Source organism: Agelaius phoeniceus, chromosome 25, assembly GCF_051311805.1.
Source record: "Agelaius phoeniceus isolate bAgePho1 chromosome 25, bAgePho1.hap1, whole genome shotgun sequence".
Lineage (NCBI taxonomy): Eukaryota > Metazoa > Chordata > Aves > Passeriformes > Icteridae > Agelaius > Agelaius phoeniceus.
Genome location: NC_135289.1, coordinates 3897648 through 4021878, shown reverse-complemented (window position 1 = coordinate 4021878; position 124231 = coordinate 3897648). Strand labels below are relative to the sequence as shown.

Below are 124231 nucleotides of genomic sequence, written 5' to 3'. Positions count from 1 at the left end.
ATGTTGCACTGAATTGATCACTAATTCCCTTGGAGTCAGCAGGCCACAGGTCCCCCCAGGTTTCCATGCTCTGCTCCCAGTGCAGCTGACTCCTGCAAATAATTGTGGCCATCACCTCCCTCAGGTCCCAGACCAAGATTTTGGTCCTCAATCCAAGATTTTATATCCTGGCTGTCCTTGGGTTGTTTTTCCCAAAGGTGATGGAACCACAGAATGATTCTTGAAGCCTTCCAGCCATGATGTGTGAATCCATCTCATCTTCCCCAGCACAAAATTGAATTCCTTCCTGCTGCTTGTGCCATCCTTACCTGCTCCCAGGGGGCACAGAGCCCCCAGAATTCCAGCACCTCTCCTCTTCCCTCTCTGCTGCTCTCTATCCAATGTATTTACAGCTCCCTGTGAGCAGATCTGCCCCGAAATTCGGGTTTCAAACCTAAAAGCACCAAAACATGGCCCCGTGTGAGTAAGTCTGTTCTCACCCCCACCCACACTGCCCCAGCTATTCCTTTTAGCACCAGCAGCTTCACAGAAAACAGCCCTGGGTTTCATCCACCCAGGCACTGAAAGCAGTGACAGAAAGAGAGAGCCTGGGGCCAAAACCCCTCCGGGGCAGAGGGACAATTCTGCTGGGGAGGGAGGGACAGGGGAGGGTGGAGGAGGTGGCACTGTGGGCAGCCTTCTTCTCCAGGGTTGGCATCTTCAGGAAAGCCTGGGAAGGTTCAGAGCCATCATGGGAAGATCCAGGACCACCCTGGGAAGCTCCAGGACCATCCTGGAAGCTCCAGAGCCACCATGGGAAGCTTCAGAGCCACCATGGGAAGCTTCAGGACCATCCTGGAAGCTCCAGAGCCACCATAGCAAGCTTCAGGACCATTCTGGGAAGCTTCAGGACCACCCTGGAAAGCTCCAGGACCATCCTGGAAGCTCCAGGACCATTCTGGAAACTCCAGAGCCATCATGGGAAGCTCCAGAATCATCCTGGGAAGCTTCAGAGCAAACATGGGAAGATCCAGGACCATCCTGCAAGTTTCAGGACCATCCTGGGAAGCTCCAGGACCATCCTGGAAAGCTTCAGAGCTGCCATGGGAAGCTTCAGGACCACCATGGGAAGCTCCAAGACCATCCTGGAAGCTTCATGACCACCCTGGGAAGTTTCAGGACCATCCTGGAAAGCTTCAGAGCCACCCTGGAAGCTCCAGCACCACCATGGGAAGCTTCAGGACCATCCTGGAAAGCTCCAGGACCATCCTGGAAGATCCAGGACCAACATGGGAAGCTCCAGAACCACCAGTGTCCACAGCTGGTTTCAATCCAGTGCCCAGCTGGGGGGAATGGAGAGGGAAATGAGCCATGGGTGCCTGCTCAGCTCTTCCCTCCCCAAGCACACACAGAAAACATTTCAAGCCACACATCTTCCCACCGGGGTTGAGATTTGTGTCAGTGAGCACCGTAATTTCCAAAACAGGATCTCTGTAACGAAAGAAACCCAAACCTCATCCCCCCCTGAGGCAAACTGAGGGTTCACTGCCAGGATTTGCGTTTGTTTAGAGAATCTTTTTTTGGGTTTTTTATTTTTTCCAAAACGTGGGACCTACGCAAGCCCGTGAGAGCTCGGGGGATGGAAACTGCTGCCGGTGCTTCACACCCTCCACAGCTCAGTGTGCCCTGCCTGACACCTCCGGGGGCTGCAGCAGCCACGGGCGGCAGCGGGACCGAGCACAGCCCGGGGCAGTGCCAGGCATCAGCCGGCACTGAGGAATTGGAATGTTCACCAATGGGAAAAATGGGATATTGGAATGTTCACCAATGGGAAAAATGTGATATTGGAATATTTACCAGTGTGAAAAATGCACTATTGGAATATTCACCAATGTGAAAAATGTGATATTGGAATGTTCACCAGTATTGGAATATTCACCAATGTGAAAAATGCACTATTGGAATATTTACCAATGTGAAAAATTCAATATTGGAATATTTACCACTATTGGAATATTTACCAATGTGAAAAATGCACTATTGGAATATTCACCAATATGAAAAATGTGATATTGGAATATTCACCAGTATTGGAATATTTACCAGTGTGAAAAATGTGATATTGGAATATTTACCAATATGAAAAATTCAATATTGGAATATTTACCACTATTGGAATATTTACCAATGTGAAAAATTCACTATTGGAATATTTACCAATGTGAAAAATGTGATATTGGAATATATTTACCAATGTGAAAAATGCACTATTGGAATGTTCACCAGTACTGGAATATTCACCAATGAGAAAAATGCACTATTGGAATATTTACCAGTGTGAAAAATGTGATATTGGAATATTTACCAATGTGAAAAATTCAGTATTGGAATATTTACCAGTACTGGAGTATTTACCAATGTGAAAAATGGGTATTGGAATATTCGCCAGTATTGGAATATTTACCAATGTGAAAAATGCAATATTGGCATATTTACCGGTATTGGAATATTTACCACTATTGGCATATTTACCAATGTGAAAAATGGGTATTGGAATATTTAACAGTATTGGAATATTTACCAATGTGAAAAATTCAATATTGGAATATTCACCAGTATTGGAATATTTACCAATGTGAAAAATGTGATATTGGAATATTTACCAATGTGAAAAATTCAATATTGGAATATTCACCAGTATTGGAATATTTACCAATGTGAAAAATGTGATATTGGAATATTTACCAATATGGAAAATGGGTATTGGAATATTCACCAATATGAAAAATGTGATATTGGAATATTCACCAGTACTGGAATATTTACCAATGTGAAAAATGGGTATTGGAATATTTATGGGTATTGGAATATTTACCAGTATTGGAATATTTACCAATGTGAAAAATGCACTATTGGAATATTTACCAGTGTGAAAAATGTGATATTGGAATATTCACCAGTATTGGAATATTTACCAATGTGAAAAATGGGTATTGGAATATTTACCAGTATTGGAATATTTAGCAGTATTGGAATATTTACCAATGTGAAAAATGTGATATTGGCATATTTACCGGTATTGGAATATTTACCAATGTGAAAAATGGGTATTGGAATATTTACCAGTATTGGAATATTTACCAATGTAAAAAATGCAGTATTGGAATATTTACCAATGTGAAAAATGCACTATTGGAATATTTACCAATGTAAAGAATGCCTATTTTATGACTGGTTTTTTGCAAATAATCAAATGAATATTATATGTGTTGTGTTAGAAAGTGATGCTGTGTTAATTCTCTTAAGTAGTGTGTTAAATATAGTTTTAGGTTATAACATAATGTTAAAATAGAAACTGTGCTGTGTAGGATGCTTTTTTTCCCTAAAGAAAGGACTCACACCGAGATAGCAGCCACAGGACACCTGAATCTTTCAGAGAAAGAGAATTTATTGCTCCATTATCAGGGGAAACGAACTTCTTCCTGCCTTGCTAGGACAGGATGACACCGTCAGGATTCAGAGGAAGAAGCTGACCCTGCCCAGCCAGAATCCTGTGTTTGAATGGAATTTATGCATCATGGATGAGCTGTGTGAATATGCAACAGGCCGTTGCTTTTAAGGGTTAATCCTCTGTTAACGTGGGGCCTTTCTCGGGCTTATTTTGCCCAGAGTGCTGGTGCAGTTTCAGTGTAGATGTAGTGTAACATAGTATAGAATAATATAATAAACCGGGCAGACACAATGTCTGTCTGTCTGTCTGTCTGTCTGTCCCCTGCCAGCACCCGGGCACGGCATCCGCAGCCCCGTGTGCCACAGCATCACCCACAGCATCACCCTCAGCATCCACATCATCATCCTCAGCATCCACAGCATCATCCTCAGCATCCACAGCATCCACAGCATCACCCACAGCATCATCCTCAGCATCCACAGCATCATCCTCAGCATCCACATCATCATCCTCAGCATCCACAGCATCATCCTCAGCATCCACATCATCATCCTCAGCATCCACAGCATCCTCAGCATCCACATCATCATCCTCAGCATCCACAGCATCACCCACAGCATCCACAGCATCATCCCACAGCATCCACATCATCATCCTCAACATCCACAGCATCACCCACAGCATCCACAGCATCACCCACAGCATCATCCTCAGCATCCACATCATCATCCTCAGCATCCACAGCATCATCCTCAGCATCCACAGCATCATCCACAGCATCACCCACAGCATCATCCTCAGCATCCACAGCATCACCCACATCATCATCCTCAACATCCACAGCATCCACAGCATCATCCACAGCATCCACATCATCATCCTCAGCATCCACAGCATCCACAGCATCATCCTCAGCATCCACAGCATCACCCACATCATCATCCTCAGCATCCACATCATCATCCTCAACATCCACAGCATCCACAGCATCACCCACAGCATCATCCTCAACATCCACAGCATCACCCACAGCATCCACATCATCATCCTCAATATCCACAGCATCCACAGCATCATCCTCAACATCCACAGCATCCCACAGCATCCACATCACCCCATAGCACCCCACACCATCATCCATGGCACCCCACAGCATCCACAGCATCATCCACATCATCCTATATCACCCTACAGCATCCCCAGCATCCACAGCATCATCCACATCATCCACATCACCCCCCATCATCCTACATCACCCCATAGCACCCCACAGCACCCCATACCCTCCCAAAGCATCCCACAGCACCCCACATCATCCACATCACCCCCCATCATCCTACATCACCCCACAGCACCCCATACTCTCCCAAAGCATCCCACATCACCCCACAGCACCCCACATCACCCTATCCCCTCCTAAAGCACCCCACAGCACCCCAAGGTCCCAAAGCCCCAGCCCAGGGGTGACACATGCTGGGGAGGGAAGGCCCTGTGCAGCTGTCCCCAAGCAAAGGGACGTTGTGTCCCCAGAGAACATCCAGGGGAGCTCAGCCTTTCTGGTGGAAAGAAGAGCAATTTTAGGACACAGGGAGAGCAGCTGGAGCACTGGGGGGGTTCTTCACAGCCACACAAGCAACAGGAGAGACTGGGTGACTCTTGAAGTGTCTTTAATCCAAAGGACTGAAGAGCAGACTGGGAAGATTAGTATAAGCCAACAGACAAAAATAATTATTAAAAAATAAAAAAAACGGGGGTGGGATAAAAACCAGTTTTCAAAACAAATTAAAATTCCATACAGTGTCTAAAAAGATCACCTAAAAACTAAACCTTAAAAAATTGTTTTTCCCCATTCAAACACATTTAACGAAGTGAAACATCGTGACAAAGTAATAATAATAATAATCATCATCATCATCATCATCATCATCCATGGACTAAAGACTTCAGAGCAGCTGCAGGAGCCACACTGGGGGGGCTGCAGCACCCCCAGCCCCAGCCAGGGAGGGGTCAGTGCTGCCAGCCTGGCCCCAGCTGTGCCACCTCCAGCCCTGCCCTGGCACCCCCTGTCCCCAGGGACCCCCCCAGGGCAGCAGCTGGGGATGGGGTGAGGGGGGGGCACATCCCTGCAGAGCTGGGGGGACAGCACAGCCCCCCCTGAGGTCAGAGCTGCATTCCAGAGCACGCAGGGGCAGCCAGAGCAGCTGCGGGCCCATGGACAGACACACACCCCACACGGACAGACAGACAGCACTGCCAGGCAGAGCCACAGGCAGGGCTGGGGTGATGCTTTTTGGCTCCTGTGCTTAATTTGGGACCTCCCCCAGGGCAGCAGGACAGGGGGGAGGGCAGCTCTGCTTCCCTGGAGCCCATCTCTAGCCAGCATCCACACAGGGAACACACTGTCTGGGTTTCAGCTCTACAGTAGTTTTTAAAAAATATTTATATGTCATATACCCTAAAAAGGTCACCACAGGAGTTTCCATGTCTTTGGAAGGAAGGAGGAGGAAAAGAAAAAAAAAATAATATATATATATAAATCAAAACTGTTTCACAAAAGAAAAATAAAAATCCAATTATTGGCGGTGTTCACCTACAGGACAAAAAAATCCCTGGCTGCAGGTGTGGATCTGAGGGGGAGGATCTCACCACCTGCTCCAGAAAGGTCAGAAACACAGGTGAGTAGCTAAAAATAACTAGTCTGGTATAAATGTCTGAATTCCATGCGCTCGATAGAACAGTCTGTTTCTTTTTGTCTTTTTTTTTCCTTAAAAAATATATATATATATATATATTTATAATTATTGCTTTCTGGAGGGCTGGTGGGCAGGGCCCTCAGTGGGGCAGCGTGGTGGGCTCGGGGGGGTTGGCTTTCTTCCTCCTCTTCATCAGCAGAGGGTTCGAGGAATCCTCGATTTTCTTGATCTTGATTTGTTCGTAGTCCACCCTCATGGTGGCCAGGGCACTGGTCATCTCCTCCTGTGGGCAGGGGACACAGAGACATCAGCAAAGCCATCCCTGGGTGAAATATGGTCACCTCAAGCCAGGTCTCATAAGCTCTTGGGGATCTATTTCACACCCAAGATAGCTCAGCTAGCTTAGAAGGCATCAAATCAGCAGGATGGCTTCTGTGGTAGTGTTGGAAACAGAAAAGTTTTAATAAAAGGCAAAATAACAAAACTCTTTATAGAGAAAACCTGAGCCAGGTGCAAGAGGTTCTTGCTCCTGGTAAAACACCTTGTCGCAGACATCATTTATGGAAAATCCTTTCCTTAGGATTTTTTCTTCCTGAGAAGCTGAGAGGCCTCAGGAACAAAATGTAACCAATGGTTGTCTGCTGCTGTGGGATGCAACAGGTGCATCTGGGATTGGGCTCATGGGGTTGTTTCTAATTAATGGCCAATCACAGCCCAGCTGGCTCAGACTGTCTGAGCCACAAGCCTTTGTTATTCATTCTTTCTTATTTAATTCTTAGCCAGCTTTCTGATTAAATCCTTTCCTCTATTCTTTTAGTATAGTTTTAATATAATATATATAATAAAATAACAAATCAAGCCTTCTGAAACATCGAGTCAGATCCTCATCTCTGCCCTCATCCAGGGACCCCTGTGAACACGGTCACAACACCTCACAAAATTAATTTCTTTGTTCTCTTCTTTTTCTAGTAAATTGCTCAGGCAAAACTTTTTGGCTCCTGTCCAATTGGCTCTCCTTAAGTTTGAGGTGAAGTCCCCCAGGTCCTATGAGGTGTCTTTTCACCTAACTGAGGAGAGAAACTTCTGGGCTCTTTTCCTTTTTGAGGAGACAAAGGAGAGTTTTGTCACTCTGTCAACAAGGGGCACATTCCTATACCAGGGTCCCCAGAGCAACTGGGAATAAACAGCTGGGAATAAAATAAAAAGTAAAGCAAGGCCTGAGTGTCCCACTGCCAAATCTTCCAGCTCCCTCCCAAGCAGAGATCAGCCCCAGAGCCAGCACGCCCACACCAAACTGGAATTGTGGAATTGGTCAGGCTGGAAAAGCTCTCCAGGGTGATTGAGGCCAAGCCTGCTCTGCCCTGTGAGGGTGGGGAGGGCTCGGGATGGAATTCCCAGAGCAGCTGTGGCTGCCCCTGGATCCCTGGCAGTGCCAAGGCCAGGCTGGCTTGGAGCAGGCCTGGGACACTTAAAGGTGTCCCTGCCCTGGCATTTGAGGTCCCTTTCAACTCAAACCATTCTAGGATTCCATGGTTAACCCAGCTCCACCACTACATCATGTCCCCAAGTGCCACATCTATGCAGTTTTGGAACATTTCCAGGGACAATGAACGAGCCTGGTCTGCAATACCCAGGAGGGGACATTCCCCAGATGGCAGAGGGGTGCAGAGCTTTGCAGACAGGGACAGAGAGAGGTTTTACCTTCACATCCTCCCACAGGTCCTTCTCCTCCTTCAGCACACGGCTGGTGTGCAGCGGGGTCTGGGGCACCTGCATGGATTGCTGCCAGGAGAGGGGAGGAGCATGAGCTGGGAGCCACAGGCGTGCACGCCATTCATGCCATCCAACCCATCCCATTAACCCATCCCATGGATCCCATCCCTTCCCATGGATCCCATGGATTCCATCCCATCCCTTCCCATGGGTCCCATTGATCCCATCCCATGGATCCCATCCCATCCCATTAACCCATCCCATGGATCCCATCCCATCCCATCCCATTAACCCATCCCATGGATCCCATCCCATCCCATCACATGGATCCCATCCCATCCCATCCCATCCCATCCCATCCCATGGATCCCATCCCGTCCCATCCCATGGATCCCATCCCATCCCTTCCCATGGATCCCATTGATCCCATCCCATGGATCCCATCCCATCCTATTATCCCATCCCATCCCATGGATCCCATCCCATTATCCCATCAATCCTACCCCATGGATCCCATCCCATCCCATCCCATTATCCCATTCCATTATCCCATCCCATCCCATTCCATCAATCCCATCCCATTGCATCTCATCCCATCCCATGGATCCCATCCCATCCCATCCCATCCCATCCCATTCCATTATCCCATCCCATCCCATCCCATTCCATCAATCCCATCCCATTGCATCCCATCCCATCCCATCCCATGGATCCCATGATCCCATCCCATCTCACCATGATCCAGGGGTGGTTCATGAACTCCGTTATCGTCATGCGCTGGGTCGGGTCTGTTTTCAGCAGGTTTCGGATCAGCTGCTTCACTGCAGGGGTTGGGGCAGGGTCAGGGGCCAGGAGCTCCTGGGGGGCTCTCCTCAGCTCCAGTCCCAGCCCCAAAGCCCCTGTGTGCCCTCCCATGTGCCACACACCTGACCCTGCCCAAACCGTTCAGCAAAAGCCTCTGCAGCAGAGGTGCAGATGCTGAGAGGTGACCCCTGCCACAACCAGGGGTTTGAGCTCCTCCCAGCCCTCAAAAGGAGCCCTCAGCCTGGGGACAGGCCCCACAGGGACCACGTTTACCTTCCTCTGACACCTCGGACCACTCAGGATTGGGGAACTCGTACTGGCCCATTCGGATCCTCTTCTTCATGCCAGGAGAGATGGCCAGCCCGTGGTTGGAGTAGAAGGGGGGGTACCCGCACAGCCTGCACCAGGAGGGGGAACAGAGTCAATGTGCCACCCCAAAAACCTCCCCAGGAGCACCTACAGGGCACAAGGCAGTGCCAGGAGCAGGAGCTGAGCCCTGCAGAGGGAGAGGAACCCTCAGACTTACAGAATATACATGATGACACCCAGGGACCACATGTCACAGGACTTGTCGTACTTCTCTGGGCCCAGCACTTCTGGAGCTGGTAAAAACAGAAATAAAATCCTAAATCCAAGTGTAAGAACTGAGTGAGAGGGCTCTGACACACCATGGAAACACCAAGAGCCACTGTGGGAAGCACTGCCTGTAGCAGCCCCCAGCTCCCTGCTGCAGCTCCAGGCTGGATGCAGAGGTGAGGGGCTGCACATGGCATCCTCCAAACCCCCCTAAGTCCTACAAATGTGTTATAGAAACTTCTTTGAGCCAGGTCTTATATGCTCTCAGAGGCCTATAACACACTCAAGATAGCTCAGCTACCCTTGGAGGCATAAAAATCCTCAGGATGGCTTCTGTGGCAGTGTTGGAAACAAAAAGGTTTAATAAAAGGCAAAATAACCAACAGAGAAAAACTGTGCTAAGTGCTAGACATTCTTGCTCCTGATAAAACACTTTACAAAAGCAATTAGTTTCTTTGTTCTCTTTTTTTTTCTACTAAATTGCCCAGGCAGGACTTTTTGCCTTCTGTCCAATTAGCTATCCTTAAGTTTGAGGTGAAGTCCTTTGGGTCCTATGAGTCTTTTCACTTAATCGAAGAGAGAAACTTCTGGGCTTCTTTCCTTTTAAGGGGACAAAAGATAGTTTTCTCACTCTGTTAAGAGGGGGTACACTCCTACACCAACCCCCAAGGCCAGCCCCCAGGCACTCACCTGTTGGGGAAGATGAAACAGGAAAGCCTTATAAATATGATTGTCTGGCAAAAGATTTTGAGAATATAGAAACTATAAGTGAGATTGAAATGAAAGCAAGCTTTGAGATCCCTCAGTTACTGAACAATTGGAAAACAATGGTGTGGCCAGCTGAAGGTGATCCCCTTTTGATGGAACAACACCCTCTGCTTGCAGACAGGCCCAAGGGGCAGAGCAGACCCTACAGCTTGGCAGAAGGGGCCCAAAGAGGAGTTTGTAGGGTTTAAAATGTAACACAGTGTGGTAATGTAATGATTCTTATAGGCTGTATGTAAATGCTACAGGATTTGTATCTTGTATTAGATTGGTCAGTGAAAATTAGAATATTCAACACAGAAGATGATTTATTGTATTGTAATGGGAACCTCACTCTCTTACTCTCTTATCCTCTTTTACTCTCTCATCTTCTTTACCATGCTCTTGCCTTCTCTCTCTTTACCATTCTCGTTACCTCTCTCAGCCCTGCTCTGAGCTGTGGCTGGCAGCTCCCAGCAGGGCCCTGCACCCAGGCCCTTTGCCATAAACCACAAATTCCAAGACCAGAAGAAGATTTATTGTATAGTAACGGGAACCTTGCTCTCTCATCCTCTTTACCACACTCTTGCCTTCTTTCTCTTTACCTTTCTCTTTACTTCTCTCTTTACCTCTCTCTCCCTCTCTCAGGCCTGCTCCAAGCTGTGGGTGGCAGCTCCCCCCAGGGCCCTGCACCCAGGCCCTTTGCAATAAACCACAAATTCCAAGACCAGAAGAAGATTTATTGTATTGTAATGGGAACTCCACTCTCTTTACCTCTCTCTCCCCCTCAGTCCTGCTCCAAGCTGTGGTTGGCAGCTCCCAGCAGGGCCCTGCACTTGGCCCTTTGCAATAACCCACAAATTCCAAGCCCTGCCTTCAGAGATCTCTCATCTGCATCCATCCCCACCATCCTACCCCTGATGCTCCTACACTCACCCACGTAGTAGGGCGTGTAGCAGGGTGTGGCCAGCGAGTTGTGCGTGGTGGTTTCCTTGGCGAAGCCGAAGTCAGTGAGTTTCAGCACGGCGTTGGGCCTCTTGGAGGTGTACAGGAGGTTCTCTGGCTGGGGACACACAGGGGACAAGGAGTGAGCTACCAATGAGGGTGACCCCAACACCCAACACAGCTTTCCTGGGGAATATTCCTCCTGAGGTATCCAGGATGCTGCTCCACAGGGTTAGGCCTGTGCCTTAGCTTAGGAATGTGCTGAGCTCTGCTGTTGAACCCAGTCCTCTCGGACCCACCTTGGGTGACAAGCAGGAAATCAGGGATATGGGATTGAGAGGAATAGCAGATTTGTCTTTACAAACAAGCTGTGAGGCTGCTGGTGATAAAACCTCTGGAGCAGCTCTGCCCCTTGGAGCAGAGTGAGCAGGGGGATGTGGAAACACACCCCCACCCTGCAGGAAACAGCAGGTTTGGCCATTTTACCATGATTTAGACAGAAAAGGTAAAAGAAAGAGGTACCCAGACTGTCCATAACTCTTTGTTCTTATTGTCTCATATTGAACTAAATCCTAATTTGTCCAAATTTTTATTACTGTAATTGTATTACTATTTTTATAACCATTTTATTACTATTAAACTTTTTTTCTCTAAAATTCTAAAAACAAGTGATTGGCGTTTTTCACATTATACTAAAAAGATACTACACTAAAAAGATAGTACACTAAAGAAATACTACAGAAAAACCTGTGACTGTCTCCAGACAGTCACAACACAGCTTTTTTCTAATAGTGAATGAGTCTAAACAGGTATTTTTTCTAATCAGTCAATCAGTCTAAACACCCTTCTTCTTCAGTCAACAATCCCCATAACACATTCCACACATGCTAAACAACAGCAGGAGCAAGCAGAGATAAGAATTGTTTTCCTCTGAGCTTCTCACTGCCTTTCCCAGGAAAAATCCTGGGAGAGAGAATTATTATCTCTGTTCAGAGAATGTGAATGCCTCATGGAGCAGCAGGGCTGGGCCCTGGCACTGCCAGGGGGGCTCAGGGTGGTACCTTCACGTCCCGGTGGGCGATGTTGATCGAGTGCAGGTACTGGATGGCTTCCCCAATGCTCTTCATGATCTCCGAAGCCTCTGAAGCAGCAAAGAAACCATCAGAAGCCTCCAGAAGCAAGTTAAAAAGGGCACTGCTCCCTGGGGAGCTCTACAAACCAGGAGCCAAAGAACCTGGCTGAGGTCAAAGGGGTTTGCTGTGCTTGAAGTCCCCCTTTCCGTAGAGCCTGTGTCACTCCCCATCCCTGGGGAAGGAGCCTGCAGCTCCCAGAAACTCCAGGGGAAGGGCCCAGCCCCTGACCCTAATACCAAGGAGGGGCTTGCACTGTTTACGACACCCAAGCAGCAAGGAATGCAGCTGGGAAAGGTTTCCCCTTAGGATGGGAAATAAGGGGGCAACGGGCTCAGAGTTTGGGTTGTGTGGTTGCTTCTCGTGGCCAGAGGAGTAGAGGAAGTGAGACCTATGAGACCTTTGAGAACCACAGCACATGGACTTAGCTTTTTGAGGGAGGTGGGTGTTTCTGACAGGACTGGGATGGACAGAAGTGTGGGAGTAGCTGAGAAAATACCCCCTAACCCTATTCTCAAGGAAACATGAAAAGCAGGGCCCCTTGCACCCACATCCCTCATTCCCTGAGTGCAGAACTCTGCTGGGGATCCAGAAGAGTCCCTGAGGGGATGGAGGGGGTGAAAGGCCAGGGTGTCACACTGAGGGGATGGAGGGGACTCAAAGGCCAGGGTGTTACACTGAGGGGATGGAGGGGACTCAAAGGCCAGGGTGTTACACTGAGGGGATGGAGAGGACTGAGAGGCCAGGGTGTTACACTGAGGGGATGGAGGGGATGAAAGGCCAGGGTGTTCACTGAGGGGATGGAGGGCACTCAAAGACCAGGGTGTTCACTGAGGGGATGGAGGAGATGAAAGGCCAGGGTGTTACACTGAGGGGATGAAGGGGACTGAAAGGCCAGGGTGTTACACTGAGGGGATGGAGGGGATGAAAGGCCAGGGTGTTACACTGAGGGGATGGAGGGCACTCAAAGACCAGGGTGTTACACTGAGGGGATTGAGGGGTCTCAAAGGCCAGGGTGTTACACTGAGGGGATGGAGGGGATGAAAGGCCAGGGTGTTACACTGAGGGGATGAAGGGGACTGAAAGGCCAGGGTGTTACACTGAGGGGATGGACTGGACTCAAAGGCCAGGGTGTTACACTGAGGGGATGGAGGGGATGAAAGGCCAGGGTGTTACACTGAGGGGATGGAGGGCACTGAGAGGCCAGGGTGTTACACTGAGGGGATGGAGGGGACTCAAAGGCCAGGGTGTTACACTGAGGGGATGGAGAGGACTGAGAGGCCAGGGTGTTACACTGAGGGGATGGAGGGCACTCAAAGACCAGGGTGTTCACTGAGGGGATGGAGGGGACTGAGAGGCCAGGGTGTTACACTGAGGGGATGGAGGGGATGAAAGGCCAGGGTGTTACACTGAGGGGATGGAGGGCACTGAGAGGCCGGGGTGTTACACTGAGGGGATGGAGGGGACTCAAAGGCCAGGGTGTTACACTGAGGGGATGGAGGGGACTGAGAGGCCAGGGTGTTACACTGAGGGGATGGAGGGGATGAAAGGCCAGGGTGTTACACTGAGGGGATGGAGGGGACTCAAAGGCCAGGGTGTTACACTGAGGGGATGGAGGGGATGAAAGGCCAGGGTGTTACACTGAGGGGATGGAGGGGATGAAAGGCCAGGGTGTTACACTGAGGGGATGGAGGGGACTCAAAGACCAGGGTGTTACACTGAGGGGATGGAGGGCACTGAGAGGCCAGGGTGTTACACTGAGGGGATGGAGGGGATGAAAGGCCAGCAGGGTGTGGGCTCATACCCCGTTCTGTGAAGGCCTGGTCTCCCCTGTCCTGGATGCGGCTGAAGAGCTCCCCACCATCCAAGCTGGAAGAGAGGAGATGCTGTTACACACCATGGCTTGTTGAATTTGTAGGCAACTTCCACATGGGAAGAGATGAGAATCTTGACTCCACGTTTCAGAAGGCTGATTTATTATTTTATTATATATATTATATTCAAAGGAAATGATATATTAAAACTATACTGAAAGAATAGAAGAAAGGATTTCATCAGAAGGCTTGCAAGGAAAAGAATGATAATAAAATCTTGTGACTGACCAGAGAGTCTGAGCCAGCTGACTGTGATTGGCCATTAATTAAAAACAACCCCATGAGACCAATCCCAGATGCACCTGTTGCATTCCACAGCAGCAGATAATTATTGTTTACATTTTGTTTCTGAGACCTCTCAGCTTCTCAGGAGAAAACATGCTAGCAAAAGGATTTTTCATAAAATATATCCATGACAGTGGCTCCATCTCCCGCCAAACCCTCTTCTGCTGAGCAGGAAACAATCCCCTTCTCCATGCAGGACCTTGGGTTGGTGTTCTGGGGCGTTTCAGAGCCTCCTCCTTCCCGAAAGGAGCAGGGCAGAGGCTCAGCGTTGGGCGGGTGTGGCCGCCCCAGCAGCCACAAAAACACATTTACAGTAAAGGCAGCAAATGTGGCTTGAAATTGGTGAGAGCACTCCCAGCACACGTGGCCTCCTTTTGCTCACGAGCCAACTGCCTCAGCAGCACATGACCCAGCACAGAAGTGCTGAGCAAAGCTCAGGGTGAGACACCAGCAGTGTCACAAAGGGCTCCCCAAGCTGGGGCACAGAGGCTGGACCCCACTGCAGCACAGCCAGGTCCCATGGGAGGTGTTGGAGAACCACTGGTGGGTTCCCTCCCCAGGTAGCCTCAGGGAAAATGCAGCTCCCACAGAGATCAGGACTGAGGTATGGGAGAATTCTCCATGAGAGCAGGGAAAATGGCACTTCCTGGCCCTGCCTTATCTGCCTGAAGCAGGAACAGTTTGGCTTTCTCAGCACTGCTGATAGCATCTCCCTGACATTCAGTGACATCTGCAGCAGCAATAGCCTGCAGCTCTTGGGATCCTCTGCTGCACAGAGCCTGGGAGGGGGGATCCAGAGCAGTCAGGAGGGATCCAGAGCCGGAGAGGATGGGTCCAGAACGTGGGAGAATGGATCCAGAGCCTTGGAGGATGGATCCAGAGCAGTCAGGATGGATCCAGAGTCAGTCAGGAGGGTTCCAGAGCAGTCAGGAGGGATCTAGAGCCTGAGAGGAAGGATCCAGAGTCAGTCAGGAGTGATCTAGAGCCTGGAAGGAGGGATCCAGAGCAGTCAGGAGAGATCCAGAGTCAGTCAGCAGGGTTCCAGAGCAGTCAGGAGGGATCCAGAGCCTGAGAGGGGGGATCTAGAGCCTGAGAGGAAGGATCCAGAGTCAGTCAGGAGGGATCCAGAGCAGTCAGGAGGGATCCAGAGCAGTCAGGAGGGATCTAGAGCCTGAGAGGAGGGGTCTAGAGCCTGGAAGGAGGGATCCAGAGCCTGGAAGGAGGGATCCAGAGCAGTCAGGAGGGATCCAGAGCCTGAGAGGATGGATGCAGAGCAGTCAGGAGGGATGCAGAGCAGTCAGGAGGGATCCAGAGCCTGCTCCTGCTGCTGGAAATCAAACCCTGCCTTGTGAGGGACATTACCCCAGAGCATCCCTCGCTCACACAGACAGTCCTGGGGACTCTCCTCCTACCCCTCAGCCATTCTTTCTCTCCCTGCTGCCTCCCCTTCCCCATCCCTGGCTGCCCAGAGTGCCAGGCAGGTTCTCAGGTGCCTGTTTCCCCCCAGGAGCTGCTCTGGGGGCTGCTGTGCCACGTGCCCTGGCACTGCTCCTGCACCCGCTGCCCCCCCGGGCGATCTACCAGCTTGCCAGAGGAGAGGTTTTGGCAAGGAAGCTGCATCAAATCACAGCTGCGGTTGGGATGTGGTTTCAATACTTTCCCCTTCATCCCTCCTCCTCGTCCCCAGGTTGATACCAAGCTCCTACCCAAAGCACAGCTGCTGCTGCTGCTGCTGCTGCAGGCGGTGCCAGGGCGGCACCAGCGCTGCCAGCTCGGTCACTGCCCCACCACAGCCTGCCAGGAACCTGCTGCCTCCCCCAGCTTTTGGTGGCCAAAGGCAGTTTGGTTATGACCCACCTGTGAGAACCACAGGCTCTGAGCTGAGCATTTTCAGGATGACTCAGAGCCAGCAGCCCTGGCTGTGCCCATCCCTCCCACACCACCCTGCCCGGGACGCCATCCCCACAGCTGCATCCCCAAGGCTGGAAGGTGCCCACCCTGCTTTTGGCAGCCCCCCAGCACCCTGCAGTGCCCGTGGCCCGGGTGCTCACCACTCCATGACGATGAGCAGACACTTCCTCCCTTGGTAGAGGTTCTCGTAGACGTCCATGATGCGCACGATGTGCGCGCACTGCGACGCTCGCCAGTGCAGCTCCACCTCCCTGCGGGCCTTGGGGCAGTCCTGCAGCATCTGCGGGAGAAGGGACACCCTGTGAGCCCCGGGACGCCCCCGGGCAGCAGGGTCATGGCCCCCGGGTGGCTCTGTGGCCACCAGAGAGGACGCGGGGGCGAGCAGCGGGTGCTCCCTGCGGGCGCACAGAGCACTCTGATCATGCCTCCATCCCCATCTAGTGGGAACTCTGAGATGCCGTTTGCCCTCAGCTTGCCCTTCCTGTCAAGGTTCATAAAAGCTTATTCAGGCTCCCTGCCACCTCCCAGTGCCCCACCAGCAAGACCTACTGCATTTATGAGCCATTCTGCACCCTGATACCTCCACTGCTGCACCCCTGGGTGCCACCGAGCATCCTCAGCCTCACCTTTGCTTTGCTGCCCTGCATCATTTCCCAACCATCAGCTGCTCCACAAAAGCTCCCTCACCACAAATTCAGAGCCCACCAGCACCCGTGCCTGGGGAGGGCACAAAGCAAACATCCAGATGTTCCTTAAATTACAGCTCTTTAATGAGCCCCGTGCCCTTCCCAAAGACAACTCACAGTTCCCAGGTGCAGGAAGGATTTGTTTATCTGCCATAGACTATTAGTTATGCTGTTTGTCAGGATAAACAGCCAGCCTTAATTATTGTGTTCCTAAATATAGAACAACAAACGTGTCTGTCTTGAGCACAGCTCATTTTCCTTCCTGTCTCCAGCAGCCTTTGGGGCCAGGCTCAGCCTCTGGAGCAGCTCTGCCCCTTGGAGCAGAGTGAGCAGGGGGATGTGGACACACAGGGGGATGTGGATACACCTGCAGGAAACAGCAGGTTTGGTCATTTTACCAAGATTCAGACAGAAAAGTCCTTCTGACCCCTCTGGGCTCTCCCCAGGAGCAGAGGAGCATCAGCCCTGGGATGCTCTGCAGGACCCAGGGGGGGTTCTCAGTGCAGTAGGGATCTCACAGGAACAAGGATTAACTCCCAAAATCCACACAGTGCCCATTTCCAGATGGAACACTCCCTGATGGTGCTGCCCTGGCAGAGCAGCACTCATCCTTTGCCCCAGGGAAAGGCACAGAGAGGATTTGCCCTTCAGCCACCCACCCAAAACACCATCCCAGGCCCTGGTCACACCTCTCCCACCTCCTCTCCTGCTTCCCCAGGCAGAGGAAACCTGTGGGAACCTGTGGGAGGCTGCTGGCACCAAAGCCCCAGAGGCTCTGCAAGGAGCAAAGTGGCCAAATCCAACCTTTGCACAACTTGACATCACTCACACCAACAACCTTGGGGCAAAGACAGGGCAGGAGTTTGGACTTGGACACCCTCTCCTTGCTCCTCTATTGCTTAATTACCCCAAAAACTGCATCCTGCAGAAGCCAAAACCATAAGTAAGAGTAACACCAGCCCCCTGAGGAGCCATGCAGAGGGGGCTGGAGAAAAGCCTGGCTATTTTTTGCAGCCCCACTCTGAAGAGCCTGGCGAGGGGAGCCAGGAAGCCGAAGAGAAAAGAGAAAAACAAAACAATTTGTAATTATGCTCCGGGAAAATGGACCAGCAGGAAGCAGCTAGTTAACATCATTGTGCACAAGACAAACAGCAGAGGTACAGCAAAATACATCCCGTTTTTAGAGGTCACTCTGAGTGCTTTCATAGGAGGTTAATTGGATTTCTAATGAAGTAGGAGGCAGCAGCAGCAGCCTCCATTACCTGCCCCAGCACGGCCCTGACGTTTGTTTTTGTAGCCAGACAAGCTCTGGAAGCAAAGAGAGCAAAGAGCTGCCCTGGTGCTCTCAGAACACCCAGCTGTGATCCAGCTGCTCCCTCCATCCCCTGCACCATGGACAGGTGATGGAGAGGCTTCCAGAGGAGCAGATTAGGCCTCATTAAAGCAATGGTTTGGTAAATTTAGGAAATGTTCCTGGTGGCAGCAGTGTGAGGGGGAGCTGAAGGCCACATGCACTCCCCACTGCTGCTGCAGGAAGGATTGAAAAATGTATTTGACTCTTTTGACCTAACACTGTCAGGTTGTAAGAATATTTCCTCTAGGATTTTAATGAACTCCCAGTATATTTTATGATATTAAGAAAGCTGATAGGCCAAGAAACACTTATAGTGCATTGTAATTAGGAAATAGTTGCCTTCTGATTGTGCTGGTGTGAATTGTATATGAAGGGTGCATGGTCTCACCCTTCACATGAGATTGAAAATGGAATAAAAGCTTTTAAAACATCTCTCAGTTGCCCCATCTCTGGGTCAGAAAAGAGCATAATCCAACAGGCAAGCATATTTCCTCTATGATTTTAATGAACTCTGACTATATTTTATGATATTAAGAATATTTCCTTTATGATTTTAATGAACTCTGACTATATTTTATGATATTAAGAATATTTCCTCTATGATTTTAATGAACTCTCAGTATATTTTATGATATTAACAAAGCTGGTAGACAAGAAACACTTATAGTGTATTGTAATTAGGAAATAGTTGCCTTCTGATTGTGATGGTGTGAATTGTAACACCTCTATTGTCTCACCCTTCACATGAGACTGAAAATGGAATAAAAGCTTTTAAAACATCTCTCAGTTGCCCCATCTCTGGGTCAGAAAAGAGCATAACCCAACAGGCAAGCCATGGCATGTCGGAACCCAGCACATCCCTCTGGCTGTCCAGAGCAGCCAGGACCCGGCCAGGGGGCTCAGAGACCCTGGCACAGAGCCCAAAACACCTCTGGGATTGATTATGGAGCAAATCACCAACCTTAGGTGAAGATCTGCAAGCCACAACAGTTTAGGTAGAATAATAGTGAAGTTATCACGGGGTGGAAAAGTAGATTTTGGGGTTTTGGTAAGGGGGTTCATGAGGCAAGATGGAGGGAACTGGGCGTGTCCAGCCTTTCTCCTTCTTCTTCTTGGCCTCCATCTTCTGCTGTGATGGTGGCACTTTTGGATTGGTTTAGAGTAGAAGCTCAGTGTCTAACACAGGTGATAGGTATTGGAAAGTAACTGTAAATATTGTACAGGTAGTTTTTAGTATAAAGACATAACACTGCCCTGGGGGCAGGCAGAGTGCCTGGAACTGTCCTGCTGGATGGACCTCAGCAGGGCAGGAGAAAAATTTTTATAGATAAGACACAATAAACAACCTGGAGACAGAGAAATGAAGAGGCACTGAAGAGCTCCAACTCCTTCTTCAAGCGCCGGGCTGGGAAAAGAGACTTTGAACATTTCTCGGGGTCATGGTGACCAGCAAAAGCTCCTGAGAATGGCAGAGGCAGCCCCCAGCCCCAGCTGCACCCCAAACCTCCTGCCCTCAGCACAGGCACTGGATCCCCGTGCCCTGGGTGCCAGGAATGTGCTGGGCATGGCACAGCGATGGGCCAAGAGCAGCCCTGCCACCAGTCTGTCCTTTCAGGTGGGAGCCAGCAGCTCCCATTCCCCAGCCAGCAGAGAAGGCTGGGGTGGGTGATGTCCTGTCCACATCCAAGGTATCTGGGCTGTGACAGCCCTGTCCCTGTCCCTGGTCCAGCTCTGGTGCCCAGGACAGGCTGTGGCTGCAGCAGGGTTTGTGTTTCTTGGCTCCCTACAGGGAGGATGGGATGGGAAAATCACCCCATGTTTCCCCTGAGGTTCAGCAAGGATGAGTGCCCCCATCCCACCCCAGCTGATTTTGCAACCCAGTAATCTGGAGCACAACCAGGGTTAACCCTTCCATGGCCAAGCTGCTCAACTCCCAACAGCTGCTCTCAGTTCAGCTTTTCCAGCTCTTACCTCCTGTTCCTTTTCTGTGAAAAATGCATGTATTTTATGACTGGCTTTTCACAAATATTCAAATGAATATTATATGTGTTGGGTTAGAAAGTGATGCTGTATTAATTCTCTTAAGTAGTGTGTTAAATATAGTTTTAGGTTATAACATAATGTTAAAATAGAAACTGTGCTGTGTAGGATACGTTTTTTCCTAAAGAAATGACTCACACTGAGACAGCAGCCATGGGACACCTGAATCTTTCAGAGAAAGAGAATTTATTGCTCCATTATCAGGAGAAATGAACTTCTTCCCACCTTGCTCGGCAGGATGATGCATCAGGATTCAGAGGAAGAAGCTGACCCTGCCCAGACAGAATCCTGTGTTTGAATGGAATTTATGCATCATGGATGAGGTGTAGGAATATGTAACAGGCTGTTGTTTTTAAGGGTTAATCCTCTGTTAACGTGGGGCCTTTTTCAGGCTTATTTTGCCCAGAAAGAGGTACCCAGACTGTCTGTAACTCTTTGTATTTATTGTCTCATATTGTCCTAATCCAAATGGTCCAAATTATTATTATTCTAATTGTATTACTATTTTAATATATATTAATATTATATTTATATTTTTACATATTACTATTATATTTATAATTCTATAGTACTATTATATATTTATATATTGCTATTATATATTTCTATATTACTATTTTTATTACTATTAAACTTTTAAATTTTTCAAAACAAGGAATTGGCGTTTTTCACACTTCCAAAGAAGGGCTCCTCGGAGATCCAACTCCTCATTATTTCAGACAGAAAAAGCTGCATTTCCTGCCTGCTCCTGCTGCAGAGGAGGGCTGGGCAGCCCCAGGGCAGTAACCGGATCCTTGTGTTACACAAGTGTCCCCGGGCAGGGCACAAGGGCAGCACTGGCTGCAGAGGAAGCTCTGCCACCACCTCCGAGCCAACCCGGGCAGGAGGAGCTGCATCCCTTTGGTGGATGCTCCAGGTGCTTCAGATCTGCAGCCACTGCTGTAAGAGCCGAAATGAGGGATGTGGGGCTCCAGGCAGCTCTGCAAAATGCAGATTATTGTATCCAGGACGTTACAGAGCTGTGCCCACAGCTGTCAGCTCCAGCTGCAGGCAGGCCTGGAGACCCTTTGGGTTTGGTTACATTGCATTATAGACTTTTCTTTTGGTTACATTGCATTATAGACTTTTCTTTTGGTCACAATGCATTATAGACTTTTCTTTTGGTTACATTGCATTATATACTTTGCTTTTGGTTACATTGCATTATTTACTTTTCTTCTGGTCACAATGCATTCTAGACTTTTCTTCTGGTCACAATGCATTCTAGACTTTTCTTTGCTGAGCATCTTAATACAGTAGAACCAATCTATACCTTAACTATTATCTATAGCCCATCATAACTACTATAATTACCATATTCATGTTACTGTTCCCCAGTCACTAAAAGTTAGTACATTACAGTTTAAGCTAGAAGTTGGTTTTCAGTTTTCTTGCAGTAGAAAATTCTGAGACTTTTTTTCTACTTGCAACATTGGCAGACTTGTTTGCCTGTGCTCTCTTTCTGCTTGGTAAAAACATCTTCTTGTTTGGGGTGGGTTTATCCTTTGCTCTAAGCCATAAAAACCCCTTCTAACTAAGACACCTTTTGCCTCTTTAGTTATCCAGTAAAACTGGCTCAGTAATTCCTTTCTTCTATATCAAAACTTGTTTCCATCTCCATTCCTTCATCAGACTCTACATTTAAAAATCTTTCTGCTAAGCACACATATCTGTGAGACTTCCTTGTCAAACTTTCATCCTTCCCAACACACTGCACATCTCCAGACATCAGCTCACCATCCTCAGCACCCCGGTGTCCCCTCAGCATGGCAGGGCACAGGGGACAGCCACAGAGCTGTGCCAGCCCAGAGCTCTGCTCCATCCCATCTCTGCTCCCCACCGGGGCACCTCCCTGCAGGAAAGGAGGGAGAGCAGGCAAAGAGCCGCTCCACCCTGCTGGCAATTAGGGAGGAAATTCAGCTTTCAGCCGCATTCCAGCTCCCTCCCAGCAGCCTGACACCTCTGAGATTTGGGCAGACAGCGTTTGCTGCCATCCTGTGCCTTGGCTCAGCTCAGCTCCCCCAGGAGCCTTTCCATGCTGCGAGAGGAATTAGTCCTGTGCTCCTCTAAACACCTCATTAGCTTCATTAGAGCTCCCACAGTGCTGCCAGCAGAGGATGGCACAGCCCAGCCTGATGTGCTCAGCACCCTGAGAGCAGCACAGGCTCCTCACAAGATCCAGCAGCACCTCTGGGCTCTTCCCCACCTTGGAAAGACAAACCCTGGAAGCAACTCCTGAAAACACAACAGCTCATCAGGGCTTCCTGCAGGAGAACAGCACTGCCTGAGCAAACCCAACCCCAAATCCAGGCTCCAGCCTGGTCCTGCAGGCATCAAAAATCAGCTTCAGCTCCAAGGAAGAGCTCAGCACTACACAGAACAGAATTTCCCCCCCAGCACCTGAGGACAAGCACAGGAAGGAAGGAAGGAAGTGGAGGGAAGGAGGGGAGGAAGGAAGGAAGGAAGGAAGGAAGGAAGGAAGGAAGGAAGGAAGGAAGGAAGGAAGGAAGGAAGGAAGGAAGGAAGGAAGGAAGGAAGGAAGGAAGGAAGGAAGGAAGGAAGGAAGGAAGGAAGGAAGGAAGGAAGGAAGGAAGGAAGGAAGGAAGGAAGGAAGGAAGGAAGGAAGGAAGGAAGGAAGGAAGGAAGGAAGGAAGGAAGGAAGGAAGGAAGGAAGGAAGGAAGGAAGGAAGGAAGGAAGGAAGGAAGGAAGGAAGGAAGGAAGGAAGGAAGGAAGGAAGGAAGGAAGGAAGGAAGGAAGGAAGGAAGGAAGGAAGGAAGGAAGGAAGGAAGGAAGGAAGGAAGGAAGGAAGGAAGGAAGGAAGGAAGGAAGGAAGGAAGGAAGGAGCTGCAGCTGCTCACGTTCCCTCTCCCCGCGTGTCCTCAGGCACCACTGATTCAGTCTCGCCGCCCCCTCCTGGGATGATGCTCCATGAGTCAGACACTTGGGAAAAGGAAGCTCCCTCCTCCCCTGGCACGGCAGGAGGTCGCTGAGGACACTGTCCCACTGTCCCTCCTGTCCCTCTGTCCCTCCTCACTGAGGGTGCCACCCCAGCCCCAAATGCTGCTGCCCCTTGGTGAGCCAAGCGCACTCAGATGGGCAAGAGGAAAAACTCACCTTCCATGGGCAATTTCCATGGAAAGCGAGGCTCAGGCTCACACTGGGGTGTTTGTTGAGCTGTCCATTTTCCAGGGCTGCCCCAGGCTCACCCCAGGCTCTGCAGCTGCTCTTGCAGGCAGGGTGGTTTTATTCCTGTGTGTATTTTGATCCCACCCGATTCTCCTCAGCCCCCAGCAGAACAGCACCCACCCCTCCAACAGGGGTGGCACCAAACCACCCCCAGGAGCCCCCCTCAGGACCTGTCTGCACCAGAGGGGTTAAAAGAAACTCTCCTTGAGTTGCAGTAAGAATAAACCTACAGCGAAGAGAGGCAGGCTGCCATCCCCCAAATTATCAGCAGGGAAGCAAAGCAGAGCTTCCCCCAGCCTGGATCACACACACACAGCCTTTGGACTCCCTGACCCTGCTAGCACAGGGCAAGGAGCATTTTTTCCTAATAAAGCAAAAGGATTTCTCTTCAAAGGATTTTCCTCTTCTAATCTTCCCCTGCAAACTCGCTGCCAACTGGCGTCAGCTGCTTTACACATTTGTAGGGCCAGGGCTGGAAGCTCTGCACAGGCTGTTCCCACCTCTCCCTGCATTGAGCTGAGCCTGGAATGCCAGAATATTTTGGGAAGCCCACAGGTAATGAGCCCAAAGCCACCCCAGTCCCTGCCAGACAGGGCTGGGAGGGAGAGGGCAGCAGAAGGACACGGAAGCAGCAAAGCTCAGTTCCGCTTTTGCTGTTTATGAGCTACAAAAGAGAAATAAAATCACGAGTCCCAGAGCCCCTGAGAGGAATTGTGTTACCAAACAGAGGGAAATTCATGGTTCAACCACAAGGCAGTAACAATTAAAGGTGCAGCTCAGGAAGCCTCCCCCACATCATCGTGGCTCTTACATAAATCTTTACATTAACCCCATCCCCGCTGCTTCCACCCACCACAGCCTGCCCTGCTGCCCTGGTGACGGGACTTTCCCAAGCTGGGCTTCATTTCTGCTCTGCCCACGCCCAAAGAGCCACAGAAAGAGTCTGAAGCCCCAACAGAAGAGATGAAAGCCTCATCCAAACGTTTGTTTTGCCCGGGGAAAGCCAGAGAGCAGAGGTGACGTGTCCGGAGGAGGAGCACGCGCGGGTCCGGCAGCATCCTGCCCACAGCGTGCCCCGTCCTGCCGGCCAGGATGGCTGCTCAGAGGGATTCCTCTGCTCCTGGCTTCATCCAAGGGGCTTTGCCAGGCAGCACCAGGCATCAGCTGCCCACCTTGCAGAGGTGTAGGAACGTTGGGGGTAGCACGGTTGGGACAGACAGAGACGAGAGATCTCTGCAGCCAGGGCTGGGAACTTGTGGGTTATTGCAAAGGGCCTGGGTGCAGGGCCCTGCTGGGAGCTGCCAGCCACAGCTGGAGCAGGACTGAGAGAAGAGAGGGGGAGAGAGGATGAGAGAGGGAGAGAGTAAAAGGGCAAGAGAGTAAAAGCATAAGAGAGTAAAAGGGGTAAGAGCACAAGAGTGTAAGAGGAGTAAAAAGGGTAAGAGCACAAAGTTCCCATTCCAATACAATAAATCTTCTTCTGTGTTGAATATTCTGATTCTCACTGACCAATCTAGTACAAGATACAAATCCTATAGCATTTCCATACAGCCTATAAGAATCATTACATTACCATACTGTGTTATATTTTAAACCCTAAAAACTCCTCTTTGGACCCTTCTGCCAAGCTGGCAGGGTCTGCTCTGACCCTGGGGCCTGTCTGCAAGCAGAGGGTGTTGTTCCATCAAAAGGGGATCACCTTCAGTGGCCACACCATTGTTTTCCAATTGTTCAGTAACTGAGGGATCTCAAAGCCTGCTTTCATTTCAATCTCGCTTATAGTTTCCATGTTCTCAAACTCTTTTGCCAGACAATCATATTTATAAGGCTTTCCTGTTTCATCTTCCCCAACACAGAGGGATGGGGCAGTGGCACCAGAGCTGGGTGGATACTGAGGCTGCAGCATCCTGCCCACAGTGTGCCCTGTCCTGCCAGCCAGGATGGCTGCTCAGAGGGATTCCTCTGCTCCTGGCTTCATCCAAGGGGCTTTGCCAGGCAGCACCAGGCATCAGCTGCCCACCTTGCAGAGGGATGGGGCAGTGCCACCACAGCTGGGTGGACACTGAGGAAATGACCCACGCGACAATTGGCTCCATCCTCCAGGTTCTCCCACCTTGGGGAGAATGGAAAGGTTGGAGAAAGGATCCCAGAGAGAAAGGATTGGAGAGAGCAAGACAGGAGAGGCAAGTGAGGCCGAGCAGAGGCGAGCTCACACACACACACAGACAGACACACAGACACACAGACACAGACACACACGCACACACACACAGAGACACACACATACACAGACAGACACAGACACACACACACAGACAGACAGACAGACAGACACACAGACACACACAGACACACACAGACAGACACAGACAGACACACAGACACACAGACACACACACACAGACAGACAGACACACACAGACAGACAGACAGACAGACACACACACACACACACACACAGAGGCACACACACACACACACACAGACAGACACAGACAGACAGACACACACACACACAGACACACACACACACACACACACACGCTGGAGCTGCTCAGCCACATTCTCCCAGGCTGAATGATCGCAGCGCTCCCAGGAACACCCCAAGCCACGGCACTGAGCGGGGAGAGCCTCCCTGCCGAGTGCACAGCCCGAGCCGAGCACCCAGGCAGGCGTGGAGGGGCTGTGACAGCGAGGGGACAGCTAAAAACCCTGCCAGGAGTGGCACGGAGGGGGCAGATGTGGCAGGGGCAGATATGGCAGAGGGAGGTGGATGTGGTAGTGGGGGCAGATGTGGAGGAGGGGCAGATGTGGAGGAGGGGCAGATGTGGAGGAAGGAGGCAGATGTGGAGGAGGGGCAGATGTGGAGGAGGGGCAGATGTGGAGGAGGGGCAGATGTGGAGGAGGGGGCAGATGTGGAGGAAGGGGCAGATGTCACAGCGTGCCCTGCCCGTGCTGCTCCTGCGGGCGATGTCGCAATGGGGCGGAGGATGGAGCTGAGCCGAGGAAGAGGCAGCTCTTACACACACAGGCAGCTCTTACACACACAGGCAGCTCTTACACACACACAGGCAGCTGTTACACACACACAGGCAGCTCTTACACACACACAGGCAGCTCTTATACACACACACAGGCAGCTGTTACACACACACAGGGAGCTCTTACACACACACACAGGCAGCTCTTACACACACACACACACACACACACAGAGGCAGCTCTCACACACACACAGGCAGCTCACACACACACACACAGAGGCAGCTCTCACACACACAGGCAGCTCTCACACACACACACACAGAGGCAGCTCTTACACACACACAGGCAGCTGTTACACACACACAGAGGCAGCTCTTACACACACACAGGCAGCTCTTACACACACACAGGCAGCTCTTACACACACACACAGGCAGCTCCTACACACACAGGCAGCTCTTACACACACACAGGCAGCTCTTACACACACACACACACACACACAGAGGCAGCTGTTACACACACACAGGCAGCCCTTACACACACACAGAGGCAGCTCTTACACACACACACAGGCAGCTCTTACACACACACACAGAGGCAGCTCTTACACACACACAGAGGCAGCTCTTACACACACACAAGCAGCTCTTACACACACACAGGCAGCCCTTACACACACACAGAGGCAGCCCTTACACACACACAGGCAGCTCTTACACACACACACACACACACACACACACACACACACCTTACACACACACAGGCAGCCCTTACACACACACACAGGCAGCCCTTACACACACACACACAGGCAGCTCTTACACACACACACACACACACACACACACACACACACACAGGCAGCTCTTACACACACACACATACAAGCAGCTCTTACACACACACAGGCAGCTCTTACACACACACACACACACACACACACAGAGGCAGTTCTTACACACACACAGAGGCAGTTCTTACACACACACAGAGGCAGCTCTTACACACACACACAGGCAGCTCTTACACACACAGAGGCAGCTCTTACACACACACAGACACACACACACACACAGGCAGCTCCTACACACACACACACACACACACACACACAGGCAGCTCCTACACACACATAGGCAGCTCTTACACACACACAGAGGCAGCTCTCACACACACACAGAGGCAGCTCTCACACACACACATAGGCAGCTCTTACACACACACAGGCAGCCCTTACACACACACACACAGAGGCAGCTCTTACACACACACAGGCAGCTCTTACACACACACACAGGCAGCTCTTACACACATACACAGGCAGCTCTTACACACACACACAGAGGCAGCTCTTACACACACAGGCAGCCCTTACACACACACAGGCAGCCCTTACACACACACAGGCAGCTCTTACACACACACACAGGCAGCTCCTACACACACACACAGGCAGCTCTTACACACACACACAGGCAGCTCTTACACACACACAGGCAGCTCCTACACACACATACAAGCAGCTCTTACACACACAGGCAGCTCTTACACACACAGAGGCAGCTCTTACACACACACAGGCAGCTCTTACACACACACACACACACACACACACACACACACAGGCAGCTCTTACACACACACACATACAAGCAGCTCTTACACACACACAGGCAGCCCTTACACACACACACACACACACACACACACACACAGGCAGCCCTTACACACACACACACACACACAGGCAGCCCTTACACACACACAGAGGCAGCCCTTACACACACACACACAGGCAGCCCTTACACACACACACAGAGGCAGCTCTTACACACACACACAGGCAGCCCTTACACACACACACACAGGCAGCCCTTACACACACAGATGCAGTTCTTACACACACAGAGGCAGCTCTTACACACACACAGGCAGCCCTTACACACACAGATGCAGTTCTTACACACACAGAGGCAGCTCTTACACACACACAGGCAGCCCTTACACACACACACACAGGCAGCTCTTACACACACACACAGGCAGCCCTTACACACACACACAGAGGCAGCTCTTACACACACACAGGCAGCCCTTACACACACGCTGCTTTCACAAGGGGCCTCGCTCCCCCCAGCACTGCACAAGCCCCGGGTCCCCTGTGCTCCCCTGCTCGTGGGGTCCCTGCCCGGTGGGCGATGCTCGGGACCCCCCAGCCCTGCAGCCCCCCCTGCCCGGGGCATCTGCTGAGCATTTCTGTCCCTCGGTGACAGATGCAGCAGCCATTCAGCCTTTTCAGGCAGCAACAAAAGCCTCTCGAGGCACACAAAGGAGGGCAGCAGAAGAGAGGCCTGGGTTTAAATAAGAGCCACCTGCCAGGGGCCCGTGCCCCCCGTGTGCTGCAGAGCCCATTTCCCAGCAGCAGAAATGTTCTTGGCACGTCCTGCAGATGAAATGTCCAAGTGGGGATCCAGGAGCAGCACCCTGGATGCTGAGGGAAGGGTCTCAGTGTGGCAGAGGCTGTGGGGCAGTGCACGAACTTCCAAAAGTACCAGAGAGGAAATTTCCCCCCTGTTGGTGTTACCAAGGCTGGGCTCAAGGCAGAGCAAGAAGTCACTGAATGGGGATGAGGGGATGAGGCTGGAGGGAGGAGATGGAGGTGGGTGGGAAGGGGCTGTAAAACTCACAGGAAAAAGTCAAAGCAGGTAAATGGCAGCAAGGCAGCAGCACGAAGCATCCCCGCTGACTCACAGCCAGCAACAGGCTGGGGCTGGTGTTTAAAGGAGACAAATAAAGAGTGTTGGCTTCATTTATCTGAGAAAAACAAAATTAGGGGCCTATTCAGTGCCGTGTTTTTGTTTTGGGAGCCTCCTCTTCCTTCCAGCCCTCAGCAGCAGCCAGCGCTGGGTTTGGCTGACTCACCCCAGGCTCATCTCTCCAGGAGGCTCTGGGTGAGGAGCAGGAGCAGCCCAGGCACGAGCCACGGTCACAAGGTCCCACGTCCTGCTGTGCCACATCTGGCTGGAGTGACAGAGCCACCACCCTGCCAGGACCTCCCCGTGAGCCCCACAGGGACAAACGGGGTCACAACGGCCTAAATGCTCCAAGCCAGCCCAGCCCATCCCTGTCTAAAGGTGTCACTGCTCCCCAGGAGCCAGCACTGGCCTTGAGCAGGGAAGGGACCCATTGCCTTGGGGCCAGAAGAAGCCACAGCCCAGCTCTGAATGGAGCCAATCTGGGCAGGGACGCTCAGCTCTGCAAACCAAACCCCTGATCCCAGCTCTGAATGGAGCCAGTCTGGGCAGGGATGCTCAGCTCTGCAAACCAAAGCCCTGATCCCAGCTCTGAATGGAGCCAGTCTGGGCAGGGATGCTCGGATGTGCAAACCAAACCCCTGATCCCAGCTCTGAATGGAGCCAATCTGGGCAGGGATGCTCAAATGTGCAAACCAAACCCCTGATCCCAGCTCTGAATGGAGCCAATCTGGGCAGGGATGCTCAGCTCTGCAAACCAAACCCCTGATCCCACACAGCTCTGCAGGGCCTTCCATCCACACAGCACAAAGTGAAAGGGAAATAAGGAGCCAAGGGAAGGGCAGAGATCTTCCCAGCCATACACACAACACCTTCACCTTCACCTTCACCTTCCCCCTCTGCAGGGCTGAGGGCTGGGGTCAGCTCCTCCTCCTCCTCACCCCTCTCCTTGCCAGATTTGCTATCAGAGCTGACAGCAGCACGAAGGCAAAAGCACACATGTGCTTTTATGATAGGAAGTGGTTGATATTTGCAGGTGTGATTAATACCGAAGTAAACACTGATGTAAACCATTAACTCAGGGCTGACCTATGGCCTTTGTGCTTCCCTCCCACGGGCAGAGCTTGAAAAAAAAACCCCCTTATCACCAGCACTGCACGGTGCTGCCTCCCTGTACCCACAGCCAGGGGCTTCCCCTCATGTCAGATGGACCCAGAGCATCTCTTGGGTCCTGGCTCCACCAGCCTTGGGGACAACCCTGCCTGACCTACCTGCTACCTCTGATCCCAGGGAGAGCCCTGGGTGCTCCACACCTACACCCCAGAGCTGCTTTTATTTTTGGATGTGTCCACCCATTCCCTGAAGGTTTGAGCTGGGAGTGATTTTGGGGAGAGGCCCAGACCCACCACGCCTGCAAGCACAGCAGCCATGAGGCCCTGCCAGAAGCAGCCCCACAGCACTCACTGCTTCCCAGCAGCTCCTGGGCTTGAACTCTGCCCAAAAATGAAATTTCTCAGGGTTCAGCCCATGGGCAGGACAGAATTGAGGCTGACACCCACGCCCCCAGCACGGGGCCTTTCAACACAGATCTTCATGCAGCATGAATGAATACATGTACATGTAAAGAAAGGCAAAAAAGCAAACTGCAGCACAAAGCTGCATCGAGGCCAGCCCCTCCTGAAGTGCCACTGGCCCCTGGCACTGGGAGCAGGATGGCCTTGGGATGTGTTTCCTGCAGCAGTGCCAAGCCTGAGGAGGGTTTCATTTACGCACCCGCCGAGCTCGGTGACGACAGCCCCGCTTTGCATCACCCAATCTGCCCCAGCTGTTTGTTTAACACAATTTCACCCCTGCCACGGCCTTTGTCAACAGCAGGGCACAGCAAACACCTTGCTGAGATAAGGGCAGTTTTCAGCAGGGATGCAGAGCAGAGCATCCCCCAGCTGCAGGAGCTGCACCCAGCAGCGCCAGGGGGGCTGGAGCCACGCAGAGCCCACAGCAGGCACCGTGCCCATGCCAGCCTGGAGGCTGCCAGGCTGCTAGGAGCAGCGAAAGGCTGGGCCAGGAGCAGCAAAAGGAGTTTCATAACAGGGCCTTGTCTGCGCAGGTGCTCAGAGAGGCAGGGGCCGCCAACAGCCGCCCTCCTCCTCCTCCTCCTCCTCCTCCTCCCCTCACATGGCACAGCAGTCACAAACCTCTGTCACCACCAGCCCTGATGCCCAGAGCAGGGAGAGGGGCAGTGTGTCAGGAGAGGGGATGGCAGCGAAGGGACAGAGGGACAAGAGGGGACAGTTCAGAGCTGCTCAGGGACACACGTCCCCCACCAGCTTCTTCTTTGCCATCTCCCCAAAGCTCTCAGTGCAGTCTCCAGGCTGTTTCTGCCCCACAGGCCTCCCTCCTCATCCTCCTCCCACCACAGTGAGTCTGTACAGCCCCAGCAGCCAGCAGGAGCTGCAGCAGAGCTGGTGGAAAGCCCCGTTTGTCACCAAGCCCCGTGGGTGCAGGGCCAAGCAACAGCCCAGACTCGAGACCCAGCACTACCTAAGGCTGTGCACTTGCACTTCACCTACAGCAGGCAGGATTTCAGGGGAAATCCTGAATGCAGGGAAAAGCTGAGAGCCTCCTGCCAACCCAGGGGCCAAGCAGGGCACTCCTCCTCCAGCAGCCGCCCCGAGACTCCTCCAGCCAGCAGGAAAACACACACAGTTGTGTTTCTATTTTTAAAAAAAAGCCTTTCTCTGCATCCTGCTGGCACCACATTAAAGCTCTCAGGACACAGTGGCTATTCTCAGCTCCCTGCTGAGGCTTGTGGCAGCCCCAGGAGCCTCCACAGCACCTGTTGGCAGCAACAGCAGCAGCCGTGTGGCCCCAGTGCTGGGGAGCTTTGGTGGAGCTGGGGCAGAGCCTGGACCAGCAGGGTCCCAGTCAGCACCATCACCTCAAAACACCTCGGCCAACAAGGGTGCAAAACTCACTGCAAAGTGCACAGACTTCCAAAAATACCAGAGGGGGAATTTCCCCCCTGTTGGTGCTACCAAGGGTGGGCTCGAGGCAGAGCAAGGAGTCACTGAACCATGGAGGGGTTTGGGTTAAAAGGAGCCCGAAAAGGAGTCACTGAACCATGGTTTGGGTTAAAGGAACCCTAAAAGAAGTCACTGAATCATGGTTTGGGTTTGGGTTAAAAGGAGCCCTAAAAGGAGTCACTGAACCATGGTTTGGGTTAAAGGAACCCTAAAAGAAATCACTGAATCATGGTTTGGGTTTGGGTTAAAAGGAGCCCTAAAAGGAGTCACTGAACCATGGTTTGGGTTAAAAGGAGCCCTAAAAGGAGTCACTGAATCAAGGAGTAGTTTGGGTTAAAAGGAACCCTAAAAGGAGTCACTGAATCATGGTTTGGGTTAAAGGAACCCTAAAAGGAGTCACTGAACCATGGTTTGGGTTAAAGGAACCCTAAAAGGAGTCACTGAACCATGGTTTGGATTTGGGTTAAAAGGAACCCTAAAAGAAGTCCATGAATCATGGTTTGGGTTAAAGGAACCCTAAAAGGAGTCACTGCATCATGGTTTGGGTCAAAAGGAACCCTAAAAGGAGTCACTGAATCATGGTTTGGGTTAAAGGAACCCTAAAAGGAGTCACTGAATCATGGTTTGGGTTTGGGTTAAAAGGAGCCCTAAAAGGAGTTACTGAACCATGGTTTGGGTTAAAAGGAACCCTAAAAGGAGTCACTGAATCAAGGAGTAGTTTGGGTTAAAAGGAACCCTAAAAGGAGTCACTGAACCATGGTTTGGGTTAAAGGAACCCTAAAAGGAGTCACTGAATCATGGTTTGGGTTAAAGGAACCCTAAAAGGAGTCACTGAACCATGGTTTGGGTTAAAGGAACCCTAAAAGAAGTCACTGAATCAAGGTTTGGGTTAAAGGAACCCTAAAAGGAGTCACTGAACCATGGTTTGGATTTGGGTTAAAAGGAACCCTAAAAGAAGTCCATGAATCATGGTTTGGGTTAAAAGGAATACTAAAAAAAGTCACTGAATCATGGTTTGGGTTTGGGTTAAAAGGAATCCTAAAAAAAGTCACTGAACCAAGGTTTGGGTTAAAGGAACCCTAAAAGGAGTCACTGCATCATGGTTTGGGTCAAAAGGAACCCTAAAAGGAGTCACTGAATCATGGTTACTGTTAAAAGGAACCCTAAAGATCATCTCATTCCAGCTCCTGCCATGGACAGAAACACCTTCCACCAAACCAGGCAGCTCAGAGCCCCATCAAACCTGAGCCAGTTTTGTACTCTTATTTTTTCAATACACAGCAAAAGCACGTGTGGAGAACTCACAGGACAGAGTCACTGATCCTCCCACGGATGCTCAGCCCCCCACTGCTTGACAGTGTTTACCAGCAGGCTCCTTGATTTGCTCCCAAATCCCACAGGCAGCAAAGTGGTTTGGACTCGTTTTGCCTGCTAGATTAAAAGGGAGATGGGATAAAAGGATAAAGGCACGGATATTTAAACAAACCAACAGAAAAATCTCCTCCTGCAGCTACTGCTGCTCCCTTGGCAAACAGCCTGGTCTCCTTGGGCATTCCCATACCCAGCTTTTTAAAGGAAACCTCTCCCCTCAGCCAGCCTCAATGCCAGGGCAGCGTTACCCTGGACCTCGGCTATGGGGTGAGCAGGGGGCAGCTGCTCCCTCGGGGTCAGCCCGGGGCTCCTGGGCCCTGCTTTGTGTGAATTTAAGCTTTTCCAATCCCACTTCTTCCCCAGAAGAGCTCAGGGCTGGGGGAAGCCCAAGAGCAGACAGGGCAGCCTTTGTGTGGCTCTGCCACCCACCCCAGGCTGGGCAGCCCCTGGGGCACTGGGGGAGCAGGGGCTGGCACTGGGCTGGCACTGGGCTGGCACAGCCCCACAGAGCCTGCAGCAGCACTCTGAGGCAGCAGAGCCTCAGCTCAGAGGGAAATGAAGCCTTGAGGAGCCCCTGTGAAGGGCACCCACACCTCTCACACAGGGCAAGGTGCCTGTGCTCAGCTGGGGCTGGGCTCTGTCTGCAGGCACTGACACAACCAGAGCACACAGCCTCGAGCTGCACCAAGGGAAATACAGGCTGGATAGCAGGGAAAAGATTTTTACAGAAAGGGTGAGAAAGTTCTGGAGTCCCCATCCCTGGTGTGTTTAACAAAGCCTGGATGTGGCACTGGGGGCCAGGGCTCAGTTGAGGGGTTGGGGCTGGGTTGGACTCGGTGATCTCTAAGGTCTCTTCCAACCCAGTGATTGTGTGAATCCTGTGAATCTTGGTGCACATTCAAGTTTTTACCAACATCCCTCAGCAGGATTTTGCCAGGCCCAGCTCTGGTGTTGGATTCCCCAGCCCTCACTGGCACCAAACATTATTTCCCCTCACAGCTCCGGGTGCAGCTCAGACAGCAGAACCTGGGAGACAATCCCTTATCAAGTTACACCAACAAGCATTACAGCAGGGCAGATAAGCTTATTTTTTTAATCTGAGGGGCTGTGCTTGAGAGTGGAATCCACCACAGGAGTAACAAACTCCAGGCTGCTGCTCCCCATCACGAGGGGCTGGGAACACAAACCCTGTGAGTGAGGAAGCCCTGAGGGAGCTGGGGGTGCTCAGCCTGGAGCAAAGGAGACTCAGGGCTGCCCCCATCACTCTGCAGCTCCTGAAAGGTGCCTGTGCTCAGCTGGGGCTGGGCTCTGTCTGCAGGCACTGACACAACCAGAGCACACAGCCCCAAGCTGCACCAAGGGAAATACAGGCTGGACAGCAGGGAAAAGTTTTTCACAGAAAGGGTGATAAAGTTCTGGAGTCCCCATCCCTGGGGGTGTTTAACAAAGCCTGGATGTGGCACTGGGTGCCAGGGCTCAGTTGAGCTGTTAGGGCTGGATTGGACTCAGATGATCCTGAAGGTCTCTTCCAGTCCTGTGATTCTGTGAATTCCTTTTCCAGGGCTGCACTCAATGTGGGTACAAGATCCAGCTGTCCAGTGGTGTTCAGCAGTTCAGTCACTAAAACCCTCCAAGCACCATGGCCCAGGCCAGCCCTGCTGCAGTGAGATTTGTGTGCTTGTTTCAGGGCAGTCTTTGAGGAGAAGGAAACATGAAAGGAATGTTTTGGTTAAAGCCAGAGGTGCCTGACCTGCTAAGAACACGCTGCCCTTGCTGCCAGAGCCTGGCAAAACTGAGCTCAAAGGATGCCCTGGGCTTCCTAAACCTCTCCTTGCTGTCATTAGCTGCAGCCACAGGGCCATGCCTGACCTGCAGCTCCTCCACAAGTGGGAATATCACCCCAGAGCTCTGCACTGAGACACTCAAACATCATCTCCCAGAGCCCCCCTGACTGTGGCAGGGGCAGAACCTCAGAGCTGCTCTCCAGCTCCCAGGAAAAAGCAGCTCTGGCTCCCACCCAGCCCGAGCTGCTGCTCAGCAGCACCCAATGCATTTTAACCCATTCAGAACCTCCTCATCATCTTCCTCACCCAGCTTTCACCAGCCCAGCATTGCAGGGCTGGCTGTCTCCTCCAGCACCAAGCAGCTGGGGAATGGGATTTCCAAAAACTCCCAGGAAAAAGCAGCTCTGGCTCCCACCCAGCCCAAGCTGCTGCTCAGCAGCACCCAACCCATTTTAACCCATTCAGAACCTCCTCATCATCTTCCTCACCCAGCTCTCATCAGCCCAGCATCACTGGCTGTCTCCTCCAGCATCAAGCAGTTGGAACCACCAGGACACTTCCAAAAACTCCCAGGGACCTGGAGCTGAATCCCAGCACCCAGGGAACATCTCATGTCCTGGCAGAGCTGTTCTTTACAGCAACTCCTCCTTACCACAAGGGATTGTGACCGTGCTCACAGGGGTCCCAGGATGAGGGAAGAGATGAGGATCTGACTCCATGTTTCAGAAGGCTTGATTTGTTATTTTATTATATATATTATATTAAAACTATACTCAAAGCATAGAAGAAAGGATTTCATCAGAAGGCTGGCTAAGAATAGAAAAAGAAAGAATGAATAACAAAAGCTTCTGTCTAGGACAGAGAGTCCGAGCCAGCTGGGCTGTGATTGGCCATTAATTAGAAACAACCCCATGAGCCCAATCCCAGATGCACCTGTTGCATTCCACAGCAGCAGATAACCATTGGTTACATTTTGTTCCTGAGGCCTCTCAGCTTCTCAGGAGGAAGAATCCTAAGGAAAGGATTTTCCATAAAAGATGTGTCTGTGCCAAGAGACCGGGAGCCTGAGCTCTGAGGTGGAACAAGCAGGGTGGGAGGGGATGGAGAGGAGATCTCAGGGGAAACACTGAGGACAAAAACAAAAGGCTTCCCAAGCCTGCTCCAAGCTCGTGGGCCAGCAAGGGGCAGGTGTTGTCTCCAGGAGCTTGGGCAGATGCCCAGCAAGGGCTGCAACACCTCCAGGCTGCCCAGAACAGCCCTGTGCCCGTGCCAGCACTGCCCTGCCCGAGGCACGGGAGGTGACCAGCCCAAAATGCCAAACTCACAGCTCTGATGCCTTCCAGGAGATAACCTGAGTTTAAACTTCCTGGCAAGCCCTCCCTTCCCAGAGCCTCTTGTGCAAGAGCTGCCTGCCCGGGGCTGCTCCAGCAAATCTGCCCAGCACAGAGAGGCTGGGAAATGGCCCAAGAGGAAGAGGGAGACACACCAGAGCCCCAGGGGACAAGAGGAGGCTGCCACAGGTGACAGTGGCTCCTTCAGCCCAGCTCTGGGAGCCACATTGAGTCCCAGAGCTGTGGTGACAGCTCATAGTGGTCTGTTCACTGAATAGAATAGAATAGAATAGAATAGAATAGAATAGAATAGAATAGAATAGAATAGAATAGAATAGAATTATTGGAATCCACCACAGGAGTAACAAACTCCAGGCTGCTGCTCCCCATCACGAGGGGCTGGGAACACAAACCCTGTGAGGAAGCCCTGAGGGAGCTGGGGGTGCTCAGCCTGGAGCAAAGGAGGCTCAGGGCTGCCCCCATCACTCTGCAGCTCCTGAAAGGTGCCTGTGCTCAGCTGGGGCTGGGCTCTGTCTGCAGGCACTGACACAACCAGAGCACACAGCCTCGAGCTGCACCAAGGGAAATGCAGGCTGGAGAGCAGGGAAAAGATTTTTACAGAAAGGGTGAGAAAGTTCTGGAATGGCTGCCCAGGAAGGTGGTGGAGTCACCATGAATAGAATAGAATAGAATAGAATAGAATAGAATAGAATAGAATAGAATAGAATAGAATAGAATAGAATAGAATAGAATAGAAATAGAATAGAAATAGAATAGAAATAGAATAGAAATAGAATAGAATAGGAATAGAATAGGAATAGAAATAGGAATAGAAATAGGAATAGAAATAGGAATAGAAATAGGAATAGGAATAGAATAGAATAGGAATAGAATAGAATAGGAATAGAATAGAATAGGAATAGAATAGAATAGAATAGAATAGGAATAGGAATAGAATAGAATAGGAATAGAATAGAATAGAATAGAATAGGAATAGGAATAGAATAGAATAGAATAGAATAGGAATAGAAATAGGAATAGGAATAGAATAGAATAGAATAGGAATAGGAATAGGAATAGAATAGAATAGAATAGAAGAGTTTGAGCTGTTCCTAACACTGAGCTGGGAGTGCCAGCAGGCTCATTGCTGCTGGAATTCAAAACCATCCCTGCTACCACACACCTCCCCTGCTCCTGATTTTATTTACTGCTCCTGTCAGACTAAGCTGAGCATAACACACATACTTTTGGGTTTGTTTGGACCTGATTGCATCTGCTTTTGCCCCAGCCTGGTGGAGATAGCCAGGACTCTGTCAGAGCCCAGGAAATTCCTCTGACTGCCCTGGGTGATTCCAGACCCTGGCAAGGGGCTCAGAGACCTTGGCACAGAGTCACAAACACCTGTGCCTTGGATTTTAACCCATGGAAACAATTACCAGCTTTGTGTGAAGAGTTACAAGCCACAAGAGTTTCAGTAGAATGATAGTGAGTTTATCACTGGGTGGAAAAGTAGAATTTTGGGGTTTTTAGAATGGGGGTTCAAGAGGCAAGATGGAGGAATCTGGGCATGTCCTGTCCTTCTTCTCCTTCTTCTTGTCCTCCATCTTCTGCTGGGATGGTGGCACTTTTGGATTGGTTTAGAGTAGAGACAAACTGTCTAACATAGGTGATAGGTGTTGGAAAATTATTGTAAATAAAGTACAATAGTTTGTAGTATAAAAAGCCAACACCATCCCAAGGGCAGTCACTGTGCCACAACCCAACCTGCCAGACAGATCTCAGCAGGTCAGACAAAGAATTTAATAGATAAGAAAAAATAAACAACCTTGAAAAGCAGAACTGACAAATCTTGACTTCTTCTTTGGCCACAGGGCTGGGAAAAAAATATTTTCTAATACCTTGGGGTCATCTCAACCACAGAAATCCCAAAGCATCACTGGGAAGGGGACACAGGATCTACTCTGGGATTCCCAGCCTGCTGTGACCCAGGTTTAGTGTGAGGCACACAACGACCCCAAACCTGCCTGACCCCCATCTCCTGGGGCCAACAGAGCTGAGCTCAGAAAGGCTGAGCTCAAAGCAGGCACCCACCTGCAGCCAAGGGCACAAAGCAGCAAACTTAATTATGGTGACAAAGGAAATTAATCCATGGCTCCCCTGATCCCCAGTGCAGGCCAAACCGGATAAGGACACCAAGAGCAGAGCAGCAAAGCCCCAGCCTGGCTGGGAGCCCCAGGAACATTCAGATCTGGGTTTGGATTTTGGACTTTATCTCTGGTTTAGGCTGCAGCTCGCAGGGCAGGAGCCACGTGCGGCCCTGACGCCAAGGGCCTGAATAATCTCATTACACATGACAGCAAAGGCTGTGCCAGCAAACCCTGGGCACAGAGCTCACCTGCCCTCCCCATGGCACAGGGCACTGGGGCACTGCACTGAGGGAAGGTCCTTATCCACAAGGAGATGCCACCATCCTGTCCTGTCCCTACAATAATTAACAGTAATTGGAATGCACCACAGGAGTAGCAAACTCCAGGCTGCTGCTCCCCATCAGGAGGGGCTGGGAACACAAACCCTGTGAGTGAGGGACCCCTGAGGGAGCTGGGGGTGCTCAGCCTGGAGCAAAGGAGACTCAGGGCTGCCCCCATCACTCTGCAGCTCCTGAAAGGTGCCTGTGCTCAGCTGGGGCTGGGCTCTGTCTGCAGGCACTGACACAACCAGAGCACACAGCCTCGAGCTGCACAAGGGAGAGCACAGGCTGGAGAGCAGGGAAAAGTTTTTCACAGAAAGGGTGAGAAAGTTCTGGAATGGCTGCCCAGGGAGGTGGTGGAGTCCCCATCCCTAGGGGTGGAAAAGAAAAGGAGAAAGAAAGGAGAAAGAAAGGAAAAGGAAAAGGGAAAGGAAAAGGGAAAGGAAAAGGGAAAGGAAAAGGGAAAGGAAAAGGGAAAGGAAAAGGGAAAGGAAAAGGGAAAGGAAAAGGGAAAGGAAAAGGGAAAGGAAAAGGGAAAGGAAAAGGGAAAGGAAAAGGGAAAGGAAAAGGGAAAGGAAAAGGGAAAGGAAAAGGGAAAGGAAAAGGGAAAGGAAAAGGGAAAGGAAAAGGGAAAGGAAAAGGGAAAGGAAAAGGGAAAGGAAAAGGGAAAGGAAAAGGGAAAGGAAAAGGGAAAGGAAAAGGGAAAGGAAAAGGGAAAGGAAAAGGGAAAGGAAAAGGGAAAGGAAAAGGGAAAGGAAAAGGGAAAGGAAAAGGGAAAGGAAAAGGGAAAGGAAAAGGGAAAGGAAAAGGGAAAGGAAAAGGGAAAGGAAAAGGGAAAAGGAAAAGGGAAAAGGAAAAGGGAAAAGGAAAAGGGAAAAGGAAAAGGGAAAAGGAAAAGGGAAAAGGAAAAGGGAAAAGGAAAAGGGAAAGGGAAAAGGGAAAGGGAAAAGGGAAAGGGAAAGGAAAGGGGAACTCACCATCCCTGGGTGAGTTTAACAAAGCCTGGATGTGGCACTGGGTGCCAGGGTTTAGCTGAGGTGTTGGGGCTGGGTTGGACTCTTGAAAGTCTCTTCCAGCCCAGTGATTCTGTGAATTCTGTGCATCCTCCTCAGCAGCACCAGAGTGAAGATGGAGCCACAGGGGAGCTCTCAGAGTAGATCCTGTCCCCCTCCCAGTGATGCTCTCCACGTGACATTTTTGTGCCTCACAGCACCTCCAGCAAAACTTTTCATTTCAGCTCATCTGAGGTCCAGCAGCACTCAGGGCTGGGTGCCTCAGTCCCCTCCCCAGGCCACAAAGGAGCAGTGAGTTAATGCAGCCATTAAACCTGCCAGCCACTGTAATCCCCACCTCAAATTGGTAGGATCTTAAAAGGCTGAAATCTTTGAAATGACTCAGCCACGGGGTACAAAGGCAGAACAGCTTAAAAGGCTGTTAAGGCTCTCTGCATTCAGACCTGCTCTTGCTCCAACCCCTGCATTCTGCTTCCCATCCATTTCCTTTGGGGAATGGGCACAGAGCTGAGAGCTCTCCCCAAAATGAACCCCAAGGCTCTGGGCACACTCACAGCCCTGTGCCAGCCAGAGCTGAAAGGAAAAGATATTTTATACATCATATTTTCAGAGAGTCATAGAATGGTTTGGTTGGAAGGGACCTTGAGGGTCATCTCCTTCCACCCCCCCACGGTGGGCAGGGACACCTCCCAGCAGACCTGGCTGGTTCTTTGCACCTTGCAGCAGTGAGGATGGGACCCACCTTCAGTGGGACACTGTCACAGACACCTTCTATGGAAAATCCTTTCCTTAGGATTTTTTCCTCCTGAGAAGCTGAGAAGCCTCAGGAACAAAATGTAACCAATGGTTATCTGCTGCTGTGGAATGCAACAGGTGCATCTGGGATTGGGCTCATGGGGTTGTTTCTAATTAATGGCCAATCACAGCCAAGCTGGCTCGGACTCTCTGTCCTAGACAGAAGCTTTTGTTATTCATTCTTTACTATTCTATTCTTAGCCAGCCTTCTGATGAAATCCTTTCTTCTATGCTTTGAGTATAGTTTAATGTAATATATATCATAAAATAATAACTCAAGCCTTCTGAAACATGGAGTCAGATCCTCATCTCTTCCCTCATCCTGGGACCCCTGTGAACACGGTCACAGGACACAGACCTGAGGGTTCTGTTAAACTCCACACTGCCAGCCCCAGAGATGACCACGATGCTGACTCAGTGACTGCCCAGGCTCCAAACTGGTTTTTGGGGAGTGGTCAGGCCAAGCTGCATTCCCATGCCAGCCTCTGGAGCTGGTGGAGGGATGGCCCTGGTCCTGCTTCAAACTCTGCCTCTTCCAAAACCGGCCTGCAAGGTCAGCCAGGTCCTGAAGAGCCTTCCCCAGCTGCTGCCTCACCTCTGCAGCCACAGAGGAGCTGGGCAGCCTGGGGTGGGCACGGGGATACCTGGCACAAACCAGAGCCATGGGGTGGGCATAGGGATACCTGGGACACCTGGCACAAACCAGAGCCATGGGGTGGGCACGGGGATACCTGGCACAAACCAGAGCCATGGGGTGGGCACAGGGATACCTGGGACAAACCAGAACCATGGGGTGGGCACAGGGCTACCTGGGACACCTGGCACAAACCAGAGCCATGGGGTGGGCACAGGAATACCTGGGGCACCTGGCACAAACCAGAGCCATGGGGTGGGCATGGGGATACCTGGGGCACCTGGCACAAACCAGAGCCATGGGGTGGGCACGGGGATACCTGGGACACCTGGCACAAGGCAGAGCCCTGGGGTGGGCACGGGGATACCTGGGACAAACCAGAGCCATGGGGTGGGCACGGGGATACCTGGCACAAACCAGAGCCATGGGGTGGGCATGGGGATACCTGGGACACCTGGCACAAGGCAGAGCCATGGGGTGGGCTCAGGGATACCTGGGGCACCTGGCACAAGGCAGAGCCATGGGGTGGGCATGGGGATACCTGGGGAACCTGGCACAAGGCAGAGCCATGGGGTGGGCTCAGGGATACCTGGGACACCTGGGACAAACCAGAACCATGGGGTGGGCACGGGGATACCTGGGACAAACCAGAGCCATGGGGTTGGCTCAGGGATACCTGGGACACCTGGCACAAGGCAGAGCCCTGGAGCTGGCCCATGCCAGGCTGTGGCAGCCACCCTGGCCCCGCAGGCAGCCCCAGCAGAGCCCAGGGGAGGCAGCAGGGGAGGCAGCAGGGGAGGCAGCACGTTATTCTTGGAAACCAGGAGGTGAGGTCATGCTGCCTGAATGCTGCAACTTGAGGCCAGACGAGCGGGGCCAGTTGTGCTTGGAGGGGAGCCTGGGTGCTGCAGCCAGGGCTGTCTGCAGGTCAGGGGCTGGAGCAGCAGCAAAGGCTCTCTGAAGGAACAGGGCTCTTCCCTCTCAGCTCCTCAGCAGACAGCAAAACCACAGGGAAAGGATGGGTTTGAAAAGAGCCAAGCAGCCTGGTGTGGGGCACAGGAGGCCAGCAGGGAGCCTGAGGAGATGGCTGATCATAAAGCTGCAGCGATGCTGCTCCTATGGCCACTTCCATTCACTCCTCCAGGTGCCTCCCACGTACCTGCACCACCCTGCAGCCCAGCAAGAGCTCCTCCATCTCATCAGACAGCACAGCACACCCCAGAGCTGTCTGTGAGGAGACAAGGCACCAACTCCATCCTTCAGGCTTCCTCAGCAGGAGCCTTCCAGGAGTTTTCATCACCTGTGCCCACCAAACGTGCCAGGAGATCTGGCTCTCAGGCTGCAAACTTCATTTATTATTTCAGGTATTATTTCAGGTATTATTTCTGGTATTATTTCAGGTATTATTTCAGGTATTATTTCATTTCTGGCATTATTTCATTTCTGGCATTATTTACACATGGTTTTGGTTCTTTCAGAGCATGGCCAAGCCCAGCCTCTGCTCTGCATCACTCACTGCTCAAGGCACAGCCATCACCTCCACAGCCCCACGAACCAGCACTGCCCTGTAACTGAGGTTTTCCTGCTCTGTGTGTGGAAGTGATGGCACAGACAGCACTAATCTTGCCAAAGGCCAGCAGGGCTCAGTGTGAATGGCAAAACCATGGTTTTACCTGGTGGTATTTGGCTATTAAATCACACATCCAGGGGCTGTGCTCTCATCCAGCTCAGCTCCTCAGCCTGGTGTAAATCACTGCACCTCAGTTCCCCGCCCCTGAAAACATGGGAAACGTCTTTTGCAAGACCCATGGCTGATGGCATTAGATCATTAATGAGAGGAAGAGCCCCACCACTTCCTGAGCACGTACCAAAGAGAAAACCCCTGCTCCTGGGCCTTATCAGCCCATCACAGTCTGACTGCTCAGAACATGTGAAGTGTTTAACAGAGATTATGGCAAATCCTAAATGGTTTAAACAAATTCAAACCCCAAGTCAGTAGACTCCTTTGGTCAATGAGATAATAAACCACAGCTTTGGAAAAGTCCCAGTGATGTCACTGCAGTTTCCACAGCTTTTCAACCACATCTCACACAGAAAGCCACAGTGAAGACATTTCTGATTACATAAAATACATGGCAGAGCTAATTAAAAAACATCACGGAGAGAGGGACAGAAGAACAGCAGACACAGCAAGCTGTTCCCCATGAGCACAAGCCCAGGATCTCCATCTACTCCCTCACTTCAGGGCTGTTTTCCCAGATGGATTTTTGGAGGGCCATGGGGTGCTCTGGCTACACCAACTCACTCATGCACTCACTCAGCCATCAGCTCCGAGCTGCCTGCCCTAATTCCACACCAGGCACCTTCCCAGAACAGCAAACCACAAGCACCATCCTCCTTCCTCCTTCTCCATCAGGGGAACCATCACTCATGGGTTATCAGATGAGGCCAAGAGCGAGGCAGAGTTTCGCAAACACGCCCCGAAGCACCAAGGATGCTGCAGAAAAACATCCACCAGCAGCCTCCACAGCCCTGAGCTCCTCCAGCCCTTCCAAAGCTCACCAGTCCAGGGGAGGATCTCCTGCTTGGAAGGTGAAGTCAGCAGCGAGGTTTGTTCATTTATTTTAAAGGAAACCTGCTCCACAAAGGGCTCCATCATGCAATGAACACAGCAGAGAAAAACTCCAAAAACTCATCACCTGGAACACCAGTCCCCATTCTCCAGCCTGGCTCAGCTGCCATTTCCTCCTGGAATTAAGGCAGCCAGCCCAAAGATTAGTCTTAAAAGTGGAATTTGCAGCAGGCAAAGAGCCCTTGCTCCCAGCCCCACCACTGCAGCCTGACCACAGCCAACCCTGCCAAGCCAGGCCAGCAGTGACCTACATACAGCAGCCTCCACAGAAATTACAAGCCTAATTTTGCCTACTAATAAATCACACCAAGGCACAAGGAAGAAAGGGGTAAGGAACCAGGCATTTCAGCTCCATTCATCACCTCTCCCCAGGCTTTCTGTTCCCAGCCTGCAGCAGATCATCCTGCTTCAAACAGGGTCAGGGCACGGGCGACTGGGACCATCCCTGGCTGCTTCACACCAGGTAATTCAGGGATGCCAGGCTTCAGGTACCAAAAAAACACAATAAAATTGGGGGTGGGAAACAGAAAGATGAACAAGAATCTATAGGAAAAGTAGAGGAATCTCTTGTTTTCACCCAGGTGCTACACAGCAAGCAGAACTACCATTTATTAACTCTCACAGAGCAGCGTTTTATTTAATGATGTGTCTCTGCCATGGACTATTGCTCTGGAAGGAGAAGAAAATTGGCCCTTATGTTTTCACTGCTGCTAGAATACTTTCCCCAAGCTCAAACTCTCTTGGAGCACTGAAAAGTTCTCTTCAGCAAATTGACTCTCAGCAAAACCTTTACCAAAACCACCTCTTGATTTGGGAGGAAGAGCTTTAACAACACAACAGTGGCTTGTGACCCAAGAGGAAGCACAACATGACCAGAAAACCCCATTCACATCAGGGAGGGACACAACTGTGTCTCATCCTCCAGTGAAGGATTGCATTGTTATACAAGATTTTGGAACAGCAAACCTAAAGAATGACACTCCAAATGGAAAGGTTCACTGCACAACCAAAGCAGGCAGCAGACAGATTTCAGCTGTGGCTCCTGGCCATGGGCCATCAGGATTCTTTTAAGCATCATCTGAAACATGACAACTCGATGCAATCACTTCTGTGGATCCTGCTTTAGGTCATCTTTCCACTCTGCTGCAGCCCATGAGTAATTTGGACCCAAATACCTCCCCACAGGTCTCGAGCAGAGACGTCAGCCCGGCTGCGTACCGAGGAGGGAACGGAGTCAGCACACATCATGTCTGGGGCAGTCACCCACACCAAGCTTGGGCTCTGCAGCTCAGCCCAAACATCCCAATGGAGCAAGCCAGGGTATCTCCCATCATGAGGGCAGGACGGGCACCCCTGGGTCCGTCCCAGAGCCCAAACTCCCAGCGCAGCAGTTTGGGAGGTGCTGGAGGGAATCACTTACAGTAGCAGCTGTGCTGCTCTTTGAGAAGCCAGGGACACGTCCAACCACTCAGCTGAACTCGTCCCTCCCCGTCAGGGACGCCAGGAGAGGCCAGGACAGGGGACAGGCAAGACAATCCCTCTTCCTACAAGAGACTGAGTGTCGAATATTCCTCGCCCCGCATGAGCCACGCTGTGTCACCCTCCTACACCCCAGCCCTGCACTCCAGGAGGTTTTCAACAAGCCAGGGGACCCGTGTGGCACCGTGCCACCAACCCTGACCCCTCGCTGTGGCACGGGCAGGGTGACAGCACCAGTCCCGTGCCCCAGGCAGGGCGGGCAGAGGAAGCTCCGGCCTCCTCCTCCTCCATCCTTCCTCTTTCAGGGCTGCGAGAGGGAAGTGCTGGGATCTGTGCTTTAAATATGTGACTCAACTTCAGAGGCGAGGAGGAGCCCGTCTGTCAAAACAGAAGAGGATTTCGCTAATTTTCAACCCAATGAGATGACAACACAATGTCACCCCGGAGTACAACGTAGGGCACCTCACAAGCGGCGTCTTTGGCATTTCTGAAGGAAAATCCAAACTTCTATCACCTCACTGACCCTAATTCCTTAACCACAGACATTCAGACCATACCTTGAGCACCCCACCACCTCTGCAGCACAACTTGTACCCCCAAAGCCCCACATTTGTTCCCTCACTCATGTTAGGAACCCCAGACACCAACAAAGGGACAACTCTAAACACAAAAGAAGTGAGGTTATGGGTTCAGGTGGGAGTTAGAGATTTAGGTGAGGGTTATGGGTTTAGGTGGGGTGTTTTTAGCCCTCCCAGTTCTCGGGGTAACGCCAAGGATTGGAACAGCTCATGTGTGGGCGCAAATTGCACGGATGCTGGAGAACACGGCGCTCCCACCGAGCAGCCAGCCTTGCTCCCGCCTCACCCGGCGTGCCAGGAGCCATCCCAAAGAGGGAAACACGCTCTCCCCTTTGCTCAAAAACCTCGTTTTAAAACAAGGAGAGGGGCCCCGTCACCTAGAGCGGGCTCAAACACACCTTGTAGCCACTGTTTATCCACGCCTGTCAAAGAGAAGCAAGTTAGGGACAAGGGGGTAACATCGTAACGCTGAAATATCCGCGGTGGGAAGCGGGGCACGACAGCCGCTCGGTGTTAGAGCCGGGAGGGGACACGGAACGGGGACAGCGAGCAGCCGGGGGTGCTGACACCACACAGCACGGAGGGAACCCCACGTTCCGCGGAGCGTCCCCCACCTCGGGGATGCATCCCAAGATGCGCATCCCACGGAGGGGATCCCAGCCAGGCCACGGTCTCCTCTCTATTCCTACCCCCACCAGCCCCTTCGGGCTACGAAGATGTCATTTCCAGCTACAAAGCAGGAAAGCCGCGTCTCGCTGCTCGTAAAGAAGGGGAAAAACCGAGATTAAAGCGCGGCCGGAGGGGCGGGCGGCAGCTCATTGTCCGGCCGGCCCCGCTGCCGCCCATGGCCCCGGCGGGACCCCCTTCCCCCGGCAGCAGCCACCTTCCATCACTGTCACAGCGCCGCTGCCGCCGCCCGGCCCCTCCCGGCCGAGCGCCCGCGCGGTCCCCGCGTCCCCCCCGCTGCCGCTGCCGCTCCCGGTGCCCGCTCCCCGCGCACCTTGAGCGCGAACTTCTCGCCGCTCTTCTTACTGAAGATCTCCAAAACTTTCCCGTTGATGCCGAGCCCCAGCACTTGCGTGGTGACCTTGTAGTCGTCCGTGATGGCATTCTTCCGGATCTGCAGGCCGCCCTTGCCCGGGAACGGCGGCGGCCCGTGCGGGGGAGCGGCGGGCGGCGGCGGCGGCGGCGGCTGCGGCGGCGGGGCCGGGCTGGGGAAGCCGGCGGGCGGCGGCGGCGCCCCGGAGAGCATGGCGGGCACCGGGCGGGCTCCGGGCGGGCTCGGGGAGGGCTCCGGGAAGGCTCCACCGAGCGGGAGGGAGGGCGGAGGAGCCCCGCGGGCCGTGCGGGATGGGCCGGGGGTGCGGGGGGTGAAGCAGCAGCGCCGCCGCCGCCGCCCCCCGCCGGTGCGCCCCGGCCCCGACAAGAGCGATGGCTCCGGTGCGGCGGCGGCTCCTCCTCCTCCTCGTCCTCCTCCTCCTCCTCCCGCCGGCCCGGCTCTGATGTCAGCGCCCCGGCCGCCGCCGGGGGAGGGACGGGGCGGGGCGGCCCCGGGGCTGAGCCTGCGCCCGCCGGACCGGCCCCGCCGCTGCCCGAGGGGCCCCGGAGACCCCCGGCCCCGCCGCTGCCCGAGGGGAGCCGGGGCATGTTGGACCCCCAGGGGTACCGAGACCCCCGGCCCCGCCACCGCCGGTGTCCCCGGTGCCCTGGAGCCGGCGGTGGGATGGCAACAGGTCGCGGTGTTCCCGGTGACCCTCCGGTGAGAACAGGAAAGGATGTGGGGAAAAGCTTGGAGCGACAGGACAGGGGGGAATGGGCTCAGGTTGGAAGAGAGAAGGTTTAGGCTGGATATTAAGGGAAAAAATCTTCCCTGTGAGGTTGGGGTGGCCCTGGCACAGGGTGCCCAGAGAAGCTGTGGATGCCCCATCCCTGGAAGTGTCCCAGGCCAGGTTGGAGCAAGCTGGGATAGTGAAGGTGTCCCTGCCCATGGCACGGGTGGATTGGGATGATCTTTAATGTCCCCTCCGACCCAAACCATTCTATGACTGCACAATTCAACCAGTAACAGCTTCCACCCGTGCCTGGCATCTCGCTGCCCCAAGAGCACCCTGAGGTGACAAAGGGCTGCTCTGAGGGTGGCTGACTGCTGCTGCCCAACACCTCATCCACCATCACTCCATCTACAGCCACTTCTCCTGCCCAGGAAGGCAAGAGGTGTAACCAACACCACAGCACAGAGAGTGTTAGGAGATGGGAAGCAAGTCCAAAAAGAGAAAAGCTTGATGTCAGCCTGATATCATCAGCCATGTCCTGATGATAACAAATTAACTCCTATGTCCGTGTTCATCCCAGAATCCAACAAAGATGAGGCTAAAAGAGAAGAGATCCACACCCAGGTGCAACCTTGAGCTGCCTGACATCCACTAAAACACAGTGAGCATTCCTGCTGCTAGAGTGCCACAGGAAATCAAGGTATTTCATTTATGGATATAAAGGGCACACTGATAATCCCTGTTTTCTAAGTAAAGAACACGTGTTTTTTGACATACATGTTTTTTGACATCCATCCTATCGCCCAGCTGTCCCACAAAAGGCAGGGAGTGCGCCCTGGGGAAGGGATGAAGGAACATCATGGTGCACAGGATCTACACCGTGTCCTCCACAAGCAGCTGCCACCACAAGAAAGAAGAATCCAGGTCCTAAAAAGGGACAGGGCAGTGAAGAGCAGGACAGGGAAGGGCACGCTGCGGCCTCTGAGTGTCCCCACACACAGGCAAGGCCACCCCGCAGCAGGAGCCATCTGCTCCACCTCTGCCACCTCAGCACCTTCTGAGATCTATAAAATCCTCTCGGGTTTTTTAATCAAGCCAAGCAAACTGCTCCCAGTTTTGCACAGGCAGTGGCTGATCAATAGCTGGGTGAAGCAGCACATCCAGCTAATCAAAGTACGTCATTAGCAGCAAGAGACTGAGCGTCTGTCAGGAGGTGGCAGTGACAGTCACCAGATGGGAGAGTGAGTAAACCTACACCAGGCGCTGGCAGCTTTATAAATAAAACTCTTGTCGAGCTCCCCGTGCCTCTCACTGAGTCCTGAGTTTCCCTGAGAAACCTGGAGAGCAGCAGAGCCTTCCCCCGCTCCTGGCTGAGCGTTGGCTGTGAGATTTCCCTGTCACGGACATATTTTATGAAAAATCCTTTCATTAAGATCTTTTCTCCTGAGAAGCTTCTTCAGCTTCTCCATGTTTTGCTGCTTTGAAATGTGATTTAGAGAATTGTTTACCCAGCGCGTGAAATTGTTTTTACTTGGTGACCAATGACAGCCACCCCTGTCAAAGCTGTGAGCAGTCACAAGATTTTATTATCATTCCTTTCTATTCCTTTCAAGCCTTCTGGTGAAATCCTTTCTTCTATTCTTTTAGTATAGTTATAATATATCATTTTCTTTTAGTATGTATCATAAAATAATAAATCAGCCTTCTGAAACATGGAGTCAAGATTCTCATCTCTTCCCTCGTCCTGGGACCCCTGTGAACACCACCACATTTCCCACTTGGAGGACGGATTCAATCTGGGCCTTGCAGCATCTCCCAGATCCTGCACCCTTCACCCCAGCCAGCAAGGGGTTTTTGGGGGTGGGAGTTAAATCCTACAGACCCTGCAAGAACAGATCAAAGCTGCTGCTCTGTGGGGTTTTCCCAGCTTTGGCGTCCCCTTGCTCGGGCTGGTCTCAGCACGTCTGAGGAAAGGAGCCTTTTAAAAGCCAAGTTTTTTTTTCTCCACTGAGGAATCTGGTCAAAGGAAAATGACTGACCCATTTCGTTGCTCCGTTTCCTTTCGTTTCATTCATATTTGCTTTGTAACCCGAGCCTTCAGCTATTTCAAAGATAAACAGCAGCCCAGAGGAGGCACAGTTTGGGAGCCTCGGGTCCTGGCTTTCCCATGGAGTCCTCCTTGGTGGCTCACCCGAGGCCAGGGCTGGGCTGGCTCCTGGGGCTGGAGCAGCAGAGCCCCACTTCCCTCTGCCTGCAGGCTGGGGGGTCAGGAAACCGCTTCAATTAATCACAGAATCGTGGCAGGGTTTGGGCTGGATGACTTTAAAGCTCATCCAGTTCCACCCCTGCCATGGCAGGGACAGCTTTTCCTATCCCAGGTGGCTCCAGCCTGGCCTTGGACACTCCCAGGGATGGGGCAGCCACAGCTGCTCTGTGCCAGGGCCTCCCCACCCTCACAGGGAAGAATTTCTTCCCAATATCCAATATAAACATCCCATCTTTTAATTTAAAACCATTCCCTCTTTTCCTGTCACCAAGCCTCTTCAGCACCTTTTAATTTACCCTAATTTCTGAGGTAAATCTGATGCTTGCAGGGAGTTTGTCCTTGCTCTGTTTCAAGTTGTGCTTGCTGATAAACTTAAGCTTTCTGCTCTAAAATTCATGTCATGGGGACAGATGTTTCTGTCCATCACTTCACCTTTCACAAGGTAATTACAATGACAATCTTCTGCTGGGGCCACTGGGAAGCAATGAGCCCTTCGGTGTGAATTTATTAAGAAATAAAGAATTTATTAAAGAAATAACCACGGCAAGAGAAGGCCCAGCGTGACCATAAATATTTCATTTAAATAAAAATTTAATTCCTGTGCCCCTTACAGCAAACCTGAGCAGCAGAGCATCGGTGATGCAGAATTAGGGAGATTTCCCCAAAATGATCCAATCTATGGTGCAGAGGGGATAAAGGGGAGCCAGGTCCCCGTTCCAGGGTGTCGGGGGCTCCCTGCCCGGCTCGGAGCTCATCGCCGGAGCCGCCACGAGGTGGCCCCCGGGCCCCGCCGGGTCCCGCTGCGCCCGGGGCCGCGGGGCGGGAGCGGCGCGGGGGCTCCGGTGTCGTTACAGGGCACGGAATGAAATAACGCGGATGCTGGTGTGAGAAATGCCCGGTTTGTGATCGGCTTTTGGCAAATATTCAAGCGAATATTAGCGAGTAAAGCCCCGGTAAAGCCCTGCCAGCCCCGCTGCTCCTGTGCGGGGTGGGAGCCGGGGTGGGGTCACTGCCACCCCTTGATTGTCCCCAAATCCCTCACTGCCACCCCTTGATTGTCCCAAATCCCTCACTGCCACCCCTTTATTATCCCCAAACCACGACCCAAAACTGTTCTGGTGGGGCAGGGTCACTGCCACCCCTTGTTTGTCCCCAAATCCCTCACTGTCACCCCTTGATTGTCCCCAAACCCTCATCCAGGGCTGCACTGCTGGGCTGGGGTCACTGCCACCCCTCAGATTGTCCCCAAACCACGACCCAAGACTGTTCTGGTGGGGTGGGGTCACTGCCACCTCGGATTGTCCCCAAATTCCTCATCCAAGCCTGCACTGCTGCGCTGGGGTCACTGCCACCCCTTGATTGTCCCCAAACCACGACCCAAGACTGTTCTGGTGGAGTGAGGTCACTGCCACGTCGGATTGTCCCCAAATCCCTCATCCAGGGCTGTTCTGGTGGGGTGGGGTCACGGCCACCCCTCGAATTGTCCCCAGATGCCTCATCCAGGGGTGTTCTGGTGGGGCAGGGTCACTGCCACCCCTTGATTGTCCCCAAACCCTCACCCAGGGCTGCGCTGCCGGGGTGGGGTCACTGCCACCCCTTGATTGTCCCCAAATCCCTCATCCAGGGCTGCACTGTCGGGGTGGGGTCACTGCCACCCCTTGATTGTCCCCAAATCCCTCACTGCCACCCCCTGATTGTCCCCAGACCACGACCCAAGACTGTTCTGGTGGGGTGGGGTCACGGCCACCCCTCGGATTGTCCCCAAACCCCTCATCCACGTGTGTGCTCACTGCCACCTCTCAGACTGTCCCCTCACCCAGGGCTGTGCTGGTGGGGCAGGGTCACTGCCACCCCCTGATTGTCCCCAGCCCCTGCCCCAGTGTGGCCAGCCCGCTGCAGGGGCTGGGCTGAGCTGGGGGGCTCTGTGCCTCCCTGCTGGCTCACAGTGCCCCCCCTGACACAGGGACATGGGTGACAATGGTGTCCCCCAGCTGCCACAGTTCCTTAGGGCCAGCAGCATGGGCTGCATCTGTCCCTCTGGATTAGGGCCAGCCCAGGAGCTGCTTATGCTAATGGGGCTAATCTCCATAATCTTGTCACACAGATGCCTCCTCTCTGCTGGCAGAGAGGGGGGATTTGGGTTATGTGTGGATGCCAGCAGAGAGAAGGGCTCTGGGAGGTGGCACACACAGGGCTCAGGGGGCTGTGCCAGGCTGGAAGAGCCTCCTCCTGCTCCAGGGCCTTACCTTGTCACCCCTCTGTGACCTGCCAGCCAGGGACAGCAGTGCTGGCCCTAAAACCAGGCCTTAAACCCTTTGCCCCAGCCTTGGGTTTTTCCTGGTGTGGGATCTGTGGTTTCACCTGTCAGCTGGGCTCCATCCCTTTAAAAGCCAATTATTTCAGGGCCTGGACATGTCTGTGTTTGTGAGTGGTGGTTTTTGTGACTGTGACTCGGGGAAGTGCATTTGGCATCATCTGGTGGGCAATGAATCAGCATCCACTTTCCAGTTTCAGGTGGAAAAATCCTTGTGTTGGGAAAAGCAGAGTAAGGGGTCAGTGCTGGGGGATTTGGTGTGGGTTTAGAGTTCCTGTGCTAAACCCTCATTGGATGGGGGTCACTCATTGAGGTGGACACCCAGGACACACTGGTTTGTCCCTTGATGAGTCCAGGGACAGCGCTGTGTCCCCTGCCCCAGCCAGGGACAGCCAGGGACAGCAGTGCTGGCCCTAAAACCAGGTCCCTTTGCCCCAGCCTGTGCCTTGGGTTTGTCCTGGTGTAGGATCTGTGGTTTCACCTGTCAGCTGGGCTCCATCCCTTTAAAAGCCAATTATTTCAGGGCCTGGACATTTCTGTATTTGTGAGTGGTGGTATTTGTGACTGTGACTCGGGGAAGTACATTTGGCATCATCTGGTGGGCAATGAATCAGCATCCACTTTCCAGCTTCAGGTGGAAAAATCCTGAAACTGAAAAGCAGAGTGAGGGGTCAGTGCTGGGGGATTTGGTGTGGGTTTAGTGTTCTTGTGCTAAACCCTCGCTGGGTGGGGGTCACTGATTGAGGTGGACACCCAGGACACGCTGGTTTGTCCCTGAGGTCCGGCTGAGTCCAGCGCTGTGTCCCCTGCCCTGTGCTCTGTGCCAGGCACCAGCCTGGCCGGGAAAGGGGCAGGAAAATCCTCATGGCCAGCGGGCAGACAGCTCTAATCCCGAGCAGTATTTCCTGACATGTCTCACAGTCATGGGCTCTGTGTGTCAGCCCGGGAATGTCGGCAGCGCCGGGTGTTAATCCCGCCGGGAATCCCGGCCCGGAGCTGCTGCCTCTTCCCACCGGCTGCCAAGGGGCACCGCTCCATCCCCTGCTGCCGCAGATCGGCGCTGCCCGGGGTGAACATCCCTGGCAAGGGGCTGGTGCTGCCAGCCGGGCCCACCCCGTGCCCCGCTGGCACAGAGGGTGTCCACAAAAATGAGATTTCTCAGCCCCGTCCTGGGCGGAGCAGCGTGAGAAAGTTTGTGGCTGCGTTTTTGGGAAATGAACGCGGGTTAGAATAGCTCCTTTCATCCTGAAGGATCCCACGGTGCTTTATAAATAGATTTGCAGGCCGTGCACAAGGATCACTTCCAGGCACTGGGATGCAGCCGCTTCCTGGGAGAGCGGAGCAGCTGAGCTGGAAAAAAACCTCGGTGCAACTTCCAGTGCTGCCTCCTGAGCTTATTTCAGTCCTTCCGTTGCTTTACAGGTGGCACCGATAGTTGTAATGGTGATTAACAGCATTTTTCAACTCTATTACCCCTCTCCTAAAAAGATTATTTAAAGGAATTATCATTTTTTAAAGTGGGATAGCTTTTCACCAGCCTCGTGCTCCCACAGATCCACCCAGGGAGAAGAACAGGATGCACAGGGCCTTAATGATCATTACCCTCATCTTTGTGGTGTATTTTTTCCTGGATACTCTGCTAAAATCAAATAACAGTCTGGTTTATTACTTGCCATGGAGAGCACGTTCATGGATCAGCCACCGCTGTCACGTAAAGGCTGAGCCTGCTGCCAGCCAGTGACTGTTCCCTCGTGGAAAAGGGACTGCAAGGAGGAAAAAAATCAGTTTCCATTCTCATCTGGATGATTTTTCTCCTGGCTGAGAATCGGAGGTCACTGCTGCTGGCTTTGGTGTTCATAGAGGGCCTTTTGAGTTGGTTTGTTTGGGATTTTTTGGTGTTTTGGTTTTTTTTGGGGGGGGGGTTGTTTTTTGGGTTTTTTTTTGTTTTTTTGTTTGTTTGTTTTTTGAGAAAAAGGGAGCAAAATCTGGTGGTTTTTTTCCCATGCTGGACCCCACATGGTGGCTCTTCCTCTGCTGTGTGAAGCTGTGGGGAGAGTGGGAGGGCAGTGGGTGGATGTGGACCCCCACCACCCTCTGGGGAAGAACCTGCTGATATCCAGAAGGTCCAGAAGGTTCAGAAAGTTCAGCCTAACCCTCCTCTGACCCCATTCCCTTGGGAATGTGTGCTGTGGGGAGAACCAGGACGGCTCCCTTTGTTATAAATAAGAAGCTTGACTAGGCCAATATTCAAGCAGCAATCAATTTATTAATTAATATGGTAAAGTATGAGCAATACAGCGCTGGGTACAGTGGGGGAAGTTTTCCCTCCAACTGCACACTGATAGTTGAGGCTTACAGGTATTTATAGGGGTACTCATCAGCTTTCTCTGCAGTTTCTATTCCAATTTTTACATCACAATTCTATACACTATGGTGATTTAGTTTTTCTCAGGATGTATCCCAAAAGGAGCATCCCCAGATGGTGCTGGTCCAGTTTCTGAAAGAAGGAAGAAGAATCCCATCTGGTGAGGTCCAGCTCTCCAGATGTGTATCCACCTTTTAATTGCAAGGACTATAAATCTCATAACAGTGATGTCCAGCTTCCCTTGGTTGAAACTATAAATCCTTGAGGTGGTGTTCACCTTCTTTTCTCGAGGTGCTTTTCACTGTTTTGTTAAGGTGTGACATAAGCATGTTTCCTTTATATATATTCCAAAGCTATAGTTTCAAGGATACAAGCAATATTCTAAAATTATATTTCAAAAGGTTATTATTGCAGAACTCTTTAAGGCTTAGCTACAAGCAAAGAGCAACATCCTTAACGCTTTAATTCCAATGCTCCTAAATCAACGAAGGTTAATTGCAAACAAAAGATAAGTTCAAAGGCCTTCTTCCATGGTTTACTTCCCTCAGTTATTATTAGAATTGTCAACTGTCCCATGGTCAGTCTCCACACACATCACAATCACAAATACACACATTGCCTGCATGTACCTGACACCAAGCACAGCTTTGTACTTCACACCTTTGAGCCAGGGCAGAGCTGGCACCTCAGGGTCCTTTTCTGTGGGATCTCAGCACATCGTTCCCGATGTCCAGAGATGCCAGGAGAACCCTTGGGGGTCTCGGAAATCCTGGAATGTTGCCAGGAGTGTTTGGTGGCTTGATTTTGATCCATCCACAGAAGTAACAAGAGTTTGAGGACAAGAGAATCACTTTAGAGTAAAAGGTGTAAAAGAGACACATTTAGAGGGTGAAATATAAACTTTAAGGTTTTTGGTACAGGGGGGTTATGGAGACAAGATGGAGGGATCAGGGCGTGTCTTGTCCTTCTTCTTTCTTCTTCTTGTCCTCCATCTCCTGTGGTGATGTTGGCACTTAGAGATTGGTTTATGGTGAAGGTGCACTTGCTAACATGGGCGAAAAGCATTGGGAAATAAAGGTAAATATTGTATACGTAGATTTTAGTATAAAAAGACATGACCGCCCCGTGGGTGGGCAGAGAGTGCCTGTGACTGCTTGCAGGTCAGACCTCTGTTGGGCAGACAGAAAATTCTGTAGATAAGAAATAATAAACAACCTGGAGATCGAAAAGCTGAAGAGTCCAGACTCGTCCTTTGCATCGCGTGCCACCCAAGAACCGCCCTACCCGTGTCGGGGCAGAGACAGACAGACAGACAGACAGACCCGACACTTTTCCAGCTCCTGCTCAGGCTGGAGCCCCCTCGGGCCACCGAGGCGGGGCTGGAAGCGGCCGGCTCAGGGCAGCAGCTGCGGAGCCGCCCCGGCGCTCGGGGTTGCATTGCACAGCCCCAGAAATAAACCCGTGTGTGTAGCAACTGCGAACACAGCAACGGCACCAGCTCGGCTGGGACTCTCTCTTTTTGGGTGTTTGTTCGGGGGTTTTTTGGTGGTTCTTTTTTTTGGGTGGGGGAGATTTGTTGGAAAGAGGATTTTGCTTGGGATGTGGGCTCCTGGAGTATCCACAGGCTGCAAGTGGCAGCATCAGTGGAGGTTTGGGGCTCCCAGCAGCATCCTCACTTTATGTACCAAGATGGAACTCTCTTTTTTGGGTGTTTGTTCATGGTTTTTTTGGTTGGTTTTTTGGTTGGTTTTTTTTTTTTTTTGGGTGGGGGAGATTTGTTGTAAAGAGGATTTTCCTTGGGATGTGAGCTTCCCAGAGCATCTAAGGGCTGCAAGTGGCAGCAGGATGGCTCAGTAGAAGTTTGGGGCTTCCTGCAGCATCCTCTCTTTATGTACCAAGATGTAAATCACTTTTTGGTGTTTGTTCAGGGTTTTTTTGGTGGTTCTTTTTTTTGGATGGGGGAGATTTGTTGTAAAGAGGATTTTGCTTGGGATGTGGGCTCCTGGAGCATCCACAGGCTGCAAGTGGCAACATCACTACAGGTTTGGGGCTCCCAGCAGCATCCTCACTCTATGTACCAAGATGTAAATCACTTTTTTTGGTGTTTGTTTAGGGGTTTTTTGGTGGTTTTTGGGGGGGGAGTGTGAGAGATTTGTTGTAAAGAGGTTTTTCCTTGGGATGTGAGCTCCTGGAGCATCCACAGGCTGCAAGTGGCAGCATCAGTAGAGGTTTGGGGCTCCCAGCAGCATCCTCTCTTTATGTACCAAGATGGGACTCTCTTTTTTGGGTGTTTGTTCAGGGGTTTTTTCGTGGTTCTTTTTTTGGGTGGGGGAGATTTGTTGGAAAGAGGATTTTCCTTGGGATGTGAGCTCCTCAGAACATCCAGATGCTGCAAGTTGCAGCAGGATGGCTCCATGGAGGTCTGGGGCTCCCTGCAGCATCCCCACTTTATGTACCAAGATGGAACTCTCTTTTTTGGGTGTTTGTTTGAGCTCTTTTTTTGTGGTTTTTCTTTTTGGGTGGGAGAGATTTGTTGTAAAGAGGTTTTTGCTGGGGATGCGAGTTCCCTAAAGCATCCATGGGCTGCAAGTGGCAGCAGGATGGCTCCATGGAGGTCTGGGGCTCCCTGCAGCATCCTCACATCCCTTCATGTACCAGAGGCTTTGGGATGCTGAGCTGGGTGAGGAAATGCTGGATATAGCACAAAGCAGAGACAGCAGGGTGAGGGACAGGCTGGAACCAGGTGTATCCCAATATTTGGGAGACATCACTGACCTTGCTGTGTTCCAGTCCCTTTCCAGCTGTTTTTGCACCTTGTGGACAGGGAAAGGGACTCAGGAACGGTTTGGGCTGTTTCAGAAGCACCCTCAGGAGCCAGGATTGTGCCCACAGGCCCCTGCAGGGGCAGGAACCAGGAGGGCAGAGCAAACTCCAGGTCAGCAGACAGAAAACAGGGAGGATGGCCTGACTGGAGTGTCCATATAAAATATCCTCCCTGTGAGCACAGGATGCAGCACAAGGTCACCCCGTGGCTGGGACAGGGCAGGGACAAAGCTCCCACCTCCCACAGCTGCCAGCCCTGCTGCTGGTGGCACTCAATGCCCTGGCAGTGCCACGTGGGGAGAGCCCCACACATGGCACCAGGGAGGCTGGAAACAGGGAAAGGATGAAACTGGGCCCACCAAAAGCTGCTTTTGTTGTGGCCCCGTGGGCAGGTAAAAGATCTTTCTGTGACACTGCCAGAAAGGGCCGTGGAAGGGGACCAGAACCTGAGAAAGCAGCAGCTCAAAAAGGCCAATTTGTGCAGACCCAGCAGTGCAGGCGATGCATGAAGCTCTGAGTTTAGTTTAACAGGGGAAAAATAAATCATCAAAGAATATTTAAAAAGCTTTGTGTCACCCTGGTGCATTTCCCATCTCATGAGGATGTGTCAAAGGACCACACTCAGTCCTGCCAGTGCTGAAGAGGGGCCTGGAAATAGTTCTAGCAAAGCATGTGATTGTTAGACAGGGGAAAAGGAGAAGAAAATCCAGCTTGGAGATTCTCTCTTACCTCTCCTGGCACCTTTTTCTCCTCCTGGAAGCACAGCCAGTGCCCCTGATGAGGAATGAGGTGGCCAGGGAGGTGACAGGCTGTGGCCAGGCTGTGACAGCCCAGCTCCACGCAGCTGGCACTGCTAAACCCTCCTGAATCAGCACCAGCTGGCTGGAAAATGAAAGCTGGGCCTGTTTGCTGCCCTCCTGCACCTCCCAAAATAACCAGCAGCTCCCCTCTGCTCGCCCCCTGTGACCACACACAGCCCCAGCAATCAGCTGGCACTGCCAGCCTGCCCGGCCCCCTGTGCCCCAGCAGTGCCCACGTTAAATGGGCATTGCTGGAGATCACCAGGCTGCAAATGTCAGAGCAGTGCTGGAGAACACAGCTCCCCCCTCCCAGGGCCCTGTGCTTGTGAGGGGCTGTGGGGCACATCCAGCAAGGAGGAAAAATCACCTTGAGCCACCCTCATTGCTTCCACTTTTATCTCATCCAAAGAAGAAACAGAGCATAAAAAGGTGGGCAGCACATTTCTCCAGGCTCCTTCAGAAGCCTGAGGAGCTGCAGGAGCTGCCCAGCTCCAGCCTCTGTCTGTCCTGGTTCAGAAAGAACTCGACAGCATCCAGCCCAAACCATGCCAGGGGCTGAGCTCCACACAGGAAAAGAGCAGGGAAATTGTGGGGATTGTGCAGGGGAGCTGCAGCTCCTGTCTCAGAGTCAGCCTCAGATAATAAAAATCATCCCTCTCTCCTTGCCTGCCTGTATTTAAAACGAAGGGAATTGTGCAAGGGATCCAAGAGGGATCTGCAGCTCCTGTCTCAGAGAGTCAGCCTCAAACAAAAAAAAAAATCATCCCATTCTGCTTGCCTGCCTGAATTTAAAACAGACACGAAGGGAATTGGGCAGGGGATCCAAGGGGATCTGCAGCTCCTCTCAGAGTCAGCCTCAGATAATAAAAATCATCCCTCTCTCCTTGTCTGCCTGAATTTAAAACAGACACAAAGGGAATTGGGCAGGGGATCCAAGGGATCCAAGCCTCAAACAAGAAAAAAAAACCAAAATCACCCCACTCTCCTTGCCTGCCTGATTTAAAACAGCAACAAAGGGAATTGTGCAGGGGATCCAAAGGGATCTGTCTCAGAGAGTCAGCCTCAAACAAAAAAAAATCATCCCATTCTGCTTGCCTGCCTGAATTTAAAACAGCAGGGAAAGGAATTGTGCAGGGGATCCAAAGGGATCTGCAGCTCCTCTCAGAGAGTCAGCCTCAAACCAAAAAAATCATCCCTCTCTTCTTGTCTGCCTGAATTTAAAACAGACACAAAGGGAATTGGGCAGGGGATCCAAAGGGATCTGCAGCTCCTGTCTCAGAGTCAGCCTGAGACCAAAACAATCATCCCACTCTCCTTGCCTGCCTGATTTAAAACAGCAATGAAGGGAATTGTGCAGGGGATCCAGGGGAATCTCCTGTCTCAGAGTCAGCCTCAGACAATAAAAATCACCCCCCTCTCCTTGCCTGCCTGAATTTATCTGTGTTTGTGGCTCTGGGAGCAGAGCAGCTCTGGTGTAAATGACTTGCACGACCTTTCCTGTTTGATGACTTTACAGCTGGCTGCTCACACCTCACATATAATTCCATGTATGCCATCCATCATTAGCACCTGCTGGAGAGCCTGGCAGCTCCTGGGGCTGCTGCTGCTGTCCCGGGGGCTGTGGCAGGGGCAGGACACGGGACAGGGTCACAGGGAGGTGGCCCTGCCCTGCAGAGCCCCGGCCAGGGCAGGACACGGCCAAGGACCGCGGGCGTTCTTGGTCAGACCTGGCACAGGATTAAATTAAATCCCTCTTCTGTCTTCCTCTCGTTTTCCACCCACTTTGAGCTCTGAGGCTCCTGCTGAGGGTGGCAGGCTGGAAATGATTTTCCCAGCTCTTTTCCCTGCCCTACAAGATCTTCCTCACATGGGTGCCCACCACGAAGCCCTTGAAGGCCACGGCAGCCGAATTCCACTCTGCCAGCAGCTTCTGGGTTATGAGTTCCTGCATTTCCATGTCCTCAGCAGCTGTGGAGAAAAAAACCACCCAGGGCAAGACCTGGCTGTGTCCTTTCTCATCTGGAGAGCCCCTTGCTCACATTTATAATTTCCATTTTAATTGTGGCGACACCTCACAGTGCAGGTGAGGTGTTGCCACAATTAAAATGGAAATTATAAAATAAAAAATAAATATATTTATAAATATATTTATATCTTATATTTATACTAAATAAATAGAAATATTTATAAAATATTTATGAATAATAAATAAATGAATAAAATATATTTATGGATATATTTATAAATATAATTTTTATAAAATAAAAAAGTTTAGAAATTTTTTAAAATTTAAGATTTTATTTTTTACAATTTTTTAAGTGTTTAAATTTTAATTTTTTTAAAAAAATTAAAATTTTAAAAATGTTTAATTTTAAATTTCAAAAATGAAAAAAAATTAAATTTAAATTTTTTTTAAAATTAATTAATTAATTTTAAATTGTATTTAATACCTATTAAATCCAGCCCGGATTGTGTCACTCCACACCTCCAGCAGCCCTTTCTGTGGGTTAATCAGGCACGTGCTGCATTGCTCTCAACCCCTTCTCGGCTATGCTTAATTACACTTAATTATCGTAATCCCGGTCTCTCCTTCCTCCCTCCAGCCCAGCACATCAATCCCGGGTTCAGCGCTGCGCTTGTAGAGCCGAATTCCAGAGCTTCCGAGCGGGCGGGAGGAACGCAAACCCTTACATGGCTCTGCTCCTCCGCCAGGGCTGGCGCTGCCTCCCCCTGGCTTTAGAGAGCTCCTCTCAGCGTTTAAGAATGGACAGACTTAATTCGGGCAGCAATTCCATCCCCGCAGACAAAGGGAGCGAGCCGGGGCACACTTCAGGAGCAATTATTTAAATCCCCCTGTCTGAGAGAGGCGGGGGAAAGCTGCTGGTGCCAACAATCCCAAACTCTCCTGCCGCTCCTTATAAGTTCAGCTTTGCCCAGATGTCTCTGCCTGCATCTCGCACCCAGGAAATCACATTTATCATTCCCCTATAAACCTGCAGAGAGAGGGATGGGAGCACAGGAATATGAGTCAAGAGTGTGGTGGTGATCACAGGGGGCCCAGGATGAGGGAAGAGATGAGAATTGTGACTCCATGTTTCAGAAGGCTGATATATTATATTATATTAATTATATTATATTAATTATATTATATTATATTATATTATATTATATTATATTATATTATATTATATTATATTATATTATATTATATTAATTATATTATATTATATTATATTATATTATATTATACTATATTATATCATACCATATTATACTATATTATATCATACTATATTATATTATATCATACCATATTATACTATATTATACGATATATGATATCTATATCATATATTGTAAATATATGCTATATTTAATAGATCAATATATATTGATATATTAAAACTATACTAAAATAATAGAAGAAAATATTTCATCAGAAGGCTTGCAAGGAATAGAAAAGAAATGGAATGATAATAAAATCTTGTGACTGACCAGAGAGTCCGAGACAACCGGACTGTGATTGGCCATTAATAAGAAACAACCACATGAGACCAATCCCAGATGCACCTGTTGCATTCCACAGCAGCAGATAACCATTGTTTGCATTTTGTTCCTGAGGCCTCTCAGCTTCTCAGGAGGAAAAATCCTAAGGAAAGGATTATTCATAAAAGTTTTCTGTGACACAAGAATGTGAGTTTATTCCTGGGTTTTACACCCAAAATCCAAGTGAAGAGAGCAGTCTTCAGAGGGAAAGGTGTTGCTGAGGATCTGTGCACGTGGCTGTCCCAAAAAGTGTTGGCAAAGCTCATTAGGGTAATTTGACAAGAGGAAAGAAAACAAATCCTGAGCTGCCACTGCTCCCTCCTTGCCTGGCCTGTGCCACTGAGCTTACAAAAACCATCAGATTTTTGTACTCAGAGCACTGGCACTCTGAGCCTGCTTGCTAATGCTTAAAAAAACCATAATTTGGGGCAAAATTCTCCTCTTTGGTTCACACAGCCATGGCAGGGACACCTTCCACTGCCTCAGGTGGCTCCAAACTCCAGCCTGGCCTTGGACACTTCAGGGATCCAGGGCAGCCCCAGCTGTGCCAGGGCCTCCCCACCCTCAGTGAAGAATTTTGCCCTTATATCCAATCTAACCCTTCTCCCTTCCAGTTTGAAGCTCTTCCCTCCTGTCCTGTCCCTACAATAATTAAAAATAATTGGAATCCACCACAGGAGTAACAAACTCCAGGCTTCTGCTCCCCATCACGAGGGGCTGGGAACACAAACCCTGTGAGGAAGCCCTGAGGGAGCTGGGGGTGCTCAGCCTGGAGCAAAGGAGACTCAGGGCTGCCCCCATCACTCTGCAGCTCCTGAAAGGTGCCTGTGCTCAGCTGGGGCTGGGCTCTGTCTGCAGGCACTGACACAACCAGAGCACACAGCCTCAAGGGAAACACAGGTTGGATAGCAGGGAAAAGTTTTTCACAGAAAGGGTGAGAAAGTTCTGGAGTCCCCATCCCTGGGGGTGTTTAACAAAGTCTGGATGTGGCACTGGGTGCCAGGGTTGAGTTGAGGGGTTGGGGCTGGGTTGGGCTCGATGATCTCTAAGGTCTCTTTCCAACTCAGTGATTGTGTGATTCTTGGTGCACATTCAGGTTTTTACCAACATCCCTCAGCAGGATTTTGCCAGGCCCAGCTCTGGGGTTGGATTCCCCAGCCCTCACTGGCACCAAACATTATTTCCCCTCACAGCTCCGGGTGCAGCTCAGACAGCAGAATCTGGGAGACAATCCCTTATCAAGTTACACCAACAAGCATTACAGCAGGGCAGATAAGCTTATTTTTTTAATCTGAGGGGCTGTGCTTGAGGAAATGTCACTCAGAGAGTGTCCTGTGGCCTCATGGCAGGCTGAACACAGAGCTACACATTTATATACATATACCACAAACAAAGACATCTAAATCTCTCTCTATATATATTTTTACTGTTTTCAGCTTGCAAACTTTTTAACAATCAGGTATTTGTTGCTCACTGACATTAAAATCATTAAAATGAGGTAAAAATCCACTGTGTTGTCTGCACACTCTGGGTTTAATCACCCAGGTTGGAGCTGGAGACCTTTTATTGGAGCATGATTTCATCTTCAAACCATCCCAATATCCACTTGTGTACAGTAAGTTACCCATTTATAGGTTTCTAATAAAAGCAAATCTTCCCTAAGTGGCTATTACTGGATTTCTCCTTTCAGCCTGGGGATAAGCAGGATTCTGGGCTTTAAAAAGCTCTCTAGTGGGCTGAATAAGAAAGTGACAACTGAAGAATGTCATGGCAAAACTCTGGTGTGTTCTAATTACAGCACTGTTAACGAGGGGAACATTTGTCAGACCAGAGCTTCAGCACGTTTAGCACAGACACAGAAACCTCCCACTCACACAGTGACAATTTTCTCTCCTCTCCAGGCAGATGCCACAGGAGGTGGTGTCTGCCAGCACAAGGTAAGTTCCACCATCTGGAAAGAATTCTTTTCTTTTTTTTTTCATTTTAATCAAGGACTTGAAGGAATTTGCACACTCGATTGCTAAAGAAAATGATGCATTTATTTTCTTTTTTAAAAATGACCCAAAGTACAACTTCAAGAAATCTGCTCATTACATTTAGATACATAGTTTGAGACTGACCGATTTCCAGAACGTTCCTCCACAGTTATATATCCACATGCACCTCCAATGTTTTCCACATCCCCCCACCCTATCACACCTCATCACAATATTCCTAATAAAAAGGCAAAGCTGCAGATTCTGAGCACTGCTGACATTTAGCTGGAACATCTGCAATGTGCAAGAGCCCCTGAACAGGAACGTGGCTGCAGGGAGGCAGAGGGAGGCTGGTAAAACCCTGAGTGCTGTGTGTGGGGAGGCTCTGGGGCAGCACAGGCTGCCCAACCCTGCCAGCCCCCCTGATTTGGAGTTTTAAAAATTTTAAAAATTTTAAAAATGTTCTGGAGCCACGGATTTCTCCTGGTACAGAGGGAGTTACAGAGCTGGAGGCATTGTGGAACATGAGAGCTCTCTAATGAGATGTAGGAGGTGTATTTATTTCCACAAACTGCCCTTAAATTAATAAAACAAATAAAAATCGAGTGGAGTCTGTGATCTTTAGGCTCTGCACAACTCCTGCCAGGAGGGGACAGCCGGGGGGATTTGGGATCTTATCCCAGGGAACAGGGACAGGAGGAGAGGGAACGGCCTCAGGCTGGGCTGGGGAGGCTCAGGTTGGACCCAGCAGGAATTTCCTCATGGGAAGGGCTGGAAGGGGCTGCCCAGGGGGGTTTGGAGCGCCCATCCCTGGAGGTGCCCAGTGAGGGGACACTGGTCTGGGTGACAAGGAGGGGGTCAGGCACAGGCTGGAACTGATGATCCTGGAGGGCTTTTCCAGCCTCACAATTCCAGGATCCTGTGAAGCACCGAATATAAAATCACCAAAACTGCCAGGTGCCCACAGCTCTGAGCACCCAGCACGTGCAGACACCCCAGGGTTTTTCATTAAAGTCTCTGAGCACAATTTGTTTTCAGTCTCAGCACACAAGTCCCACAGATCTTTCCATATTATTTCGGCTCTCCACTTCCACAACGGAATTAAACTTTGGCAGGCAGGGGATTTGTATCATTTCAGCAGAGATCTCTGGGTGCAGCATCAGCCTTTTGCTTGTGTGCCTGGGATTAGCAAGACATTGCTGAGATCATCATATATATGTTTCACAGCCAGGACAGCTTTTGGTATTAAACAAGTAAAAAACCCAGGAGAGCTGCAGTGAGCAGCCCTTTAGAAAGGACCCTGTGCTTGTTTGAGAGGTAGTTCTGAAGATGATCACCATTGCAAAGAAGTTCTGCAACTGCTTAAAAAGTTTTCAACTGCAAGAGGTAAAAAAAGATTGTAAGCAATCACTCACTCTTCCACAAAAGTTGAATTAAATCTGTCCCATTCATCTGCTGGGAATTCTTGGGTCACTGGTCAACCAGGATTGCCATTCCAACAGGCTGGGAGGATAAAAAACACCAGTGAGGAGTGTCTGTGCTACCCAGAAAATCTCTAGATTTAGGTTTGGGTCCTTCAGATGTGCTGCTCATGCATTGTCATTGATTTATATAAAAATATTGCTGAGCCAAAGAGCTGGAACTGCAGCCAAAGAACATTTGTTATTTGCACCTCTCACAGGGCAGTGAAACACTCCAAGGAGCATTTTCAAACAGGTTTGGGTGATTTTAGAGATGCAGTGCCTGATTTGCTGTAAACACCAGTGATTTGCATGTGCTAACTTCTGAGGAGAACACACCAGAGGTGCCAGGGCTGGCAGCTCAACAAAGCAAAACTCCCTCACAAATACAAACTGCTCTTTATCTCCTCAGACATTTTCAATTCTAGGCTGCTTCCAACATTCTCAGCAGCAGCACAGCTCATGAGGGGATGGTTTCTGGTGATTTCAGAGCTCACCAGGGTTTGGCTTTCCCAAAAACAAGTGTGACTTGGAGGTTTGGCCATATCTGGAGAGCCCAGGCACCGAGGCTGTGCCCAACCCTGATAAATGACAGTGACACAGCCCAGGGTCCCCCAGAGGGGCTGGGACAAGCCCTGCTCCCTTCCCCAGGGAACTCAGCCACTCCAGGGTGTGCAGGGATGATTCCTCACAGGACATTTATGGGCTTGGCTCTCCCACTCTGGGAATTCTGCATCAAACAATTCACCAAGAGCAAATGTTCTATGAAGAAATTGGGGATTAGTGATTGGAAACAAAACCCCAATATTCTCAGCTGTATTTCCTAGGCTAGGAAGAAGTTTCCAGCCCAGTAAATATCTGCTGAGGCTGCTTTTCCTTCTCACCCAAATTAGCAATTCACTTAACTACGTATTTGATTTTCAAATATGGCAGTACCAAGTAAGAAAGAGCAAGTCTTAAACAAACACCATGTGCAGTCAGGGCATGCTGAACACATTTTCTAGATGAAAAGCCACAGTTTTGCCAGTTAATTGCTTTATCTGCAGCTTCACAGCCCCAGCCTTAAGCAAAATGACTCAGTGTGCACCAGGGGCTGCCACAGGAGGAGTTCCCTCACAGCCACCTCTCCCCAAAAGTCACAGAATTATCAATATTATTCTAGTTTTTACAGACAGATGTTTGTGCAGCTCCCAGCACACCAGCACTGCTCCTTCTGCCAGGAAGCAGCACCACCACCTTATCTTTATAAAATCCTTTTCCATGCATCCTGCAAGGGTCCCTTCTCCTCTCTCACCTGGTGTGTTTTGTTATAAAGAAATGTAAAGGGCAGAAAAAGAAGAAGATTCCTGGCTTCTGAAAATGTGCCAGATCTATTAGAGATTCTACTAAAATCAATGGCATCTTCTGCCACTTCCCTCCAGAATCCACTTCCCTGGTTCTTCATTCAAACAAAACTTCACTCAGCCTAGCAAAATGAAAAATCCCAGCCATGTGTTGCTGTGAGTGACCCAGGCCAGCCCATCCATGCTGCTTGCTGCACAGATAAGGGCCAGACTGTTATTTTAATATCATTACTAAGCTCATTGAATTGACACTTGCTCAACAAAACAACTCAGAAAAGCTCCACACATGAGAACCCTCCTGGGAGCCTCAGTTTCGAGTCCTCTGGAGCTTTGGCTGGGTCTTTTTGAGGTTTTTTGCAGGCCTGCACCCAGTGCTGCAATGACCCAGAGGGGCCAGAGCAGCCCCATCTCCTCAGGGGAAGGGTCTCCTACTGAACATTTGCTCACTTATCTTTCAAATCACCCTGGTGACTCCTTTGTTTGCATACTGAGAGTCTCCTTCCTTCAGCATTCAAAACCTGCTGCAGAGAAAAAGTCATTACATTTCAAACCTCCTGTTCAGAAAAGCTCTAAATTGCATTTAAAGTCCTGTTCAGGCACCTGGCAAGGGATCAGATGGATCTGGAGATGGGCTTGGGCCATGAGGCTGCAAGAAGGAACAACCCCAACAAGCTGGGCTGTGGTTGTGACAGGTCACACCACCCTGGCATGTTCTGGGAAGATAAAGGAAGAGGAAATACAAGCTCATGGAGTTCAAGAATGAGAAAATGTAGGCACCCAAAGGCCTGGAGGAAGGCAATTAGAAACAAAGCAGCTCTTCCCATAAAATATTTCCATTTGGATTAGCCAGTTCTTGCACCTTATCAGTCTTTCCTGGTTATGTTTCCAGAGATTTTGTTGAGATTTCAGAGCACACTCCCAATTATTAATGTGTGTTTTCCCCCCCTCCCTCATTTTCCAGTCACAGCCCTGGGCCTGAAAAAGTTCTACTTGTCTGACAGGGGTGGCATGTTTGCATTTTTATTAAAAGAGCTTCATGTAATTCAATGGAATTCACTCTACACAAAGAGATAATTTTTTGCAATTACCAGAATCTCAAACATGGATATAAACCAGCTCTTGAAGTTCAACATTTTTGTTTTAGAAACATGGGAAAAACAAAGACACACACCTGGCAGAACTGATGATGGAAATCTGAGCTCCAAAGAAACAGAGAATTCAATCATTACCTGAACAAAGTGGCCCACACTTGTGATGGACCAGGCCTGATCCCAAATACCCCTACAAGCTTTCCATAGATTTTTAGGGGGAAATAGCAAGTGTTACAGAAATTAGTAGTTTTATTTAGATATATCCTGTGTTTCGTGGCATTTCATTTTTTCATGGCTGCTTTGAAATTTTATCATCTGAGTATTTTCTCTTCCAATGACAAATTCCTTTGGGGTCTACATCCCATCACAGTTTTTAAAATCCCAGGATAGATAAGGGAAAAGCAATGCAGAGAAATAAAATTCTTCAAACTTAAACAATTTGCAAGTAAGTTCCTAATGCATTACATTAATGTATTTGTGCTTTTGACAAGAGATTTAAAAACTTTCCCCTGGAACAGAAAGAGTTCAGCTGGAGACAACTGAAAACATGGGAGTTTAAATCAAGTTCCTTTCCTGCCTTAAGCAAAAGAACCTGTTGAACCATGATAAATGGTTTGGTTTCTAAACCAGCATTTTTAAACAGCACATCAGCCAAAGTGTCTCTGTACTCCCCAGCTGAGCTGAACCCTCAGCAGTGGGGAATGCACCAGGTGTGAGTGAAGCAACTGGATAAAATCAGCCCTTTAACGTGCACATTTCTGACTGATCTTCCAATATTCCAGACTGAGCCCCTACCACAAAGTAAATCCATTAAAACCCTCTCATTTCATTTCCTCCCACGGCATGAACAGACGGCGCACACACACGGGGCGTACCCTGGGAACCCAGCACTCCCCACTAGCTGACCAGTTTGGGGAGCACAGTACACAGAGGGATGCTGCCACTGGGCTCAGTGGCCAGACTGGCCCTCAGCTTGCTGGGGACTGCAGCCACAGGAGGCAGCTTGTTAGCAATTCCTTGGAAGGAACCTGAATAGCTGGAAATCCTCCTGCCGGCGCTTTTCTCCAAGGCGGCTGCTTTGGGCACCCGTTTGCAGATCCAGGGGTGCCGCAGGGCCTGGCTGGGAATCATGCGTGTGGAAGGATCCCAGCTGAGGCAATCCTTCAGGAAACCAGTGAACAAGGGGTCATCACAGCCCTTCAGAGCTGTCACCCAGTCCTTGTTCCCCGGGGCACCCCGGACCTTGCCGCGGCGCGAGCGGCTCCCGCTCAGGGTCACCTTCCCGTCCGGCTGCGTCAGCACCGTGCAGTAACGGGGGTGACCCTTGGAGTTGATGAAGTTCTTGGCTCGTTTGGATTGCTCCAAAAGCTTCTGAGGTGGCATTCCAAGAAGTTCCATGATACAGGCCAGCTGGTCTGCCTCGTCCTCTCCAGGGAAAAGAGGGTAGCCAGTCAAAAGCTCCACCAGGATACAGCCAAAACTCCACATGTCTATGGGCATCCCATAGCGGCTCCCCAGGATCACCTCTGGCGCCCGATAAAACCGGGACTGGATGTAGGTGTAGACTCTTTGGTGCTCAAAACAGCTGGACCCAAAATCTATAACCTTGATTCCACTCCTCCCTTGCTGTTTTAGGAGGATATTTTCTGGCTTCAAGTCACAGTGGATGATTTTGTTTCTATAAAGGGCATCCAAACACTGCAGGATGGAGTGAGCGAACTTCCGAACCAGCTGGAGGCTGAAACCCTGAAATTTATTCCTTTTAATCAGCTCATACAGGTTCATACTCAAGAGTTCAAAGGTCATGCAGATGTGGTTCCGAAAGGTGAAGCTTTCCAGCATGTGGATCACATTCATGCTGCCTGTTTTATCCTGCTTCTTCAGGTGCTCCAGGATCCTGATCTCCTCGGCAGCTTGGCGATGGAACCTCTTCTCATTGCGAACCATCTTTAAGGCCAGGTGTTGGTGCAGTTTGTGATCATAGACTTTAGCAACTTGTCCAAAACTGCCCTTGCCAATGATTTTGAGCACCTCATACCTGTAAGCCAGGTGGTCGTGGGGCACGTGGATGTAGCTGCCTTGGTCGTCGTCGTAGCCGCCGTTGTTGGGGCCGCCGATCACCCCCTGCCTCTTTTTGGCAGACGGCCCCACAAAGTAAATCTCAGAGAAACTGAAGATCTCCTGCTGCTCATAAGCTGACAGCAGATGTTTGAACTGTTTGACAGCTTCCTCTGGAGCTTGGGAGACAGCTTTGTGTGATTTCAAGGAGCTTCCACTGCCTCTAGCACCCAGGCTCTCTAGGGTTTTCTCTTTTGTCAGGGAAGGCAGAGATCTTTCTGGAGTAAGGCCTGCAGAGTGAAGAGTGCTGCTCCTTCTGTTGCCAGAGTCCTCAAATAACTGCTCCACTTTGACCTGATTTGCAGCCAGAGGGTGATCCTTCATTATAAGTTTGTTGATAGAAACCTACAAGGGAAAAAGTAGTTGAGTTTATCTTTTAAAGCATAGATTAAAAATAAACTCACTACCAACAGAAAATCGGTAACACGGATGAGTTTGGCATTTATTAGGAACAAATATAAAATGCTGGGCTAAATTAAGTTACAAGCATAGTTATAGAAGGGTACACAAAGAGAAAGCAGCTCCCTGAAACAGCACATGTGCTTTTAAATCCAGAAAGGGAAACCCTAGACAGCCAAAGACTCAAACAACCACAAAATTCCTCTCTCCACTCAGTGGAGGGCCAGGGAACAGCTATGTTTAGCTTCAGACGTGGGTGCAGCAGCACAACCACCAACAGATGCAACTTGCACCTGTCTGGAGCACGGAATGGAACGTGGATGTGCAGAGCAGTGGCAGCAGGAGTGCACAGCCAGGCTGCCAAAGGAACACAAAGCAACCCCAGCAGGTGACACATGGCTGCTGTGAGGCAGCTGCACGAGGAACAGGAGGGGGACAGGGCAAGGCAAGGTAAACCATCCTTCAGAATCTAAAAATTAATGGTGGGGTTTTAATTTCGAGGGGAAAACATCATCATATCCACACCTCTCTTTGAAATCATGGTGGAATTATAGAATATCCTGAGCTGGAAGGGACCCACAAAAATGATCATCAAGTCCAAGTCCTGGTCCTGCACAGGAGACCCCAAAATCCCTCCCAGCCCCTGAGAGCGTTGCTCTGGAGCTCTGGCAGCCCTGGGGCTGTGCCCATGCCCTGGGCAGCCTGTTCTGTGCCCCACTGTCCGGTCTGTCTGTCTGTCTGTCTGTCTCTGCTTGGACACGGGCAGGGTGGTTCTTGGGTGGCACACGTTTCAAAGGACGAGTCTGGACTCTTCAGCTTTTCCATCTTCAGATTGTTTATTGTTTCTTATCTACGGAATTTTCTGTCTGCCCAACAGAGGTCTGACCTGCAAGGCAGCCAAGGGCACTCTGCCCACCCACGAGGCCATCATGTCTTTTTATACTAAAATCTATGTACACGATATTTACCTTTATTTTCCAATACTTTTCACCCATGTTAGCAAGTGCACCCTCACCATAAACCAATCCCCAAGTGCCAACATCACCACAGGAGATGGAGGACAAGAAGAAGAAAGAAGAAGGACAAGATACGCCCTGATCCCTCCATCTTGTCTCCATAACCCCCCTGTACCAAAAACCTTAAAGTCTATATTTCACCCTATAAATGTGTCCCTTTCACACCCTTCACTCTAAAGTGATTCTCATGTCCTCAAACTGCTGTCACTTCTGTGGATGGATCAAAATCAAGCCACCAAACACTCTTGGCAACATTCCAGGATTTCCGAGACCCCCAAGGGTTCTCCTGGCATCTCTGGACATCGGGAGTGATGTGCTGAGATCCCACACCCCACCACCCTCTGGGGGAAGAACTTTTATCCAACCTAAACCTCCCTGCCACAGCTCCAGCCATTCTCTTGGGTGCTGGCACTGTCACAGAGGGAACAGAGAGCTGCAGAACTCTCTTAACACACACTTGAACAACCAGGAACAGCTCCCACTCCAACTCAGCTGAGAGCAGTCTGCGAGCACTCCCTCTTACCGCCATGTGCTAAAATATTTACATCTGAAACAAACCCAGAGAAGGTGAGAAAAACACTGTGAAATTTTCCAGGCTTGTCAATTTTACTATTTAGTAAATGCTGAACACCCCGGAGGTCAGTTCCCCTCTAGCAATTTTTCCTTTTCCTGCTTGCTGGCACTCCCTGCTGAGAGGCAGCACAGAGGTGTTGTCCCATCCAGGCAGAATTGAAGAAGCCCTGACTGAAGCAGCAACATCTGTTTTCCATTTTGTCCTTTAATCTAAAAATAAAGATCTCAGACACATGCCAAACCAAATCCCTGAAAACCAAAATAACTACACAGGAATCAAACAAAAAAAATATAAATAAACCTGCAGCCCCACGGCAATAAAACCAAATTCCTTTTTAGTTACATCCAGTCCAACATCTCAGCAGGGTCAGCAAATCAGGGAAGTGAATGTTCTCCCCAAAGCCAACTCCACACAGCTCATAAAAGCCTCTGGTTGTTGGTGCTGCCCTGAAATGTTGGTTCTTGCTCACAAGCCCCAAAAAATGGGCATTTCCCTGCAGAAGTCAGTCCTTATCAACATGAAGAGATCCTACCAAGCTCCACTCCTCCTATCGACCCCAAAATGTGGTGTACTGGGAGGGACACGCCCAGCCAGAGCCTGCAGTAAAAACAACAGAGCCCAGCCCTGGTAACTCGGAATAAACGCCTTTTTCTTGGAGCCTGGCTGAACCTCCGAGATAAGAATGACATTTCTTCAGAGCTGCCTCAAAGACTCTTCAGTTGGCAGACCCAAACAGAAAGTTTACAAATAAACACAAGATATAAACACAGAACTCGGGTCACGCTTGTTTAAATATTCTCCACCCAAGAGCAGCGGCAGCTCTGCTTGTGCTGCTGCTCATAGCAAACATTTTGTACCTTTGAATCCCTAAATAAACCAGCAATTCATGATTCCATTTATCCTGGAACGATTTCTTAATGAAGGAATTATGGCTTTGGATTTCAAACCTGACTCAACGGTAGTAAGGGCTCAATTTTCATTCTTAGAGGACTCCCAAAATCAGTTGCCACATGATGGTGAGACACAAATATAGCTCCATCTTCACTTGAGCTCAGGAGAGCTGCACTCAGATGACTCCTGGCTAACACCAGCTTTCTTTCAACAGCTTGATTTTACAAATCCCAGCCTCCACAAGTTTTTTGTTTAATTGCTGAAGTGCAGGCGAGAAATGAGGCTGACAACAACCAGTGGCACCCTGTTGAAAACTCTCCCTGACAAAAACTTCATTTTCACTGACAAGGAAACAGTTGCTGCAATTCCTGCACAAACTGGTTTGCAGAGATGCTCTGAACACTGAATTAAACACATTGAACCCAGCCCATGTATTCTCAAAGCAGAGAGACTTTGTGTTCTCTTGCAGGCTCAGATGAAGGAATGGGCAGCTGCAGTCACCAACACTCCTCAACTCTCATGTAACATTACATAATAATAACACATCTTGCAAGAAAACTAAAACTCCAGGTATTTTCCCATTAAAACTTAGCACCACCATTTCAGCCCCAGCTCCTGCTTGCCTGATACCACTGAGGTTGGATTTTATTGGTACACCACCATGCAAACTGGGCATGCTATAAATCCTTAAGCTTGCCCTAAGAAGTTAACAGGCTTTAAGGATAAAACACACAGATGAAGACAAATCAAACAAAATATTCATGGGTTTATATTTGTATTGCATTGGATAGTTCCACTCTACTGACTTGTACTCAGTTATGAACAAATGAAGTCACACTACAGCTCAAAACACTGCAGCTGAAATGTTTCCATATCCCTGCACACAAAAAACCCCAACCCACCACTCCTCAAACCCTACTGCTCAACAGAACTCCAAATTCCTTCTGTTCCCCCTCAACATTTCCAAAAAGGGAAAAAAAAACCCAGACTCATGCCCCTGAGTTTGCACAGACCAAATTTGTTACAACAAAATCCCACAAGGTGATGATTTTCAAATGCATGTTCCTCGGGGCAATGTCTATTTTCACTTTTTAGAAAGTGAGAGGGTTTTTTTTAAGCTTAAGCTCCTTCCCTTCTGCCAGAACTCAACAAGAGCCAGAACACATTTAAAACCCATCTAAAGGACAGATCAGTGCACAAAAGTACAGCTGAACACGAGCACTACTGAGCCAATTAAAGGGGAAAAAAAAAATCTCCCAGCTCCACATCTGCTGAGGGAACAGAGCCCTGATGAAAGAGCCCAGCAACACCTTCAGTTCATAAGGACTGTTTTGGAAGCAAAAGAAGTGACAGATAATGCCCAAGCTTTCGGAGCAGAAAGGTACTTTTGTGAGGTGTTTGGCAGCCACACAGACTCACACTGCTCCTATGTTACTTACCAGTCAGAATTTTCATGAGGGAAACTAAAATGGAAACGTGCAGGAGGAGGCAGAGCAAAGCATGTGTGGATTGACTAATCAGAGCACAAGGTGACACGGCAGAACGCTGCAAGCCTTTGTAAAATAACTTTATTTTTATTAAAACACTGAGCTGAGGGCAGTAAGATGGGGTTCCTGAGGCTGCCAGCAAGTTCTGCACTGAATGCAGCACATCATTTTCATGCTCAGAAAAAACAATAATGTTAAGAAGCCTCTACAAAGCAGCAAAATGCCACTTTTTAAATCTATTCTCTGTAGGGAGGTATCAGACCCCCACACAGCTCTCACTCCCACACTGCACAAGGTGAAGACACAGATGACTTTAAAATACTCACATGAGGTCTTGAAAGGGAAGGAATTCCCGAGGGGCTCCGTTCTTCATTTGTAGGCTCTGGGTATCTACACTCATCTATCCTCATATAGGAGTCGTACAATCCATCTCCAATCCTGGCTGGAACGGTCCCACACACAAACCAGTTATTCACAACAATTCACACCGACAGAGACAGAGCCAAAAGCTTAAATGCACATTTTAGTCTGTAAAATCATCGATTCTCCTTCATTCATTAAATGATCTTTGGAATTTAACTGAATTTTCAAACCGCAGCAGTGCGATGCTTCTGGGAAATCTTAATTCGAGATACTTTTAATTTAGAGGTTCTTTTTTGTGAAGCAACTTCTGCACTGCAAAAAAATACATCCCTAAGAATCACTGCCCACCATTCTTCCCGCTTCCCCTTAATCAGGATAATCCCAAACGAGCAGAAAACGAGCAAACACTTCAACACTTGATAGGACTATCCTTTAAAGCAGGTTATCCCTTAAAAATGAGATGTGAGAATTACAGCTGCAAAAGCGTGGGGAAGGCAAAAAAAAAAAAAAAAAGGCGGCGTCTCTCGCTGTCGACTGCTCAAAAACTTAAAATCGCGACGCCTATCGCGACAGACCCGACGGGCGGCTGGGACCACGCGGGGGGCTCGGCGGCCACCGACCCAAACCGCATCCCCCCCCTTTCCCCCCAGCCCCGCGGGACCCCCGGCCGCCCCCTCCTGCTCACCCGCGGCGAGAGGCCCGTCCGGCTTCCTGCCGAGCAGCATCGTGTCGGGGGGGCCCCGGCGCGGGCCCCATTCCCGGCGGGTGCCGCTGCCCAGCGCGGCCGCTCGGCCCCGGCCCGGCCCGGCCGTTGCCCCGGGAACGGCCCCCGCCCGCCGCCCGCCCGCCCGCGCCTGCGCAGCGCCGCCGGGGCGGGATCGCGCCCGGGGCTGCGGAGCTCCAGCGCTCGCCTCAGTTCTCCCCTGCGCTAAACCCGCGCTGCGCGTCCCCTGCACCCGGGGCTGCGGAGCTCCGGCGCTCGCTTCAGTTCTCCCCTGCGCTAAACCCGCGCTGCGCGACCCCTGCACCCAGGGCTGGGGAGCTCCAGCCTCCCTCGCTTCGCTTCTCCCCTCAGGGACACCCGCCCCGCGGGACCCCCGCACCCGGGGCTGCGCTTCTCCCCTGAGCTAAACCCGCCCTACGGGACCCCCGCACCCGGGGCTGCGGAGCTCCACCTCTCGCCTCGCTTCTCCCCTGTGCTAAACCCGCCCCGCGGGACCACGCACCCCGGGCTGCGGAGCTCCAGCGGTCGCTTCGCTTCTCCCCTGAGCTAAACCCGCCCTACGGGACCCCTGCACCCGGGGCTGCGGAGCTCCAGCGCGCACCTCGCTTCTCCCCTCAGCCAAACCCGCCCTGCGGGACTCCGCACACCGCGGAGTGCTCGGCCTGGGGGAGAGGAGGCCGCCGGGGCGGGATGGCGCCCGTGGCTGCGGAGCTCCAGCGCACACCTCGCTTCTCCCCTCAGCCAAACCAGCCCCGCGGAACTCCCGCACCCGAGGCTGTGGAGCTCCAGCGGTCGCCTCGCTTTTCCCTTCAGCCAAACCCGCCCCGAGGGATCCCCTCATCAGAGGATGCGGAGCTCCAGCGGTCGCCTCGCTTTTCCCCTCAGCCGAATCCGCTCCGCGGGGCCCCCACACACCGCGGAGTGCTCGGCATGGAGGAAAGGAACCTCCTCACACCGAGGTGTGGAAGCAACGCTCAGTAGTAACGTGGTTGCGAATAGGTGGATGGAGGCAAAACGCTGAGTGCTGCATGTAGGGGGCTCTGGGACAGCACAGGCTGCCCGACCCTGCCAGCCGCTGTGCAGGGATTGATTTGGAATAAAAAGTCCAGGACAATGTTCAGCTCCCCGCGAGCAGCCATGGATTTGACCTGGAACAGAGGGAGTTACAGAGCTGGAGGCATCGGTGGCGTTTTGGAACATGAGAGCTCTCTAATGAGATGTAGGAGGTGTATTTATTTCCACAAACTGCCCTTAAATTAATAAAACAAATAAAAATCAAGTGGAGTCTGACTTTCTGGCTCTGCACAACTCCCTGCCAGGAGGGGACAGCCAGGGGATCCTATCCCAGGGAACAGGGAGAGGCGGAGAGGGAACGGCCTCAGGCTGGGCTGGGGAGGCTCAGGTTGGACATCAGCAGGAATTTCCTCATGGAAAGGGCTGGAAGGGGCTGCCCAGGGGGGTTTGGAGCGCCCATCCCTGGAGGTGCCCAAGGATGGATGTGGCACTGAGTGCTCTGGGCTGGGGACAACGTGGGCATCGGGCACAACTTGGACTCGATGATCCTGGAGGGATTTTCCAATCTCCATAACTCTGTAAAAGCTGCAATTACTACAATGCTCCTGTAATACTCCTACCCATTCCACATTCTTCAATCTCCACCTAGAAATCGATCAGGAACACGCAAGCAAATATGTAAATCACAGCGAGGATGCCCAGCTGCCAGGGCACGTTTACCAGACAACAGCTGAGAAGTTTAAGCACAAAAGAACCCCCACAATTCTGAGAACCCCTCGTATGGAGGAGCCTGGGGGCCGCCGTGGGGGGATCCCAGAGCCTGGCAGGGGGACCGAGACCCGCTCAGGGAGCCAAGGTGGGGAGACCGAGACCCCCTCAAGGAGCCGGCGCTGGGGAGACTGGGACCCCCTCAAGGAGCTGGGGCGGGGGTCTCTAATGCGGGTGATGGGGACTGGGACCCCCTCAAGGAGCTGGGGCGGGGGTCTCCAACGCAGGCAATGGTGACCGGGACCCTTTTAAACAGCCGGGGCAGGGTGACCAGGCCCCCTCAGGGAACCGGCGTTGGGGGAACCGAGACCCCCTCAAGGAGCTGGGGCGGGGGTCTCCAACGCGGGCGAGGGGGACCGGAACCCCCTCAAGGAGTCGGGCAGGGGAGACCGAGACCCCCTCAAGGAGTCCGGGCAGGGGGACTGGTGCCTCTCAGGGAGCTGGGGCGGGGGTCCCCAGCGCGGACGAGGGGGCCCGGGAGCCCTGAGGGCGGCGGAGCGGGGGTCGCGGGGGCTCGGCGCGGCCGGACGCCGTTTCCAGCCGGACGGTTTATGGGCGCGGACGGCGCCATGGCGGCCGCCGCGGGCTGAGGGGACGGCGCGGGCCCGCCATGTTCGCCAGGGCGTTCCGCGTGAGGGCCAACACCAGCATCAAGGGCTCGGACCGGTGAGTGCCGCGTCGGGACCCCGCAGGCAGGGACCCCCCCCGCCGGGCCGGGGGGACGCGCGGGGCTCGGCCCCGGGGTCGCGGTCGGCGATGCCCCGGGAGTAGCTGCTTTCAGCTCCTGCTTGTGACACGCTCCCGGCCTGAGCACGGAGTTGTGCGTTTCGCTGGAAGATGTTGCCGTAATTAAGCCAGGTTTAATTGAAATGTTATGCCGAGGCCTGGATGAGGCCTTCTGTGCTTATTTATAGCAGAGTTCAGTGTGTAACGGGGCTGTGAGACGAAGAGGGGGTTTGGATAAGGAGTGGAGTGACAGGACATGGGGGAATGGCTTTAAACTGGATGAGGGTAGGTTTATATTGGATATTAGGAAGAAATTATTCCCTGTGAGGGTGGGGAGGTGCTGGCACAGGGTGCCCAGAGCAGCTGGGGCTGCCCCTGGATCCCTGGCAGTGTCCAAGGCCAGGCTGGATGGGGCTTGGAGCACCTGGGACAGTGGAAGGTGTCCCTGCCCATGGCAGGGGTGGGACTGGATGGGATTTAAAGTCTCCTTTAACCCGAACCATCTGTAATTCTCTAATTCTTTATGTTCCTGAGTAGCACTGTTGGGCTGACCTCCTGATTGTTCAGGTTCACTGGACACTGCTGTGAATGACCACAAACCCCCCTGTGCTGGTCACTGGGGCTTAAACTTCAATTAAAACTGGGGGACAGGGAAATCTGGCTGTCCCCTGCTCCAGCTGTGGGTGACAGCTGGGCAGAGCCAGTGTGGCACTCCCAGGTTGAAATCACAGCACAAAACAGAGGCGCGGGCTGCAAACAGAAGCTGAAAGCAGATGTTTAAAGAAGATAAGAGCAGGGCAAGTGTATCGTTCAGATCGTTTGTAAACCCAGACACAAATGTTTCAGATTATCTCCTGTGAAGAGGTGGGAATCTCAGGAACAGGCAACAGAGCAGAACAGCAGTTGTTGGAATTAGTTTGAGGGATGGCCTAGGCAGCTTTGTAACACATTTGGGGTTTTTTTCATTGCAGGAGGAAGCTACGAAGTGATGTGGCAGCAGCTTTCCCCAGCCTGAGCACTGAACAAGTGGCTGAGTTGGTTCCAAACAAGGAAGAGCTCAATGTCATCAAAATATACTCTCACAAAGGGGAGGCCATCACTGTGTACATGAACCACAGGAACCCGATTCTGTTTGAAGTTGAGAAAGTTCTGTATCCAACAGGTAGGGGGAAGGGACTGGAGTAATCCTCCCTCTTTGCTTACCTTCCCAGGTAATTATTGTGGCATTGTTTTGATTTCACATTTCTTTATTATCCAATTAAGTGTTTTATTATCTAATTAAGTTTAATATCCAATGAGAGTTTAGTCTTAAAGATGAAAAGAAACAGCATCTAGAAATGTTCTTAATGATACATTTTAAAATTTACTTCTGTTTTGGGACAGTGTACACTCTGTGGGTCTACCCAGACCTTCTCCCTGCCTTTGCAACATGGCCCCCAGTGCTACAGAAACTTGCAGGAGGTGCAGGTAAGAGCACCAGAACTTTGTCCCTTTGCACTGCAAAAAGGAGTTTGCCTAAAGGACTTTTTAGATGTTTTCTTTCACAGTGGCAAAAATGTACCTGAAATAAATAGAAGGAATGAGTACTCAAAAAAATTTATAGTGGTGGTGTCCTAGAAAGGAAATAAATTAGCTGTAAAAAGAGTTTGTGAAGGAAGGAAAGTAGGTGAAGGTGTTTAAAGCAGTAACCTGCTCAGTGTGGGAGGCTGAGATTTGGAAATCCCTTCTCAGGGTGCTGAGCAGCCCTGACCTGGGACACAGAAGTGCCTGTGCCATTGGTCTGTCCCTTTTGACAGCTCCTTTGCTGCCACCCTGCTTCCTGTCAGTGCCCAGGTGAAGAAGCTCATCCTGTGGAGAGGAAGGAAATGTGGTTTGGGAGCTGCAGTGCAATCACTGTCAGGCAGCCTGGGCATTGTGCAGGTGGGGCTGGAGCTGAGTCCCTGGGTTACTGGCTCTACCACCTCATCATGGATCAAGACCAACAGGAAAGGTGTCTGTTTTCTGAAACCTGCTTTGGATGCAGTTCAGACTCAGGAGAATCAGCCCATTATAAACTTGAAATTGCTGAACTGCTCAAGCAGAAAAAGATTAAATTTGAGCTGCTGCAGCCTTGATCTCTACCTGGAAGTGCTCACGAAGGGAGGGATGTCTTTTTCCATGACACAGCATCCAAAGTGGAACTCAGGTCTCTCTGCTTTGTTTGCTCTTGGGGAAAATAAAGTGCTGTGATAGACATCTGAGAGAGCCTGGCTGCTGACTTAGAATGACCCAGTTTCTGGGCAAAAAGACTTGCTAATGGGGCAGGACATTGATGAAAGAGTCCTGCGGGTCATTCATCGCCCCTGGCAACCAGGCTACCTCTGTGCAGGATCCAAAGATAAGGAGCTGGCCGGGAGACAATGGCCACAAAGGCAGGGGGAGAGGTAGAGCCAGTCCTCAGAAGGGAGAGGAAAGGCACCAGGCTCTCCAGTGCTGCAGGCTGGAGGACATTCAGTTCCTAAAAGCAGCATCTTTTGGGATATCTCTTCCATAAATTCAAATACCTGCTGTCTGCCCTGCTAATTTGCATCATTGAATGCTGCTTATGCAGTCACATTAAGGCCTTGATGTGGTTTCTGTCCCCAGCCATGTGGAGCTCTGGTGGCAGCTGCAGAGTTCATTGTAGACTTGATAAAAATACTTGTGACAATGAACAGGGGGAAGCATCTTGGCTTCTTCAGGCTCCACATTAAATCAGGAATGCTGAGAAAAATGTGAGATGTCTGCAAAACCAAGCCATGGAAGAGCTCAGACTGCAGAGAGCTGCAGTGAGGGAGAGCAGCTGCTGCTCCCATCCTTTGGTGAGGACATGGTGCCACACCTGCAGCATGGAAAGCTCTGCTTTGCTCCCACCCCAGGCTGGTCCTCCCAGGTGTGGGAAGCAGAAGGAAGCAGGGGTGTGGTTTCTATCCAAAACAGCGAGGAGGCAACTCCCTGAGAATTGCCAGCTGGCTGCAGCTGATGTGGCACGTTCAGGAGGGATGGGGCAGCAGTGGAAACTTTGAGGCAATTCTGTCTCCAGGGAAAAAGCTGCTGGGATAACCTTCCCTTGGGAAGGGTAAATGGGATATTCCTGGTGCTTCTCCTTGTTCCTTTCCATGCCATTAATGAAGAGCTTTGCTGGGAGCTCGTTCAAAACAGTCCCTCAGGTCTGACAGGGCTGAGCAAGCTTCATTCCTCTGCAGTTTTTTGGGATGTGCCCAGCATGGATTATGGATTGGATCCCGCACTCCACGGGGAAAAGCAGCGCTTGAGGAGGAGAAACAGAGACTCCTGTTCTCCCTGGCGTGTGCTCAGCTCGTGGTTCTGCTGAGTAACGGGAGGGAGGGAGGGAGGGAGGGAGGGGGAGGCGGTGCCTGAGCGTTTCATTGAGAAATGGATGTGCTTCATTCTTCCCGCAGACCTGATGCTGCCAGGAGTTGTGGTGCCACCTTCTGGCCTCCCTCAAGTGACACGGGGCACGCTCTGTGCTGTCACCCTGCTGGGAAACAGGTACAGAGCATTCTCCCATCCACAGCCTGTCCAGAAACTAAAAACGAAGTGAAGAATTTTGAGGAAATCGAAGCAGAAATGTTGTCTTCGAGGAGCCTCAGCAGTGGAAGATACAGCAGAAAAAAAACCTTAATTTTTTGAGTTAGGATATGTTTGAACTGAGGTGGGAAGCTTTGTAAATTGGTTCTTTTGGACCAGTGTTTTTAACAAAATATTGAATTCTGCACAATTGTCTTTGTGTCTGTGTGGAAGTTCTGAGTGAGGGAGTGTTAAAGCCATTGGTTCTCTCTCACTGCTGGTCTCTTCTGGCAGTGCATGCACTTCTTGTCATTTATTAAAAGCCAGAATGTGTCACTGCACAACCTTCACTTCATCCAGGCTCAGGATTCTTTGAAAAACCTTACATACCAGAAAAAAATGTAGAACCTTGAAAAAAACCCCACAATTTGTAAAGAGCAGGGAGGCTGTAAAATAAATTCAGTGTGACACATTAGCACAGCCTGTGTGCAGTGGCACTGGGTGTTTGTGTTGTCCTGCTCCAACATTCCCTTCTTTTCCCAGAGCTCCCGTGGCAGTTGGAGTTGCCACCATGTCCACGGAGGAGATGCTGGCTGCTGGAATGAAAGGGAAGGGCTTTGCTGTGCTGCACACTCACCTGGATCACCTCTGGTGGGTAACTGCCAGGCCTGGGGGAAAATGGGCAACAGGTCTCGTGTGTTTACTGAAACCCAAATCTGAGATTAATCTGTCAGGCCAACTTAGTGAATTATTTGGGTACAGCTCAGATAGGAACTTTATTTGGAATTAATGGAGGAAGATGAGTTCAAAGTAAATTTTACAGTTCAGAGATTGCAGAAAAAGACCCATGCAGGTGCCAGTTCCTTTATTCAGGGTGACATCTGTTCACTGTCCTGTGGTTGAAAGCAGCAAAAGGAAAGCTGTGTTCTGCTTTTTCTTCCTTTTGTAGGGAATATGGTGACAAATCTTCTCCTCCTACCTTAGCTCCCTTGGTGACAGATCCTGCTGCAATGGAGAGTGCTGGAGACCAGGAGGAGCTGCAGGGGAAGGAGCCTGGCAGCAGCTGCTCCCCTGAGCCAGAGCAGCACGTGGACATCAGGGATTTGAGCCTGAGGGACACAGACACTCGTGCACAACTGCTGGGGAAGGAGGAGCTCCATGAGAACAGAGCTGCAGAACCAGCTGAGGATGCCAGCACGGGGGACCAGCAGGAGGCTGAGGACAGCAGGACCCCACAAGGTATTTTTAGATGCCAGGAAACCCAAACTGTGCCCCTTTGGTTTGCTGAAGCTCACAGGCAACTCACTGCCTACCTGTCCTTTTTTCTCCCTGCAGAGCAAATGGATGCATTGTTTAATCAGTGCTTTTTCCATGCTTTAAAATGCAGAGTAAAGAAGTCAGATCTCCCCCTGCTCACCAGCACATTTCTAGGCAGCCACATGGTCTCCTGCTGGTACGTGGGAAGGAGATGGAATTGGGATTTGCATGCTGGGATTTGGTCTTTAAAATGTGAAGATTGTGTGGGATATTTAGGAAACAGGTTTTGAGTAAAAAATGAATTCCAGTTCTTAATTAAGGTTATGCTCACTTCTGCCATCAAATACTTTGATCATATACAATCCTTATATTAAATACTTGGATGTAAGGATTGTCCAGACCTGGATTTGCACTTGGGAGCCAACTTGGCTTGGCTGACATTGGTTTCACCATGGTTTGGTCACCTGAGTGGCTGCTGCCTGCCTCAAGATGATCAGCACTAATTTCACTCATCACATTCTATTTATCAGCTTCTTTGGTGTAGCTCTTCCTCTGTGTGATTTGTATTCCTGCTGTTAAGAAACTTCTAGCATAAGTAGCAAGATTTAAGAAGAAATGAAGGGTGACTCATAACTAAAGAACTTTTAAAAAATCCATTTATAGCCCTGCTGGAAAACAACTGGACATAAAGAAATCAAGCTATAAGAAGGTGAGATTTTTCTGTTGGTTTGGGTGGTTTTTTAAAAAATTAATTTTAATAATTAACAGAGAAAGAGAAAAAGTTTAAAACACAAGAGCAGGAGTTGAAAATACTTGACTCCACATTTCTGATTGTTGCTTCCTTCAGTTCTCTAAATTCCTGCAATGCATGCAGCACCAGAGGATCTTGCAAGTGAAGGAGCTGAGCAAAGGTGTGGAGAGCATCGTGGACGTGGACTGGAAACACCCAGAGTACGTAGAACAATATCAGCCTTTAAAGGAGTTGGGAGTCTCTGAAAGAAGGGAGTGGAATCTGCTGCCTCCAGCTCTGTTTCCATCCCTTCTACTCACACCAAACAATTCTTGTGGCAGCATTAAAGCATTTGCAGTGCCTGAAGGATTTTCCTCAGCCTCTGCTGCCCAAGACAGCAAGAGTGAAGAGAGAGAACAAGTGTACCATGCTCCTGAGATCATTCCACTCTATGGGGTCTCCACAAAAATGATCCCACTCTTTCAGGAATCTGGACACAGGTAAGCACTAAAAAAAAAAGAAATGAAGAGAGAGACCAACAAAACTGTAGTTGCTGTTTCTCTCTTACTGCCAGAACCCAACTCCCAAATACTTTGAGTTCAAAATTCTCTTTGTCCTCAGAAAAGGCAGCATCCTCTCAAGCAGTGAGGTGAGAAACATCATCATTAACTACGTGAAGAGTAACGAGTTGGTTGATGAAACAAACAAAAAGTGAGTACAGGTGGAAGTTTTCCTCCCCTGCTTCTGCAGAAGAGGCTGAAATTAGAGGAAAAAAAGTGACCTGGTTTGCTCCTTCTGTGTGCTTTTGTTTTGCAGCTTTGTAAAGGTGAATGCCATTCTGTGTGACTGCCTGTTGGATAAATCAGAGCAGGATGAGATCTCACACCTTAAATGGGATGAACTCTTGAGCAGGTGATTGTTCCCTCAATATCCCTCCCCAGAACTGCACAGATTTATTGCCTGCAACTCAAACCCCATGGTGGGAGCTGCCTGATTTGTCATTTCCTGGAGATAAATAGGAGCAAGATGAGATCTCACACCTTAAATGGGACATCCTTTTGTGCTCAATATCCCTTCCCAGAATGCCACAGATTATTGTTTTGTCCAGGTGCCTGGAACGACTGCAGCCCTTGCACCAGGTGACATTTTCTGGACAAGAACCCGTGGTGAGGAAAGGAAACATCGAGCCCATTGACATCAGCATAGCACAGAGATCATCAAACAAGAAGGTGAAAAAAGACAATTAAATGAGGGGGGTTGAGCAGGTGAAATCCCAGATCCTGAGGGCAGCTTTGGCAGTCATTATTAAACCTTTATCAGTGATATTTCCAGTCTTTACTAGTTTCTAAGCATTATTAAACCCACAGCAGTGCTGCTTCCAATCATTATTAACCCTTCAGCAGTGATGACTCCAATTGTCATTTAACCATTCAGCAGTGATGTTTCTAATCACTTTTTAACCCTTCAGCAGTGGTGAGTCCAATAATTTTTTAACTCTTCAGCAGTGATGTTTCCAATTATTATTTAACCCTTCAGCAGTGATGTTTCCAATCATTATTAACCCTTCAGCAGTGATGCTTCCAATTATTATTTAACCCTTCAGCAGTGATGCTTCCAATTATTATTTAACCCTTCAGCAGTGATGTTTCCAATTATTATTTAACCCTTCAGCAGTGATGTTTCCAATTATTATTAACCCTTCAGCAGTGATGGTTCCAATCATTATTAACCCTTCAGTAGTGATGCTTCTAATTATTATTTAACCCCACAGGTGACAATTATCAAGAACCTTGAGCTGTATGGTCTGGACCCACAATGTGTGGCCAACACTCTCCAACAAAAGGTCCAAGCCAGTGCCACCATCAGCCCAGCACCAGGAACAAAGGACAGAGTCCAGGTCCAGATCCAAGGCAACCAAATCCATCATCTGGCCAAGATGCTGCTTGGTAAGAAGGTTCTGGAACTGGGCTGGTTGCAGCCAAACTGAGATGTTTCAATTCTTTAGGTCTTCCTTAGCTGAAGTGAGCTCTTGGTTGTGTTGCAGAAGAATATCAGCTACCTCGGAGATACATCCAGGGCCTGGACAAGGCTCCAAAGCTTGGCCGCAAGAAGTAGGAGGAAAATCAGCTCTAAGGATTGCTCAGCTCTCAGTATTTTCATTATTTATAGAAGGATCATGCACAGGCCCTGCTCATTCCACAATGAGTCCTGGATGTTTACAAGGTCTGGAATTCACCCAAATAATAATAATAATAATTGTACTCCAGGTGTTCCTTTTTCATAAAAATAAAAAGCTCAATAAACCCCTTGGCATTATTCTCTTGTGAATTTTTTTAATGGAAATTGATACTGAAGCACTGGATGCTACAATGGTTTTTGGGTGGTTTAACATTCTTGCTTTGCATCTTTGATCAAGGATGTGGAATAAATCTCCTCTGAAATATGAGAAAAATACATTCCAACACAATCCTGGGACAGTGCAGTGTGTTCTGCCACTGAGTAAAACCCCTCTGGCTGAGATTTTATCTTTCTAAACTTTTAAAAAATTTCCACATATTGAATTCAGACATTCCAGCATTGAGAATTAACTGCATTAGCTGGACTTCTGTAGTTTATATTATTTTTATATATAAAAATACATCTAAATGTGTGACATGAGCTGTAATTTATCACAGGTAACAGTTCTGTCAGCCCCAGCTAAAAGATTAAATTAATGGAACACTTTGGTCAGGTCTTACAGGTGTGAATATTCTTTAGCTCTTTAACAGTAAGTTAGGAAATTAGGAAAGATTCCTCTATTTCCCTTTAGGCTAAATCCATTGACGTTCCATAGGAGGGCACCAGAAAAAGAAGTTCAAGAGATTTCTTTAATTACTGACAGCTTTATTCTCATTTCTCTTACACTGTCTGCGTATGAACAAATAGTTCCAGAACCTTCAAAAAAAGTTGAGAGTGAGACATTTTGTAAAAATGCCATAGAATCACTAGGGAGTAGTAAAAATAAATTACAGCATTGCAAAAATGCATTTCACTTTGCCATAGAAGCTCTACTATTCCATCCTATACACATTATTTTACAGGTTTTACAGTAGCCATGGAAAATAAACTTACACGAGACAATTGCTAACCAAAGGCACTGCCAACAGGATTTGCGCTTAAAGAAGGGGCAAATACTCCTAAAACCAGCTCAACTGACCCTTGAGAATTTGAGTTTTCACACCTACCAATTCCTCAAATGCCCCTCATATTGAAAAAAAACCAAAAAAAACCCAAAAGAACGAGCCCTGCTGGTGCAGGAGGTTTTCAGCAGCATCCACAGTGATTGCATACGAAGCCATGCCTTCTACAAACTGTCAAAGACATGCTGGGGCCAGGAAGGGACAGGGGACACCAACATAAAAATAAAACTAGAACTAAACCTGCACAACTTTCAGCCAGAAAGAAAAGGGATTTCAAACCAAGCGTGTGGCTCTTCCCTCTGAGAGCCACCGGCAGTTTCTACAGCGCTCTTCCCCACGGTGGAACTGAAGTATTTATACGGTGCTCTCAAGGCTCAAAGCACCAGATAAACGGTATTTCAATGACTCCACCAGTGAACAGTGAAGTGCTAAGTCTGCCTGTAGCTGGACAAACAGCCCCAGAGCACGGCGGGTGTTAAAGGTCGTTGGGTGTAGAGTACAGTACAGCTGGAGGCTCCTCTGCACCAGAGAGAGCCCTGCGAGCAAACAAACCCTCACTGCTGACCACAACAGGAGCTGCAACTGAGCTCGGCAGAAAGCGGCTTTCACACCAAGTAATGCAGTTACTCTCATAAAGTTTAGAAACATACTCAAAATCTGGAAAAAAAAAAATAATAATCCCAAGCAATCACCTTCCAGAAAGAAACAAAGCAGTTCCTCATCCCTCCCCAGACACGAGGGCCTCGTCACACCAGTGCTGTGGGGACAGGAGGGACAAGGCTCTGCACAGCTTCCTCCTTAGCCCAAATGCAAGGTTTTCACACTTAAGGGAAAAAAAAGGCACTGAGGTAAATTTGAACTCCTCCCTATTCCCCAATAACCGGCTGCCTCCCAGCAGCCACAGTGAGCTCCATGAGCCCACACCAACCCCGTCCCTGCTCCATCCCAATCCAGCACTGACATTTCCCGTTCCCTGGGCTGTGAACAGAGGGAGGGCTGGCCCTGGCTGTGTGCAGCGTGCTCGGTATGGAGCACTGAGGGTAAACACGGGGCCCATCCTCTCCCCCAGGATCATTGCAGCCCAGCAGTGACCCCTGCACGGCCTCAGCAGCAGGAGGGAGGGCAGGGACCCAGCCTGCAGCTCGAGGACTTTGCTGAGGGATGCTCAGCATGGCGTGGTGGCAGCCCTGAGACAGGCAGAGAGAGACTTGCTGTCCTCTCCTGGCTCCACGGAGAGAGCAAATCCTGGGAAGCCTCCTGGACATGCAGGACAGCACCAGTTGAGAGTGGGGAGGGAGAACAGGGCACAGGGACAGCAGGGCTGGGACAGCAGGAGCAGGAGGAAGCCCAGGTGAGGCGAGCAGAAAGCATCCAAGGACAGGAATTCCCTTCCTTGGTGCCACCTCCACACCCCAGCCCTGGATGGGGCTCCTCTCCCTCGGGGCCAGGCGCGCTCACAGCTCAAAATCTGATTTGTGAAGGGGTTTTGAGCTTTCCTGGGTTCCTCTGATGGACACATATTGCTAAACCTTCAACGCTGAACCCACAGCCTGTGCCCCAACCATCACCTTTACACTTTTCAAACAGAATTTCTGGGAACATAGGTTCCAATTCCTACAGAGTAGAGAACTGGTGAAACCCTGGCTAACTTGGCTAAGCATCAGGGACAGTTACTGTAATTCATCTCTTTCCAAAATTAGAAGTCAAATAGAATCAAAATGAATGACTTTCCTGGGAATTACTATTACCAAGTTGCAATAATATTTACTAACAGACTGTTGGGGTGTTGCAGCTGCCTTGGTGTCCTAACCTGGCATTTCCCTGGCTGCCTTAGCCCTGAACAAGTCCAGGGCTTGGCTAGAGCTGCAACACCCACGTGGTTTGGTGCAACAACCTCCTCCCCTTTTCCTGTGCTCTCCTTACGAAACCAGAACTGGGCCATGAGGGCACTGTGGGCCACAGCACCTCCAAACAGGAACAAGCAGCTCGCTGGGAGGAGCAGGAACAGCAAGAGCTGCCCTGCTCCAAACTTCAGCCAGCACAGGGGTCCTGTTGGGTGTCACACTGAGGATTTTCCACGCAGCCTCTCCAGAGGATGGCACGGCTGGAAATCCAACCAGCAGCTGTGTTTGCTTTGTTGAAGCTGTTTTATAAACAGGCTTCCCGTTCTTGGACTGGCTCTGGTCCTGGGAGAAGAGGTTTCAGAAGAAGAAAATGCAATAGGATCATTTTAGGGGTGCTGGGAGCCAGTCCTTAAGGAAGGTTGAAGAGGGAGAATGACTACTAAGGTGTCCTGAGAAGTCTTTTCATTAAAAACAGTCTCTATCTTAGTCTGATGCCCAGTGCCTCCTGAAGGTTATCCAGGTTTGCCTCTGGCCTCTTTCAGGGTCTGTTGCAGTCTCTGTTTGAACCTCTCATACTTCTTGTGCACTTGCTGGATTTTGTCCTTCTCCTCTTTGTCCAGGATCATCAGGAAGTTCTGCAGCTCCGGGATGGAGAAGGCGTCCCACTGCAAAACCAGCAGAGAGGCAAAGTGAGCACACACCTGCTGGGCTTTGTGGGTTCTTACCTCCGAATCTGTGAGGAGGAGCAATAAAATACATTTAAATGTGTCTGATCTCCAGGGATTTCACCTTGAGTGGTGAGAAGGATGGGATAAAGGGCTACAGCAGGAAGGACCATCCCAATCCTCCCACCCCAAATGAGAAGCAGAATCCTGCAGGATGCAGCAGCTCCCAGCATTTGCTTCACAGTGGTGGAGAGCAAGATTTCAACCCAAAATTGGCTGTGAATTTATTACCTGAGTGTCCCTGGCTTTTACTTAAATTAGTGGATTACTTATAACAGTGCTCAGCTAATCTAATTAGAGAGGATTAACCCTGGGGCTGCACTACTAGGTTCCATAAACAGATTATGGAGTGGCCATCAAAACTGGCCTCAGCATTTCCACAGCTCAAGTTTGAATTGTTTTAAAAACGCAGATCAAGTGTGAATTGTTTTAAAAACCCAGATCATTCAGGAGCAATAAAAGACTCAAGTTTGAATTGTTTAAAAAACCCAGTTCAAGTTTGAATTGTTTTAAAAAACCCAGATCATTCAGGAGCAATAAAAGACCTCTTAGAGGGAAACAGCCCTTTTTGTGCTGCCTCTGTCACACATCTCCCAGCTCTGCCATGTGCTCTATATTTGTGTGAAAACAAGGAAAAGTCACCAATGTACCTCAACTTCCCCCGTTTCGTTTTCCTTCAGCACAAAGCTCAGCGCGTCGGTGTCAGGGCCCGCCAGCAGCCGCAGGTACAGGGGGTACTCGGTGAGAGGAAGCTTCTGGAAGAGCACTGCAAGGACAGCAGACACCCCCAGTGAGATCAGGGCTGCCAGGGCAGAGGGAAGCTCGGGGGATCAGCTGGAGCATGGAAAAGGATGCTCAGGATCGCAGGGCGGAGTCTCAGATTCACAACGATCCCTGTAAGGTCTCAGGTGGTTTCAATTCCCTGTTACCCTAAGCACCTGTGGAGGTCTGGCCATTGATTCACCTGGATTTAGGCTTTTCCTGCCTGAGACCCCAGCGAGTCCTAGAGCACACCAACCCCAGGCAGAGCTGCCAGGCCCTGAACTCACCTTGCCCATCTTTCCTCATCTCCTTGAAAAGTGCAAACTTCTGGGGGTTATCCACCACCATGAACTTCTTCAGCAGCCCCTGGATCACCTCGCTCACCGTGGTGGTGCTGCTGATGTGCAGCTGCTTGATGGCATCCAGGGGCAGGTAGAAGGAGGTCCTCTTGTCTGTCATCTCAGCCAGGTTCACCTCCTTGAGGGCATCGTAGATGGACTGGGGCCGGATCCCGGCCGGCACCGTCACCGGCCGCCGCAGCTTCAGGTGCACCTTGATGAAGCCTGTGTAGGTCCCATCATCGTTCTGGGGACAAAGCACACAAGGATCAGGCTCCAGGAAGCTTTTCCAGCCCCTTTCCCACCACAACAAGCGTGGGGTGACAGCAGGAGCTGCCCCCGCTCCGGGAGTTCCAGCGTTTCTCATTAATCATGTCAAAAGTACCCAGTAATTTCAGGACAGTCACTGCTGATTTTCTCTTGGTAGTGACTCATCCCTTCCTCTCTCGCCTGTGGGATCTTGTTTTGTTTCAAACCAGCCCTGCTACGAGGCAGTTATGGAAATTCCATTGCATGGAATTTGTAGTTGCACTTAATATGGATTTGAAACCCCTGGTTCAGCAGGATGTCCCAAACTTATTCCTTACGTTTTATTCCCCATTTAAGAGATTCTCACATCTCCACGTTACAGATCATCCCTGATCCCACCACAGGTCTCTTATCCCACCCTCAGCTCCACAAAAATGCAGGAATCAGGGGAAGAGCCTGGTTCTGCACAGTGCACCCAGGAAGCCTGGCAGTGCTGAGGGCAGAGCTTCTCTCTCTAGAGAGGTTTTGTGTTCCTAAAGCCACTTCCAACAGCTCACAGCCCCGGTTCCTCCATGACTCATCCCCATCTGGGACAAGGCTTTGTGGCAGCTCCTTGCCAGAGATCGGTGCCAGCAGGAAGGGGTGGAGGCAGGGAAGGTGTGATTGGCAGAGTTCAAAAGCTGCCTCAGCCCTGGGGACATTGGGCCATCCAGGTGTCATTTGTCCCCTGAGACTTCCCCCCCTTACCTGGTTGGTGGCTCCCTGCCCCTTCCCTCCCCTTCTCCCTGGGGTTAAAAGGAACAGCAACCACGGGGTTCTTTGTTCTGTTGGAGCTGGTGCTGCATTCAGAGGCCTGTGGGCCAGAATAAAGCTCTGGATCCAAGCCCTCCATCAGAACCGACTCCTTTTCCTTCACCTCGCCTTGAAGCCTCTCCACCAGAGGTAAACCTGAGCTCCTGCACGCCTGGACTTGTCTCTAGCACCCAGCTGCAGCATCCAGCCAGCCAAAGGTGTCTCTGAGGTGAAACCACCTCACATCCAGCCAGCCAAAGGTGTCTCTGAGGTGAAACCACCACGCATCCAGCCAGCCAAAGGTGTCTCTGAGGTAAAACCACCTCACATCCATCCAGCCAAAGGTGTCTCTCAGGTGAAACCACCACAGCTGCCACCCTTGGTCAAGCAGCAAGGGCCAGGTGAGCCCAGGCAGGTTCCATCAGACAAAATTGGTATTTAATTCCAATTTATTGGCGCCCAACGTGGGGCACGAACCCACAACCCTGAGATCAAGAGTCTCACGCTCTACTGGGAGCTGTCACCTGGAGTGTCAGTGACACTGGGAAGGCCAGCAGGAGGAAAAGCAGCTTGCCAGCCACCCTCACCCCAGTGCCACCTTCCCCACAGGCTGGCCCCATTCAGGGCCCACAGGAACCAGCCCCAGTCTGTGTGTGTGAGGGGAAACCAGCCCAGCACGTACCAGTTTCATCAGCAGGCAGTTGGTGACCTTTGCATTGTACTTTTCAATCTTCTGTTTGATCTCCTGGACGGTTGGAGGCTCGGGTTTTTCTTCTTCTACGGTTTGTGTCACATTCTGCAATCAGAAGAGTGGGGCTTTAGCTGCTTTGTGTGTTGGGTAATGCTCCATCTGTTCAGCTCCTGAAAGCAGGAACAGATCCTGCTCAGATCCTGAGCACTGATGACGCAGGTGGGGACTGTCCCCAAATGGGCAGGATGCCACATCCCAACCCCAAACCACCTCTGACACCAGTGACAGGAAGTGGAGGCAACACAAAATGCAGCAGGTGGTGGCACGGAGCAGTAAAGCATCCCACTACAAACCAGGGCAAAAATCCAACCTTTAAAACCCACTTTGAAAGCAAAGCCACCTCCAGCTGCAAGCATTTATTTCCTTTTTGTAATGCAAGAAAAAAAATCCCATCCTATTTCCAGTATTCAAGGCTCTGACTCCTCAAAGTAATGCAAGAAAAAAAAAAATCCCATCCTATTTCCAGTATTCACAGCTCTGACTGCTCAAAACTCAAGCAGCTTCCAGTGGGCTCACCCAGGCAGAAGCTGGAGTTAAATCTCTCACTGCTCTTGTCCAAAGCTTGGGAAATTACAGCTCAGAGCAATAAAAGCACACAAGAGCAGCATGCTGGCTGTGTGACTGAATAAATCAGGCAGCCCAGGAATCCCAGCCCGCTGTCCCAGAAGGGGACAGAGGCTGCTGCTCACCCAGGTTTGGGGGAATTTCCTCCAAAACCAACGGGTCTGACCTGTAGGTGGGCTCTGCCTGAAGGCCAGCCATGGAAATGTCACTAATGAATAATCACAGAATCATTAAGGTCAGAAAAGGTCTCTGAGATTAAGCCCAGATGTCAACACAGCACCATGAAACCATGTCCCCAAGTGTCACGTTCCCAGCCTTTTGAACACTTCCAGGCATGGTGATTCCACCATTTCCCCTTTTCATGCAGAAACTTTCACTCTTATCCAATCCAAACCTCCCCTGGCTCCCCTCGAGGGCAGGTCTCCCACATCACTGCCTGCTTTATCTGCTCAATCTGCAGCAAACAAGGCTCTGTGTGCCTTGGGGAATGCTCAGTGGGCTGGATCTCCCTGCTCAGAGCTCTGCTGCCTCCCCAGAACTCACCGCCCTCCCCGGTGACAGCCTGCAAATGCATTTTGCCCAGATTTTATGTGGGCTTGCTCAGAAGCTGGCGTTAGCAGGGAGCAGGAAGCGTGAAGGGATGTGCCATCAAGGCTGGGAAGGCTCAGAATGAAAACTGCAACCTCTGAGAAGGAAAAAAAAGGGGAAAAAAAGGGAAAAAAAGGAAAAAAAAAAGGGGGAAAAAAAGGGGGGAAAAAAGGGGAAAAAAAAGCATCTTGGGTAGCAGAGCTTGTGTCTTCCCAGGCAGCCCCAGAGCACACAGGACAAGGACACTGTAAATAAGCCAATATTGCCCAAGGCTACCCTTGTTGTTTCTTTCAGGAGGAGAATCAAGCAGAGGACAAACTGAAAGCCTGGTTGCAATCTGGCAAGGCAGGGAAGGCTGGGACTGGGCAGCCCTGGGTTCACTGAGGCCATTCCCCAGTGACAGCTCAGGATTGCTCCATTTCCACCCCAGAGCAGCAAAGAGCTGGAGACCTCTGGGACCCCCTCCCCATGGAGCAGCTGTGACACTGGGGTGGCACCCAGGGGACAGCAGGGATGCTGGGGTGGCACCCAGAGGACAGCAGGGACACTGGGGTGGCACTCAGGGGACAGCAGGGACACTGGGGTGGCACCCAGGGGAGGGAGAGAGGCTTTAAACAGGGGCATGGAGGGACAGGACAAGGGGTGATGGCTTTGAACCAAAAGAGGGGAGATTTACATCAGATATTGGGCAGAAATCCTTCCCTGGCAGGGTGGGCAGGCCCTGGCAGCTGGGGCTGCCCCTGGATCCCTGGCAGTGCCCAAGGCCAGGCTGGAGCACCGTGGGACAGGGGAAGGTGTCCCTGCCATGGCAGGGGTGGGACTGGATGAGGTCCCTTCCCCCTAAACATTTCAGGTTCTTTCCAATCCAAAGCATTTTATGACAATAAAAGCAAAGCTTTCCTGGGATATTTGAGAACTGCACATAAAGTTTTTCACAGAAAGGGTGATAAAGTTCTGGAATGTTCTGCCCAGGGAGGTGGTGCAGTCCCCATCCCTGGGGGTGTTTAACAAAGCCTGGATGTGGCACTGGGTGCCAGGGTTCAGTTGAGGGGTTGGGGCTGGGTTGGACTCGATGATCTCTAAGATCTCTTCCAACCCAGTGATTCTGTGAATTCTGTGAAATATCCATTTATCAGAACTCCCCAGTCTGTCAGAGTCCTTTGGCTCACACTGCACCAAGTTTTGGTGTCTCACAGGTGCTGGGCTGGCAGGGGAGTCTTTAAAAATCATCTTTAGAAACCATGCTGAGGGTTGAGATTCTGAAAGTAGCGTGATGGAAAAGGAAAAAAAAAAAAAAAGAAAAGCAACAAAAACCCCACACCCCTTCCCTATAAGTTAACAGAAGATGAACTCTCAGAAAGCCTCCACTTCCTCATGTCACCCATGCCACAGCACTGAGACAGGCACAGCTGTGCTGCCCCTCACCAAACACGCAGGGAGGGAGGGCAGGGGACCCTGGGACTGTCCCCTCCTGCACAGAGAGAGCTGGAGCTGCAGGGCTGAGGGCACCACAGCATCAGCCATGGCACAAACACAACCCGGCACAGAGAGAGTCCATCCACCATCCATCCAACCATCCATCCATCCATGGATCCATCCATCCATCCATCCATCATCCATGGATCCATCCATCCATCCATCCATCCATCCATCCATCCTCCATCCATCCATCATCCATCCATGAATCCATCCATCCATCCATCATCCATCCATCCATCCATCCATCATCCATCCATCCATCCATCCATCCATCCATCCATCCATCCATCCATCCTCCATCATCCATCCATGGATCCATGGATCCATCCATCCATCCATCATCCATCCATCCATCCATCCCTCCATCCATCCATCATCCATCCATGAATCCATCCATCCATCCATCCATCATCCATCCATCCATGCATCCTCCGTCCATCCATCCATGCATCCATCCATCTTTTGAACACTTGCAGGGATGGTGATTCCACCATTTCCCTTTCATAAAGAAATTTTCACTGCTATCCAGTCCAAGCCTCCCCTGGCTCCATCCATCCATCCACCCATCCATCACCATCCATCCATCCATCCCTCCATCCCCCATCCATCCATCCATCCCCCATCCATCCATCCATCCATCCATCCATCCATCCATCCATCCCTCCATCCCCCATCCATCCATCCATCCATCCATCCATCCATCCATCCCTCCCTCCCTCCCTCCCTCCATGGCCAAAGCGAGCCCAGCAGCTCTGTCTGTCCCTGTCACTGCAGTTTTTCTCTCCCAGGTCCCTCCCCTGGTGACGTTCCCAGCCCAGGGCCAGTGCCAGCAGTTCAGAGCAGCTCGGTTTCCATGGAGGGGCACGGCACAGCAGGGCAGCAGGAGTCCCAGGGCCCCACAGCAGGCACACAGCACATGAGGAGGGTTTTGGCTGCCAACAAACCCAAAGCACTCCCAGCAGGAGGGGGCTGGCTCAGGAGCACGTCATTGGTGTCACACAATGTCACCGGTGTCACACCATGTCACCAATGTCACCACACACTCCAGCTCTGCCCAGCTCTGCCATCCTGCCTTCCCCACCCTGGGCAGCCCAGGGGTACCTGCAGCCTGCCCAGCTCCTCTTCCTCCCACACCCTCCCACTCCAGGGAAAGAAAGTTCTGGTAATTTCTGTCATGAATGCATCCCACCATGGTCACAGTGTCCCGATGAAACCTGGGGACACACGGTGAAGTCATGGGAGAAAAATGAAGGCAAACTCCAGCAGCTGTCCCAGAGGACCCAGAGTGGGGCCACCCCAGCTCCAGGAGCTGTTTAAGGATGGGGGAGCCCTTAAGGGCACTGGGGATCCAAGGGCTCAACCCCTTACTTCTTCTTGCAGCTCATGTGATGCTCAGGCCAGGCAACACCACGAGCCCCCCAAGCAGGGATCATCCATCCATCCCTGTCCTGCACACCTAAATATTCTGTTTTTCTGCTTCCAGACCCAAACCAGGCCAGCAGCACCAATCCTGTGCTGCAGGAGCCCTGGGAAGAGCAGCCACAGCCTGGGAAGAGAAGCACTGCAGTGCATGGCCAGATCTGACACTTGTTGCTCCTCACAAATCACCCCCAACCTCCGGTTGTGCAAAGTTTCTGCTGCAGAATCTGCAACTCTCCCCAAAGGAAGAAAAACAGAAGCTTTAACCATAAACGGTTGCCACATTTCCTGTTGTACAGGGGCAGCATGAAATGAGCTGGTAACAAAAACCTCATCTCTGATCTGCACCTCAGCCCTGCTGGGCCTGCAGCTTTCCTGCATGGAAAACAGGGATGGGCCAGCTCAGGCAGCCTTGGGGACACCTGGGCAGTGGCCTCAGCACAGGACACTGGTGTGGCAGCCAGAGGAAAGGGCACAGGACATTGATGTGGTAACCAGAATGGGCACAGGACATTGGTGTGGCAGAGAGAGGGACAGGACATTGGTGTGGCACCCAAAGGAACCAGCACAGGACATTGGTGTGGCACCCAAAGGAACCAGCACAGGACACTGGTGTGGCAGCCAGAGGACAGGCACAGGACATTGGTGTGGCAGCCAGAGGGACAGGGACAGGACATTGGTGTGGCAGCCAGAGGAACCAGCACAGGACATTGGTGTGGCACCCAAAGGAACCAGCACAGGACATTGGTGGGGCAGAGAGAGGGACAGGGACAGGACATTGGTGTGGCACCCAAAGGAACCAGCACAGGACACTGGTGTGGCAGCCAGAGGACAGGCACAGGACATTGGTGTGGCAGCCAGAGGGATGGACACAGGACACTGGTGTGGCACCCAAAGGAACCAGCACAGGACATTGGTGTGGCACCCAAAGGAACCAGCCCAGGACATTGGTGTGGCAGCCAGAGGAACCAGCACAGGACATTGGTGTGGCACTCAAAGGAACCAGCACAGGACACTGGTGTGGCACCCAGAGGAACCAGCACAGGACATTGGTGTGGCAGCCAGAGGAAAGGGGACCCAGAGCAGCCCAGGACCCGCTGTGCCCTCCCCTGCCCTCCCCAACCCACATTGCTGCTCAGCTGTAAGAAATCCCCATTGTAAGGAGTGATGCAGCCGCAGCTGGCACTTGGGCTAATGCTCCACGGGACAAAGGCTGCCCGGGCCGGGGACAGGACCCGTGGCACACAAAGCCCATGGCCCAGGGCTGGGCAGGATTCACCGCTCAGCCCCTCTGTGCGAGCCAGCACTCAGCTAATGAGCTGTAAACTCCTGCCAGGCTTTTATGGACAGCCCAGGGGTCACCGAGATGATGGTGATAGCTCTCAAAGGAGCTCTAAGCCAAGAGAGGCCACAAGGAAACCTCCTGTGACAGATGTTGCCATTTACAAGGATGCCAGGAGAAACACAGCCCACATTCAAAGAGCACCCTCCCCACAGCCTCTCACCTTCTCAAGTCAACTCCCAACTTAAAAACCTTTCAAAAGCAGCTGAGGCAGAAGCTCTGTACCACGCCGGGCTCCTGGTTTTGGGGATAACAGCTCCAGGTGGGACCCAGGAGCTGCTGTGTGGTCCCAGCCTGGAGGAGCAGCAGCTCAGGAACTGGGGCTGCACCAGAAAACCAGGCATGGGAAAGCAGCAGAGGGAGAAAGTCTGAGTGGACAGACAAAGGTGGACCAGACAAATCCCTGGAGCCAGGGCCACCATCCCTGCAGCCCCAGGGCCACCATCCCTGCAGCCCCAGGGCCACCATCCCTGGAGCCCAAGGGACACCATCCCTGCAGCTCCAGGAACTCCTCCCTGCAGCCCTAGGAACACCATCCCTGGAGCCTCAAAAACACCATCCCTGCTGCTCCAGGAACACCATCCCTGCAGCCCCTGGGCCACCATCCCTGCTGCTCCAGGGCCACCATCCTTAGAGCCCCAGGGCCACCACCCCTGCGGCTCCAGGGCCACCATCCCTGCAACCCCAGGGCCATCACCCCTGGAGCCAAAAGGACCCCATCCCTACAGCCCCAGGAACTCCTCTCTGCAGCCCCAGAGCCACCATCCCTGCAGCCCCAGAGTCACCATCCCTGCAGCCCCAGGGCCACCATCCCTGCCCTTCACCTCCAGCCAGTTCTCCTCCCCAGCTCTCTCATTAATGAATTTGCAGAGCAGAGCTCTGGGGATGGATCTGGCCCAGCATCACCACATTCTTGGCAGTCTGATCTCAGGCAGGGGTGGCCAAGTCCTCCCTGGTGTGCTTGGGCACAGCTCCATCCCCCTTTCCACCAGCCAGGCTGGGACAAACCAGAGCATTCCCAAAGCCAAGCTCTCCCTTTGGCTCCTCGTTCAGAGATCTCCTCTGAAGGGATTTTATGAGCTAGGCCATCAATCCTCAATTTTTCTGCTTATTAAGGAAAGATTTGTCTTAAAACACCAGCAAGCAAAGGCTGGAGAAGCACATCTGAGTGTCCCTGGCTGTGGAGCTGCAGCTCAGAGCAGCATCACCTGTGACACAAACACAGCCCAGCACAAGGGCTGGAAATGAATGTGAATGCTCCAGATTTCAGTCAGAAATGTCAGAACCAAGAGCTCAGATCTGTAAATCCAGCTGCAGCAGGGAGTGGTGGCAGCTCAGGGACACTGGGGACAGAGCTGTCACCAGAGCTGGGACATCTCTGCTCTCACAGAGCTCTCCAGCCCTGCACAACACCCAACACCCACTCCCAGGGTTCACAGCACTACATTGGAAAAGGATCCACTGCTCCAGCACAGACAGGCAGGGAGGAGAATCTTACAGGAGATCTGCACTGAAAAAATCCCCAAAAAACCTTAAACACCCCCAACATTTCCCTGCTTTTGAGAAACTCAGATGAGGTGCTGTGGTTTGCTTTGGGCGCTGTGGTTTGCTCTGGGGTTCAGAGGAAAAGGCAGCAGGCAGGGGAGAGGGATGGCTGCTGCATTTCAGAGAGGTTACAGCAAGTGAAGATGGGCTCAGTGTTTTGATTGCCATGGAGATTTCACTTAGAAACCGATTTTCCTGCCACATCTCAGCTCAGCACGGAGAGCTGACAAGGTCCTCCCAGGGAGCTGCATCTCGGGGGGCTCCAGGCTGGAGCTCCTCTGCATTGCAGCAGGCTGGCCATGCCCAGGCTGCCCAGCCAGCCCCAGCTGGCTCCCTGCACCCCACAAACCTGCCCCGAGCACCAGCCAGCTCTGGGGCTGTGGGGCAAGGCTGGGTGGGATCTTGGAGACCCCTTCGTCCAACCTTTGCTTGGGTTCTGCCCCTCCTGTGCTTCTCATTCCCTTGCCCCCTTCCCTCTCTCTCGTCAGCCACTGATGCAGAACTCCAGGAGGAATTTTGCAGAGTTTTAGGCAATCAGGCTTCAGGCAGAAGCCACTGAAGCCACTCAGCTGGAGAGGCCCAAAAATGCAAAGTAATGGATCTGCAGGGATGGGGTCACATCTGAGATCTAGACCAGCTCTCTGCTAATGAAGAGTGATTTCGCTGATGGTTCTGAAAATAAAAAGGAATTACAGCACTCCTAGAAAGAGGCTCTCCAGACTAATACAGTTGTTTCAATCAGAAAAATGGTTTCTGTAATCCTACAGATCAAATCCCACTCCCTTAAGTGGCCTGATGTCCCCTCCTACCCACCCACAGCTCATTTCCTCCCCAGAGATGTTTCCTGTGTCTTTCAGGACATTTATCTCTAAGTTATCCAGATTTCTCTTCCTCCTGCCCTGGGCTCAGCAATCACTCCTGGCACCCAGGCTGGACAATCAGCACCATTCCCAACCACATCCACCAGGAAAACTCACCCTGGGCTCTCAGCTGATGATTCCACCCCGTGGCCAGGAGCAGGTGGTGAAAGGCAGAGCTGTTGTCACACACAGCTCTTGCAGGGGTGGAAATGCTCCACATTCAATCATTACCACTTTAATAAGGTGCCAAGTTGAAAAGAGAGGGCAGGGAGTGAATCAACACCCGAGAGAGACATCAACCGCCACCACCTCTTCCTCCTGCAGAACCTGCACCACCACCAACCCCAAACAAGCCATGAACCCCCCCAGAACCATCCTCCACCAAGGCCTGAGCGTGGTTTCCACCTCTGTGAGAATCCACCTCCTCACACAGCCCCATTACACAACACCAGTTGGGCTCAGCTCAGTGTGGGGTTGTTTTCTTCATGCACAGCAACCATTTCCTCTCCACAGCACCAAACCCCTGAGAGGCTCCATCTTCTCTGGCAGCCTGAGCTCTGCCACCCACGCTGCTCACATCCAGGTGAGGAGCTGGGCACAAAGGGGCTGCAGCAGCCCCCGACTGCTCTGAGAGGGAGAAATCCCAAACAGCAACAGCCCAGGCTGATTTCCAGGGCTCCTCCAGGATGATCTGCAGTGCCCTGGCTCAGACGGAGCAGCTCTGGCTGCACCAGCACCCCAATCTCCTCCATCTCCTCCAGAAATGAATCATCAAATGACATTTAAGAACCAGCAGTACGTGTCTGTTAATCATAGCGAGAGGGAGCTGCTGGCTAGCGGGGAATATCCCATCTTAAACCCTTTCTGCAGAGAAATTCAGTAAAATTCCAGGCTGGCTGGAGCTCCCCCTCCAGAGCAGCTCCCCCTGCCCAAGCAGAGCCCTTGGAGCTGCTGCAGGAACCCCAAAGCACCTGCTGGGGGTTGCAGCTCTGCAGGTGCAAAAACAGCAGAGGCTGGACGGGAGCAGTCGGTGCTGGTGGTTTACAGGAGGATTTTCAGTGAAAAAAGCTTCTCCCTGGGCCAGATTTGATCTCTGCAGGGCTCTCGTTCCTGTGTGAAACTCCCACTTCTGCAGCAGCACCTTCTCCTTTTATGCTCAGCTCTAGTTGGGGCCCCAAAGTTCATGGCAAGGATTTTTAATTTTTTCATTTTCTTCTTTTTTAAGCAGACATTTAAAAACTGTGAAGCAGCGTTGCGAACGTTGCTGAGACACAAATCTCATCCTGGGTGCAACACTGCCCAGCCAAACCCTCTGTCCTTCTCCAAGGCAGGCACACACAGTAGCCTCAAGCTCCCAGAAAAGAACCACATTCACCACCGTGCTGATCAGCTCCCAGACTAATCCTGCCCTGAACTTTCCTATCCGCCCCACAGGTGCAATTTTCACCCTCGGTGCAGATTCTGCGAGGCCAAACCACAGATCCCCGCCGGGGAGCCTGACCCTAAAAAAAGATGAAAAAACACCCCGAGAGCAGCGTGGATCCCCGGGAAACGGGGAAACCCGGCTTGGAAAAGGCTGAAAAAACCCCGCAGCGTGCAGACCCCTCAGAGGAGAGGGCAGGACCCCCTCGTGGCCGGCAGCTCTGCCCTGACCCCGGTCCCAGCTCATTTTTGGTGCGGCATCCCCGGCATCCCCGCGTTACCTTGGCAGGGACCTTGCTGTGCGCGCTGCGGAAGAAGGAGGTTTTGGCCGTGAAAAAGCAATCCTCGAGGTCTTCATCCAAGCTGCAGTAGCCGCTGCTCATGGTCATGGGAGCCGGGGGGGCTCGGGGGGACCGAGGCGAGCCCCGCGCTCACATCCCCGGCTCGCCGCTCATCTGCGGCAGCTCCTTCTGCTCATCCTGCCCAGCTATTGCTGCTCGCCGGGGAACCCTTCCCTCGCCTCGCCTCGCCTCCTGCACCCGCCTCCCTGCGCAGCATGGAAGGGGCAGAGCTCCCGCTTCGCTCCGCTCCGCTCCCGGCTCGCTTCGGTTCGCTTCGGTTCGGTTCGGTTCGGTTCGCTCCTCTCGCCGCTCCCGGGGTGCCCGCGCAGCACCGGCAGCAGCGGCAGCATCGCCTCCCCTTCCTGCCCTCGCCTCTCACTGCCGCAGCCCGGCCACTTCCTCTTGCAGAATTCGTGGCCCCGCTCGTAATTTTGGCCCCGGCTCGCCTGGGAGCTCTGGCAGCACCGTGGAGAGGGAAAAGGCGGAGGCACGGAGGGCTGTGGGGGGCTCTGTGCCTGCCACAGCATCCCTGGGAGCTGCCGAGGCTCCAGCCGAGGGAATTGGGGTGGTGGGGATGCAGCTCAGACCCCCTCGGGGTGCCAGGAGCATCGCAAGGGGGTGTCTGTCCATCCTGCAGCGGGTTTCAGAGCAGCGGGAGGAATTTCAGCACCCAGCTTGAGACAGCTTTGACTGCAGCCCAGGAAGAAGCCTCAGCCCCGGGGTGAAGCTGTGACCTTCCTGCTTGGTGGAGATCACTGAGGTTTGTGGGGCCGGGCAGGAAAAGGGCTCTGCTCCCCACAGGGACACCTTCCACTGTGCCAGGGGCTCCCAGCCCTGCCCAGCCTGGCCTTGGGCACTGCCAGGGATCCAGGGGCAGCCACAGCTGTGCCAGGGCCTGCCCACCCTCACAGAGAGGAATTCCTCCCCAGTATCCCATCTCATCTCATCCTGCTCCTCCAGGGCTCCATCCTGCAGCTGATTTCAGAGCAGCAGGAGCAATTTCAACACCCAGCTTGAGGCAGCTCTGACTGCAGCCCAGGAAAAAGCTTCAGCTCCTGGGTGCTGCTTTTACAGCAGCTGTGGCCCTTCCTGCTTGGGGGAAATCACAGGGGAAGGACTCTGCTCCCCGCAGGATCCATGGCAGGGACACCTCCCACTGTCCCAGGTGCTCCCAGCCCTGCCCAGCCTGGCCAAGGGCACTGCCAGGGATCCAGGGCAGCCAGAGCTGCTCTCACCCTGTGCCAGGCCTGCCCACCCTCACTGGGAGGAATTTCTTCCCAATATCTCATCTCATCTTGCTCCTCCAGGGCTCCAAGACCTTCTCACAAGCCAGGGGGAGGTCTTGCAGCCCTGGAGGAGCAAGGTTTTGGCTTCCCACCCAGCACCAAAACCTCTCCTCCTGACACATTGCAGATGTTGCTCCAAACCCTTCCACAGCTGCAACTGCTGAAGAACTTCAATTGCTCCAAAGCTTGGAGAGCTCCGTGCCCACCACAGCAGCATCCCCTGAATGCCAATGGGGATGGAAAGACTGGCAACATCTGCATCCCAGAGAGAGGAAGGCAGGGATCCAAGTGCCTGATTTACAGAGGGAATAAATAAGCCCCGTTCTTATGGCAGCAGCTTGTCCCTGCAGCAGCACAGCCCCCTCTGCTCCACAGGGATAAATTTAGAGGAGAAAGAGGCTTAAATTGAGCATGTGCAACACCAGCAGAAAGTGAGGCTTGGGAGCAGCAGCACTGGGGTCTTCCACGAAGCCTCAGCCCAAAAGTTTCCCAGTGGAACCAGGGTGCAACCTCTGGATTCTCCAAGAATCCCTCATTTATTCCCTGCAGTCCCCCAGCCTGGGACATCAGCTCCATCAAAAATACAACAAAGCCAAATAAACCCAATGCCTTTGGCCCCTTTGTTCAGCAGCAGCTCCATGCAATGGTTCCCTGCACATCAGCCCCCCCAGACCCACAGAGAGACCCTGGTGCTCCTGGGAGGCAGATCTGGGACCCAAATGTAAAACACTCCTAAATACTGAACTGGATCAAAGCCCAAATTATTAATGCCTGGTATTACCTGGTAACAGTCTTTAAATAGGTGATATTAAAATAGTTATTTCTCTGGTGCTTCCACTTTGCTTAATTTTGATAATATGATTTAATGACTTCCAATTATGCCAGCTATTTAATTTTTTTAATGTGTTTTCAGGCCTCTTCCCCTCCTGCCAGTGTAATCAGGTATCCTGTTAGTCTCCTACTGGAATATTGACATTATTTTCCCTCCATCCTCCTCCTTTCCAGCAGCAAAACCTGCCTGGACCAACAGAAACCCTCCAGGAACGTGGCTGCCTGCTCAGATCAAGCAAAGCTGGCAATGATTTTTGCCTGATTATCCATAATGAATGATGGAGTTTTACTGCAGCCATTTACCCTCATTAACCCTCAAATCAGCCCAGGGAGCCCAGGATGCCCTGAGGATTCCGAGGTGTAATCCCCAAGCCTTGGGGATGGGCTGATGGATTTCTGGCTGCTGCTGGAATTGCAGGGACCCTTTTGTTTCCTTGGCCCAGGATGGCTGCCCCTCCCCAGGGTGACACTGGCAGGGTGATGGATGGCCACAAAGCACGGGCTCCCTGTTTGTGATTAGGGCCATCAATAACCCTGGCTGGGCTGAGGGCCCTGAAGGTGAAACGAGCCTCTCTCATTTCTCCAAGAGCCCAGCACTGCTGGGGCCTTGGATGTCACCCAGTGACATCCAAAGGAGGTGGAACCACACACAAATTTAAACTTCAGACACCTGGAAAAACCCACTCTGAGCCATTTGTGATGCATAATTCAGGAATATCAATCCCATCCCACTTCAGATGATTCCTCCTGATCATTTTATTCTGAGCAGCAGCTGCCCAGCAAAGGATGGATGAAAACCAAACCCCACACACCAAACAGAAACCCTACATTGCCTTCAGAAAAGTGCAAATTTCCATCTCCATTTCTGCATGTGTGCAGAAAAAAATAAAGAATTGAAATACTTGAGATAAGATAATAAATAAGAATTGAAAAAAATTAAGAATTGAAATAAGGCTGAAATTGGTATCCTTAGACTTGCATCTTTTCCAACCTTTCCCTTCTCTTCTGCGCAAAAGGGCTCTAAATTTTATCCTGAAGATTTTGAAAGTGCTAGCAGGGTTACACACATGAACAAATCCATGTTTAAAACTTGGAATTTGTCAAAATGTCCTCTTGATACAGAAAAATATACTGAATCAGAAGTGGGGCTACTCATATACAGTTTAAAGAAAGGAAAATTCTTTGAAGATGCTCAGCTCTACATAGAAAAACAACCAAAAATGAAATTTTTGCAAATTTCTGTCTCCATTTCTGCACGAGCACATCAGGGTCCTCCACAGAGAGGGGCATAAACAGGGGATTGTAATGAGGGAGAGAACACAGAACCATGGAACACCTTCATCAAGAGATGAAGGAGAAGGAGAAGGAGAAGACCTTCATCAAGGCTGGAAAAGCCCTTTGACTGGATCCCACCACAGCCACCAAGCCAGGTCACAAAGAGCCACATCCACTCATGTGCTGAAGCCTTGGAGGCATGGTGACTCCAGCCAGGTCACAAAGAGCCACATCCACTCCTGTTCTGAACCCTTGGAGGCATGGTGACTCCAGCCAGGTCATGAACAGCCACATCCACTCCTGTTTTGAACACCTGGAGGCATGGTGACTCCAGCCAGGTCACGAACAGCCACATCCACTCGTGTTTTGAACACCTGGAGGCATGGTGACTCCAGCCAGGTCACAAAGAGCCACATCCACTCCTGTTCTGAACACCTGGAGGCATGGTGACTCCAGCCAGGTCACAAAGAGCCACATCCACTCCTGTTCTGAACACCTGGAGGCATGGTGACTCCAGCCAGGTCACAAAGAGCCACATCCACTCCTGTTCTGAAGCCTTGGAGGCATGGTGACTCCAGCCAGGTCACAAACAGCCACATCCAAGCTTGTTTTGAACACCTGGAGGCATGGTGACTCCAGCCAGGTCATGAACAGCCACATCCACTCCTGTTTTGAACACCTGGAGGCATGGTGACTCCAGCCAGGTCACAAAGAGCCACATCCACTCCTGTTCTGAAGCCTTGGTGACCCCACCACGTCCCTTCAGAGCTGCTCCAAACACTTCCCAAAGGCACAGAGAGCCTGCAAGGGCTCCATGCCAGCCACATCCACTCCAGGCAGGTCTCCTGAAGCTTCTCCCCTCCCATCCTCCCCGATCATTTTATTCTGAGCAGCAGCTGCCCAGCAAAGGATGGATGAAAACCAATCCCACACTCAAAACAGAAACCCTACATTGCCTTTGGAAAAGTGCAAATTTCCATCTCCATTTCTGCACGAGTGCATCAGGGGGGTCCTCCACAGAAAGGGGCATAAACAGGGGGTTGTAATGAGGGAGAGAACACAGAACCACGGAATCATCAAGGCTGGAAAAGCCCTTTGACTGGATCCCACCACAGCCACCAAGCCAGGTCACAAAGAGCCACATCCACTCCTGTTCTGAACCCTTGGAGGCATGGTGACTCCAGCCAGGTCACAAAGAGCCACATCCAAGCTTGTTTTGAACACCTGGAGGCATGGTGACTCCAGCCAGGTCACAAAGAGCCACATCCACTCCTGTTCTGAACACCTGGAGGCATGGTGACTCCAGCCAGGTCATGAACAGCCACATCCACTCCTGTTCTGAAGCCTTGGTGACCCCACCACGTCCCTTCAGAGCTGCTCCAAACACTTCCCAAAGGCACAGAGAGCCTGCACAGGCTCCATGCCAGCCACATCCACTCCAGGCAGGTCTCCTGAAGCTTCTCCCCTCCCATCCTCCCTGGTGAGAGCCCCCCTGGCCCTGCAGCCTGTGCCACCCACGCAGCAGCCCCAGACACTGCAGGATTAAAGCCAGGCTGAGCCTTCCAGAGTAAGCCTGGGATTAGTGCACGGCCTAACAGGGATTGAAGAGTCTCCATCCCCCAGGACTACTGAAACTCTCAAAACAAGGCTGGCAGCCAGCATCCCTTGGAGATCCACGCTCCTGCCCTGGGAAATGCATTTCTGGTGCTGATGTGTGCACCCTGTGATGGAACAATCCAGCCCCAGCCCAGTATCAATCCTCTCTCACAGGCACTGCTGTCACTGTCATGTTTTCTGGAAAAATCCCTTTGCCCAGGATTCTCCTCCTGGGAAGCTTCAGAGACAAAGGAAAACAATAATTATCTGATTTGCTTCTCCTGTGTTTTGCTCCTTTGGAATGTATTTGGACTTTGTTTACCCACAGGTGATTGTTTCATTGGATTCCTGTGAATTGTTTTGATTTATTGGCCAATTATGGTCAAGCTGTGTTGAGGCTCTGGAAAGAGTCACAAGTTTTCATTATTATCTTTTTAGCATTCTGTAAGTATCCTTTCTGTATTCTTTAGTATAGTTTAGTTTAGTATTCTGGAAAGAGTCACCAGTTTTCATTATTATCTTTCAGCCTTCTGTAAATATCCTTTCTGTATTCTTTAGTATAGTTTAGTATTCTTTAATATCATATAGTTTAGTATAGTTTAGTTTAATAGAATTTAGTATTAAAATTAAAATTTAATAGAATTTAGTTAGCTTAATAGTTAATAGAATTTAGTATTAGAATTTAGTTTAGTATTCTTTAATATTATATTATATTCTTTAATGTAACATAGTATCATAATTATAATCAATATAATAGGTGTATCACTTGGTGAGAAATTGAGGTTTTGGGGTTTTTAGTATGTTGTGGATGGAAGCAAGATGGAGGGCACAGGGTGTCCTCCTGGGTTTCTTCTTCTTCCTCCTTCTCCATGGGTTTGGGTGGCATTTTGTAATTGGGTAGAAAAATCCACATTGTGGGCTCTTTAGGACCAGTTATTGGGTTAAAAGGGAAATAATCCAGGTGTCAGTTCTTAACTGGATTGTTTGGTTTTAAAGACCTTGGATCAAGAGATTGTTGGCCATTTTTGTGGTGCTTTTCCAGCCTGCTGAGCCTGGTGTGGGCAGCGTGCAAAACTCTGGGTAAGACAATAATAAACAAGAACCTGAAGAGCAAAAAAATCCAGTGGCTCTCTCCTTCCTGAGACAAAACTGCTCCAGGAGGGCCTCCCAGCCTGAGTCCCAGAATTCAGGGAATTGGCAACAGGTACCGGGTGACACCTCGGTGACAATGCTGGGCTGCAGGTGGCACCTCAGTGACACTCATGGGCAACAGGTGACACCTCAGTGACACTCCCAGGCTGCAGGTGACACCTCAGTGACACTCCCAGGCTGCAGGTGACACCTCAGTGACACTCATGGGCAACAGGTGACAACCCAGTGACACTCATGGGCAACAGGTGGCACCTCAGTGACACTCATGGGCAACAAGTGGCACCTCAGTGACATTCCTGGGCTGCAGGTGACACCTCAGTGACACTCATGGGCAGCAGGTGACAACACAGTGACACTCATGGGCTGCAGGTGACACCTCGGTGACACTCCTGGGTTGCAGGTGACACCTCGGTGACACTCATGGGCAGCAGGTGACAACACAGTGACACTCATGGGCAACAGGTGGCACCTCAGTGACATTCCTGGGCTGCAGGTGGCACCTTGGTGACACTCATGGGCAACAGGTGACACCTCAGTGACACTCATGGGCAACAGGTGGCACCTCAGTGACATTCCTGGGCTGCAGGTGACACCTTGGTGACACTCATGGGCAGCAGGTGGCACCTCAGTGACACTCATGGGCAGCAGGTGGCACCTCAGTGACATTCCTGGGCTGCAGGTGACAACACAGTGACACTCATGGGCAGCAGGTGGCACCTCAGTGACACTCATGGGCAGCAGGTGGCACCTCAGTGACATTCCTGGGCTGCAGGTGACACATTGGTGACACTCATGGGCAACAGGTGACACCTCAGTGACACTCATGGGCTGCAGGTGACACCTCAGTGACACTCCCAGGCTGCAGGTGACACCTCGGTGACACTCCAGAGCCCTCTGTCCCCTTGTGATCTGCTCTGTGCAGGTCACCCCCAGGCTGTGCCCCCCCAGAGGCCCCTCCCCACGTACCTGGCTGCAGGGTGGCACCCCGAGGGTGCTCTCTGGGGACAGCTGGCTCTGGCACTGGCCTGGCCGGCGACAATCCAGCTGGATGAGGCTGCGGCACTCCTGGTGACACGTGTACCTGCAGTCTGCAGGGACAAAGGGACAGCGTGAGGCACCAGGGCTGCCCCGGGCTGGGGACACTGGGGACAGCACGGAGGGACGGGGCTGCAGCAGAGGGATCAGAGCACGGCCAGAGCTGGGGCACGGGCACAGGTGCCTTCAACACACCTGTCCCTGTGCAGGCACACGTGTCCCCTTCAACACACCTGTCCCTGTGCAGGCACACATGTCCCCTTCAACACACCTGTCCCTTTGCAGGCACACATGTCCCCTTTAACACACCTGTCCCTTTGCAGGCACACATGTGCCCTTCAACACACCTGTCCCTGTGCAGGCACACATGTCCCCTTTAACACACCTGTCCCTGTGCAGGCACACATGTCCCCTTCAACACACCTGTCCCTGTGCAGGCACACATGTGCCCTTTAACACACCTGTCCCTTTTAACACACATGTCCCCTTCAACACACATTTCTCTGTTCAGCCACATGTCCCTATTCAGGCACATATGTCCCTTTTAACGCACATGTTCCTTTGAACACAGGTGTTCCCTTTAACACATGTCCCTGTTCAGGCACACATGTCCCCTTTTAACACACCTATCCCTTTTAACACACATGTCTCTGTTCAGCCACATGTCCCTTTTAACACAGGCCCCTGTTCAGGCACATGTCCCTTTTAACACACATGTTCCTTTTAACACACATGTCCCTGTTCAAGCACACGTTCCTTCTAATACACATGTCCTTTCTAACACACGTGTTCAGGCACATGTTCACCAATCACCCCTGGAGGGTGCAGGGACACAGTGCCACCATCAGCTCCAGAGAGGGCAGGGACACGGTGCCACCATGGCCCCAGAGAGGGCAGGTCCCGGGTGCCACCATGGCCCCAGCTCCCCCCTGGACAGGGCAGGGACACGGTGCCACCATGGCCCCAGAGAGGGCAGGGACACGGTGCCACCAAAGCCCCAGAGAGGGCAGGTCCCAGGTGCCACCAAAGCCCCAGAGAGGGCAGTCCCGGGTGCCACCATGGCCCCAGCTCACCCCTGGACAGAGCAGGGACACGGTGCCACCATGGCCCCAGAGAGGGCAGGTCCCAGGTGCCACCATGGCCCCAGAGAGGGCAGGTCCCGGGTGCCACCATGGCCCCAAATCACTCCTGGACAGGGCAGGTCCCAGGTGCCACCATGGCCCCAGAGAGGGCAGGGACACAGTGCCACCATGGCCCCAGAGAGGGCAGGTCCCGGGTGCCACCATGGCCCCAGCTCCCCCCTGAACAGGGCAGGGACACGGTGCCACCAAAGCCCCAGAGAGGGCAGGTCCCGGGTGCCACCATGGCCCCAAATCACTCCTGGACAGGGCAGGTCCCAGGTGCCACCATGGCCCCAGAGAGGGCAGGTCCCGGGTGCCACCATGGCCCCAGCTCACCCCTGGACAGGTCCCAGCAGGGCCTGAGCTCCTGCCCCAGGTGCAGCAAGGCTTTTCTGTGCCTGTTTTCCTTGGATGCTGCCCCAGTGGCAGACATTAACCCATTCGTGCCCGGGTGATCTGCACAGAGCAGCTTTAACCCCTTCAGGCACAGGGCCCTGCTCAGCCCCAGCTGCAGAGGGGCACGTTTGGCACAGGCAGCTCCATTATCCCAAATTTGTGACCATCACTGCTGCAAGCCCCAGCTCCTCCAAAGCCTCCTGACTGCAGTGACCAACCTGCTGCCACTTTAATGGCCCACCTGAGCCTTTTAATTTTTAACTGCCAGACAAACAGCCTCACATTTACTTTCTACACTGCCCAAAATTCCAGAGCGGTCACCAACCTGGAAAAAAAATAATTCTATCCTAAAAACAAGGCAAGAGATTTGATTCCACAGGGGGATGTGAGTGCCTGTCCCTGCACCAGCCCCAAGGCCTTGCAAAGAACCACTGAACTTTTATTTTAGATATACATCTTCTTTCTTTTTCCTTTTGCTTCCTTTTCCTTTTTTTCTTTTTCCTTTAGCATTTGGGTCATTGGTTTTGAATGTCTGGGGCTTGCAGGAAAGCAAAGTAATATCCCATGTTTGCTCTGGAAACTGATTTCTGCTCAAATTTATTTTAAATATATATATTCTTTATTTTTTGTTTTTCTTACTTTTCCTTTTTCTTTTCTTTTTTTTTTTTTCCCTTTAGCATTTGGGTCATTGGTTTTGAACGTCTGGGGCACGCAGGAAAGCAAAGGAATATCCCATGTTTGCTCTGGAAACTGATTTCTGCTCAGCTCTGGTGAATTCTGTAATGCCTGAGAATGAAAATGAGTGAGAGGAGCTGAAGCAGTGCTGGGAGCTGCTGCCTGAGGGGGGGAACATCAACCTCCAGAGGAAACAGGGAAATCATTTATCATTTATCATTTAACATTCATCTGGCATGAGCTGTCTGTCATTCTCCTATTCCAAGCCAGTTGTCTCAAGTCAGCCTGGGGGAAAAGCAGGGAGATTTGGCTTTTTCTTTTTTTTTTTTTTTTAATTTTAATTAGAGATAAGCTGCAGTTACACAGTGATTTAATGCATGACCTTTGCAGCAACTGGAACAGCTTTTCAATGGGGGACATTGGCCAAGTCTTTGCTGGAGCTGCCAGCTGGAGAATGCTCCAGCTGTGGCTTCACCTGAGCATCTGCCACCACCACAACGTCCCCTCTGTCCCCTGTGCCCGGATTTTCACATTTGGGCAGCCAAAGGTGTCACACAGGAAATCTGCACCACAGAAACGCCAATCGCCAGGCACCTCCTCCCACTGTGGCATTTCTCCGTGGGATTAAAGGGTGACACCTCCTTAGTCACCGTCACCTATTACCAGACCCTAATCACCGCCGATCCGGTGGGGAACGCTAATTTTAGAAACCCTGCACAGCTTTAGGAAGCAGCCACGTGAGCAGTTTGCCGAGAGGAGCAGGATGCCTCCACTTAGGCTTGAAGATAATTTCCATTCCAGTCAAACAATGGAACACTTGGAAATGGAGGGGTTTAAAAAAAAAAAAAGAGAGAGAAAAAGGTCATGATATTGTGAAAAGCTTTGGTGGCTGAAGGGAATTTCCCTTTTTTCACAGGTAAAGTCACTCAGGGGGATGAAATGGGCAATATAAATGCCCATTAAATGCTCCATCACTGCAGTCTCACCTTGGCACTTTTTGGTCTAAACCAGATGGTTTGGACTTCAAAAGAAACTTTCATAATCCTGTTGTTTATTGCTTGCATTTCGTAGATTTAACACACATGTCCCCTTTAACACATGTCCCTTTTAACACACATGTCCCCTTTAACACACATGTCCTTTTTAATACACGTCTCTTTTAACACACATGTCCCCTTTAACACATGTCCCTTTTAACACACATGTCCCTGTTCAGGCACACATGTCCCTTTTAACACATCCCCTTTAACACATGTCCTTTTTAATACATGTCCCTTTAACACAGGTCCCTGTTCAGGCACACATGTCCCATTTAATGCACATGTCCCTGTTCAGGTACACAGGCCAAGAAATGCTAATAGTGTTCTGTAATCAGGGAATAGTTGGTTTCTGATTGTGCTGGTGTGAATTACAACAACTGTTATTGTCTCACCCTTCAAATGAGAAATGGAATAAAAGTTTTTAAAACACCTCTCAGTTGCCTCATCTCTGGTCAGCAAAGGGCATAGTTATATTTCTGATTGTTACTTAAAGCATTTTTTTGCTTGCACTGAGCACTGCTATATTACAACACAGCAATTTAATGCTGTGAAAGCCTAGTTAGTTCAAAGGGCATAAATTGTGTTCAATAATAGTTACAAGTTATTGTTTGAAAAAGTCTTGTTGATTCTAAGGTCTTAATTGAAAACTTTCTTCCATGTCTATACTTGTATCTATTATCTCTGTGAGATTTTGACAACTCTCTGTGAATTTATTTTTTATTTCTCTCTCTTGCATGATAAAAACTTCTTTGATAGTTTTGTTCATCATTTGTTGCACACACTGAAGTATGCAGGGTGTTACTACTGATGTAACTACTAAAACAATACATAGAGACTTATCTTGCAAAGCTTTTTTAGCTAAGGTGCAAAGCTCCATTCTTGGAACAAATCATTTAACTAGGACTCACTATCTTCTTTCATTTGAGCTGTCAAATCTTTTAGCTTTTGTGGATGGACTCAGAATGATCTGACAGGTTCACACAGCACAATCTGTGAGGTCCCTGTGCCACTGCAGCCCCTGGCAGTGACAGAGCTGTCACCCCAGCTGCTGGCACGATTTAACCAAGCCCAAATGCCCCTCTGGGGTGGCAGCTGGGACAGCAGCCATGCCCTGTGCTCCTGCCAGAGGAGCCAGAGGGGCAGGTGAAGCCACCTGGTGCCACAGGTGTGGTGCCAGCCCTGTGCCCACCCAGGCAGGATCCCTGTGTCCGTGCTCACAGGGGTCTCAGGATGAGGGAAGAGACTCCACATTTTAGAAGGCTTGATTTGTTATTTTATGATATATATTATATTAAAACTATACTAAAAGAATAGAAGAAAAAGACCTCATCAGAAGGCTGGCTAAGAATAGAAAGGAATGATAACAAAGGTTTGTGGCTCAGACAGAGAGTCCGAGCCAGCTGGGCTGTGATTGGCCATTAATTAGAAACAACCACATGGGACCAATCCCAGATGCACCTGTTGCATTCCACAGCAGCAGATAATCATTGTTTGCATTTTGTTCCTGAGGCCTCTCAGCTTCTCAGGAGGAAGAATCCCAAGGAAAGGATTTTCCATAAAAGATGCCTGCGACAGATCCCCACGTCCAGGCTGGGCTCAGCAGTGCCAAGGCAAACCCCACACCCCAAAAACCAGCAGCAAACCCATTCAAAACCCCCTAAATCCCATCAGCACCTACCTGGAAGCAGCAGCACCTCCCTGCTGGGCCTCCTGGCTGGGCACAGTCCCCTGGAGCAGGGCTTGCCTCGGGGGAAATGCCTGAAGATTTGACGGATTCTCTTTGTTACAAGCCCAAAACAAGAGGCTGCTCCCTCCTCCCCCTCTGGCATCCTCCAGGAGCTCCTCAGGCACGTCCCAACCCCAAATGCTCTGGGATACAACTTGCTCCAGGGCCTGCTCTGTCTGCTCCCACCAGAGGCCTTTTCCCCCACGGAGATAAAGCCCTGACATTGGCCGTTTACAACCTGCTGCCATCTCAAGGGTTATTTATTTCTTTTTCTGAGCAGCTCAGGGCTCTTGCATCTCCTGTAAGCCATGGAAAACTTTCTATTTCTGGGGCTTTTTGCTTGATAAGATAAAATAACCCAACGGAAGAGATTAGGGAGAGAAAGCACAGGACTGGGCCCTGTGCAGGGAGGTCTCTTCCCCCCATCCTCCCTTCTCTCTTTGCTGCTTTTCAGCACTTTTAAGGACTGCTTTTTCAGTCTTTAAAAGTTTGAGGGATAAAAAAAAGCCCCCAGTGTTTAATCAGAGGTTAAAGGAACACACTGAGATTAATTATGTTTATAATATTGATTTAAACTCTGCACATAGTTAAGAGAGGCTCGTAGAGCCATCCATGAAAATCAGGATCAGGGCTTTAAGTGACTTTTTAGCGATAGGATAAGAAGGGTGGCTTTAAAGAGATTTAGATGAGATATTGGGAATGAATTGTTCCCAGTGAGGGTGGGGAGGCCCTGGCACAGCTGGGGCTGCCCCTGGATCCCTGGAAATGTTCCAGGCCAGGCTGGACAGGGCTGGGAGCACCTGGGGCAGTGGAAGGTGTCCCTGCCATGGCTTTGAGCTCCTTCCCACCCAAACCATCCCACGGTGGATCAGTCACAGCTGTACCAGGTGTCCTGGGATGGGACACAAACACCAGTTCAGCAATGCCCCTGGAATCTGCCACTTTGTACCCAGTCCCCACGCCCTCCCTGCTCAGGACAAACACCCAGCACCACACAGGGCGTGAAAAAGATGGAATTCAACCAGTCCAAACCCCACCCTGAGCAGCAAAAGCACTGAGTCCTCTCAGGGGGCTTTGCAGCCACCTCTCTCCTTCCCAGAGCCACACCAGCAAACTCCACCGAGCTCCAGTGGGATAAAACAGAGAGAGAAACCCCAAAACCAACCTGGAAGGTGAGAGATGGAGACCAGCAAACTCCACTGAGCTCCACTGGGATGGAGCAGAGAGAGAAACCCAGAAACCAACCTGAAAAGTAGGGAGAAGCCCAAAAACCAACCTGCAAGGAGATGGAGACCAGCAAACTCCACCGAGCTCCACTGGGATAAAACAGAGAGAGAAACCCAAAAACCAACCTGAAAAGTAGGGAGAAGCCCAAAAACAAACCTGCAAGGTGAGAGATGGAGACCAGCAAACCCCACTGAGCTCCACTGGGATGGAGAAGAGGGAGAAACCCAGAAACCAACCTGAGAGAGCCGCTCTCAAACCTGAAACCCAAAAACCAACCTGCAAGGTGAGAGATGGAGACCAGCAAACTCCACTGGGATAAAACAGAGAGAGAAACCCCAAAACCAACCTGCAAGGTGAGAGATGGAGACCAGCAAACTCCACTGAGCTCCACTGGGATGGAGCAGAGGGAGAAACCCAAAAACCAACGAGCAAAGCAGGGAAAAGCCCAAAAACTAACCTGCAAGGTGAGAGATGGAGACCAGCAAACTCCACTGAGCTCCAGTGGGATAAAACAGAGAGAGAAACCCAAACACCAACCTGAAAAGTAGGGAGAAGCCCAAAAACCAACCTGCAAAGCAGGAAATAGCCCAAAAACCAACCTGGAAGGTGGGAGCTGGAGACCAGCAAACCCCACTGGGATAAAACACAGAGAGAAACCCAAAAACCAACCTGGAAGGTGGGAGCTGGAGACCAGCAAACTCCACTGGGATAAACAGAGAGAGAAGCCCAAAAACCAATGTGCAAAGTAGGGAGAAGCCCAAAAACCAACCTGCAAGGAGCTGGAGACCAGCAAACCCCACTGAGCTCCACTGGGATAAAACAGAGAGAGAAACCCAAAAACCAACCTGAAAAGTAGGGAGAAGCCCAAAAACCAACCTGCAAGGTGAGAGATGGAGACCAGCAAACCCCACTGAGCTTCACTGGGATAAAACAGAGAGAAACCCAAAAACCAACCTGCAAGGTGGGAGCTGGAGACCAGCAAACCCCACTGAGCTCCACTGGGATGGAGAAGAGGGAGAAACCCAAAAACCAATGAGCAAAGCAGGGAGAAGCCCAAAAACCAACCTGGAAGGTGAGAGATGGAGACCAGCAAACCCCACTGAGCTTCACTGGGATAAAACAGAGGGAGAAGCCCAAAAACCAACGTGCAAGGTGAGAGATGGAGACCAGCAAAGTCCACTGAGCTCCACCAGGATGGAGCAGAGGCAGAAACCCAAAAACCAATGCGCAAGGTGAGAGCTCCACTGGGATAAAACAGAGAGAGAAGCCCAAAAACCAGCCTGGAAGGTGGGAGATGGAGACCAGCAAACCCCACTGAGCTCCACTGGGATAAAACACAGAGAGAAACCCAAACACCAACCTGCAAGGTGGGAGCTGGAGCCTTGGCTGGCGTCTCTCCCCATAAACCCTTCCCAAGGCACCCAGGTGGAATGCAGCAGGAAACATCGCCCTGGAGAGCTGGGGCACCCCGGGCGCCTGTGCCACAGCTCTGGGCAGGTCCCTGTCCCTGTCCCTGTCCCTGCCCACAGCCCCATCCCCGCCCGGGGAGGGGCACACCCTGCCTGCAGTGGGCGGGAGGCACCCCTGGACCCCACCCTGTCCCCACCCATCCCCACCTGGCAGCAGGAAAAGCTGCAGGGATCTGCCCGGATCAGCTGAATGGGACAGAAATGCAAAGTGCTGTGGGTCCTGTCGGCGATCGTTGTTTACAGTGGTGGGGCTGAGTGTGGGAGGAGAGACACAAAAACCACAGCAGCAGCAGCAGCAGAGGGCGAGCAGAGCCTCGTGCGGGTAAAGGACTCGGTAAAGAGCTCGTTATCTTAAACAAACGGCTCCCTGAGAACCAGCAGGGTTAGAACTGAAGTTTGCTCTACAAATCACAAAGAGAAATCGTGTTTTACCAGCTTAAGGAAACAGGGGCTGATTCAGCACAGGGCCCTGAAAACAGCAGGAGCTGCTCAGGGAGATCGGGGCGGCTCCAGGGCAGAGGCACAAACCCCATTTGGGAGCTCAGGGGCTTTGCTGGGCTGAGCACAGGCACAAACCCCATTTGGGTGCTGAGCTGAGCAGAACAGAGGCACAAACCCCATTTGGATCCTGAGCTGAGCACAGCAGAGGCAAAAACCCCATTTGGATGCTGAGCTGAGCAGAGGAACAAACCCCACTTGGATGCTGAGGTCTCAGCTTTGTTGGGCTGAGTAGAGGAACAAACCCCATTTGGATCCTGAGGTCTCAAGCTTTGCTGGGCTGAGCAGAGGCACAAACCCCATTTGGGTGCTCAGGTTTTTGCTGAGCAGAGGCACAAACCCCATTTGGGTGCTGAGCTGAGCAGAACAGAGGCACAAACCCCATTTGGATCCTGAGGTGCTTTGCTGCACAGAGCAGAGGCACAAACCCCATTTGGATCCTGAGGTGCTTTGCTGCACAGAGCAGAGGCACAAACCCCATTTGGGTGCTGAGGTCTCAGCTTTATTGGGCTGAGCACAGGCACAAACCCCATTTGGATGCTCAGGTTTTTGCTGAGCAGAGGCACAAACCCCATTTGGATGCTGAGGTCTCAGCTTTGCTGGGCTGAGCAGAGGCACAAACCCCACTTGGATGCTGAGGTCTCAGCTTTGCTGGGCTGAGCAGAGGCACAAACCCCATTTGGGTGCTCAGGTTTTTGCTGAGCTGGGTCTGTGTGGCAAGAGCTGCAGATCAAAGCTGGCTCCAGCTTTGCAGAGGTGCTGGGCACGCTCTGAGGTTTCCCTGCAGGGCTGCCCCACGCCAGCCCTGCCCACAAGGGAAGCAGCCAGGGCTGGTTTCCTTGCAGAGAAACCACCCTCCAGCCAGCCACGTGCTGTTTTATCAACAGAAATATCAAAATACTTCATTTTCGCTTATCAGAGACACCAAGGGAAGCGCCTGAGCCATTCCCACCCAACCTCTCCCAGTAGGAAGCTGCCCCAACTCCGAGCCCAGCCTGGTTTCTGTGCTGTCCCAAAGGCCAGTGGCACACACAGAGGGCTTTGAAGCTGCCATGAGTCACCAGGACACCCAAGAACTGCACCCAAACACCCCAGAGCACCTCTGCACCCTGCTCCTCCCTGCTGGGAGAAGCTGGCAGGAAAAGCTGTCTGTCCCCCAGCAGCAGGACAGGCATTTACACCCACGCAGAGGTGATTTATTTTACTGCAGACAGCTCTGAGAGCTGACAACACAAAGCCACACACGTTAGACAGGAGCTATTCAAGGCACAGCTACTCCTCCTGCCCAAACCATGCCCTCCAAGGCTGAAAATGAGGATTTTTCAGGGAATTCCTGTAGGATTTGCTCCCACCTCCCCATCCTTTCATGCTGACACCAGTTGGGAGCAGGATGCTGGATGTCTGTCCTGCACAGAGCCTGGAAAATTCCAAATAAAAGCAGGGGGAAAAAAAAGGCTCCCATGCCTCAGGCAACACCTGCACCAGCCTCAGGGGCAGCACCCACAGGCAGGGCTTGGGTTAAAATCAGAGAGGGTCCCCCTGAGACTCCTTTTCTCCAGAATGAACTGTAAATAATCACAATAAATTAGTATATTATAATATATTATTTAATATATCCAATATATAAATATTAAATATTTAATAATAATATTTAATATTAATATATTAAATATTTAACAGTAATATTTAATATTAATATATTAAATACATTAATTTATTTAATTTATTATATATAATGTAATATATATTATATATTAAATTTAAAATAAAATTATTTAAATAAATTATATAATATAATAAATAAAATAAATAAATTTTAAAAAATAAATAAAATAAATAAATGAATGTCGCTTTCCCATTTTACTAAATACAGCCAGATCTGACGTAAATAAAAATAGGCCAGAACTGCACAAACAAAAACCTGAGTATCCTCGGGCTGCAAGTCAAAAGCGAACAAGCAGCAACTCTACATCAGAAAGAAAAAAAAAATAAATGTTCACCAAAGGGGGAGAGCACGCCCTGTCTGCAGCTCTCAGGCATTTTTAATGGGAATCACTATTGGGATGACAGGGAATGCAGATATGAGTGTCCCTGCCCCCCATCCCGGTTGTTTGGGGAGTTTTTGAGGCAGAACTACTCCCACGGTCTGCATAATTCTGCGAAATGAAAAGGGAAATGGACTTATTTAAAATCTGTTTCAATATTAGTATGGAAAACATCCTGCCAGTGAGAAGTCCCTCAAACCAGCTCTTTATGCAGCATTTCGCAACACCACAAAATTCTGTGAGTTTCTACTTCAAGTCAGGATTTCAAAGCACAAAAATCTCACCTCGCACCTCACCCCAGCTTCAAGGGCTGGTGAAAAAGCCTCGACAAAGATTTTCCCCCTTAAATAAACCTCATTTCTGCTAAACTCGACATTCCTTTAAGCACACCCGTTCATGCCGGGAGCTCCCAGCCCCGGGGAATCACCTGGCCCTCGGCAGCTTTTGAGGGAATGAACCAGGAATGCCAGGCAGAAAGCAAAGGTGCACCCTAGAAATCAGATTTACATCAGATTTACATCAGATTTACATCCCCCTCCTCCCACCAGGGTGCCAGCCCCGCCGTGTCCCCGCGTCGCGTTGTGCTGGCGCGGCTGGGTGACATTTAATTAACAGCAGTCATTAGGGCTAAGCCCTAATTCGCTGCAGCAGGGCCAGATGGTGCTGCTGCCTCCCCCGACCGCCCTCCATCCCAAACGGCGCCGGGAGGCACCGGAGAGAGCCCTGCCCGCCCCACAAATCCCCCAAAAAACACTGAATGGGTTTGTGAGCTAAGGAAAGCCAAGCTGGGCACCAGAACTGCCCCGGTGCCCCCTAAACAAGCCCAAAAATGAGCAGCGACCATTCCCCCACCCCCAGTGGGACGGGTCAGACCCAAATTCGCACCGGCACGGCCTCGCTGCCCTCCACACCCGCACCGAGGGCATCCCCACAGGTGCAGGTGATGTGGGCGCAAAGCTGCAGGGAACGGCAATCAGCACTGACACATTCTCAAAAAAATCAAAATCCCCCAAAAATCAACAGGCTCCTGACCCCCACCAGGAAATTTTCAAGTCCCTCAAGGCCCAGAAGCTGCATCCCAAAAGAGTTTCTCCGAGTGAGCGGGGCAGGAGCGGTTTCACAGCCAGCAGGGCTCAAATCCCGAAGTTATCAGTGACAGCTTTGCAAAAACCTCTTCTTGTCCCCTCCCGCCACACCTGACCCGGGTCACTCCTCACCAGGGAGCGGGAGCAGCACCCGGGACAGGGCACAGGGCGGGGGCGTCACCGCACAGCCCCAGCTGGGTCCCCTCTGTGCCCACTCCCAGCCAGGGGAAACGTGAATCAACCTCTCCTGCAGAGCATCCACAGCACCAGCACAGCCCGGATCCACACCAGGGAGCACTGGCACAAATCATCCCTGGCACAATCAATGGCACAAACCATCCCTGGCACAATCACTGGCACAAACCATCATTGGCACAAACAGTGACATAAACCATCCCTGGCACAAACCATCACTGGCACACACCATCAATGGCACAAACCATCCCTGGCACAAACCATCCCTGGCACAAACCATCACTAGCACAAACAATCAATGGCATAAACATCATTGGCACAAACCATCCCTGGCACAATCAATGGCACAAACCATCCCTGGCACAAACCATCCCTGGCACAAACAATCAATGGCACAAACCATCCCTGGCACAAACCATCCCTGGCACAAACCATCACTGGCACAAACCATCCCTGGCACACACCATCCCTGGCACAAACTATCCCTGGCACACACCATCACTGGCACAACTTCCCTCACCCGGGGCTCGGGCAGAGCTTCAGGCACAAATTCTCGAGGACTTTACCCCTCGCTGGGAAGCTTTACATAGGCCAACCCTCCCTGCTCACCGCGAGCTGCCGATGCCAACCCCGCCCAGCAGCGATCATCTCCTCTTTCCTGGAAAAGCTGCATTTTCCAAACCCGCCCGGCGGCACCGCACCCACACGCGGAGACCCCGGCCCGGCCCGGTCCCTCCCGGTGCGCAGCCCCCCGGGGGAGCGGGGGGACCCGGCCCGGTGCCAAACCGGACCCCAGGGGTGCAGAGCTGGGGCAAGGGGAGGGAGAGGGGCCGGGGGGAGAATCCGGGCAGGGTGAGGGATGCGGGGAGGGCAGGGGTGCGGGACAGCGAGGGGCAGGCAGGGGACAGTGAGGGGCAGGCAGGGGACAGTGAGGGGCAGGCAGGGGAAAGCAAGGGGCAGGCAGGGGACAGCGAGGGGCAGGCAGGCGACAGGCAGGATGGGATAAGCAGGGGACAGCGAGGGGACAGTGAGGGGCAGGCAGGGGACAGGCAGGGGCAGGCAGGGGCAGGCAGGGGACAATGAGGGGCAAGCAGGGGACAGCGAGGGGCAGGCAGGGGACAGCGAGGGGCAGGCAGGGGACAGTGAGGGGCGGGCAGGGGACAGGCGGGGGATAGCGAGGGGCGGGCAGGCGACAGGCAGGGGAACGGCAGAGGATAGAGAGGGGCAAGCAGGGGAAAGCGAGGGGCAGGCAGGGGACAGTGAGGGGACAGAGATGGGCAGGCAGGGGACAATGAGGGGCAGGCAGGCGACAGCGAGGGGCAGGCAGGCGACAGGCAGGGGCAGGCAGGGGCAGGCAGGCGGCAGGCAGGGGCAGGCAGGGTGGGATAAGCAGGGGACAGCACTCACAGTCGCAGCGCAGGGCGCGCTCCCGCACCGCCTCCCCGCACAGGTCGCACCATCCCCGGCGCGGCAGGCGCGGGGCGAAGCGGTGCCCGCGGCCGCGCTCGGGGGGCTCTCCGGCCGCCCCGAAGATGCTCCGCACGTCGGGCAGCAGCCGCGGGGCTCCCCCGCGCCGCCGCAGCCGCCGCGCAGCCCTGGCCCCGCCGGGGCTCCCCTCGGGACGGGCGGGGGTCGCGGCGGGGCCCGGCGGGCGGCGGCGCATGGAGCCGGGCACGGGGGGCGGCAGCGGGCGGGGGCACGGCCCCACGGCCGGCGATGCCATGGGCTCGCAGCGGCGGCGGCGGGGCGGGGCGGGCGCTCGGCCCGGCCGGAGGGAGGAGACGCGGCGGGGAGGGCGGGGGTGGCACCGGGAGCGGCCCCGGGGCGCCCCTCCCGTGGGGACACCCTCGGGGTCAGGGTCAGGGTCGGGGTCGGGGCGCTCCGCGCTCGCTGCCCCCGCGGTGCTGGCGCTGCTCGCCCCGCGTTCCCCGGCGCGCACCGGAATGTCCCCGTGCTCTGCCGCCGGGAATCCCCGCTCAGATGGGACTGGGATTCCCCGGGCAAGGGGTCCGTGCATTCCCCGGGGGGCTCTCCCTGCCGGACAATCACCCCCGCGGGGCTGGGGTTCCCCAGGGGGGTCCGTGCATCCCCCGGGGGGCTCTCCCTGCCGGACAGTCACCCCGTGGGGCTGGGGGTCCGTGCATCCCCCGAGGGGCTCTCCCTGCCAAACAGTCACCCCGCGGGGCTGGGGTTCCCCAGGAGGGGTCTGGGTATCCCCCGGGGGGCTTTCCCCGCCGCACAATCACCCTCGTGGGGTTGGGGTTCCCCGGGGGGCTCTCCCCTCCGGACAGTCACCCCGTGGGGCTGGGGTTCCCCGGGGTTCCGTGCATCTCCCGGGGGGCTCTCCCTGCCGGACAGTCACCCCTGTGGGTGGGATTTGTGACCCTGCCCTGCTGCTCCCTGGGATGGGGCTGTGGATGGGGGACAGCCCATAAATCACTCTGGGGACAGCCCATAAATCACTCTGGGGACAGGCGGTGGGGGGGCGGCCGAGGGGCAGCGTGGCTGAGCCTTCTCACAAACATCTCCTGCTCCCACCCCCAGCCCATTCCCCGGGGGGCTCTCCCTGCCCGACAGACACCCCGTGGGGCTGGGGTTCCCCGGCGAGGGGGTCCCTGCATCCCCCGGGGCTCCCACAAAGCACAGCCAGAGGATTTTCCCCAGCGCAGCCGCGTCCCCGGCGCTTTGTCACGGCTCTGTCCCCGTGGGAGCAGCACGGTCACACGTGGGGAGAAGCCCCTGTCCCTCTGTGGGGCTGTGACACGCAGGGATTCCCTCCCCCAGCTGATCTCCCGTGGGAAACCTGAAAGGGAAAATATGGCAGCAGCTCGGGCTGCTCCATGCAGGTATTCTGTACCAGGAGTTTGTCTTGTCTTCTTTTCTTTCGTTCCCTCCCTATCAAATCCTTCCTTCCTTCCTTCCTTCCTTCCTTCCTTCCTTCCTTCCTTCCTTCCTTCCTTCCTTCCTTCCTTCCTTCCTTCCTTCCTTCCTTCCTTCCTTCCTTCCTTCCTTCCTTCCTTCCTTCCTTCCTTCCTTCCTTCCTTCCTTCCTTCCTTCCTTCCTTCCTTCCTTCCTTCCTTCCTTCCTTCCTTCCTTCCTTCCTTCCTTCCTTCCTTCCTTCCTTCCTTCCTTCCTTCCTTCCTTCCTTCCTTCCTTCCTTCCTTCCTTCCTTCCTTCCTTCCTTCCTTCCTTCCTTCCTTCCTTCCTTCCTTCCTTCCTTCCTTCCTTCCTTCCTTCCTTCCTTCCTTCCTTCCTTCCTTCCTTCCTTCCTTCCTTCCTTCCTTCCTTCCTTCCTTCCTTCCTTCCTTCCTTCCTTCCTTCCTTCCTTCCTTCCTTCCTTCCTTCCTTCCTTCCTTCCTTCCTTCCTTCCTTCCTTCCTTCCTTCCTTCCTTCCTTCCTTCCTTCCTTCCTTCCTTCCTTCCTTCCTTCCTTCCTTCCTTCCTTCCTTCCTTCCTTCCTTCCTTCCTTCCTTCCTTCCTTCCTTCCTTCCTTCCTTCCTTCCTTCCTTCCTTCCTTCCTTCCTTCCTTCCTTCCTTCCTTCCTTCCTTCCTTCCTTCCTTCCTTCCTTCCTTCCTTCCTTCCTTCCTTCCTTCCTTCCTTCCTTCCTTCCTTCCTTCCTTCCTTCCTCTCCCACAGCTGTACAGACCAGAGAGTTTGAGCAGCCACTGCAAAAAGATCGAGTTACCAGTAGAAAAACGACCAGGAGTCAGACACTGTGTGTGCTGCCACCCCTTCCCCTGGGCAC

At 51.4% G+C, this 124231-nt stretch overlaps 4 protein-coding genes and 1 long non-coding RNA gene across 6 annotated transcripts; 2 read left to right on the top strand and 3 right to left on the bottom strand.

Moving 5' to 3' along the window:
* Window positions 1-5080: 5080 nt before the first annotated feature.
* On the bottom strand, window positions 5081-47736 carry MAPKAPK2 (MAPK activated protein kinase 2). Its single transcript, XM_054648679.2, has 10 exons — window positions 47263-47736; window positions 16246-16385; window positions 13840-13904; window positions 11967-12046; window positions 10897-11023; window positions 9167-9242; window positions 8914-9038; window positions 8572-8657; window positions 7825-7905; window positions 5081-6406 (listed from the first exon to the last, which is right to left on the bottom strand). The coding sequence occupies exons 1-10, from the start codon at window positions 47512-47514 to the stop codon at window positions 6263-6265; spliced, it is 1176 nt and encodes a 391-aa protein (XP_054504654.1). The 5' UTR covers window positions 47515-47736; the 3' UTR covers window positions 5081-6262.
* A 62-nt stretch (window positions 47737-47798) lies between these two features.
* On the top strand, window positions 47799-49745 carry LOC129130476 (uncharacterized). The gene is made up of 3 exons (XR_008535538.2): window positions 47799-48021; window positions 48615-48734; window positions 48842-49745. It is a non-coding gene; the product is annotated as an uncharacterized LOC129130476 (long non-coding RNA).
* A 14420-nt stretch (window positions 49746-64165) lies between these two features.
* Window positions 64166-75706, bottom strand: DYRK3 (dual specificity tyrosine phosphorylation regulated kinase 3). The gene is made up of 3 exons (XM_054648729.2): window positions 75552-75706; window positions 74830-74945; window positions 64166-70481 (listed from the first exon to the last, which is right to left on the bottom strand). Exons 1-3 carry the CDS (start codon window positions 75589-75591, stop codon window positions 68916-68918), a joined length of 1722 nt encoding a protein of 573 aa, XP_054504704.2. The 5' UTR covers window positions 75592-75706; the 3' UTR covers window positions 64166-68915.
* A 2175-nt stretch (window positions 75707-77881) lies between these two features.
* On the top strand, window positions 77882-85950 carry EIF2D (eukaryotic translation initiation factor 2D). The gene is made up of 15 exons (XM_054648728.2): window positions 77882-78038; window positions 79070-79260; window positions 79482-79565; window positions 81539-81629; window positions 82191-82298; window positions 82597-82886; window positions 82983-83100; window positions 83568-83613; window positions 83752-83855; window positions 83976-84134; window positions 84256-84345; window positions 84451-84546; window positions 84743-84863; window positions 85406-85580; window positions 85679-85950. The coding sequence occupies exons 1-15, from the start codon at window positions 77983-77985 to the stop codon at window positions 85747-85749; spliced, it is 1800 nt and encodes a 599-aa protein (XP_054504703.2). The 5' UTR covers window positions 77882-77982; the 3' UTR covers window positions 85750-85950.
* Window positions 85951-86496: 546 nt separating this feature from the next.
* RASSF5 (Ras association domain family member 5) lies at window positions 86497-122221 on the bottom strand. 2 transcript variants are annotated; one of them, XM_054648730.2, is made up of 6 exons: window positions 121894-122221; window positions 108941-109062; window positions 92206-92319; window positions 90432-90729; window positions 90033-90148; window positions 86497-89322 (listed from the first exon to the last, which is right to left on the bottom strand). In XM_054648730.2, the coding sequence occupies exons 1-6, from the start codon at window positions 122207-122209 to the stop codon at window positions 89170-89172; spliced, it is 1119 nt and encodes a 372-aa protein (XP_054504705.2). In that variant the 5' UTR covers window positions 122210-122221; the 3' UTR covers window positions 86497-89169. The 2 variants fall into 2 exon arrangements, with proteins under 2 accessions (XP_054504705.2, XP_077046800.1); XM_077190685.1 differs by lacking the exons at window positions 108941-109062; window positions 121894-122221 and adding an exon at window positions 101775-102267.
* Between the last annotated feature and the right edge of the window lie 2010 nt (window positions 122222-124231).

What these genes read in the sequence shown, in the direction of transcription:
- EIF2D (XM_054648728.2), top strand. Translation starts at nt 77,983, where the DNA reads ATGTTCGCCAGGGCGTTCCGCGTGAGGGCCAACACCAGCATCAAGGGC. An exon ending in GAAACTTGCAGGAGGTGCAG is followed by an intron (nt 79,566 to 81,538) that starts GTAAGAGCACCA and finishes TTCTTCCCGCAG; the next exon opens with ACCTGATGCTGCCAGGAGTT. An exon ending in AGAGATCATCAAACAAGAAG is followed by an intron (nt 84,864 to 85,405) that starts GTGAAAAAAGAC and finishes TTAACCCCACAG; the next exon opens with GTGACAATTATCAAGAACCT.
- DYRK3 (XM_054648729.2), bottom strand. Translation starts at nt 75,591, where the DNA reads ATGCTGCTCGGCAGGAAGCCGGACGGGCCTCTCGCCGCGG. An exon ending in GGACGGGCCTCTCGCCGCGG is followed by an intron (nt 74,946 to 75,551) that starts GTGAGCAGGAGG and finishes GGACCGTTCCAG; the next exon opens with CCAGGATTGGAGATGGATTG. An exon ending in CTTCCCTTTCAAGACCTCAT is followed by an intron (nt 70,482 to 74,829) that starts GTGAGTATTTTA and finishes TTTCCCTTGTAG; the next exon opens with GTTTCTATCAACAAACTTAT.
- RASSF5 (XM_054648730.2), bottom strand. Translation starts at nt 122,209, where the DNA reads ATGGCATCGCCGGCCGTGGGGCCGTGCCCCCGCCCGCTGCCGCCCCCC. An exon ending in GCGCGCCCTGCGCTGCGACT is followed by an intron (nt 109,063 to 121,893) that starts GTGAGTGCTGTC and finishes TTGTCCCTGCAG; the next exon opens with ACTGCAGGTACACGTGTCAC. An exon ending in GATGAGGAAAGATGGGCAAG is followed by an intron (nt 90,149 to 90,431) that starts GTGAGTTCAGGG and finishes CTGTCCTTGCAG; the next exon opens with TGCTCTTCCAGAAGCTTCCT.
- MAPKAPK2 (XM_054648679.2), bottom strand. Translation starts at nt 47,514, where the DNA reads ATGCTCTCCGGGGCGCCGCCGCCGCCCGCCGGCTTCCCCAGCCCGGCC. An exon ending in TCGCCCACCGGGACGTGAAG is followed by an intron (nt 11,024 to 11,966) that starts GTACCACCCTGA and finishes GTGTGTCCCCAG; the next exon opens with CCAGAGAACCTCCTGTACAC. An exon ending in CTACACGCCCTACTACGTGG is followed by an intron (nt 9,243 to 10,896) that starts GTGAGTGTAGGA and finishes TGTTTTTACCAG; the next exon opens with CTCCAGAAGTGCTGGGCCCA.